General features: G+C 34.7%; 4 protein-coding genes and 1 long non-coding RNA gene across 10 annotated transcripts; 3 read left to right on the forward strand and 2 right to left on the reverse strand.

Annotated features, from left to right (window-relative positions):
- Positions 1-3,018: 3,018 nt before the first annotated feature.
- Positions 3,019-36,834, forward strand: LOC125645962 (uncharacterized). 5 transcript variants are annotated; one of them, XM_056158012.1, is made up of 13 exons: positions 3,253-3,363; positions 4,385-4,424; positions 11,991-12,063; positions 13,689-13,932; positions 14,616-14,732; positions 14,895-15,012; positions 16,385-16,467; positions 16,729-16,776; positions 16,922-16,981; positions 18,162-18,198; positions 22,514-22,542; positions 22,720-22,755; positions 31,235-33,961. In XM_056158012.1, the coding sequence occupies exons 3-13, from the start codon at positions 12,022-12,024 to the stop codon at positions 33,583-33,585; spliced, it is 3,165 nt and encodes a 1,054-aa protein (XP_056013987.1). In that variant the 5' UTR covers positions 3,253-3,363; positions 4,385-4,424; positions 11,991-12,021; the 3' UTR covers positions 33,586-33,961. The 5 variants fall into 5 exon arrangements, with proteins under 5 accessions (XP_056014009.1, XP_056013985.1, XP_056013987.1 ...); XM_056158023.1 differs by lacking the exon at positions 3,253-3,363 and adding an exon at positions 3,380-3,495; XM_056158034.1 differs by lacking the exons at positions 4,385-4,424; positions 31,235-33,961 and adding an exon at positions 36,338-36,834 and having other exon boundaries at positions 3,019-3,363.
- Positions 6,475-8,676, reverse strand: LOC125645976 (uncharacterized). The gene is made up of 3 exons (XR_008801036.1): positions 8,417-8,676; positions 7,087-7,259; positions 6,475-6,981 (listed from the first exon to the last, which is right to left on the reverse strand). It is a non-coding gene; the product is annotated as an uncharacterized LOC125645976 (long non-coding RNA).
- Positions 36,835-51,402: 14,568 nt separating the features above from the next.
- Positions 51,403-119,067, forward strand: LOC125645776 (uncharacterized). Its single transcript, XM_048871598.2, has 9 exons — positions 51,403-51,542; positions 58,900-59,098; positions 59,329-59,433; positions 59,864-59,933; positions 60,083-60,254; positions 90,127-90,174; positions 90,314-90,373; positions 93,126-93,161; positions 116,530-119,067. The coding sequence occupies exons 4-9, from the start codon at positions 59,898-59,900 to the stop codon at positions 118,872-118,874; spliced, it is 2,697 nt and encodes an 898-aa protein (XP_048727555.2). The 5' UTR covers positions 51,403-51,542; positions 58,900-59,098; positions 59,329-59,433; positions 59,864-59,897; the 3' UTR covers positions 118,875-119,067.
- Positions 119,068-129,303: 10,236 nt separating this feature from the next.
- On the reverse strand, positions 129,304-135,171 carry LOC125683896 (uncharacterized). 2 transcript variants are annotated; one of them, XR_008801034.1, is made up of 4 exons: positions 135,074-135,171; positions 134,924-134,988; positions 134,416-134,550; positions 129,304-132,745 (listed from the first exon to the last, which is right to left on the reverse strand). XR_008801034.1 is itself a non-coding variant. In XM_048925429.2 (4 exons), exons 1-4 carry the CDS (start codon positions 135,151-135,153, stop codon positions 130,547-130,549), a joined length of 834 nt encoding a protein of 277 aa, XP_048781386.2. In that variant the 5' UTR covers positions 135,154-135,171; the 3' UTR covers positions 129,304-130,546. The 2 variants fall into 2 exon arrangements, 1 of the variants encoding a protein (XP_048781386.2); XM_048925429.2 differs by having other exon boundaries at positions 129,304-131,100.
- A 5,984-nt stretch (positions 135,172-141,155) lies between these two features.
- On the forward strand, positions 141,156-143,753 carry LOC125683898 (neuropilin and tolloid-like protein 1). Its single transcript, XM_056158261.1, has 4 exons — positions 141,156-142,286; positions 142,429-142,572; positions 142,901-143,127; positions 143,398-143,753. Exons 1-4 carry the CDS (start codon positions 142,031-142,033, stop codon positions 143,497-143,499), a joined length of 729 nt encoding a protein of 242 aa, XP_056014236.1. The 5' UTR covers positions 141,156-142,030; the 3' UTR covers positions 143,500-143,753.
- Positions 143,754-144,179: the final 426 nt, after the last annotated feature.

Consider the following 144,179-nt stretch of genomic DNA (forward strand, 5'->3'; position numbering starts at 1 on the left):
TCTTGCAGCCTTATAAACTTTGAGTGGTTTAAGACCATGAAAACTAAGCACAATTTGTGATCTTTTCAAGCCTAGAATGAATCTGATTTCCGATTATAAATTTTAAACGCTTGTGAGGAAAGGGCATTTAAGATTGAAATTCTCGGCTTGAATTGTCAATCCATCACCATCAATCAACATGCCGCTCAAAAACGGAAAACAGCGGGCTACACGTACTGCAACGAGAAATACTATTTGGTAATATTAGGAATCGAGCACAGATGGTGAGCAGCCAGTCCGTCCACCGCACTCAGCGTGCTTAGACTTGGAAGGAAAGCACAAGACCGGGTATGTCTACGGACGGGATGACCGACGATGCGTGGTCGCCTTCGGTTATGATTCAAGAGTGTCAGTCGTTGATCGAGGTTACACCCCCCCCCCCCCCTTGTAGAAGCGACCAACAACGCACATGGAAACGCCCATATCAAGACTACAACCAGTACATTGACTACAGGTACGAGACTTTGTTAGCAGAAGGGGTTGTACCCCCTCAGTACAATCGGAACCTCTCGCCCTTTACTTCATAAAATGTAAGGAAGTAAAGGGCGAGGTGTTCCGACTGCATTCAGTATTGATACTGGTTTTAATGTCAGAAATCAGCAGGACGTGGGGTTTGTGATAGGTCAATCATTTGTGGGGGTCTCGCTCTAGTAGATTTATGCATTTGTGACACTATAGGCATTCACGTGCCTCAGTCCATTCGCGAGAAAAATTGAACAGGTCGTTATATCGACCTTGCATTGCCGTTAAAATAGGTTCGGGACCTACGTACCGATTCCCGTACCACAAGTAAAATAGTGATAAAAGATGGTCAATTCGTTATATATTGAGAAACATCATCTAAAGCCGTTATACATGTATAACAAACAAGCTTAGACTACAGCATTTATCATTTACATGTCGATATATCTTGAAATATTTCCAGACAAAACCCAAGAGATGCTAAGATGCATATACAACATACGATTAGCTGCCAGCAGATTAGGTCATTTGGGGTGGGCTTAGTTACGACGAACAATACCGCCTCAGGAAAGAGCACCACCCTGCTTCATCCTGGGGATTTATCGATTATAAGTTGTGGGTTATGTAAGTCAACGTAGCAACAAGTCTACCTTATACTTACAAGTATTAACAAAACTGATCAATTAGGCCAGTCCACAACCTTACACTTACCAGAAACGGGGGGGGGGGGGCAGCTTGTCCGGTTATTTCATTGTCCAAATTTCCAGCGGTAAGAAACACAATATTTCAGCGCATTATTAGTCCACTTCGATGGCAATCCCCTATGTTATCAATTTACATATATCTCATTAAAACATTACAATTCTGCAACATGAACAAGGGGCAATTTAGGACACACTTATTTTGAATTGGAGTCGCAACAGAGGCTTCGATGAGGAATATCCCAAATGTAGTGATAAAACAATGAGGCAGATGGAATTCAGGGGCTTACACTTCTTACTTTATACTGTTTTATTATTATGCACTTTGATTTTACATGCATGAATGATATAGTTGTGTCATGTCGTTTATGCACCATACTAACAAATTATACCAGTTTTGCAGGAAAGCCAACAGTAGTCTGGATAATGGGATCCTCCATTGTCCATTGTACTGCCTGAAGCATTAGCAGTCGTCCCGGGGGATGCATGAAAATTGAAGATAACGAACAGTGATCAATCTCATATCTCCCACAAGCAATACAAAATAGATAGTTGGGCAAACACGGACCCCTGGACACACCAGAGGTGGGATCAGGTGCATAGGTGTCATCTGTCGACCGGTCACACACGCCGTGAGCCCTATATCGTGATCAGGTAAGAGGAGTAAGCATCCCCTGTCGACCGGTCATAAGCTCCACGATAACAACATTCTGATGGTTTGTTGTCAGAGACATAAAATGGTAAGAGTTCGACAATTCGTTTTATGTAAATTAGGGGCTAACCCTGCACCTATGTATGTGATTGTACACTTAGGATCCAATAATCTGGGGATTCTAACTAGGTTGGAGTTATTTAATCAATTAAATGTTCTCTCCTGCGTTGCAAAGGACTGGTCCCGGATATGACCATCATTGGGTCAGACATGCTGCCACGTTTTTTATTGGAATAATGCCAAAGTGCCTCTAAATTTGATACTATGCACATACATCGACCGTAAGGTCAACAACTTTCTTGAAATGGAGGACAGGTGGTTCCAGCTATTACATTTGCTGAGAAGACTCTTCAGGTACATGTACGACGGCACCCATTTTAACGACTTGAACAATGCTGTGTATCACAATGACTTCCAAGGGGGTCTTGAAACATTACGGAATGTCGAAGGGATCTGGGTGACTATATTTTCAGACGTGCAGGTATATAAGTCCCATTTGAAGGGGTGGTTTGTATCACTCGTTTTGGGTTTTTTTTTTTGTTTTTTGTTTTTTTTTTTGTTTTTTTTTATACATATTATATGATATATCAAACGTTTGTTTTTTCCTTAAAGTACCGATGGGTGAAATTCGACATGTATCATGCATTTGAACACTGACAACGCTTTGGTGGCGGGTGAACTTGTATTTAGACAAGCCCATTTAGCGGAACTTGGGGATTACCACGATTGAGGATTTCATTTATATCGTTCTGTTCTTTCATTTTATACAGTTTTGAATACCGTCTGCAAATCTGGCTCTAAACTCTGGATATTCCACCCTCAGTACTGGGGGATGTGGGGGTAAAGCTTTGTTTACATTAGGGGCCACCTTGACCCTTGAGGTACCAAGGACAAGTTTTGTGGCTTACCCCTCTGGCTTTACAATATACCCCTGTGTATGTCACCAGGGGAAGCAGGATAGAGTGAGGACCTGAGTCAGTTCAGTACTTGATATTCGCCATACATACATACATACATACACACATACATACATACATACATATATACATATATATATATATATATATATATATATAAGTAAAGCCATGGTAAAGAATGTCAATACGTGTTGTCGTTCTGTTCTAATCAAATGATTAAGATATGATCAAGAAGCAACAAAAACCCATACATGTACAAGTTAAGAAGTACTTAAAGTAGAATCTATTTACGTACATTAATAATGGCCGCTATTTTGGATTGTTAACTATGCTATTGTTTTATCTAGAACAGTTGGTTGGTTGGTTATATGTTGTTTAACGTCCCGCTTCAGAAAATATTACTCATAGAGACGTAAATAAAACAATGCATGTATTTTAAACAAACTTAGATTGTGGCGTTCGCAAACCGATGTTTCGCGACAATAGACTTCAAAGCTATCCATACAGACAAAATATCGTCAATGATGATCAGGTATGTCTTTACTACCATATATACTCGCCTATAAGTCGGATGTTTAGGAGTTAAAAATGTGTCCAAACTCTATATCCAACTTATAGGTGAGTCCTAAGTGGACTAGCATTTTTCTGGACAGGGTAATGTTGAGTATGTTTTAAACAACTTCGTACACCGACGATTATCATGATTAACGTTGACTGGATATATTATATTATTTATGTATTCTAAGAATATATGCATAAAGTACAAGTATTTACATATTTTAATGATTTTATTCATCGTAAGTGTATAGTATTGAAATTAATTGTTTTGGAAAATGATTAAGTATCAGCGCATTTAACAAAATATCACTTGAAACAGGAGTGAAACTGAGGTCAAAATGTTAGAAATTATCAACCGATTCTTGAAAAAAATATACCAACTTATAAGTGGGTCAATGGCAAATCCCTCCAATAATAGCCTACAAAATATACAACCGACTTATAAGCGAGCCGACCTATAGGCGAGTATATACGGTATATATATCATTTAATTGTCAGACATGTGTGTAACTGCAGTTAGTAATATCGCAATGTAAGAGATACACCGGGTAATCTGACCCGCCCACAAAATAGGTATGTGATATACACAACATGAATATGGTAAACACTTAGAGTTTATTAATCCCTAAAATGACTATTCTAACGCATTTATCTTCTCTTTTTCAACATTGCTATTCCTCTGGTTCCATGTCTTGTCAAAAGTTCAAACAAGACTACAATATATTTTATATACATCATTTGAGACATTCCAGGCACTTGTTCTCGTATTGCACTTTAGATCAGGTACATGTGTACACTATAAGTTATTATTTTGATTATTAGGATATTTTAAATTAGAAATATTTTCATCATATATCATTTCAAATTCATTAAATGCACAATTTATCCCAACAACTATATATATCTATACGATAACAAAAAGACAATATTATACATATGATTATCAACTTTATAAAAAAAACAGTTATGAGAATATCCGTGTTTATCTTTTTCAGTTGCGACCATATTGATATTAATCCTTGAAGAATGAAGTCGGTGAGGATATTTATATTCATCAAGATCTTTAAGGAATTATGTAGAACTGAAGTTCTTTTGGGGTCATAGACCATTGTTTAAAAGATTTTGAATATGGATGTAGACATTACAAATGAATTAGAGAATAGAACCCGTGTCGTTCTTGAAAAGATTTTCAAAGCATTTCTTACATGCAAAACTTCGAACCCTTATTGCACCCCGTAATGGCATTGGTGTCATAGTGTTAAATGTATATATTTAAAGTAGTCAACATGATGATGCTTACACATTAGTTTTCAAATATGTATATTGTACGCATGTGGATATTAAGAATTTTTTAAAGACAATTTTACATCATATCACTATGTATTTGCAACCCTATTATGGTCCCTCCCTGATCCGCAGGGTTGTTATTTGTACCAAATTTAATCTACATTATCTAAGGATAATTGCATATTTATGTGACAGCTTCTGTCGTCGGGGTTCTCGAGGGCAATATTATAAAGGATTTCCCCACATATCCTTGATAAAAGAATTAGATAGGTTACACGTAAAATATTTTGGTTCCAGCTGACAAAGCTTGTAAACAACATTGTCTTTGTTGGGAAGGCTCATTATTACAACTGTATTTCAAACGAACTTGGCATAAATTCAACATTTGCTAATCCTACGTATATTCCAATCGTACTTTCAAAACAAGAAATTCTTTAAAACCATGCTTCAGTTTCAGATGCATTTAATATCCTAGTCAATGGGTCTGCTGAACATGATTACTGTACCTATATTGGATTCCTAAACTTCACAAAAATCCTTACAACAATACGTTGTTGGATCCAGTAAATATTCTACTAAACTCATATCTTTACTTTCCTGAAAGTGTTAATAGCTATAAAGGAGACATTTCAAACGTATTATGTCACAACATATACCAGAAGTAGTATATATCAAATTGTGGATTCGAACGCTTCTAAAGAGCTTTTAGCAAATTTCAAATCGCAAAACTTTTCTCAAATCAACACAATCAAAACATGACAATTCAACACTTTACACGATCATTTCTTACCATAAATAAAAGACAAGACTTTTTGACATTACAGACATTTGCTTCCTCAACAAAAAAGGAAAAATGAAATATTCATATCTAGTGATCAGTCATTTACACATTACTTTGTTAAACACCACTCTGATTCCACACACAAGTATCCTGAAGTTAGAATTAAAAGATGTTGGAGTTTCTCAATGACAATATCCATGTCGTCTTTGGTGATCAGGTCTTCCAACAAACTTTTAGAATTCCCATGGGCAGGAAATATGCTCCTTTGTTACCTGGCCTAAAAGCTGCTACATGAGAAGAAAAATAATTCTAGGTGTGGGCTTCAACATTTAGATATATCGACTACGTTTTCCCGTTAGCAATGCTCATTTTTATTCATATATCGATTTGATATATCCCAACAAACTCGAAATAAAAGACACCACAGAATCCTCAACATCTGCTTATTTTTTTCATATTTTATTGAAAATAGATGTTAACTGCAAACGTACGTCTCACCCTTATGACAAATGGGATAATTTCAATTTCTTTAACGTCAAATTCCCATACATATATAGTGATATTCCATTATCACCTTTTTATCTATCTCAACTGAATTGACACAAAAGAGCTTGTTCTGCATATGATCAGTTTTTAAATCGATGCAGGCTACTGACAAACAAGTTGATGTTACCTTGATTTGAACTGTCACATTTCAAGTCAGTTTTCGCAAATTCTCTGGCAGTTACGATGAAGATCATTTTTTCAAAACAACCTCTCATTGGGTCGAATGCAGTTACATGTGTTTCATACCAATTGTTAGACAGTCCATGGTAAACCGATATTTAGATATGGATTAATATGATTAAAGGATCGGGATATAGGGCGTTCGGCGGGTGTGACCGGTCGACAGGGGCACTTGCTTCTCTTAGGCACTTGACCCCACCTTTGGTATATCCGTCTTTGCTCATCTCTCTGTTTCGTATGCCGCGGGTATGTTAAGGATGGAGTCTTGTCAACTTCATGGTAATTAAAAAGTTTTCTTTGAAATGAAAATTGAAATTTAATAGGATGATTTCATTTGGTACATTAATTTGTATCAAAATTCAGAACAATAACACCACCGTGTACATCATTACTGATGCAGTTTGCACATAATGTATAATTTTTGCAGTTACTTTCCAATTCTTGTAACAATCTCTCTCTCTCTCTCTCTCTCTCTCTCTCTCTCTCTCTCTCTCTCATAAACAGATGATGTTAAATTGAGTATAGTATACAATAAACATTCATATTTGTTAACATTCATACATTGGTATTGTAAATGCAGAATTACTTTAGTTTGAAATTTTGAAACAAAATTAAGATGAGCATCCATTTTCCAAGGATTGACTTCTACATTTTCCATTTTTGCTAAACATATTTCCATTAACATTTTCGATTTCTGTTATTTCTGAGTCTTTTGCTGTTATAGGTATTTTTGGAAAGATATAGGTGGAAAACTTTTCTTCACCACACACGGCAGCTGTGTAATATGAGAATCTCTAGCTGGAAAATGAATTAACACCAAAATATAATACATGTATTCATTCACCTCTTTTCTCAACTGAACAATCAATTTGCATATTGGGCAGGTAGTAAAAAGTAACAAACCTAATCCTTTTGATTCCAAGTCAAAGAATACAAGAGGAAAATGTTGCTGGCTGGAGTGCTGTTTGACAGTTGGCTCTGGTGCATGTACCATTGTCATATCAATCTCATCAAATGTAATATCACACTTGAAATTTTCTCCTTCTCTCATCTCCATCAGTAATGTTGATTGCTTCCTAAAAGTTTGATAGTCATCATTATCTAGATTTAATGAAATATTGTGATGAGAAGTCTACATTTTTAATAAAAGAAATGTATCAAGTTTTGTTTTTTATTTGGAAATTAACTCTTCTGCCAGTTCTCCACTGTGAATTTACCCTAGGGTTTTCATATACCTTGTGAAAAAATTAGTTCAATAATTTAAACATACATAAAAAAAATTTCAATGTTTTTTTTTTTTTTTTTTTTGCAATTTCAATGTAATAAAACATTGAATACTTATGAGCATCTAAATGCTTATTGTCCTTTCTACAGTAATTTAGCCCACCCAAAACAGTGGGCATCTAAGTGACATTGGACACATCTGATCAGTTCACCATAGAGATAATTGTTATTTCAATATAAAATGAAAAGCATTCTATCCCATCATTAAAACACTTGATGAATGCATTTTTACATCTCAAAAATATTTATAATAGTTAAAAATAATTGATTCTCAAAACAATCACTTATTTAAAAAAAATAATAATAAAGACTTCTGTAATTTGTTCATGATCAACCCCATTCCATTCAATAAGAGCAATTACGATTGAATATTTTTTTTGAAATCCACATCACACATTATGATATACTAATTTTAGACCTGACTGGGACACTATACTTTTTCTCTTTAATTATAAACACATTTAATATAGTGCTTTTGTTGATAATGATCAACCCTATTACTTTTAATAAGAGCCAATTTTTAAAAATTCCACATCAGATGATTTACTAATTTTAGACCTGACTGGGACACCATACTTTTTCTCTCTAATTAGGCCTATAAACAAGCTTATAAACACATCGGCACTGGAATGGGGTTTTGAGAAATTGTGCATCTTAATGCACGTAATTATCATTGTTTCATTGACGATGTTTAATTTGGTTGATACATAATTACGTCAGTGTACCTGAGTATTAAAAATTCATGTGAATGTGCGTGTACGTACACTGCACTGACTAGTAAAGAGTCATGACGTACAAGCTACGTACATGTAGGTTATACATGTGTACACAAATATTTTGCAGGCCTACGATTTTATAGAATATATACAGGAGTTGTATTGACCTTACGGAAGATAATAATTAAAGATTTACTATTCCCAAAAGAACAGATGGTGTACATTTTACTTACATTTTCTTCGTGCCGCGACAGTATTATTGTCATTTGACATGTCGCGTCGTCTGTCAGTGCCAGGTGTAGAACGATGCTGTTGTTGTCTTTATCGGAGGAAATTGCATAATCATGCTGTAAAATAACAATGCTTTTCTCCCATCCTTTTCACTGGACTTTGGCGACAATGTTTTATCTATTTGCAGTAACAGACTTCACAAACTGCCCTTGCCGCCTTGATTTTTCCATGTTGTTCACGTTCGCAATCTGAGCTAAGATGGTTGTCGTAGGTTTTTTAGTGCGTTTATCGAAGCATTGCAAATTCAACGAATTCTGCTGGTAAATGATACAAAATTGCTATTTCTATTTCAATACAATCATTTATTAATTGTTTATTCTCCAAAAACTAACAACAGAAATTTTACGTCACTCAAACTATGGAGACCCACTTACGTTAAAAAACGCTGACAAGTCTCCATCCTTAATTTCAGCTGTTAATTGTAAAAGTACATTAAACAAAACGTAAGTGTTGTTTTTGGAGTAAGAGACCCTGTACAAAGCAGACCACTTTCCATTGGGATATATATCTGATGTGTAATATCATTTTAATAAGTATGCCACTTCTTTTCAGGTGGTTTTTTTATTGTACGCAAAGTGTGACTTTTTTTATGAAGTGTGCTGTATGTATTTTATCACACACAGTCAGCTTTGATGACAGACAGAAGACAGAGTACTGCTTGTTAATGAAAACTCTATACAAAAATTTATCATTTAAACCATAAAATGTGTTAGCATATTGTCTTCTGATTTTAATATAATAAATGGTGATTCTGCTTGGAAAAGTGAGTCTAATGCAATTTGTCCAAAGCTGGTGATGTGAAGAAGACTATTTGTATAATGAAGTTTACGCCAAAAAAATAAAATATGTTGGTTTCCACTTTCCCAACCGACCCTAAAAATTTCTGCCGACCCTAACATATTTTTTTCATTAACTCTTAAAAACTATTTTGGTTGCTTACATGAGAACATTTTGTATCAAAACAACATGACAAACATGCACTTCTGTATGACGTCATTGCATGACTGTTATAAATACATCACAAATGTACCTTAATAAAAAATAGAATGTAACACACTACCCCAGGATTTAAACACTGGTCTAACGGGCGATAATGACGGTAAAACACCCGTAGTTTATCTAATTTTGTGATAGAATCCTACTATTTTCAGTAAGTTTTGTTAATTAAACATTTAAACACGAAACCATCTTACCATCTTCACATTTTACACTGATGATATGCAGTTTTCTTTTTTTTTTTTTTAATCATAACAGATGATTATATCAGTAATTGCTTTATGAATTAGTTTATGACCTTTCACACGGTGTATAAAAAGTCTCTAAAAGTATGCGGCGTAGTGTGTTACTTTTGCAGTTTCATTTCAGTGTGTGACAGAGGAAAATCGGATCGACATGCTAAAGTAAACGTTTTGTCCGTTAAACAAAATTGTCAATGAATGACGTCAACATACCTTCATAATATCAATAAAATCTCACTGTTTCACATATATATTCCATATCATATATTTCAAATACTCCACATTTTGTCGATATTTACATGGCACACTTGAACAAATTCTTTACATTTGTCAACGTCACTCGATGTATGGTTATGACGTCATCAGTTTACGTTCATGTTGATCACGACAACAGGATAACATTTCTTATTTCTTTGGATTATAGTACCTGCATGATTTACTTTATGCATAAATAAAACGTACATAAAAATAAAATCGGAATTTAATATATACTTGGTGATATACTTATTTCAATTATGACGTCACATTGTTTCGAGGAATTTATCCCAGTAAAGAGTTTCATAACTTGCCTTTACGTACCCATGTCCTTGTATGAGTTATAATGCCAAACTCTTAATTTTGTATTCTTTATAGACATTATGAAATTGGTCATTGTTATTTATCTTCACCTTGTCATCTAATTGTTTCAACAATAATTTATATATCTAACATGAATTTTTGTTCTGTTTGCTGTTCATTAAAACCGAAAGACGGAATGAAACGAAACTAGGTGTTTAATATTCCTTGATTTTATTTAAGAAAACTTGCTACGTGTATATGTAACAAGGTATTAAATAATATAACTTCAGTGTTCCATACTGAAAATACAATTCTAGACAACGTAGAGTGGGTGAAATCTTAACCCGATGCAAATTTTAACTGCAAGTGGGTAAACGACAAGCTCGCCACTAAATCTAGTGCAACTTAGATTTCAATAACCCGTATGCCTCAGCTCTGCTGATAGGGTAGATATGGGATTCCTTTGTGTAGTCATGCATGTATTTAGGATTTACCCAGTGAAGGTATGGAAGTTGTATTACCTGCACAACGTATTTCACGTAAGATCTTATTTTTCTGATATATGCATTATTTTAATCCCTTTATTTTTGTATAATTCGTATATCTTTTGTTTGTGGTTGATTAATATCTAGAAATTGAAGATAAAATAAAACAAAAATAGATCGACTTCTCACATTTCCCAAAATTTTCGTAAGTAACAAATCACTATATTTTAAAACCCAGGTGTATTTAAATGGAGAGGATTCGCGTTTTCCAAATAACATAAACTGTGCAATATTGACCTAATGCACTGTGTTTACATGCATTCCTTTAAATTTCATACGATTCTGAATCACGCGTGCTGATTATAAAATGAATTTCATGTGGTTTAATTCGAACAAATTCGGACACAAAAAATAGTAACAAAAACCATACAAAATCATGTGTTTGAAAAGTAGAATCTATTCACGTACATGAATAATATGACTGCTCTTTTTCATTTCAAATTATGTTATTGTTGTACATACGACTGAAATAAATACAATGCTTCATTGTATTTTAAATAAACTTAAGTTGTGGATTTCGCAAACCAATGTTTCGCGTCAATAGAATTAAAGGCTCGCCATACAGACAACATATCAGGTATAGCATTGCTATTTATAGCATTTACTTGTCAGACATGTTGGAATATCACAATATAAGAGAGACACCAGGTAATATGACGCATCCAAACAAAGAGATGCGTAATATGCATTGAATGGCCTGAATATATTATACTTCCCTAAAATACTCGTGTGATTTAATAGTTCCTAAAATGCCTGAAATTAACTGTGTGGTTCTAACTTTGTTTTCTTTTTCATCATTCATTGTTTGTTAATCCTCTGATTCTGGTTTCAACCACAATTTCTATATACTTTATATATATATATATATATATATATATATATATATATATATATATATATATACATACATATATATATATATATATATATATATATATATATATATATATATATATATGCATATTACTTGAAACAGTCCTTGCACTTGTTTTTTTTCCATTGCACTTTAAATGAGGTATAGATGTATATTGTCAGATTTTATTTTGATTTGTGAGATTTGTTCCATATTCGAAGTATTAACATCATATATCATCGTATACATATCTATTTGTAATGCTGATTTACATATAACTATAAACTTTAAGCTATGAGAATATGTTTGTTTATCTTTTCAGTTGTGAACATATTGATATTACATCTGGAAGAATGAAGTCGGTGGTGATAATCTTTGTCTTGATTGTTAACATGGTACGAACATGGTACAGGGTACTTCATGCTGAAGTATATATCTATATAAAACATTGACAAATCGCATTTACTATTATCAAGATTTATAAAGAATATAATGCTATTCCCTGGGTCATGGGTCATTATTTGAAAGATCCAGAATATATATGTAGATACTGCAAGTTGATTAGACAATTGTACCCTTGTGGTTGTTAAAAGACTTTTCAAACCTTTTCTTCTTTGCAAAACTTTAACCCCCCATTGTACCCTGTAATGGTCCTGGTGTCAAGGTGAGAAATGTGTCTACCTAAACGTAACATAATTATGCTTACATATTAATTATGATACATATATATTGTACGTATGTGCATCTTGAGAACATTGAGATCAATCTCATAACTTCTATAAGCAATACAAAATAGAAAGTTGAGCAAACACGTACCCCTGGATATACTAGGGTTGGGATCAGGTACCTAGGAGGAGTAAGCATCCCTTCTCGACCGGTCACACCCGCCGTGAGCCCTATATCTTGATCAGGCAAACGGAGTCATGCGCAACCAAAACCAGTGTACCAAGAAAGGCCTAACAATCGGTATGAAACACGTCAGACAGCATTTCACCCAATGATAGGTTGTTTTGGCAAACTAGATCGTTATAACGACCATAGAATTTGCGAAATGCTAACTTAAACGAGACTGTTGATACCCCTCAACCATCAAAATGTTTGTCAGTAGCCTGCTTTGATTTAAAAACTGGCCAGATAAGCAGAACAAGTTCTTGCATATCGAATCAGTAGAATATTGCTACATAAATATGGGAAGTTGACGATGGGGAAAGTTAAGTTGTTAGTTTCCTATGTTAAATTCGCAACCATATTATGGTCCCCAAGGTTATAATTTTTACCAAATCTAATCTACATTATCTAAGGCTGATTGCATATTTTATGACATCTCACATCTTCGTTGTTCTCGAAGACAATATTTTAAAGGATGTTCCTACAAATCCAGCTACATTGTCACCTGCATATGGTGTTTATGTTTCTCAACTGATTCGATACACAAGAGCTTGTTCTGCGTATGGTAAGTTTTTAAACCGAGGCAAGCTACTGACAAACAAGTTGATGGTACAGGGGTTTCATCAGTCTCGTTTAAAGCCAGCATTTCGCAAATTCTATGGTCGTTATAACGATCTAGTTTGCCAATACAATTTGTCATTAGGGTATATCTATCTGACGTGATTCATATCAATTACAAGAGCGTTTTCCTCATACTGATTTTGACTACGGATTACTCCATTTATATCATTATATAGATGACTTTGTTGACAGAGGATGTTTACTCCCTCTGGGCACAAGGTCCCACCTCTGGTATGTCCAGGGGTCAGTGTTTTCCCAACTCCTTAGTATTCCTTACATGAGTTATGGGGTTGAACGTAGGAAACTAACGACATAATATGATATTTTATGATTACAAAATGAAATATTAGGTGTGGTTATTAAGACTCTGTGTGGAAAAAATTGATATAATCAGACTACATTAATTGATGACATAGCTTTTAAAAATATATTCATTACATTTAGAAACAAAACCCAGAATAAAGGTATTGTTTTCATTATTGTAATTAATTGAACATTTTTGAAAATGTAGGTGTTGTATGTTCAAGGACGAAGTTGCAACATATCAAAACCAACTATTCGGTACGTAACTTCTTGTCCAAAGGATGAGCTTTCGTGGAAAGAAGCAGCAAAACGAAAGAATTGTAATACTTTAGCGAACGTTGCCGTTAACATGGGATGTGTTAAAAACTCATCAGATTTCGTGTATCACTGTGTCATCAATCACTGGCTGAATGCAACACTGGAAGTTTGTGCAGCAACGCGTTACATTCAAGGTATTTTCAGTTGTAAAATATTACACGTACGAAATGTTGACTTTTACCTTATGTCCCAGTGAATTCGAAATAAAAGACGCCTCAGAGTCTTCCACATCTGCTTCATATTAGGATGTTTACTAAACATATAAGTGTACGGACCATCATCATAATTATCTAAATTTGCACAGAAATTACCCATCGATCCACAGCATATCAATTTGTTTGCAACATTTATTTTTATTTTGCAGTGTACTGCAATAAATATTTTGCTGATTACAGTTTGATGTGTTGATCACGTACAGCTATTGCTTTACCTTCGGAATAGTATGTTTATTACAGCAATCGTTATATTTACATATTGATATTTTGATTACCCCTGATTATATTTACGACTGAATATGTTGATGGAAGCACTGATGGTATTTAAAGCCTATATTCACATTTTAATGTGCTGATTACAGGAATTATGATATTTCAATGTTAATTAATACAATGTTTATATTTTCTTTTTTAAAATGTGTATTATAACGCTTACGTTATGTCCATTTACAGCTTACCATGTTCATTACAGCACTGATTTCAGTTTGCGGTTGATGTGTTGTTCACAGCAATGATTATACACTACGATCAAAACCACAAAACACATCAAGTGATTTATTAAATGATGCTCACAACTTATTATGCTAAGTATATATTTTCAGCTTATTGTGTTGATTATAACACTGTCTCGGAAAGAATTACGGAAAATTACGACGCAAGTTGTGCTTCGTTTACACCACCGTGTCCATCTCGATATATATCAACAGATGCCTACAAATGTAAGTTAATATGCTCCCATGTCATAATAACACTACTGTTCCATCAAGTTTAAAACATGGCAATGACAGTATTGGCACAATAGTGGAGCTCTATCTATTAATTTCGATTTCGGGTGTTTATCTCAATAGATGGTGACTCCAAGAAAATTCTGTTTATTGTAGATCAGGGATGCTATAATATTGCTACACGTACAACTGTTCTGGACACCACAAAGAGTGACATTCCTTTCAGCATTACTCAAATTACACCAACGACGGAGGACGACTCGCTCCCTATACAGTATAATTCTTTATTATGTTCATACGGAATCTGTAAATCACGTTTCTCCCTACTAAGTGTTCTGGTGTTTAGGGATTAAGAGATACGTGTATTAACGGCAAACTAACAACTTTATGACAAATGATTTCAGGTTCCCCATCGTCAACTTCCCACATTTGTGTAGCAATATTCCATTATCACCTGCATATGGTGTTTATATCTTTTCACTGATAAGATACGCAAAAGCTTGTTCTGTGTATGATAAGTTTTTTTAAATTAAAGCAGGCAACTTCCAAAACAAGATGATGTTACAGGGGGTTTAACGATCTAGGGTGTCAATGAAACCTCTTATTGTGTCAAATTCAGTTTGTTGTGTTTCTTACCGATTGTTAGACTCTTCATGACACTCTAATTTTGACTACGGATTACTCTGTTTATCTGATCGGGATTTAGGGCTCACAGCGGATGTAACTGGTCGACAGGGGATGCTTACTCCTCTAAGGCATCTAATACCACCTCTTGGATATCCTGGGGTCCGTTTTACCCAACTCTCTATTTTGCATTATTTATATATGTTATGATATTGACCACTGTTCGTCATCTTCACCTATTCATCAATGAATACGAAACTGATACCACATCACATAATCAAAATTTAATAAAATATCTGTTAGGTTATTTTTCATGTTGCATGTAGTGGCATAGCTAGCATTATTTTATCCGTCTGTCCATCTGACTTTCACTATTGATATACACTTTCGCCAAAATCATAGAAGACATTTTTATACATGCACCATGGTGCGGCACGTTCTGGCCAACAAAGCGGAAGAGTCAAAACATGATGACTAATTATGGAATTCTTACATGGGAAAACTACATAAACCCAATGTTCAATGATAACAATCTTCACATAGCATTGTCAACATACATCTGTCAAATTTTCTCCTGGGGTTGTCGAGTGAAATGAAAGTCTGTAAACCCGCGAACTAAGTTATACGTTCAGCATTTTGCAAATTATGTTGTCCTTATAATGGTATTGATTGCAAACACGGCCTGTCATTGGGTTGAATGTTGTCTGACAGGCTCATATCAATTGTTAGGTCGTTCGAATTGACTACTGGTTTTGCTTACTGTTTACTCCGTTTACCTAATCAAGACAAAGGGCCCACTGTGGATGCAAACGGTCAACAGGGAATGATATTTTCACCTGATCCCACATATTTTGTTTTCAGGGACTACTGTTTACCATAGTGTATACTATATATATAATTTATAAGATTGATCACTGTTCGTTATCTTAATGTTTTCAAAAAAAAAAGTAAGTTGTTTGTGAATCATGAATAAAAACTTCAATGTTCTGAAAACGACAACTTTACCACAATTTATTTTTCAGAAGCGTGATTCCCATTGTGGTTTTGATAATTTTTGCTGTAGTTTTCTGTGCCACAACCCTGCTGCTCGTGCGCTGGATAAAAAGTAAATTTCAAATGATTAATTTCACGTTTTGTCTTTTCAAATTAAGAGCAGCATTTATCAAAATATCATTCAAAGATAAGTGTAGTTAAGGAAGAATGAATTTGAGCTTGCTCATTTTGTATAAAACAAACTGCAGTCGTTTCAGTAAATGCTTCTGAATAAATATCATAATATGAAAGTTATTTATTGCTATTATATAAGTGTGACTTGTGATAACGTGGAACATTCCAAATTATATTAATATGCAATTTTATTTCACAGGATTACACCAACAGAAGGATAGTTCAAAAGAAAGATCACAAACACAAAGTAAAACATAATTTCTTCTCATTGTTTCTTTATTAGGTCCTCTTAACACCTAATATACAAATTCATCATTTAAAAAAAGAAAACACGCTATTACTTACATCGTGATGGTTTCTTTTATTTCCCCTTTTTTCGTTGTATTTTTCAGGTGAGCTGGATATAGAAATGCAAAATTTGATTGGGGATGACGCAGATCCAACTCATTCAGGTACATACTTTAACGTGTTTAGGTCTTCTTGACTGCGGATAACTGGAATTTTGGGGTAAAATGATGTTTTTTTCCCATGAAAATCGCTAAAAACTGGAAATGGAAGAAAAGGTCCATTTTATGTAACATACAGTAAAAATAAGTTTCATGTTTCAACCTTGAAATGTTCGATTAAAACTTTTGACAGCAGAATATATTCTGTCCTTGACTGTAATTTTTGGGTAAAATCTTGCTTTTTTCAATATAATTGTTAAAGATTGAAATTTTAAGAAGAAAACCCACATTTTTTCATACATTTGAGGCTACCAATGAAATATTGAGGTTAAGATTTATTTTAAAAACTGTTCAACAAGTAATTAAGATATATATATTATTGGCAATATATTTGAAAAATACCACTTTAGGTAGGAAAACCTACCGTTTTCTAAAACAAAAATAGTTAAAAACTGGAAATTATAGGAAATGACTGTTTTATAGAAGATATGACATTGATCTTACAAATTTAAGAATAAAACGTCCAAATGCACAACTAAACTTTTCTACACCAAAATTTATTTTCCCTTTCCGAATTTTGGGCTGAAATCTTCATTTTCCAACAAAAATCGTTAAAAACTGGATTTTGGAAGAAAATACATTTTCCTGTCTATTAGGCATATATGAATTACCACATAAAGATTTATACATTAAAATAAACTGTTAACACAAAACAATTGCCCCTTCAAAAATGGTCTGTTAAAGATGACCTACATTTTTGCAGTTACTCCCCTTACATCGGAAGTTGGAGGCGCGCTGACCATTCCGGTCCTATGTTTCACATAAATACATGTAGTATTTTAAAAACAGTGTATAGTAAAGGTTACGCTACCAAATTCTTTATTAAGCTGAATTTTAACAGTTTGCACTATATCTATGACGAAACAAGGTTGAGTTTCTTCGATTTTATAAAGAAATCTTTAATACGTGCACTTCGTCAAATTCTAGATTTTGAGAAAGAGGGGGGTGGGGTGGAGGTTATAGCCGTATTTGACGTTTAATTCTATCCAAATTAGTGTGCAATTAATATTAATAAACATTTAAATTAGTGACGTGAGAAGCATTTATGATATAGGGTATGGTGTTCAAGTATTATCTTAATCATTTACTATACTCTAGAATCATGTTCCCATTTTATCTGAAACAGATTATCCAGACAAAAGCAAAGAGGGCTACAAAGAAAGGTAAATATCATTGAATACATCAAAGAATGAAATTAACCATTCCGAGGATAACTTCCGAAATATTATATAAACAATGATTTATCAACTAAGGTTTGTCATTTTCGGGTGTTTTTTTTTTTAGAACACATCACAACATAATGGAGTTAATGCTTCAATTACGTATGTTGATTGATTGATTGTATCTTGTTTAACGTCTCGCTCGAGAATTTTTCACTCATATGGAGACGTCACCTTGACCGGTGAAGGGCTTCAAATTAGGCCTATGCTCGGCGCTTACGGCCATTGAGCAGTGTGGGTTCTTTAGCGTGCCACACCTACTGTGACATGGGTCATCCGTTTCTAAGGTCATCTCCGAGGACCCGTGACATTCACACCTAATGCCAAGCGTTTGGCGATGGAACTGTCACTACCTGTTTGTTTTTTTTTATCGACTTAGGTATGTCGCGGCCGGGATTCGAACCCCGGCCTACCGCATGCGGGGCGAACGCTCTAACCTCTCGGCCACCGCGGTATGTATTTTCCTGACTGGTTCCTATGTCGCGAAAATACATACTAGATAAAACAATGCATACATGTTGATTATCCTCGCTCTCATTGTAATACCTTCATTATTCGTTCATCTAGTTTCAAGAATTATTAATATTCTAAGTCTAGCCGAAAAGAGCCAGGACAAAGCAATCGCAGATGTCTGTATTTTGCTTCCATAAAATGAAAATTATCGGCTTCCATCACAAGCATCTTTCAACCAAACTTTATATTATAGGAAACAAAGAGCTCAGAATTTAAAAGCGAAAATCAATGGTCTTTCGGATATGACCGTCATTAAAAACAGAGGTCACGTGTTGCGGCAGGCGTTGACACGATAAAGAATCCTCACTGCTATGACCCTGATCGCTAAACATATGTCTAAATATTATAAATTTCTCAATATCAGTGAAAAAGTCTCGATGTGACTTAAAAAAAGATCAATCAATCAAAATTGAACTTGGAAGGTATGGTTAAATTTCAAACATCAACACTGCTGAACTTAAGGATATTATATGAATAAAATATAGATTTTTAACGAACTCAACATACTAGACTTGTAGGAAATGAAAATTGATTGTAACTATACCGCGTTCCTTATTTGTCACCTCAAATGAAAGTCACATAGATATCTAACATGTAGAATATGTTATAATTCCAGATGACGAAGTTTTTTTTCTGTAAGGTTCTTTTTTTCAAGAACTTTTAATTCCATATTTGGTAATCCAACTTATCCCCAAAATTCTTCTAAATCACGTTTCATTTGTAAACAATTCAAAATCCCAGTCAATCGGATGAATGGAGAGGTGGTGTAAATCAACTATGGATTATCGAAATTTCCAAAGAACTTATTGTATATTTAAAATGACAAACGTTTTAGAAAACCAACAGCATCAAATATGAATGATTTCTATGATAAATTAAAGATAAGGCTTTTTGCCACCATAGATAGCTGATTCTTCATTAAACATGAACCTAGGAAATAAATTCTACATCTTGTGATTAGTTCGTTAATCATCATTCGGAATAGATTCACAAGTATTCTGATGGTCATATCAAAAGGGTGCGAACCTGAGATTTGGAGTAATATCAATTTCTTGGGAAGTGTATTTTTTATTTCTACATTCAAAGAGAATCATGAAATTAAAAAGAAAGACTTGGGTTGCAATACTTGTTATTGAGGGACAGTGTTCAAAACAAGACGTTTTTTCACTTAAAAGCGACTCCAGATTTAATTATTTAAACTTGATTTGCCTGTTGGTGTCTACACAACATAAGCACCACAAATTAATCATTATATGAAAGATGAAGATTATGAACAGTGATCAATCTCATAACTCCTATCAGCAATATACAATACAGATTTGGGTAAACACGGACCCCTGGACACCCCTGCCGACCTGTCAAACCCTCAATAAATCCTATATCTTGTTCGGGTAAACGGAGTTATCCGTAGTGAATATCAGTGTGCCAAGAACGACATAACAATCGGTATGAAACACGTCAGACAGCATTTGACGCAATGATAGGTTGTATTGGCAAACTAGATCGTTTTAATGACCATAGAATTTACGAAATATACTCCTATACGTATATATCAGTTTTATGATTTGTGATATTTGAGACTTGCAACTAGTTCAAATATTGTTATTTATTTAATGCGTTGATATATTTTTCCAAACAGAACTCCAATTCTTAAAAAAGAGTTTTAATTAATTTACTCGAAATTGTTTTAACGATTCCATATTTTCGCCAATGATTTGCAAAATTGATCTCTAACTTATTTAAGTCCCATTTTGAATTTTAAGACAAGACTTTGAAAATTATGTGAAATTTTAGAAATTGACATTACTTTTTATATATGTTTTTAAATTCTGAAATTTTATATCATGAATTATTTCGTATATCAAGTGCAAAATGGTCATTATTCCAATAACCTTTATTAAACATTTTTATCTGTATTGTTAGAAGAGATGATTATATATTTATTTTATGTAAGTATTTTTATTGAAAGTAGATATTAAAGGCAAACTAGCAACTCAACTTTATGACAAACGGGGTAGTTTCAGCTTCTCTAGCGACAATTTCCCATATATATGTATCAATATTCCATTATCACCTGCATATGGTGTTTATATCTCTCAACTAATTCGATACGCGAGAGCTTGCAATCTTACATGGACAAAGGGAGATAATTTTCACAACTTCACAATGTTCTAAGCATAGAAATTTCCTACCTTAATTCTTTCATCCATAACATGAAAGGCGAAGATAACGAACAGTGATCAATCTCATAACTCCTATAAGCAATACAAAGTAGATAGTTGGGCGAACACGGACCCCTGGACACACCAGGGGTGGGATCAGGTGTGCCACAGCACGTTTGGTCGCCTTGGCACGTTCGGTCGCCCGGCGACGATACTTGTAGCACGTTTGGTCGCCGACGACCATTCGTGCCGCACGTTTCATCGCCCGGCGACCGAATGTGCCGTGAGGGTGGACACGAATGGTCGGCAATTTTAAGCCATACTCGAGCACGAATGGTCGCCATCCAAGCCTCCATCCCAAATCCCATCTTTGCTTTTATTTTGTAAAAAGGGTGTGTGTTCATGTTTGTGTGTTCGTTCGTGCGTGTCTATGTATTTGAGTGACGGTGTGAGTGCGTGTACGCGTGTATGTGGCCATGTATGACTTCATCAATGAGTAATTGATTTTGATCAGGGGCTATGTTACAAACATACTAAAAAGTAGATTTTGCATGATGCTGATATCATGATATTACTGCGTACCGTAACTCTTATAGAGACTGGCTTGCTTGAGAATGTGGACGTTCCAATTGACCATTTGATAGGATTTGCATGGCATCATTGTACTTCTTTATGGGGGTTTCTAAGTTTTGATCCATTTGAAACTACTGCGGACTGAAAAATCTAAATGCTTTACTGTTTCACATCATGAAAAGAAAACAATGCATATCAATTTCTGAACAAATTTAAAATGTGGACTTAATGAAATGATTATCATTGTAATGGCAAGCATCATAAAAGGCTCCAAAACTGTGGCATTAGTTAAAAGAGACTCAAACTCTGTAACCCATTCATTTGTGTTCATTTTTAAATTTTAAATTCAATAGTTGCAGGGATAGCCAACAAAAACTCTGGTAAACAGTCTGAAAATTGCCGCGTTCAACGTCCATAGCTTTTAGAAATGCACAACCTGTCATTAATTCGAATACTGTCTAACGTTGTTAGGCTATTCTTTACATATTTACTTTGGCTACGGAATACATCATTCATCTGATTAGGACATAGAGCGCATGGCGGATGTGACCGATTAACAGGGTATGTTTACTACATTTGTACATGATGCCACTTCTGGTGTTTCCAGTGGTCTGTGTTTACCCTACTCTGAAGTTTGTATTCTTTATAGAATGTTCCTGAGGGAACCAGGGATAAAATATGTCCTCGGTATCCCTTGCTTGTCGTACAAAACGACTAAAGGGGCGAACCTTCGGATGATACCGCAAAAACTTGGGCCTCGTGTGAGCATATGCCTAAATTTTGCAGCACTATCCCGGCAATGGTGACGTCTCAATATGAGTGAAAATTGTCAAGAGAAATGTTAAACATTGTACGACCAATAACGTTATAGGAATTATGAGATTAATCACTGTTCGTTGTCTTCCTTTTTCATGTACATTTGAAAGGGAGTAGAGCGTCGACGGTGTCGAATTAACACTAAACGAACACTTTATTTTTGCTTTAAAACAATTGTTGTCTCTTTTCGACAGGCCCCAGCATAATGGAATTGAAATATTGGGTAACGTATACTTATTTCTTTCTCATTATAGATTGTAATGTTTTCATTTGACTAAGATAATCTCGTACATTTTGCATGAAAGATGCGTTGTTTTTCATATACTTTTTCGCAAATATATATTTATAAAACACTTCTGGTGTATATTTTCATTATCTAAACATGCTATTATATCTACAGAGTTGAGAGATGATGAAAGACTGAAAGAAATCAAAGGTTAGTGTATCAGAATTATTCCGGAAATCTGACAGGTGATTCAAAGCATAGAGAGTCAGACAGTACAATGTCTAACTATATCGATATAGAAATTAAATTCAAAACAAAGACAGTATGATGTATTTTTCTGGCCTCGCGTGTACTTTTCCAAACAAGGTATAATTATGATTATATTTACAACTATACATTCTCAGTATCTTAATAAGATAACGTACATATACGAAGTTGTGTATTCCAAGAATTTACCTTTTGGGTACTCCCATTTATAAAGTACGATATTATCGATATACCAAATATCCTAGCAGCATGTGACCAACGCGTTAGACCGCACAACCATCTAAGCCAGTCAAAACCTTGCTTTTGATGACGATAGAATTCTCGCCACGCTGTAACACGCTACACGGTCTTCGAAAATGGAAATGGAATACAGTTGAAAGATGTATGATCCGATGTTCATGTATTATTTTTGTACATAACTACTTTAAAGCAGATTAATTAGGTTTTAAAGTTATTAACTTTCCCTTGATTACATGCTTGAAAACATTTGTATATAAAAGAAAACAGTGCAAAGATTATTCAAAAAGTACATAGTAGCGGGAACGCAAAAATTTGCGTCTATAAATACATGTAGCCCCATGCGGGTCAGGGGGTCCCAACATGATGTATAAAAACCAAAAGCAACTGTCCAACTTTTAAGTTGTATGGTCCGAATTACGACATTTTTTCCATCTTGTAAAAACGCTATTAAATCATCGCACGTATGTAGTTATGAGGCTGTTTGACATGTCATACATTATAACCAAAGTTATCTGATTTTAAATCGATGTTTACAAACAACCGGGTCACGCTGCCATTTCAAGTGACATTCACGTGACCAGTTCAATCTTTCAGATCATCGATGGTCTTATCTGTGTAAAGTTGTGTATTTTGTTACAACAGCACCATGTCATAAGTTTAATAAAAATAAAAATATCAAATACCTCTTAGTAATTCGTTGTTCTACGCTATTTAATCTTTAAATTTAGACAGTTGCATCTGAGTTAATACAATTATCATGTTGACATTCCTCTGACGCGCGTGGGGCTATTTATATACGGGGGTATGTTAATGCAGGTCATGCTACGGAAGCATATTAGGGCCGCAGCAGTATCTTGTTTTAGTTTGTTATAACAGATTAATAATTTGTTATAACAGATTATTAATTTGTTATAACAGATTATTAATTTGTTATAACAAATTACTAATCTGTTATAACAAATTATTAATCTGTTATAACAGATTACTAATCTGTTATAACAAATTATTAATCTGTTATAACAAATTACTAATCTGTTATAACAAATTATCAATCTGTTATAACAAATTATCAATTTGTTATTTCAAGTTACTAAATTGCTATTTAAAATCATTAATTTAACAAGAGGCCCACATGCTTTATTGGTAACCTGAGCATTAGTTAAAAGTGTCACTACTGCAAAAGGCTATGGAATCGATACTAATTTTCCTGGTTGCATATCTGAGCTACATATAATGTAAATTCTTTTCATATTATATTTAGCTTTTGCAGATTAGCTCAGACTCAGGCCATCTTTAAGGTCCATGAATCTCTTGTTTTGCTTTATTGCCACTTCAGTTATACTGTGAATAATTGTAACTTAAAAAGCCTTCTAATACATGGTGCTAGATCTTATATTGAGCACATAACTTTCAGTTTGCAGGAAACCCATTTTGAAAATGTATGCCTGTTGGAAAGCGGTAAATGTAGTACGACCGAAAACCGAAAGTCCCGAATAACGATTTTTGCATTATTTCTCTCTTAATAGTTGATAGAATGACATCAAACTTATTGTGATAACTGTTTGACATATTAAACAAGAATCGTAAATCTGTTTCTGGAAATTCTATAAAGAAGATATTGAACCAGAGTTTTCGGATACCAAAAAGCGGTAAATCTAGTACGTTTTATAAATGTCGAAACCTGAACACGGTCGCCGATCTTGTGATCTACCGAAAGTCTGCGTTTTAGCATTATAGACAATATTGAATCAGACTGAGTTCTAGATATCTAAGGTAACTTAAATAAATCGCAATTGCATATGTGGTGCATTTATATGCGCATTTTTATGGAGCGCCAAATTAACATAAACTCAAATAATTGAAGATATCTTTAATTATTTGAAGATATCATCAATTCAATTATTGCTCTCTTTAATTGAATTAATGCGCGCATTAAATCATTTATTGCTCTCATCAAATGAATTAATGCGTGCTTCAATTCAATTATTGCTCTCATCATTTGAATTAATGCACGCATCAATTGAATTAATGAGAGCAAAAATTGATTTAATGCGCGCATTAATTCAATTATTGCTCTCTTCAATTCAATTGATGAGAGCATCAATTCAGTAGAAATTTTGCTCGCAATAATTAATTTAGAGCTCGGTATAAATAATTTGATGATCTCTTTAATTCAATTGAAGATATCTTTAATTATTTACGATGCTTTTGTATAAGGAATTAATGCGCGCATAAATTCTTTTAAAGAGAGCAACAATTCAATTAAAGAGATCATTAATTCAATTGTGGATATGTTGAATTGAAGATATCGTTAATTATATAGTTGCTCTCTCTAAAAGAATTATTGCTCTCTTCAAATGAATTAAAGATATCATTAATTCAATTGAAGAGAGCAATAATTGAATTAATGCGCGCATTAAATCAATTTTTGCTCTCATCAAATGCATGAATGCGCGCATCAATTCAATTATTGCTCTCATCAATTGATTTAATGCGCGCATTATATCAATTTATTGCTCTCTTCAATTGAATTGTAGCGCGCATCAATTCAATTGTTGATATCATTAATTCATTTGAAGAGATCATTAATTCAATTAAAGCGCGCATCAATTCAGCTGAAGAAGTAATGCTATCATCAATTCAATTAATGCGCGCAATAATTCAGAATTGAAGATATCATTAATTATTTGAAGAGATCTTTAATTAAATTGTTGCGCGCATCAAATGAATTGATGCTATCTTCAAATAATTGAAGATATCTTCAATTATTTGAGTTTATGTTAATTTGGCGCTCCATACATTTTATTGTGTCACCCTACATATTTTGTAATTACACATGTGTAGTACACGCAATCTTTTGCCATGCCAAGAAATTCCTAGCAAAATCTCCGGTATAGAAAAACCGTAATAAATTATGCAGTGACCGCAATTAAGAGATAAGCGACGGCTACTATTAATCAGCATGTAATATGGTCCTATTGAAGCCAACGAATTCAGACCGGACGGGATTTCTTGGCATGAATATTTCAATCCATTTTGATATATACACTATAAAAAGTGTGCTTCTTTTTAAACTTCGGTTATTGAAGCATATGTTTTTGAACTATCCTTCTGTTGGTGTAATCCTGTGAAATAAAATTGCATATTAATATAATTTGGAATGTTCCACGTTATCATAAGTCACACTTATATAATAGCAATAGATAACTTTCATATTATGATATTTATTCAGAAGCATTTACTGAAACGACTGCAGTTTGTTTTATACAAAATGAGCAAGCTCAACTTCATTCTTCCTTAACTACACTTATCTTTGAATGATATTTTGATAAATGCTGCTCTTAATTTGAAAAGACAAAACGTGAAATTAATCATTTGAAATTTACTTTTTATCCAGCGCACGAGCAGCAGGGTTGTGGCACAGAAAACTACAGCAAAAATTATCAAAACCACAATGGGAATCACGCTTCTGAAAAATAAATTGTGGTAAAGTTGTCGTTTTCAGAACATTGAAGTTTTTATTCATGATTCACAAACAACTTACATTTTTTTTTTTGAAAACATTAAGATAACGAACAGTGATCAATCTTATAAATTATATATATAGTATACACTATGGTAAACAGTAGTCCCTGAAAACAAAATATGTGGGATCAGGTGAAAATATCATTCCCTGTTGACCGTTTGCATCCACAGTGGGCCCTTTGTCTTGATTAGGTAAACGGAGTAAACAGTAAGCAAAACCAGTAGTCAATTCGAACGACCTAACAATTGATATGAGCCTGTCAGACAACATTCAACCCAATGACAGGCCGTGTTTGCAATCAATACCATTATAAGGACAACATAATTTGCAAAATGCTGAACGTATAACTTAGGTCGCGGGTTTACAGACTTTCATTTCACTTTGTTATAACAGATTAATAATTTGTTATAACAGATTAGTAATCTGTTATAACAGATTAATAATTTGTTATAACAGATTAGTAATTTGTTATAACAAATTATTAATCTGTTATAACAGATTACTAATCTGTTATAACAAATTATTAATCTGTTATAACAAATTATTAATCTGTTATAACAAACTAAAACAAGATACTGCTGCGGCCCTAATATGCTTCCGTACTATAATGATCTCTTGTCGTTGATATTGATGATCTGTTAAATTCGTTATAACAGATTAATAATTTGTTATAACAGATTAGTGATTTGTTATAACAAATTGATAATCTGTTATAACAAATTACAAATTTGTTATAACAAATTATTAATCTGTTATAACAAATTACTAATTTGTTATAACAGATTACTAATTTGTTATAACAGATTATTAATTTGTTAAAACAAATTACTAATTTGTTATAACAGATTATTAATTTGTTATAACAAATTACTAATTTGTTATAACAGATTAATAATTTGTTATAACAGATTATTAATTTGTTATAACAAATTAATAATCTGTTAAAACAAATTATTAATCTGTTATAACAAACTAAAAAAAGATACTGCTGCGGCCCTAATATGCTTCCGTATCATGCTCCATTTATGCACGTAAACTGCATAATCTTTAAAATCTGTCCTACACAGAGAGGGAGAGCTACTAACTTTCTAAAACCTATTTTGGTTGTTTACATGACAACATTTTGTATCATAACAACATGCCATATATGTGCTTCCGTATGACGTCATTGCATGAATGTTATAAATAGATCACATATGTACCTTAATAGAAAATGGAAAAGTAGCACAGGACCCCGGGATTTGAATAATGGTCTAACTGTCAATAATGATGGTAAAACACCCATAGTTTATCAGAATTACTGATAGAATCCTACCACTTTCAGTAACAAATAATTATTAAACAATTAAGCCATTTAGCCCATGCTTTACATTTCGCACTGATGTTATGCAGTTTTCTTTAAAAGTTTTCTTAACAGACGATTATATCAGTAATTGCTGTATACATTAGTTTATGACCTTTCACACGGTGTATAAACGGTCTCTAAAAGTATGCAGTGTAGTGTATTACTTTTGTAGTTTTATTTCAATGTGTGACAGAGGAAAATCGGATCGACATGATAAATGGAATGTTTTCCCCGTTAAACAAAATTGTCCATGAATGAAATCAACATACATGTACCTTCATAATAGCAATAAATTCTCAGTGTTTCACATAAATATCTCATATACCCCATGTCATATATTTCAAATACTCCACATTTTGTCGATATTTACACGCTGTCACACGCTACACGGTTATTGAAAATTTAAATGGGATACAGTTTTTTAACGTACATTTTAGAGGATCATACATGATACATATCGCATTCGAAATATTTTATATCTAGCACGGAAATAGTAATGAACTCTTATATGAACATAACTGCCCTAAGTGAAGAAATATTTAATATAAAGCACAGAAAATTTCACTTTATTTGGATACCCACTTCCGCCCCTGCCTGGGGTTGAACTCACGACCTGCTGAACCAAATCTTCTAGCAGCATGTAACCAGCGCGCTAGATCGCTCGACCATCTAGGCAAGTCTAAAAAAAAAAACTTGCTTTCGATGGCGATGGATTCTTGCCACGCTGTCACACGCTGCACGGTAATTGAGAATGGAAATGGGATACAGTTATTTAACGTACATTTAAGAGGATCATACATGATACACATTGCATTCGAAATATTTTATATAAAGCATATATATATATATATATATATATATATATATATATATATATTATATTATATAAATATTGCATGTATTTGAGGGTAACATTGAAAATTTTCACCCCGAGAAAACCATTGTCAACCGAGGCGTAGCCGAGGTTGACAATGGTTTCTCGAGGGGTGAAAATTTCAATGTTACCCTCAAATACATGCAATATTTGTTTTATTATACTGAATGTTATGTAAACTGGGAAGCAGAAAAACTTACGTCTGTTGACATTTGATCAATCACTGTCGTGCGATATTTCGTATTTCGATGCGGGTACTCGCGTTTATTACAAACGCTCAAACGACGTCGTCTAGCAATCTACGGCGAACCGTACGCGCATAAATTTGACGCATGTGATAATTTTTTATAATATCACCCGTTGTCAAGAACTGTTACCCGTTGCTAGATACTATCACCCTGAGTCGCGTGTTTTCTGTTCTCAGAGGGTAACAATGTTTTTTCAAATGCTTCTCGACCAATCAGGTTCGAGTATTTTACATGAAAGTATAATAAAAGAAGTTATCATATTATATATCATAATACTGAATTCTTTTTAAAAACTATATATATATAGTTTGTAGTATTTGATACAGTAAATACATCCAATCGTAATTTAAGTCAAGAAACACATTAATGCCTCTTCAGACAGTTATAAAATTTTATAATAGAATTTAGATTTCTTACGACACTTACCTGATAAGGTAAACAAGAACGCAATATTAGTAACGTTTGATGTTGTTAATTTATTTATTATATACTTTCAATTTCATCTCTTCTTTTTTCTTTAAAAGTTTGCGGGCATATATCACACGCTATATGCCCGGAAACATTCCGGCCCGCAAACATTACGTCACAATCAAATTTCTACGCCGTTAATTTTCAAAATTTTCGTGTTTTTCATCTTTTACTCAGTTAAACCGATAAAGTTATTGTTAAAAATAAAATTATTGTTAGTTTCTAAATGAAATTGAAAGTATATAATAAAAAGGTTATAGACTTTGTATGGGAAATATGACGACCTCGTTTTTTGTCGCGAACGGACCTCGCAAGCTCGGTCCGTCTACGCGCCAAAAAACTCGGTCGTCATATTTTCCCATACAAGGTCTATAACCTATAAATATTAATATTACTTGGCTCTCAATAGCTTACTGTGAAATATGTTTACTGTTATTATCTATGACGTCATAATATGCTTAACGTCAAAACCTTTTCCCTTCATTCGTTTATGACGTCGTTATGTACGTGAAATGTTAGGACGTCTTTATGACGTCAGACCATTTCAAAACTATTTTAAAATGTAACGCCTGGGGATTATAAAATGAAAGCGCTTGCGTTAAACTTTTAACTTTGTGTACTGTTTATTCTATTGCTTTTAATATATATATATATATATATATATATATATATATATATATATATATATATAAAGTCCCGTGGAAATCTGGGTTAGAATAGGTCCTCAGTACCCCTTGCTTGTCGTAGAGGGCGACTAAATGGGGCGGTCCTTCGGATGAGACCGCAAAAATCGATATCCCATGTCACAGCTGGTGTGGCACGATAAAGATCCCTCCCTGCTCAAACGCTGTAAGCGCCGAGCATAGGTCAAAATTTTGCAGCCTTTCACCGGCAGTGGTGACGTCTCCATATGAGTGAAATATTCTCTAGAGGGACGTTAAACAATATTTAATCGATCAATATATATATGTAAGACTCCAAAGTGCGATGGGACTCCAAAGTGCGATGGTCACGCTAAACCCCGATGGTCTGCGCTAAACCCCGATGGTGTGACACGCCAAAGTGCGATGATCCATACTCATGCGCCAAAGTGCGATGGTCTGACACGCCAAAGTGCGATGGTGTGACACGCCGAAATCCATTGGTTTATAAACGACACAGTGTTTTGGTACATACTGTACCAACCGTGTGTTGTTTCACTAAAATATCAGTGCAAAATCCATGCATAAAAAATAAGAAGTTCAACTTATCTCATTACCATCTAGTTGTCGTGTTATTAAACACAACATTTTCCAACGCTAAATCGAATTGAATGTTTTGCATTATAGCATATCCCCAGGATTTTATTACGTGTACGTCACAAGTAATAAATGATCACGAATCAAAGAATGTTTGGGCGAAATAGATAGTTCGACAACAAATGTACTTTGCCGTTCTCACTATATCCTCAACATTGAATACCTTGCCATTGCTGTCGTCCGTGTTGCATTTCTTCGGTTTCATTTTGAAAGACGTTAAGAATGACGTCACAATTACGTGACGTCACAAACGTTACTGAACTCCGCACCATTGGACTTTGGCGTGGCCATCGCACTTTGGCGTCCGTAACGTTAACAAACCGTTGCACTTTGGCGCAGACCATCGCACTTTGGAGTGACCATCGCACTTTGGAACGACCATCGCACTTTAGAGTCTTACATATATAATTCCTTTTACTTCAGGTCAAGCAGAACGACATATTAAAAGTCATCAAGAATTTGACCACTTTTATTTTGAAACATCAATTTATAAAAAGATACAAAACTGCTTCAGAGATCATGGGGTTGTGATAATAGAAGGACAAACTGGTTGTGGCAAAACAGCGGCGGCCACGCATTTATTATTAAACTGCGATGACTCGAAGGAGACAGTTATTCTTATGGCAACACAATACAGCGATTTATATCAACACAGTGGCGACAATGACTCTCGAGTCATTTATCTGGTAGACGACATGGATATTGACACGTCTGATACACAGAATTGGCTAGCGGCTTTCGAGATGCTACATAAGAAAATCAATGATTCAGAAACAATACATCACTTCAAAAGGAAACATCACAAAATTCGCTTGGTTGTCACAACATTTCATGTTCCATCAAAATTTCTCGGCAATCCCTTATTTTCAGAAGAAGTTGTAATTAATGTTCCGGAATTAAGTAAGAGGGAAAAAATTAAGATTTTACAAAAACAGATGAAATATGCGGAAAAATGTCTGGAGGTCAAATCTGAGGATCTCGATAAAGATTTCCAAGAAGAAATTGATAAAGCAAGAACTTCTATCGGATTCCCACTTGCTGCTCAATTGTACGCAAGAGAAGAAAAATACCGTAAAAGCGGGATAAACTTTTTCAAAAATCCGAAAATACTATTTCAAAAATCATTGAAAGACTTTATTGACAACGATAAAACTAACAACTTACTTGCGGCACTCATTATTGTGTATCTTCGCGAGCTTTATGAAGGAGAAGATATACCAGGTGATATTGCAAGTGCGAAGCTGCGTGAACCAAATACATGTGAAAATGCCATTAATCCACAGGTCGTTAAAACATTAGATTTGAGGTTTAATGATTTGTCTGATTCTGCAAAGAAACTGCAAGGAATTTTCTTCCTGAAGACTGAGGAAGACACCTTTAGGTTTTGTCACAATCTTGTTCGTGATTCTGTAGGTGCATTTCTGTTTGAGAAGTATTTCGAAACTGTTGTTGTGCATTTTCCAGTATCTGCAATTGCATACGAAACACACGAATTTTCAGATTTTAGTGACAAGGAATTCACTTCTATCGCCGCGAGATTTATCCTTGAAATGAAGAAAGAAAATATGGAAGAGTTGTGTAAATGTTCGGTTCTAAAAAACGTCAACTTTCTGAATATCATGGGTTCAAAATTAGAGGAAAACAAAAGTACATTGAAAGAAATATTGAACACGTTTGATAAAAAGTACCATCATTTACCGCTGACGTATTGGTGTGGCCGATTTGGATTGTTGAAATTTTCAGAAATGTTAAAAACGTTCGTAGACGAACTCATCCCGGGTCGGCGATTTATACATCGTTACTTTGTTCTGCTTGGTGAATTTTCCACTACAACACCTAAAGATCTTGACAATAAATTACAGCATATTCAAAATTCGTCAGAAATAAGGAAAGTATTATTTTCGGATCGGCCAAGTTGCATTCATGAAATTATTTCATCCAACATGCAAGATGAGGATGTGAAAGCAATCCTTGAAGATCTTGTAAAAGACGGAAGGTCAGTGGATGTTTATGACAAAAATGAAAAAACTCCTTTGATGATCGCAGTGCTTTGCGATAAAAAGAGAAAATCAACTATAGATTTATTATTGGAACACTCAGATTTAACAAAGGTGGACAAAAATAACTATTCTCTGTTTCATCATTGTGTAGCAGCCGAAAAAGATGACATGAGTTGTTCACAAATTCTTATGAACCTTTTGAAAGCTCTCGGGAAAATGCAAAACGATTCGAAGGAGAAGGATGTCTTGCGTATTAAAAGTTATTCTGGACTGACGGTACTTCACAGAGCTGCAATAGTAACAAAATACAGTAGGATACAATGTATGCAGATCCTGCTTGGTTTTGATGAAGATCTTTGCAAAGAAGAAAGAACTGATGATGAAGCTGGTAAATCACCAATATACAATTTGATGAAATACTTGAGAGGAAATGACGTTTTGGTAGAACTTGAACGTTTATTACGAGTTTGCATGTTACAACTGTATGGCTGTTCACCATATCATAAGAAGAAAGATGACAAAAGTGCTTGGGAAAAAATGACAGAGGACAAATCCAGTAGTCATAAAAAATTAATCCAGATAGTAAGAGCAAATCCGGATCAAGAAGAAATGATTGAAATCATTGAATCTGTGTTGGACGATGTACCAGAGAATGTTGAAAGATGCGATATCAAATTTTATTCATTGCTGGAACCACCAGAAAAAATGTCTTCAAGTTTGTCGATGCTTTACAAAAAAGCAACCCAGTGTTTAGGAAATAAAAAAATTAGTTAAAATTGAAGCACTTTGAAATGGGAGGTTATGAATACATGCACATACATGTGTATAATTTTGCAGTGAGAAAATTAACTGGTTTCCGTCTTCAGCTAGAACAAAAAATTTCAACAATTTCCAATTTTTACATATGACTGATATTTTCACAAAGATTGAAATTCCGAGGAATTTTTATGCGGTGTTGAAATGCTTTGTTAGAGCTTGAGACATTAAAAGTATTATGTTCTTTAGCATTCATTACGTCTTTGCATGTATATAATTAATGTTTTAATTGTGTTTAGATAAATTAGTTACATGTATCATAACAAATGTTTAATATTATCCAAGGAGCAAAATAAACCTTTTCATGTTATTCATCGTTAATAAAACATTTGTTTCGGAATATACTTTCTTATTCGTTTTGATGAGTGGAATTGTAATTATTGGTTATCATTTTGATCGATAGAATTTTCCAATTATCATACTAGTGAGCGATAATCCCCATTGCTTCTTGTTTTGGTGGATATTCTAACTTACTATTCTTCCAGTGTAAACTAAAACTCTTGAATCTATATTGTACAAACCTAAATGGCAGAGTGAAGTGAATTTAAGGTCGTTCAGAATATAGGCGTTAGGTCGATGAGGAACAAATATCCCATGATAAAGTTCGTTTTCAATTCGTGGTCTTGACTTGGCCGCGCCAAACATTAGAAGTAAGAGTCGCAGGTCTTTCAAATGAGTCATAAAAACCGACATTTCGTGTCACAGCAGGCGTGAGCAAAAAGCCTCACTGCTACAACTCTAAGCAACCCTGTGGATAGGTGTTACACCCCAAACCGTCCCCATCCCAAAGCGTCGCCGGCGACGATTTGGGAAGACATTTCACTCCAAATCGTCGCCTGGCATCCCAAATCGTCGCTCCGGCAACGAATTGGGACAATATTACACTATCATTAGGGGCGACGATTTGGGATGTACTATTGTACACCCCAAATCGTCGCCCGTCCTAAATCGTCGCCCTGTAATATTTTATTGACGATTTAAGGGTAACACAGAGGTTATTTTATTGTACCCCCTGTAGTGCCTTGGCTCTGTCTATCTTTCTTGTACATGTTGGAATATTAATAATTGCCAATTCGTTTCCATCTCTGTAATTCTTTATTTGGAGTAGGAAAAGATTGACTACAATACAGAAAATAACAAAACTTACTATGTTGTACAATATGTAAATATTGTACTTTCAGATATGATAAACAATTATTACTTACTGAAATATTGAGCTTAACTGATGCAAGGTGAAGATAACGAACAGTGTTCAATCTCATAACTCCTACAAGCAATACAAAATAGATAGTTGGGCAAACACGGACCCCTGGACACACCAGAGGTGGGATCAGGTGCCTAGGAGGAGTAAGCATCCCCTGTTGACCGGTCACACCCGCCGTGAGCCCTATATCCTGATCAGGTAAACGGAGTTATCCGCTGTCAAAATCAGTGTGCCAAGAACGGCTTAACAATCGGTATGAAACACGTCAGACAGCATTTGACCCAATGCGAGGTTGTATTGACGAACTAAATCGTTATAACGACTATAGAATTTGCGAAATGCTGACTTCAATCGAGACTGTTGAAATCCCTGTACCATCAACATAATACTTCATAAATTGACAACCAATGCATGACTTATAGAAAGGTAAGCAAAATGAAATGTGACATCTACATTCTGACATGTGTTATAGTTTTGTTTACATACTTGAATTGACAATTTACCTTTTATAAATAAATGTAAATACACTATAAAGAAAACATCAAGTTTACACATTAAAACAACACTATCAAATTGATAATTACCGTGATTATTTTCTGATACATCATTGAATATAAGAAAACAGCTCAAGCACACCACAGTGAGTACAGCAAATATGGCGCGTTTTCAAATCAGGTCAACATAAAAAATTACTTCCTGACAAAATTGGAAAACCTATTTACATACTATCAGATTAATTTGGAAACTTGAAATCAAATACTTTACACCCCCTCTTATATGGAGGTACATAGGTTTCACCTGGTCTGTTTGTCTGTCTATCTGTATCCATATCTCTAGTGTTTGTCGACCTATTGGACTGCAGTTTTGTTTGTAGATTACAAGTGACCCTCTAACATACCTCCCCAAAAATGAGAATTCTTGAGTGAGAGCTTAAAGCACCACGAGCTGCGCACATTTTCAGCAACTCTGCAATATATCTGGTGTTTGTGAACTGATATGTGGGTTACATGTGTTCCTGACATGTGCTTCTCGTCAAATAAAATATCTTGATCGCGAGCTCAAAAACACTGCGAGTTGCAATCATAGCGAACTATTTTCGACTGTCACTCTGGTGTTTGTAAACCGATTTAGCTAAAATTTTGTATGTAGGTTATATGGGACTAAGCACATAGGTTTAATTTATTTGTTTGTTTGCTTGTTTGTTCATTTACTTATTCAGAGATAATGACCCTACAAATACAGGCAAAACACGATTTATTTTCGGACACATCTCTCTTTTCTCTCTCTCTCTTTCTCTCTGGAGGACTGGACGAAAAAAATTCATATATAATATAGACAACAATGACACCACCACCAACAACAAATACAATTCTTACAATAGTAACAAAACCACTACCAATCAAAACAACAATAACAAATACTGTGATCATAATAAATGTTTTAAAAAATATATGCAACAGAACAAGTAGAAAACGAAGTAAAAGATTAAAATGTCATGCTTCAAAGGTCCAGATAACCTTTTGTGGCCATAGCTGGACCACAGAAGAAGAAAGAAGAAGACAGAGGAGAGAAGAGGGACTTAATAAACACAGCCAGTTTCTATATAAATGATGTTTCCAAATAGTTGCAGCAAAGGGAAGACAATTTGAGGTGTGAGGTTATGCCCAAATCGTCGCCGGCGATTTGGAACGGGTGACGATTTGGGGTGTAAAAGATCGGTCTGAATATATCGTTGGAACTTCACCTACAACTTCTGACGTCGCAATATAATTGGAAAAAGTCTCGAAGGGACGTCAAACAAACATTTTTTTCTATATTTGACCCCATGAATCAACTGGCTTTCCCTTACATCTCACAAATAGAAAATAATATGCACAGTTTTAAAAGTTGTTAACTTTGAAGGCATACACTATTTTTGAAGAATGTATTGATGCAGTTTTATTTCATTTAGATATGAATGAATTTTAACTATATTTTTAAAAAAAATAAACAAATTTCAACTATTTCAACAATGATATGCATTTGTATTTTCCACACAAGACATCATAATAAAGAGGGTGTTGCACAAAGCTTTGTGCCTGGTATTTAAACACTAGCAACGTAGAACTTACCTTCATCCCTATTTAAACTCTTTATACGTATTTGCCATTTAAATACCTTTAGGATTCCCCTGTATTAAAGCTGACATGAATTAATAAATATGGTATAATTCTATATGTCCGCCATATTTCTCTGCTAATCCCCCATATTAGTTGGATATTCTATTGTTATATGTATCAGGGTTCGCATGGTATATAAGGGGACGAGCTTTGCTACGCTTCACTTCACATCAGTGTCTTCGATTTACCTGTGCGGGTAGCTCCGACAGGTAACACGTACATCTATCAGTTTCAGTTTATCAATTTACTTTATTCACTCACACCATATTATGGTACATGAGGTACACTATATTCAATATTTACTAATAGAATATATTAAATGCAAGGTACACGTGAAAAAAGCAGGGAGTTGTTTTATATACATAAAATGAGTTAAGGAGGACAGAATTGGTCATATATTTTAGATATAAAACTACACAATTTGATAAGTACATTAGAGTCTGAAGTTGACATTAACTCTGAAAATTTGAAAAAGTTAGGTTTGTGACAATATTTTTTACAGAAATACTTTCTTCTATAACATTAAAAAAAAAACTTACATTCAAGGATAAAATGATATTCGTCAGCTATCTGACCCATATTACAGATATGGCAAGTTCTTTCGTCTATAGGAGTGCCACACCATCTTCCAGTCTCTACTGGGAGTTGGTGATTTGAAGTTCTAAATCTAATAAATATTGTTCGAAGTTTTTTAGGTAAAGTATTTAAGTATTTTTCAAACCCAAATACTAATTTATAGGACATCAAGAAGAAATGAAATCACGTTTTGGAACACCACGTAGTGCTCAAAATTACAAAAAACATATCGCACAGTAGTAAATCATTCTAAATATATATGTCTGGATAAATATATATAGAATGCCTTTTCTTTACGTGAATGTGCGTACATTTGCAGTAAATATGTCAAAACTATACAAAAATGCGGAGAAATATTTCATCTATTATCTATTGATAAAATGGAATAAGCAAAGGGTATACAATCTATACCATTCACAATTACTTCAAGTAAAAGGCAAATACACATGTACATAAATACTACTGTACTTATAAACATGACATGTATGATCGCCATGAATACGCATCGAATTCGAACGACTATTTACCTTGGTCTACTCCTAATATCTATAAAGGACCGCAGATGTACGTGTACACTTGTCGAAAATACTCTAAGTAGTAGTAAAACTCCCTTTATTTGCATAATCCATGAAACAAAACGATAAACTCCATTTGCATTCCAACAGTAAACAATATTGTCCATTGTACAAACTGCGACACACTTAGCCCGTACCGATCAGCTAGCTATCTTCAATCAGGGGAAGTATCAGAGTATAATATTTACCCTGTATTGTGCATGAATTCTTATACCATATGATTTACTGGTCAGAGTATTGCAGATTTATCAGGAAATCATTTAGGTACATAAATTGTTTATGCATATATACGGTAATTTGCATATGCAACTATGGGATGAGAGAGATAACGAAGAGAGAGAGAGAGAGAGAGAGAGAGAGAGAGAGAGAGAGAGAGAGAACCGATGATCTTGCAATAATCGCGCTCTTATTAAGACAAATGATATCGTTAATTCAATAAAAGAGAACAGTACTAGTAAATCAATATTGCTCTCATTAATTGATAATACAGATTTATTTGATTGCCCTGATATTTAAAGCACGCAGTAATTAGAAATTAAACATATCTTTAAATAATGTTATTTTCAATTACTTCATTTTATGCTAATTTGGCGCTCAATAAATCTTATATATCTATGCCATTTTGCATTATTACATTCTGCGTTGAACTCAACGCAAATTGTACTAATGCAAAATGTAATAATCGAGTTTATCATATCATGCGTCGTTATCAAGCACATAGAATCAAGGGGAGGGGACAAGAGTGTCTGTCCCCCACCTTTAATAACAATATCCATTTTTGGTGGTTATTTTGTAATGCAAATAAAAGATATATTGAGTGACAACCCCTCTCCCACTTGACCCCAGCTTGAAAGTTCTGATATAATAGTAGAAGACACACACCACCACCAATTAAGAAAATGAAGATATTATGAGGTACTCATAGTAGAGGACTCTAACCACCCCACCCCACCCCAACGATTGAAAAAAATGAACTGTAGGGGGAAATTATTGAGGCAGTCAAAGTAAAAGACTCTTTAACCCTTCACCCCACATTAGGACTTTGAACATCAGACAAAAGGTCTAGCTTTGTTTGGGTGTTTTGTTTTATTTCATTGCTTTTTTCGTTCATCCTTTTTAATTATTATTTTGAATGGCAAGAAATTTTGAAGAATACAATTTTACATTTTTCCCCCCTGTTGTACCCCTGAAAAATGACGATACATGTCTGGTTATAATATTTTTACATGTACATTATTTTGCTTTGCAACACATGCATGTATACTAATTGTATGGTGTAGAATTGTACCCTTTACCAAGTTTTCCTTCATTTATACAGTGTAAGGAATGGTAAACCAAAATCACAAAACAAAATGCATAAAGACCAAGATATTTTCAAGCGTATGAACTTCATTCACGAATACATAAATACATGTATTCAGAAAAATCGTATGCATGCATTTTAGGACTATAGCATTTGTGTGTTTTAACATTTCTGTAACATGCCATAATGATTACTTTCAGGGTTGAGTGTAATTTATTCATAAATATTTTCATTTCGTAGATCTGGCGCAATGGCCATACCGCTGTACGTCGAAATTTCAAATTCAAATGTATTCGATAAGATGTTAGTATTCATAAATCAGTACAATTCGTGTTCAGGTTTTATTTGATACGATACAATGTCAATATCTATATGATTACGAAAAAACATTATATAATTTATATCCGAATTCATTTATCAATAAAAACAAAGCTGCATAGTTTGGATGAGGGGGTTCTAATGAGTCTGATGAAATTAAAAGAAGAAACCCAACATTTGCATTCAAACTAGATGTACTTCAAAATGAATTCATTTCTGCTCTGACTGAAAGTATGATTCTAAATTCGGGAACGAATCTTGCATACAAAATAATTAATAGGGGAAAACATAAATTCGAGCTCCTTTGGAATTTAATGAAGTGCAGATATGCACCTTTCTTTCAACACGAATTGATATGTTGTTTCAGGCACGTATACAGGGGGTTGGGGTCGGCAGGAAGGCTGGTCTGCTTTCCCCACTTTTTTGACAATTTACTTTTTTCCCGTTATTCGAACATACAAAGTCAGTATTTTCTACCTGAACAGTTCAAACTAATTATATATTTTAGATTTGTAATGAATTCAATTATAAGCATCAACTCCTGTAAGTTTCCAATATATTGTCAATCACAAATTTTTAAATAGCTGGAAAATTTTAATGCTTGTAAGCTTATTTATATCAGTGATCAGTTTTCTTTCCTTCTGTAAAATGATATATTGTAAATCGAAGGAGGACGGTCGCTCTCTCTCTCTCTCTCTTTATCTCTCTCTCTCTCTCTCTCTCTCTCTCTCTCTCTCTCTCTCTCTCTCTCTCTCTCTCTCTCTCCTGTTCAATCAATGAATATGGACATACAGAGATCGTAAATAATTATGTGGTTCCAAAAGAGACAACAAAACTATATTTTCGTTTATACATTTCCTTTTATATGTGTCTTTGTGTAATCAACTGTTTATTATGGACTGCAAATGTAATACACGTATTTTTACACAGATATTTTCGATCATTATTCCCTTATTTGTATATCCAAGTTTGTATAATTTTGAATTGTGCACGCAATATATCCAACCAGATATCATATTCCCGATTTCTATAAACTGGAAAACGTCGACCAGACAAGCATTCAATATGGGAAATTTTTTCGACTCTGACATCTCCCCTGATTGAAGACACCATGTTTGGCACAGGTGAAGTGTGTTGCAGTCTGTATAATGGAATGACAACGTGTTGTAAAGTTCTAACGAGATACAAATGGAATTTATCATTGTTTCGTGGATTTATCAGAATAAAGAGAATCTAATATTTTCGGTAAGTGCACATCTCCGATACCTGTTGAATAGACGCCCGTTTTTGATACGGTTTTTTTTGGGGGGGGGGGGGGTATGTCATGTGCATTACATATGCATATGGCATGCACCTTTATTGTGCAAGAATTTATATAAATAATATATTTTATGCTCTTTGCTTATTCCATTCTATCAGTATGTAATTGGCAACAGATTTCTCCGCATTTATTTTATAAGAAAATGCAAATACTTGCACGCACTTGCAAGTATGCAAGAAAAGCTTCTTTTTTTTTTTCCTTTTTTTTTTTTGCATATTTGTCTAACTTATCTAAACTTTCCAGAATGTTGCATTAGTATACAATAAATATTTAGTAATTTTGAGCAAAGCATAATGTTTTAAAATGTTATTCTATTTGTTTCTCATGCCCTATATATTACTATCGGAGATGTGCACTGGTCGAGTCCACCTAGAAAAATCGCTCAGGTGTGACAATCACATTTGGGGTATATACGGGTAGAGTAAATTAGGCTACCTGAGAGAAATATGGCGGATAAGATGAGAAAGGTGTACGTATTTATTAATTTATGTCAGCTTTAAGGACAAGTCTATCTTCGCTAGCTAAGGGTTTACGATCCGCTCCGCTTCTCTACAAACCCTTGGCAGATTTAGTTCGATTTTCGTAGCTTTGAGTGGCGCCCTCTAGCGGATGGAGAAAACAACCCTGTTTGGATTACATCATGCTTATCCAATTAAAATGTGTGTTTCAGCTACTGTCTAAAAGTTGTTTAGAAATGGCTGCGCTCGTTGTTTAGAATTGGCTGCGGTCAGAGAGTTACGCAATGTGGTATGCAAATCATTCAAAATATCAATGATAAATTTAACTATCTCTTAATTGCATACTTCATAAAGAAATCAGTGAGAATATTATTTAGAAAGTAAACATGTGTGAACCCATGACATACATGTATATGTAGTCGTTGAGTCGGCGTCTAAAAATAACCCCACGTGTGTAAGTTAAAGGACACAACGCATGTTTCTAAACTTTTTCATTTTTTCAGCAAAATTAACTCTTTTTATGCCTAAAACTATTTTAAATGTGTTTTAAATGAAATATTTTACGTAGTTTTCGAGTTTGAAAGCGATGAAATTCAAATCTTGCGATATGCATATTTTCTTTCGCTAGTTTACGCGCCATTTTGTGTGACGTCATATGCGCCCTCGGGTTTGAAAACATCTATTAGCCATTTCATAAACAGATTAGATTTAATCGACAAAAAACCAATTGTCACGTTAACGGCTTGTAAATAATAATTCATTAAGATGTTTTGTGCCGTGCTCGGGTGTACTAGTTGTTGGTAGAAAGGATTTAGACTGAGTATTTTTCAATTTTTCGAAGGAAGGTACGAGAAAAAAGACGTGGATAATTTTTTTGTTGGAGCAAGAACTTTACCTTAAAAAACACACCCAGTCACCTTTTCAAACATCGCTTGGACAGAGACCCTGATAAACTGCGAGAAAATGGATATATCGAAGCTATAAGCACTGGTAGGCCTATAGCATACATTCTGTTTTGCTCTTCAAATTCAATACACACTCGGATCAACTGACCTTCACCTTGTAACAACATATATCGACGATACAATGTAACTTCTACAAACTGGTAGATTTACAACAATAAAAAATAAAGATACAAAATAATTGAACTTTTAATTATACAAATAATAGAATATTGTATTTCCTAACTTTAAATTGAATTATAAAATTATTTCTTTATTGAACTCGTAGCATATTGAGTACGTCAGTAGGCTATAATGCCGTGCTCCCACTTCGTACTTCCTAAAGACGTGCAGATCACAATTCAAAAATAGTAATAAGATTGCTTTATCAAAATAAAATAATGTGATTACCACTTTAAATTTGAATATTTTTATTGATTTGTGTGTGTGTTGTCTTTTTCTTTCTTTCCGAAATGCACGCATGACAATAGCTTGGCATAGGACCTAGTTGTCAACAATTTAACGTATCATAATTTGTCTAATCCAAAAATAAATAATGATTGCACTGTTTATTTTAGAAAAACAGCGCCAATTACAGATGTATAAAGGAATAACATCCCCAAACAGTTTGTAGACAGCGACCCATATAAACATTATTTACTCACAATTTTGCCGATTTCATACACGCTTTACTCGCTATATTTGTATATTTACATCGTTATATGTGTGCACTGGTGGCGAACACATATAAAACTCGGACAATTTATCAACATCGATTTAAATGTTGCCCATGGTAAATTAATTAGGGCCCTAAAAGTTGAGTTTTTAATAATATCTCGCAGTACTTTCACAATCCGAAGGGCGCATGTGACGTCATTGTACCACGTGACTACCTACCTAATTAACTAGACTTTTTGAAATCGGGGCTTAGATTTAAGTCTGTATTGTGGTTAATTATCGCAAAATTTCGGCGAACGAACTATTAGAATTAATTACTATAAGCATAAAGAAGACAAAATGCATGTAATATTGTATACTTTGAAAACATGAGATATGTCCTTTAAGGAAAAATAGCTGACGCAACTGTCTAAATCTGAGATAGACAGACCACAAAACAACGAATTACAAGAGATGTTTGATATTAAACTTATGGTACGGTACTGTAGTAAATAAAATGTACTTCTTTACGTAGATACGAGTCTGAACTGCGCACGTGGCATCATTGGTTTGGATATGTACTTGATACACGGAAGAGTGACAGTTGTAGGTATTTAAATTCCTTTGTTTTGCACGTGATCTAACGTAACACGTTCTCGGATTGAGCAGTGGACTTTCCCTGCGTCCAAGCATATGCTAAAAGTTGAGGCTACGAAAATCTCACTAAATCTGCCACGGGTTTGTAGAGAAGCGGAGTGGATCGTAAACCCTTGGCTAGCGAAGATGGGGCAAGCCTAAAACAGTTTATGTGTCAATACATTATAGTCTAAGCATAATTTTTGAAATCGTGAAAATTAAATTGTTTTATTTTTTTTCTAAGTATTGGACACAATGTATAGAGTTACGAGTGTATCAAGTATATATGATATTCTATTCTTCTACGTTTTAGAAGCTCTTATATACTCGTATATATTAATTAAAGAATCCATCTTGCTAGAAAATCCAAAAGGCCACATTAAATTGCATACTGGCTGTAATGGAAATGACCATGACCCATTGCAGTGCATAAAGACACAAGCATGTAGACATTTACAATTTATTAATAAATACAGAAATATATTGTGCATTCGGGATATACAGAAATGGACAATGCTCGGTCACATGTGAAAGTTCGTGGGATAACTGGGGAGTTGTCCAGTGTGCCAGTTTAATTTATTTTGTAAGGGTACACTGGGAGGCCGAATAAAACATTCAGTGTCCAAACCTGAACTGACGCCAGCGTTCTAAAGAGGTAAGGGAGACCTGCCCTCCTCATCATGTCTCGTGCAATAATACCTGGTTTGTAGATAATCATGTTGGACATAAGCCCCTAACATTCACCAGCCTGTAGCATCCCCTCACTGAAGTGAGGTGGATGTGGCCCCAACCGTTCCCGGTGGTTGCCCCACTATTTGTTTACTTGCACTCAGGTTTTAGAGCAGAGGCAGTTATCACCTACCACCACCGACTTCCTAGTTCGGCATTAAGGATGTAAGTGAGACCCGTCCTTTTGACCTGTCTCCTGCAGTGCTACCTGGTTTGTAGATATCGTGTTGTACCATAGCATGTACCAGCTTGTAGCATCCCCTCATTGAAATGAGGTGGATGTGGCCTAACAACCCCTAGTGGTGGCCCCACTGTAACAGATTAATTTGTTGACTTCTTTTAACTGCTAAAACGTTTAGTCTTGTAAATTGTCCCCTGCTTTAGAAGCAGGTAGGGGGGGGGGGGCACCCAGGTTTTTGATTGATTGATTGTTTGCTGTTTTCCGCCACACTCAACAATTTTCAGTTATCTGGTGGCGCCCAGTTTTTTTATTGGTGGAAGGAGAACTCATATACAATGTACTGGGAAAATGTTTCATTTCTAACCCACGCCGATCAGAGGTGAGAGGCGGTGTGATTTGGAGCGTGATGCTCTAACCACTCGGCCACGGAGGCCTCCCAGGTTTTGGAGCATAAACAGTCTTCGCATACCATTACCGACTTCCCAGGCCCCAGCCCCCTTAAACATGCGACAGTCTAATTAATTAGACTCAACATGCATACGAGTTGACGTAAGAAGAAATTTTTTCCTTTAAACTTAAAGTTAGTAGTATTGAGACACTCAATCCCGAATGGTAATTCAGCAACAGTTCGTGTGGTCCAGGCTTCACCATACTGCATCAAAGAAAACTGTATCGAGCCTTCATCTGTTGCAACCTATGTAAGAAATGGAAACTGCAGAATAGAGAAAATACATGTAAAAAGGGGGTCGGGTGGGTGGGTGCTTCGGTTGAAAATTGTCTAATGAATGGGTTCTATCTCAGGGAGTACCAGGTGGGATGTAGAGCATACAGAGTAACTCGTAACGCTGTAGCAGATACGTCACGTAGACGCAACATACAGTTATCTAGATTGATACGGACTATTTGATATAAAATCAGGTAATATCGATTAATCAAAGAATACATCTTGATAGAAAATCCAAAAGGCCACATTAAATTGCATACTGGCTGTAATGGAAATGGTCATGACTCGTTGCAGTGCATAAAGACACAAAACATGTAGACATTTACAATTTATTAATATTTACAGAAATTGTACATTCGGGATCTACAAAAATGGACAAGGCTCGGCCGCATGTGAAATTTTGTGGGGGTAACTGGGGAGTCGTCCAGTGTGCCAATTCAATTTAATTTGTAAGGGGTACACTGGAGGCCCCGAGTAAAACATTCAGTAACCAGACCCGAACGGACGCCAGCGTTCTATGGAGGTAAGCGAGACCCGCCCTTCTCACCCTGTCTTGGACAGTGCTACCTGGTTTGTAGATAATCATGTTGGACATAAGCCCCTAACATTCACCAGCCTGTAGCATCCCCTCACTGAAGTGAGGTGGATTTGGTCCCAACCGTCCCCGGTGGTTGCCCCACTATTTGTTTATTTGTTTTAACTTCTAAGACTTTTAGACTTTACTCTGTGAATTCCCCCTGATTTAAAAGCAGGTGGGGGAAGACACCCAGGTTTAAGAGCAGAAACAGTAATCACCTACCAACTCCCCAGTTCGGCATAAGGAGCTAAGTATGACCCGCTCTTTGGACCCGTCTCCTGCAGTGCTACTTGGTTTGTAGATATCATGTTGTACCATAACATGTATCAGCCTGTAGCATCCCCTCATTGGAATGAGGTGGATGTGGCCCCAACCACCAGTAGTGGTGGCCCCACTGTAGCAGATTAATTTGCTGACTTTTTTTTAACTGCTAAGACATTTAGTCCTGTAAATTGCCCCCTGATTTAGAAGCAGGTGGAGGGAGAGACACCCAGGCTTTGGAGCCTAAACAGTCATCGCATACCATTACCGAGTGACTCCCCAGTTCGGCCACAGACATTGGGACAAACAATGTTCCCCACAAAAGCTGAACAATCAAAATACTGAGTGAAACTCAACAAAACACGACTGGCCTAAATGAGTTACCTGACTCAGTAACTGATCAAACCACATTACTTGAAGCTAGAGTTGCACAGGAGTTACAGTGAGCACACTAAAGTGACAAACAGCTGCTACATTGCACGAAAATGTAATAATCGTGATGCTGATAAGATCAAAAGCCACTTGAATATGTTGAAAAATAAGTATTTCGCAAGTCTGACAGGTGAGTGTCATCTGTTCGGAACAATACAATCCAGTTGCTGCGTGAGAAGGTAGCCATGGCCTTTTCAGGAAACAACTCATCGAAAACTGAAATTTTATAGCGTGTTGTGATTTTTTGGGGGAAAAATTATTACACATTTTCACAAATGAAGTAGCTATTGTCGTTATATAATTCAATTCACATGTGAAAGTTTGGAAAAGGTTCCGGTTTCCACACTAAAATAAAATGAATGTACTTTCGAATGCACGAACAAAGTTCTTGATTTTCTAAGCGGACAATGAATGTGATGATTCACCTACTTTCACTTCAATTACTACATGACTTGTTGCTAGCACAAAGCAAATGTCGCCGTTAGTAATGTTGATCAATATCCACTCAACATACATATATATATTATTACTACAGTAACTTGATCCGAAGAGTCGGATCACGTCGAGTTGACAGACGTGGATCATCAGATCACACGAGACGCGAAGCGTCGAGTTTGATCTGATGATCCGCGCCTGTCAACGAGACGTGATCCAACTCTTCGGATCAAGTTACTGTAGTAATGATAAATTTATTATTTACCCCCTTCTGCATTTTAAATCCATATTTCTAAGATAATGAATGTAATCCAAACTATCAAAAACACAGACATACCATGAAATTATGTTTTGTGTACGCAGTTTCGTTTGTGACGCGGTCAATATTTTCCACAAATAACGTTGCGTTGATGCATTGTGACGGCATCAGTTTCAGAGGATACTGATACGGAATCAGAAAATCAGTGTGGTGATCCGGAAAACCGGATCACACGCTGTGAAATCCACAGTATCAACAAACGATACATCGATGGGTATATGATAAAAGCTAACATCACTTAAGAATTCTTTAAAAAGTATATATGTACCATAAAAGTTTTGTTTAAGAAGCAGACAATTTAAAAGTGAAAAAGAAATGTCAGGTCGTGAGGAAATGCTCATAATGCAGGATTTTGCACCATTTACTGCAGACCTTCCGGGGGAGTAACCATCAAATCAGATTTTTTTTATCCTTATCTAAAATCAAATCAGTATATAGCGATAATAATGACTAGAACTTGGCAAACAAGTAGTACTGTGGAATCGTTTTAACGTAGTTCCACCCTCCTGTGACGTCATAAGATTTCGCAAAGTCAATGATTTAATAAGATTTATGCATGTCAGGAACATAAATTTTGTTGGAATCTTTTTCAATAGTTATTGTTAAAAATGTTGTTGACCATAAAATATTTCAAAAGTCTAAGTTTCATATGAAAAACCAATTATATGTTTCAAAATATTGAATCCAAGGGCAATAACTCTGTTTCCATTAAGTTATTCATCAAGTCCATTATGCAATATATTTCCTTTATTTTTATAAATATTTTGTATATTTTTTAAAGAAACAGTTTCATGAAATTGTTATGAATACTGTTATATTGTTATAACCAGTTTTTGTGAAATTTTGATAATGCTGTTAAAGGAAAATTGCAATTTTCTGACGTTGAAAACAGGTATATTGTGCTAATTGATAAACATTTTATTAATACCACAACATACTTATTTTATCATTTTTATTTGTTACTTAGATATATTATTTGAAGAATCAACAATCAAATCTAAGATTGAATCTATAATTCTAAAAGTGTGGAATTACTTTAATTCATGGACTAATGTTCGTGGGTAAGCAAAGTTTTTGTAATTCGTGGGGACACAATTTCATCGGTAAGCGATACGATGTTACTAAAAGAGATAACTCTAGTTGATTTAAAAATAATATTGAATGACACGTAAATTCGTGGGTAAGAGTGACCCACGAAATCCACCAACAATAATGATTCCACAATAAATTAGTACAACATTTTCATGTATAAACTGTCTCAAAATCTCCCTAAGATGTTATGTACACAGCAAAAGGTGTAAATGAGTGGGGTGGAGATTGTGACAAGTAGCTAAACGATCAAGTGCTAGACCCCCCCCCCTTCACAAATTCCTGGATCCGCCTATGGATGGAGCATTTGTTCAAACATCGTTCGTGATACTCTCAATTGAAAAAACCAAACAAATCATAACTATCGTACAAAGACCAACGGCAATCAATATAGATATGAATGACTCCACAAATTACTGTGGAATTATTAGAATTCGTGTTGGCTCAATTTTCGTGGAATTCTTGGGTACCCCTCACCCACGAATTTACATCTTCAACGAATAAAGACAACTAGTACATGTATACAAGAATCTTACAAATGCAAGGTGAAGATAACGAACAGTGATCAATCTCATAACTCCTACAAGCAATACAAAATAGATAGTTGGGCAAACACGGACCCCTGGACACACCAGAGGTGAGACCAGGTGCCCAGGAGGAGCAAGCAGACCCCGTTGACCGGTCACACCCGCTGCGAGCCCCACATCCCGACCAGGCAAACGGAGCCATCCGCAGTCAAATCAGTGTGCCAAGAACGGCCCAACAATCGGTATGAAACACGCCAGACAGCACCTGACTCAACGCGAGGCTGTACTGACGAACCAGACCGCCACAACGACCATAGAATTTGCGAAATGCTGACTTCAATCGAGACTGTTGAAATCCCTGTACCATCAACTTGTTTGTCAGTAGCTTACCTCGATTTAAAAACTGACTATACCCAGAACAAGCTCTTGCATATCGAATCAGTTGAGATATATAAACACCATATGCAGGTGATAATGGAATATTGCTACATAAATGTGAGAAGTTGACGATGGAGAAGCTGAAATCTTCCCGTTTGTCATACAATTGAGTTGTCAGTTTGCCGTTAATGTCTACTTTCAATAAAATATCTAAGTATGAAGCAGAAGTGGACGACTCTGTGGTGTCCTTCATTTCGAGCTCACAGGGATATATCAAACCGACACACGAACGAAAGCCATCACCGTCAACAGACAAAACGTCATCGATATATCCAAAAGCCGAACCGAAGGCCACAGCGAGAGACCCTCTCCTCTCACGCAGAAGTTTTTGAACAAATTCTGCTTCATATGAATATAAAAACAGGTCAGCTAAACGAGCCAAAGGAGCACAATTCGTGCCCATGGGAATTCCAACAGACTGTTGGAAGACCTGATCACCAAAGACCAAGAAGATATTGTCAATGAGGAACTCTAGCATATCTCCCACCCCAACCCCAGAGCACCACGAAATTACGTCCCAACGAACCCGTAAACATTCAGCAAATCCATGGAAATTGGCCCCCACGAATTTAAACGATTCTACAGTTCTAATGATTTGAAAATTATATATAAAAAATTAAATAAAATTGAAACAAGAAATTGCCCCATTCAAACAATTCACAATTGCTCATGGAAAATAGATCTTTATACTTTGAATAGTCAACATCTTAATAGTATTTTGCAAGAAAAAATGTTCTGTGCATTATATCCATTAAATAGAATTTCATACTCTCTGTGATGCCGTGAAAACTGTTAACACACCAGGACATTCAGTGGACATGTTGTTTTACACGAAGGGCATTCAGATTCAAGGCTGACAGAGAAACCGCAACTTCAAAGGCACTGACTAATGATTACAACGCCGTTATCTTATGCACATTTATGAATCGAGTAATATTACATACCAGTATTTAGGGTCCCCGTGTATATACAGGTACGCCTACTGTTACCCCAGCATAAGACAGTGGCTATCAATAGCCACCGTCTAAAAAGGTCGGAAACCAGCCTATGTATAGATCGAACGTTAAAAATGGCCAACTTTGCCTGTAATGATAGCGGAAAAAGAGCGATGTCGAAAAAATCATAAAGCTAGTACCCACCTCCACCCCTAATGTAGCTACGTAACTGCAATGCAGGCATGACGATGCAATGCAGGTCGAGCTGTGTAATGTATTATAGATGATAAGCATAAAACTTTATTTCCAACTTATTGGTTCAAGTTTCCCTTCTGGAAATTTTATAGACCCGTGTGAATAAGTTGTTGATATCATGGTATGTATTTTGTACTTTTTATCGTCTACATGGGATTTTATAGGTTAGCTACAAAATAAAAACATTCTTTAAAAAAAATAAGTTTATAATTACATTTTATTTGCATTGCTATATCTATTTCACTGTTCCTTATTTGTGAGGCACTGAAATGTAATGGGTTAACATGGATACCGTACGCTGTGTGGAAGGGTACATTGTAATTTTGATTACTAACAGAAAAAGGTAAGCTAATGATTATTTTCTTGAATGTTGTATTATATGTGAAAACTGGTAATACAAACTAAACTTTAGGTTTGAAAGCTTACCAGCCTCTTCCAATTTCGTTTGTATGTCGCATGTTGTCATATTTCAAACTTGTTTGATGGCCACCAGACAAATATTTTTACATAAGAATAGGACACAGTGTTAAATATCTTTGAATGTTGAACGTCATAAAATCTATTTAAATAGACAACTCATTGTAGTTGAAACCACAGGCAATTGCATCGCTTGGGGTCGAATTTACTATAGATCTTTATATAGTAAATTCGACCCCCAAGCGATGCAATTGCCTGTGGTTGAAACACGACTCTGGCAACGCAGGGGTAAATTTACATTGGTTGAGGTAGGAATTTATTTGTGGACCTGTCAGTATTACTGTAAGAATGTATTGTCCGCGGCTAAGACAGAGACCACATAATGCAGCCATTCTGTAGTGTATTTATCCTTCAAGTAGTTTTCTTATGGATTTTTCCTTGTCACTGGGTAAGTTGTATTTTATTTTTTCTTCTTTGAATGGAAAAGTGATAATGCGATGTTTCATATGACAGTATGCTATCTAAACCAGAAACTACGCGATGAGTGCTCAAATATTCGTTTTGGTAGTTGAACTATGTTCAATCCAATTTGGTTATCACACAAATACTGTGCAGTAATTTTGTATGAATTGTAAGGGTTCTGTGTGGGCTAGTTTACTTCTGTGATAACATTAATCATCTTCCATGTAATTATCCGTATTAATTCCATTTTGCTGATTTACATGTAGATCAAATCATTTTTTTTATATGGAAACTGTTTAACATTGTTAGCAGATTTGACAGGCATTTTAAAGTATGTCAGCAGTGTGCGAGGGATGTTCGATATGTAATGTGTATTGTACCACAGCGAGATAACGCTTTGCACAATTTCGCGGATAGTGATACTACTGAATAGCTCTATGCAATACCTTTCCAACAGTATAGACACGAGCCTTCATCTCTACATAGTTTTAAACTTATAGTCATTTCAATAGAGCCAGTCGTTGACTACTGTTGTAAAAATGGTTGGGAAACGGGTTGAAAATATTGAAGAAATTAGAGCTTACACAAAAGTTCGCACAAAACTCGGTCATTCGGTAATGCAGATTTTTACTGAATTGGGGGGGGGGGGTTATGGGTTTGATAAGGTATCTTATGAGACAGTTCGTAGGTACAGAAAGACATTTCTGACTGGCACAGAGTCCGTCAAAGATGCAGCAAAATCTGGCCGACCTGTGACTGTAACAGGCAAGGCAAATGTCTCAAAAGTCAGGGAAATAATTGAAAGTGATATCAGATACACGATTCGTGATATTGCCAAAGCTGTTGGCATATCGCTATCGCAGGTGCATTTCATTTTAAAGCGTATTTTGAAAGTACAAAAGATGTCTGCCGGATGGATACCGCATGTATTGACAGATGACAAAAAAAGGGACACGAGTACAAACCGCTAAGCAATTGCTCAAAATGTTTCCCAAATTCAATCAAACACAATTTGCAAACATTGTTACTGGTGACGAAACAAGGGTTAACCATTTTGAGCCAGTAAGAAAAATTGGAAAACAAAATATGACGAACTAAACACGTTAGAAGGCCTGTAGTTGCCAAAAAGAACCATAAGCACAAAGAAGGTTCTTTATTGTATATTCTTCTCATGTGATAGTATAGCCCTACACATGCCGGTGCCGAAGTGCAAATTAAAGTGTTACATGTCAATATTACGGATATCTTGTACTTGAAAAGCTCAAGAAATATTATCATAAACGACGCCCTGTGTCAGGATTTAGGCATGTTCGTTTACTTCATGATAATGCTCCATCACATACATCTGAACTTGTGAAGCAATTTTGAAGTATGAACTTCTTGACACACCTACAATACTCTCCAGATCTAGCCCTATGCGACTTTGTGCTTTTTCTAAAACTTAAAAAGTTCTTATCTGGTCGTCGTTACAAGTCCCGACAAGCCCTTGGTTCAACCATCAGTCAGTGCCCCAGAGGTCTACCTAAATCAGCATACCGTGACACCTTTCACAATTAAATTAAGGGATTGAAATTATGTATTTAAAACCGCTGACAATACTTTGAATGGATGTAATGTTCATTTCACTATTTGAGTCGAATGCTTTTGAGATATCGTACAATACACATTACATATCGAACAGCCCTCGTATGTTTCATTTTAGAGATACGTAGGAAAAGTGTAATAATTTCAGAAGGTATTGTAACGTTTTCTAAAACATTTGCCATAAGATTTTAGCAGACAATGGGTCATATATTACAATAAACTTGAAAATGTAGAACACCCTTTTCAGGCATTATTTTTTTTAATAAAAGTTTGCTTTGTAGTAGAACAGTAAGTAATACATGATCAATTTTGCCAAATAATCTTAACAACGATATGAATTAAGATATTCAAAACTGCATTATGTTGAATATACAATATTGTTGCATGGCGTATAAACAAAGTCGAAAAGATATTTCAAGTAACCTTTTTAAAGTGTATTTGAAAAACCAGTCCTTGGTATTTAAAAAAAAGTGCGCATCAATGCTGATCTTTGTATGAGCTTACAGAGGAGTTTATCATATAATATAAAATTTGATATACCAAGAGCTATGACATGTGTCCGCCAATTGAACGATTTTTCTTATGTTGTTTGTCATAGAGTTGATTTCTGCTGCAGCTCGTTAATTCTTGTTTAGAAACAAGGTCTACGGAAATATGTCCTTTTTCTTCCAATCTTTAAAAACTGTTTGTATACTGACAGTAACTGAATCCAGCGTGAACATTTCTTAGAGTAACCTTTTAGGCATAAAAGGCTATCTTTATAAATTGAATATATCTTCGACTTTACCTAACATTGTGTTGCACTTGTACAGAATATTTACCCATGAAACTGTTAACAAGAGGCAACATCCTCATCTAATGCACAATTACATGTATGCTATCCATATAGATATGTGTACACTCTCGGAATCCAATGAAAGGGACAAAATCTAAATTATTGCACTATATTGAGTTGCTATATCTAACCAAAATATGTCCACCTATTAGAATTTGATTGGTATAAAACGTCGGTGTAAAAGACATGATATTTCGAGTCTTATCAGTATAAAAGATTTACATGTAATTCGAAATTTTTATAGTAACACGTATCTATATGAATCACATTTAATTGTTTAGCGTATATTGACGCAGTAGTGATTGTGCATTTTCTTATATCGAAAAATCCTAACTAAACTGCCCAAGACGAATAAATTAGGAAAATGTCGACCGACGACATGTTGTGTGTATGAAGTAGCGTCAACTTTGATGCGTTTGGTTATAACTTGTGTTCCCTAACGTAAATAATGAGAAATCTGAAGTATGAGGCGTTGTTATGACGTTACGATGTTATGTTTTCTGACGTAAATACATGTAATTAGACAATTGACGAATGAGGCGTTGCTATGTCGTATAATAACGATATGTTGGTTTGAATTGTGAAAATGTAGGGCGCAACAATGTTGTGTTCTCACACGTGAGTACATTTAATGAGATACTTGAAGAATGAGGTGTTGTTACATTGTAAAATAACACTATGCTTACTCGACCGAGTGTGTGATATTTTTTTCCGCAAGAGTGTATGAGCTAGCGATAAAACCATGGGTATTGCCTAACGTAATTAATCTTGAAGAGTGAGGCGTTGTTAGGTCGCAAAATAACACTAAGTTATCTTAATTTCCACTGGTGTATGAGCTAGTGACGCAACCATGTTGTGTTTCCTGATGTAGATATTGATTGATTGATTGAATATTGTTTAACGTTCCTCTCGAGAACCTTTCACTCACGTGGAGACATCAACATTGTCGATGAAGGACTGCAACATTTAGGCCTATGGTCGGCGCTTATGGTCATTGAGCAGGGGGGGTCTATATCGTGCCACATCTGCTGTGACACGGGACCTCGGTTTTTGCTGTCTCATTCGAAGGACCGCCCCATTTAATCGCCTCTTACGACAAGCAAGGGGTACTGAGGACTTATTGTAGTAGTTTTATTCAGGCAGAACAATCATTTTTGTATAAAACATCATCAAAATATAAATATATAAATACACATGCCAATTGTATAAAACTTAGCATACCAGATGTTATCACAGTCATTTTATCACAGTATTGTCATCACATACAAGATATTATCACCGCTGCATTATGTACTTATATCACAGTCTACCTAGGATAACCCATTAATGCAAAAATATTACTGCTTATTTCCAATGGGGTCCTTAAGACTTCAAAAGTATATCTATGTCAATAAATAAATAAATTACAATTGGATGGCATGGACAGCAATGTGCAAATATTTTGGTAAATGAATGATGTAGTGTGGCCAGAATAGAGTAACATCAATGTACAATTAAAAACTTAAAATGAATAATAACGTGAATAAGGTTCTATTTCTATATACAAACTTCATATTCTCCCTCTAGCAGGCTTCTTGTGCAAGATGCGTTTTAACTAATGATTTGAAATTTACCTTATTATTAACGGACTTAACTTCAAATGGTAAAGAATTCCAGTCTATCATAGCATGATAGTAAAAATTGGAACTATCGTAAGCCCTCACCCTTGGAACCATGAAATTAAAATTGGAACCCGCTTTAGATAGTAACATTGTTGTTTCTGAAATAATGCTCGTGCAAGTATCTTGGTGCAAGGTCATGAAAAATATTAAAAACATGATTTAGACGCAGTTTTTTAACTCTATCATCTACACAGAGTGTGTTAACTGAATCAAAGATTTCGCAATTTATAGTGGTTCTAGGCCCTATATTTTGGATGAACCTGGTTGTTTTGTTTTGAAGAATCTGTAATTTCTTTTGCAAGGAATTAGATCAACCTGCATACCACGCAGACGAGTAGTAATCAAAGTATCATTGAATAAGTGCAGATGCTAACGTTGACCTTGACTTTCTGTTTAGCAAAGCTCCATTTCTGTACAGGAATGTTAACCCTGAGTTGACCTTGGTTGTAATCTCATTCACAATGACATTGCATTTCAAAAACTTATCAATAGTTACCCCTAAATATTTGACCTAATTACTTGTTTTGATGACATGATTATGACACTTGACTTCAAACTGACCTTCGGTAGAAAGCTTGCGACTAGGGCCGAACAGGATACATAAATTTTTCCCGAGATGAAGTGACAACTTGTTGTTTACTAGCCAATCAGAACAATTTTCTTGGACTTTGCCAAGTTTCATTAAAATGACATTTGAATCTCTGTGTGAATACAGGATTGCACTGTCGTCTATATATACGATCAACTTACAGTCTTCATCAACGCTAGTTGACATGTCATTGACACAACATAAAAGTAATAATGGGCCTAAAATACTCCGTTGGGTGCCACAATGTAATTTCCCTATGGTCAGAAAGCTTGCCCCCACACCCTACCACTTGAGATCTGCCTGTTAAGTATGATTGAAACCAATTACTTTCAATTCCCATAATGTCTAAATTATTACGTAAAATTTCATGATCAACAGTATCGAACGCATTTTGTAAATCTAACATTATCATACCTGTAAAAAGTCCTTTGGATGTGTTCTCCCTAATACGATCTAATAAGTGAATAAGTCAAGTATCAGTTGAAACTTTACTTCTGAAGAAAGATTGGAACTCATACATGTTGTTTCGTTGTAAAAAAAATCTTTCAATTGAACATAAACACTTTTTTCTTTGACACAACACTTAAAATACTTACTGTTCTATAATTACATACTTGCAGTGCTTGCCCTTCTTAAACAGATGTTTTACTTTTGCTTGTTTCATACTGTTTGGAACAATTCCAGAAACAATAGATTGCTTGATGATTTGATGTCAATGGCATTATGATAACACTTGCCCGTAGTTTCAAATATTTAACAGAAATATCATTCAGACCAATGCTTTTTGTGACATTAAGATTGCAAAGTTCTTCATACACAAACGTTTCGGATACTACATTTAAAACAAGACGGTTGTTATACAAATTTCTTTCTGCATAAAAACTTCTAAAATATTCTGACAGTATATTGTATGTACCTTTAGCAATGGGCAAGGCATGTACAATCTTTGAAGCAATAGTTGTGAAAAAAGTGTTAAAATTATTAGCTTTTTAAAATTCATTATGGCAGATGTTATCATCAATATTTAGAACAATATTTTTGTCCTCCTTATTTTGACTTCTATATCCAAGATTATTCAATTGTTGCTAAAGCCTTTTCGGATCATCTTTGTTTTCTTCAATTTTCAATATGTGTTCTGACTTTGCTTTCAATATTTTACGTTGTAATAAATTTCTTGCTCTAGAAAATTTGTTGTGATCTTGTTTTCTACTTTTTCTAAAAATGTGTAAAAGTCTATCCCTTTCTGTGATTCGTTCTAATATTTCATGATTCATCTATGGTTCAGTTCTTTGCTTTAACCTCACGTCTTTGATGTGAGCAAAATTACATTTAGAAAATATCTTTGAAAGTAATCCAATCATTTTCTACATACACGATGTATTCAGACATTGTACAACGTGACAAGTCAACGTTTTCCAATTCCTCAATAAATAATTCAGAAAGCAATGTTGTTATGTCATAAGATAACGCAGTACTTTACTGACTGAGTGTGTAGTACCTTTCTGAACAAGTGCGTGAGCTTGAAGCGTTGGTCGTCACTATGTCATAGAAGTATCTTTGATTTAAGAATGTATTATATGCAAATTGCTTGCGCTGCTTTAGTATACACTTTCTGTAGAGATGGCCCGGTGAAGCAAATTTATACACTTCATTTACTAATTGGATACTATGTTTCTTTAGAAAGATAAATCTCTTTAATCTCTAAAACGTGTACACCTTCGTTCCAATCTTGCATGAGTTGTGTTTAACAATGCATATTTCATAGTGCTTACACGAAGATTCTGTTAAGTTTTGCAATTAATCTGGGATTTTCCATTATAATTGTTCTTTCTATGTTATAGGTCGATATATCTATGCGATCTGCTTTTACAACCAAGTGAGCTTGGTGTTGTTTTATGTAACTGCAAAGTTCTCCACTCTCAGGGATTTTCCTCTTCATGCTGCTTTACATTGATATGTCCTGATGTACTTTTTTCTGTAGATCATGCTTTGTGTTATACACATCATCGGGTTACTTTGATGTGATAAGTTTCTTTCCTTAATTTTGTTTACAAAACGGCTTTTGTTTCACAGGCATTTTGAAGATTTGAAACGATGTTTGAATATCAATAGGAATGGTATAAATGAAAATATCTGGACACACGTTATCCACCACCTACATTCATAGTTGTTACGTCCTGACTGAATTCATTTATATTACGTTTTACCGTCTTCTAAAATTCAAGACACATTGACAGTCAGATTCCAAATACATGGCAGCTGGACTTTGCTGATGTTGAACTAAGAACGAAAAAATAAAGTGGAATCGATACGTTTGCAAGCACTGTTTAGCTTTCCCAATTATTCTCAGACACCTCATAAATTATGTGTTCTCTTATTAACCCAATATAAGTGATATTACAGGAGTTGCACCACACTTTCTTCCTAAAATGATTAAGAAGGGTTATTGTCATTGCTTTTTTCATATGATTATTGATTTGTAAAGACAAAATAATATAGGCCAAATAAACTTAATAAAAAGTCAGGATACTGACTAAACTTGAAAGTTGAAATCTGAATCCAAATCAAACTGAAAACCTAATGATACATCACCCATTTGTTTTCATTGCCTTTCAAAGTGGCAAAAATAGATAGATGTTCATATGAAATGGACTTTTCTCATTTTTTTTTCCAGACTTCAACTTCCACATTATCGGTGTTTCCGGTAGACATTTGCCCTAAAAATGAAACTGAAGTGGAAGAAGCCTCGGGAAAACTTAATTGTTCTATTGGTTACGACGAAACTAAGAATGAGTATCATTGTGTACCCATGTCAAACTTTACACAACTTGTCAAGTTTTGTTATCCGAAAACAAGTGGATTGATAGGAAAAGGTATTTGAGATATAAAACATGTAGTTTAAGTCCTCACTGTAGTATATATCATCTGTACCTTAGTGCATTGAAATATCACTTTATTACTTTCATGAAGGTTTGTTTAAATCATTGTTAGTTATATTCGTTAATAGACAACAACCATGACAATATCTTTGTAATGGCAACATATATTTGAATGTTCGTTTTATTTCTACTATTTTATTTCAATCAGTCTGCTTATGTTTAAGGTCTTTGCATGTTTCTTTCGGGAAACACTTTGGATGCTCGAGAGTGCCACCAATTTAAAGATGGATGTCCTGATATCCTTTACACTTCCGAGACGATGTACCAATGTGAGTATGAAATGATTATAACATGATAAAGTGAAGACAACGAATAGTGATCAATGTCATGATTTCTAAAAAAACCAATTGAAATACAAAAATAATACTAGGACACACAAGGACCCCAGGATACACGGTCGAAATGACATTTTTACTCCTCCTAATCACGTAATCCCACCTCTGGAATATTTATGGATCCGTGTTTGTCCTGCTCTGAATTTTGTAATATTTATAGGAGTTATGAGGTTGATCGTTATCTTCACCTTGTCATCAAAGTTCATGGATAAGTAAAGAAATACGGTTTCCTTGAAATTTGATTTTCTTTCAGTTAAAACAAAGCTTGCATGTTTCGATTCCGTAGTCTGATACCGCAATGAAACAACAAAAATCAAATCATCGAAAAATAGTGAAACCACAATATATGATTGTATTTTGATAGTTCTTGTCTGTTCGCTGATCAATAAAGAATCCAAATGCTATTTGGCAGATCCTGCATGCCCTTTTCTCTGGTATATTTTCAATAAATACACAATATTTAATGCGTTTTAGATTATCATTCGACAAAAATAAATGAAATATATCAGTAGCGTTCACCATGATAATAAAGTTCCTAACATTTTAATGATTTTTCTCGATACCTTGATTACATCTTTTACAGGCAGCCTTCATCTACCCCCGTCACAAAACCACAACTAATAGAAATACCCCGATGGATACAGGTACATCAACAATGATTATAGTGATTGGGATATTTACTCCTTTGAGTCTTCTGGTTCTATCAGCTTTTGCCTACTTCATGTTCAGAAGAAGACGAATGAGAAATGAGAATGGTAATGTAAAACGTTAACTTGTCTAAATTACATTTAGAACATATGGAAATCGTAAATGAGCAAATGTAATACTACCTTTGACGCTTCCATGCTCGATAAAAGGATGAATCAACACTCACTGTAATTTATATTGAAAAAAAGTAGAATAAGGAACAAAATATTTGCTTTTTATTCCTTTTCTTTTGCTGACATCTCATTATCCCATGGGCTTGTCTTTAACATCACGTTATGACATAAAAATCCACTTTCTGGTTCGTTGACAACAGACTTAGTACCTTTGATTAGGGTAGCCAATAAACTATAGAAAAGTTAACTAAAGGATATAAATTACAGAATCCAGTGAATGTTTTATCAAGCTTCATTTTTACACCTCACGAAAAATATTATTGTGAAGGAACAACTCTAGACATATTGTGCCACAAAATATGTGAAAAGTAGACCTAGCGTAAATCAAATATGGATTCTCAAAAAGTTTGAAAGACCTTTAGAAAATTTGAAATCACAAAACTTTTCTCAAATCAACATTATATATAAACCTACGACTTTTAAACAATTTACACCACCATCCCTCACAAAAAAGTCCATTTTGGCACCAAAGACGTATGCTTAATCAGTAACAATGGAACACGGAAAGAAAGTATTCATATCTTGTGATCGGTCGTCCAAAATACTTTCTTAAGCACCACTCTAATTTTACGTAAAAAGGTACTCTAATTCTGCGCGCAACTACTCAGAAAGCGATATCAAAAGATGTTGGTGTTCTTTATTGACAAAATCTACGTATTCCATGGGTGCGATTTGTGCACCTTAATTAGCTTCCCTGTTTTGTTTTGTTTTGCAGTCTTTTGAGGCATGATTTATTAAAAAGCTTTTAATTTAGAAAGACACCGTTAACCTGTCGTTAGCTCAAATACTGTCTGACGTGTTTCATACCAATTGCCAGGCCGTTCTTTACATAATAATCTTGATAAGGATTACTCCACTTACTTGATCAAGAGATAGGGCTCACGGTCGACAAGGGATGTTTCATCTCCCTACTTACCTGGACCCCGTTTTACAAAAGGTCTTATGACTAAGACTAAGAATGTTCCATAGTTCTAAAATCTAGTCAACTTAATAAATTTTGTGAAATCAGACTTCCATAAAAATCACTGTTTAATTATCGTAAAGAATAAAAAAAATTACAAAAGAAGGTCTTGGTCTTAGTCGTAAGCTTTTTTGTAAAACGTAATTCTGATTGCACATCTGCTGTGTATAAGAGTCCAGTACTCTTAATTTTGTATTTTTATACGATTATAAGGATCACTCTTCGTCATCGTTACCTTTTTATAATCAGTAAGAAATTCTAACTTTGGCCTTCAACTCGAAATACATTGTCGACGTTTACTTCCATTCTATGTCGTAATATTAGATTTGTTCCTGCTTATGGTGTTATGTCTTTCAACTGATTATGCCAGAGTCTGGTCTTTATACATATATAATCAAATCTAAACCGACGAATATGTTGATACTGCAGGAGTTAACGCCCTACTTTCTGTGGTTTGACTAGTGGCAGGTGCAATATTGCCTAACAGTTCTTGTGCAATACTAAGATTTGGGGACTTATTTGCTCCTTCATTGGCACCATTTCCATCACCCACATTCTGCGCGGCAGCCTCGTCAGTGGTACTTCCAGTGGCAGTACTGCTCTCCGATAGGTTAGGCTGGGTACTTGAGTTGTTCTGTTGTAGTATTCCACCAGGCAACATACCGCTGTTCTGTAGGACTGAAAAACAGTTTGTGTAATAACCGGGATGGCTGCTGTTAACATCTGTGTCATCGACTCAGTAGTCAGGTTCTGGTTACCCACATAAATTAAAACAGGTGTGTCTCCATGTTCATTGGCCACTTGTGTAGCTGTGTTTATCTGTTCAGGTCCTGTACCTTGCCCTACGTCAAGAGTCGGTCTACTGTGAGTATCCGACTTCTTGCTTTGCCACGTGGGGTTCTTCCTACAGACGTTGATTGTGTTGTAGTCCTCCTAGGTGTTGCGCTTCTCCCACGAGACTCCCCACCTTCCTCCACTTTGGACGTGAAGTGGCCTGTTCCATAACCTGTGTTTAACTGAAAAATTCAATTCATTATTCCTTTGCCTCAGAGAGTTTACAGTTGTTTACATAACAAACATTTGTTGTCAGACTCCCATACATAGTTATACTGATTTAATCAGATACATACAATGTGAAATATCAGCTTATATCTGGTAATTATATTTCACTCTGACTTAATATATACCATGAGAAACAGATACACAAAGTGTTCCTTATAAACACATCAATTCCATTTGAACTGATTATCAGTTACCCTATTCCAGTTCCATATGAACTGAAAAATGTTGGATGCCCAGTTCCATATATAAAAAAAAATTATACGGTTCCACTTTTGATGCACCAGATGCACATTTCGACAACTAATGTCTCTTCAGTGATGCTCAACCGAAATGTTTGAAATCCGAAATAACAATAAAGTTGTAGAGCTATTATAGGGAAAAACAGTATGCCAAAAAGTGGAGTCCAATTCGTCTAAGGATAAAAGCTATGCGTGAGGGAGATAATCCTTAATTTTGAATAAATTTTTAAATTTCATAACAGCAATTAAATATACATCCGTATTTTCAAGCTAGTAACAAAATACAGTAAAACTCGAATATAGCGAACACGGATATAGCGAAATTACGGCTAAAGCGAAGTAAAATCGATTTCCCCGGCAAATTCTTTATATATTCTATATAAAAATCTGCGTTTATAACGAACATGGATATAGCGAATTTACGGATAAAACGAAGTAAATTCATATTCCCCTTGAATTAAAAATGAACGTAAAAATCACCTTTTATAATGTTTTTTTTTTTTCATTTTAAACTCGTGAATTTTAACAATCGCTTATTACAAAATTTCTTTTAGTATTTTTTCAAAAGAGATTGTTAACGCAAAACAATACTTACACATACATTTAGCAAATATATTGTCGGTATTGTTAACTATTCTCGTTAATTAAATTTGAAGTTTGATTGCATTTATTATATCGTACACTCATTTATTTGTGTAAAGCAACAAGTAAATGACAACTGCAAGAGACTGTTTGTATGCATTGCACATAATTTTGTTGATATTTTTCTTTCGACATGTTCTTGCGTAACCTAACAATCCCTAAAGATAAATTATCATATATAAATCAGTGTGTATATATTTTGTACAAAAATATTTCTTCTCGAAAATACATAGGCTTAATTTCTTTTAGAGACAATACAAACTCAAGTATATCGATTACTGCTTTCTTATGCAACTGATATACATGTAGAACAAATCAGTTTTATAACGAATTCGTTATATTTTAATTATGAATTCGCTATAAACATATAGTGAATTACGCTTAGAGCGAATTTTTAGAGTGTCCGCAGAAATTCGCTATATCAGAGTTTTACTGAGCTACTGGGTTGTAGAGACCCTCGGGGACTAACAGTCCACCAGCAGAGGCCTCAACCCAGGGGTCATACTATAAAAATCTTATACGGTACCAATTTTGATGCACCAGATGCGCATTTCGACAAATAGTGTCTCTTGAACTGTTTCATTTGAACATATACTTATCAAATTCAGGGTTCCATGGAACCACAAGTTCCATATGAACATCTTTCTAATATATGCATCAAACCAAATTCCATTTGAACTGGCAGACCGATTCCATATGTGAATTGGCTAAATTGTCATACGCTCTATAAGTAAACTCCATACAGCATTATTAGACCAATTCCATATGAACTGCTTATTACAAAAATTACTGATTTAATGTAGCATTATCCATCCAGTAATGAGCCATTTGTGAAGTATAACATCGTGTTATCTATTATATAATTTTCCTTTTTTTAAAGCCCATCATTCTCTAAAACACATCATGTCATACTTAACTTAACTGTGTCGTATAGCTGTCAGGATGGCCCCTGTAATGTTCCGAAAATATTTTGGCATGCCAAACTGGCAATTGAAGTGTACCCCGTCTACATAATTACTATCCATAGATGTCTTCACCCCTTTGATTTTCCAGTATGTTATAGCACTGTTTGGTGCGCGAGACAATTCTGCTTTTAATAACTTGTTTCCCTTTTTTGTAGCAGAAATCTTAGCGATTAGAATAAAAAACAATAACAGCATTAACGGTGTTGTGATAAATAATTCTGAAATAAAGAGTATACAGCACGCAGACGATTTAACAGTTGCGGTAAATAATGAAATTTCTATGAAAAATGCCCTAGATGAAATAAATAAATTCTGTGAAAGTGCTGGCTTTAAAATTAATATCAACAAAACTGAATGTATTTTGCTTGGAAGATTGAAAAATCAGTTTGAAGAACTTTCTGGTATTAGAGTTACAAGTAAAGCGGTCAAGTGTCTAGGCATTTTTTTAGGTCACGATAAAGAAGAATGTTACAATAAAAATTGGATGAGAATATATAATGAAATGGAAAAATTGTTTGAATCCTGGAAAAGAAGAAAATTAACACTTTTTGGCAAAACATGCATCATAAATACACTTGCCATTTCAAAATTAACATATGTATCGTCAATTCTATGTCTTCCTGATAAAGATTTTATGAAAAAAGTACGATTAATCTTTAATTTCATTTGATAAAAAAGAAAGAATCAAAAGAAACACTTTGGTTGGAGATGTAACAAGAGGTGGTCTTTCAATAGTAGATGTAGAATGCAAATTAAAAGCAGCATGGATACCGAGATTATTAAATTCAAAGGGAGTCTTACTTGAAATTTTAAATAATTATTGTAGAAAACTTAACTTTGATATATACTGTATGTTAAAATGTTCAACTACTGATGTGGGGAATTTAAACAAAACTAAATTACCACTATTTTATAAAGAAATGCTGTGTTGCTTTAATGAATGTAAAAGAGAACTTAACTTTGATAAAAGATTACCTGATGATATTTTACAACAACCATTATGGAATAACACAAATCTGAAATATAAAGGAAAACCCATTTTCTTCGATAATTGGGTGAGATCTGGAATTTTTAAACCGCTAGAACATTATTCATACATTAATGACAAATCTAACTGCTATGTGAATACAAAATTATTATGACAATCACGAGAAAAATTCGAGGACTAAACGATTTTTCAAATTCAAGCTGTGTAAATAAACAAAATGTCACTAATTTTAACTTCCTTCTTGAATTTACCAATATACTTAAAACATCAAGTAATCTTTTTTATAAAAATTTAGTTGAAAAAAAGTTTTGCAAACCCAATGTTCAGGCATTACTAGCTGAAGAATTCAAAATATTCGGTGATTCTAATTGGATAAACATTTATAAATGTAAAATTAAAGATTTGAAAGACAAACAGATAGCGGAATTCAGTTATAAGTTATTGAATAACATATTATGTAATAATGCATATATTAGCAAATGGAAAAAAGATGTAAAGAATGAATGTACACATTGTAAGCAAGTTGAGACTACAAATCATCTGATTTACGAGTGTGATAATGTTTTAAATATATGGAACACTGTTGGCAGTTATCTATCCTTCAAAGTTCAATGGAAACACATTGTTGTTGGGTTTTTTCTAGAACAAAATGATAAAACCAAATCCTTAAATTTACTTATTACTTATATAGCCTACAGAATATACAAACATAAAATGTTATGTAGATTAGATTCTTTAAGTGAAACGACTTTTAATATGTATAATCATGTTAAAAAATCATTATGTTTCTATACATCAGTATTGAAGTATATAAATGCAAAAGAGCATAAATTTTTTGAACATCTTTGTAAATTAATGTAACTTGACTGCTGTGAAGAGACCAGTATAAACTATCCTTAAATATTTATCATTATAACTATACGGTCAACTTAGGACTACATTGTTCATATATTATTCCTTAAGTAATTTCTATGTTATTCTACTGTTGATATATCTATATCAACGTTGTATATGATATTTTTATGATTTCGAAAAATATTTGATATTATGTATTTTCATATAAATTATATATATGCCTTATATAAAATAATATTATAATAAAATACATTCAATCCAATGGGCCCCTGGCACCATTGGTGAGAATTAAGAGGGAGTATCCGAGGATATTTTATCCCAAATAGTATGTATACTTTTTAATAAATGATGAAAATTCAACAAAAAAAAAACAAAAAAAAACTTGTTTGCCTCTCTCACGTTCTCATTGTATTGCGAAGGTTGTACGACACGAGTTACTTCCCTTGGCAACAGTTGTATCTCACTTTCCACACCTGTGCCATCGCAATGAGTTTAAAAATCACTTCCTGGGGCGTAATATCCAGCGAGTCCATATCATTCCCCCCAATCTGAATTATCAGACATTTGGGCGATGCTCCCACAGTGTTTATGAATGAGGTCAATTTCTTCACATCCCTTGAATTTGTAAAGTGTCCCCCACTTATCCCATACAAGTGTGTTTTAACATTTACATTATTCAAGTTAAAGTTTTTGAGCTCAGGTTTGCTCTGCATATAGGATCGTAAACGTTTCACATGGGAACTTCCAATGACTACACCATCCATGCCGATTTCCTCGGCAATATCCAATTAATGTTTACCTATATCAGGCCCAGGTTAACACTGGTTAGCATCCGATGACACTCAATCAGGTGTACTCAAATATATACAACACAAATTGACTTACATGTGCTTTGGCTATAAGCCCAAATAATCTTCAGAAATTCTGTTTACTCTGGACTTGTCCAGCCATTAATTTTAAAAATTTCTAGAATGCGCCAATATGCGCCCTCTATATGCAAAGTTGCGTAACTCAACAATCAAAATTACCTCCCCTTGCGCTAAACATGAACAGTACAAGAGAGATAACTCTAATAAGATATACAAACCTACAGTTTGCCAAAAAATAGTTTATTTCATAAACTATTTTAGTTGAGGGTAACATTGATTTTTTTTTTTATTATAAGCAACAAAGCAGAAACACTTACGTCAGTTGACATTTGATCAACCACGGTCATGCGATATTTCATATATCTATGCGGGTATTCGTGTTTATTACAAACGCTCAAATGACGTCGTCTAAGAATCTACGGCGAACTGTACGCACATAAATTTGACGCATGCGATATTTTTTATAATATCACCCGTTGTCAAGTACTGTTACCCGTTGCTAGATACTATCACCCTGGAGCGCGTGCTTTCTGTTGACAGAGGGCAACACTATGTTTTTTCAAATGCTTCCCGACCAATCAGATTCGAGTATTTTACATGAGTATAACATAATTTGTCTAGTCCTAAAATACATAATTGCACTGTTTATTTTACAAAACAGGGCCAATTACAGATGTATAAAAGAATAGCATTACCAAATAGTGTGTAGAAAGTGAACCATACAAACATTATTTACTCACAATTTTGCAGACTTCGCTCGCTATTTTCGATACGTTTGGGTATTTACATCGCTATTTGTATGCACTAGTGGCGAAAACATAAAACCCAAGAAATTTGTCAAAATCGATTTAAATGTTGTCCATGGTGAATAAATTAGTTTTTAATAATATCTTGCACTACTTTCACAATCAGTTGATCGAAGAAGGGCGCATGTGATGTCACTGTACCACGTGGCTACCTAACTAATTAATAACTAGATTTTTTTAAACCGGGGCTTAAATTGAAGTATGTTAGTGGTTAATTATCGCAATATTTCGGCGTACACACTATTAGAATTGATTACTATAAGTATAAGGAAGACAAAATGCATGTAATTTTGGTATACTTTGAAAAGATGAGATGCGTCCTTTAAGAGATTGTTTTCCGCTATGATTCCCATCGATTATTCACGACCAAGGTATCTGTTTCTTCTTGAACTGAAATGGTAATCTGGCTAAAGACATGGAATCTTCGGTTTAAAAAACAATCAAGGACATAAACCACACAGTAACAGTTTAGCAAAACTTTCAAATCCTTAAATTTTGCTATTTTCAAAGTCCATAGCTCTTTCAAAAATAGGTCAAGAAAGCTCAAACTCAAACTTGATCTGTAGCCATTCAAAACAGCCCGGAAAAATGTCAATATACAGACAGATAGATAGACAGATGTACACACAAGTTGATCACTACAGGAATTCTGCTTCTACAAGCAGAATCCTAATTCATTTCATTTTTTAAAATTAAAACAGAACCAATATTGATTGATTGATTAACGTCCCTCTCGAGAATTTTTTTACTCATAAGGAGACGTCACCATTGCCGGTGAAGGGCTGCAAAATGTAAACCTATGCTCGGCACTTACGGCTTTTGAGTAGGGATGGATCTTTTTCGTGCCACAACTGCTGTGACACGGGACCTCGGTGTTTGCGGTCTCATCCGAAAGACCGCCCCATTTAATCGCCTCTTACGACAAGCAAGGGGTACTGGGGACCTAATCTAACGCGGATTTTCACGGACAGGGCCTCGACATTTATAATGATATTGATTAGAAAATTGCCCAAAGCATGTCTAAGAGTAGTAAAAAATACTAACAATTCCTCTGAAACTTTGTTCTAGACCTGTAATGTGCTCTCATGTTAGGGTTAGGGTTATTGCTGATTGCTTTTACGAAACATGGCAGTGCCTTTTGTTTGAGAAGACTAACAACGTCTTCTCTGTTTCTGATATCCTCCAAGCAGTCAACAACTCTATTAGGTGTTAGTCTCCATGCTTTCAAATTCATTAAGCAACTACATAAAAACAATGGGGTATATGTTAGTACATGTAATTATGTTCCCCAAACAAAGTTTGGGAACATATTGTTTTTACTCTGTTTCTTATTATGTTCCCCAAACAAAGTTTGGGAACATATTGTTTTTACTCTGTTTCTTATTATTATTATTATGTTCCCCAAACAAAGTTTGGGAACATATTGTTTTTACTCTGTTTCTTATTATTATGTTCCCCAAACAAAGTTTGGGAACATATTGTTTTTACTCTGTTTCTTATTATTATTATTATTAAGGTCTTCCGTTTCCAACGGAAGACCTTCTAGTGATTCTACTGTTTATTATTATGTTCCCCAAACAAAGTTTGGGAACATATTGTTTTTACTCTGTTTCTTATTATTATTATTATTATTATTATTATTATTATTCTTTTTCTCCGGTACTTTTTTGTCCGGTAGTGTTCTCAGAAACTACAAAAGGGATCGATATGAAACTTTCCAGGATGATAGTATAGCGTTTGTAGATGTGCATAGTGATAGTTATTTTGTTTGCACGTGCATACACGCGCGCGCACGTGCATTGCAATTTTGGTACAAAAAATGGAAAATCAGAATATTGAAGGGATCGATATAAAACCTAAATAGGATGATAGTATATCATTTGTACATATGAAAAATAATAGTTATTTTGCCAGCACGCATGCGCGTGCACGCGCATTACAAAATTTGTACGCTAACTTTGGAATCAGTCTAACTTTTTTGTTGTTCATTGAAATGGCTTGAAATTCATATCATAGGTAGTTGTTGAGACCCTTAACTGATTTACATGGTCAAAATTACCAATTTGCACGCGCATGCACGTGCGCTTCATTTTGATTGGATAATGCTAAAACGTTTGTAACTATCTTATTTATGAAGCGAATGAGATGATATTCACAGCATATGTAGACAATATGTGTATCTATATGTTGGTGTAACAAAAAATGCCAACGCACACGCGCATGCGCGTGCAACGTTTTTTAAATCTTCAATTTTTAAAGGACGATAACGTTTTTGTTTTTCATCAAATTCTATTGATATTAGGGGTTTAGATGTATCTTGGTACTCCTTACAAATTGCTGTGGTTAGAATTACTGCTCAGCACGTGCATGCACGTGTGCTGATTTCTGATTGGACGATTTTAAAATCGCTATAACTTCCTTATATTTGGTGGAAACGTTATGAAATTCATACTGTGGGTATATGATACAAATGCCTGTTGAACGACATCAACAAAAATTCGGAATCATACACGCGTGCGCGTGTATGCACGTGCAACGCTTTCTTTCATTTCTTGGTACTGAAATGACCATATTGAACGTACTACATGTAATTAAAGGCTAAAATAAAATGATTTTTTCCTATAGATTCACAAGGACATCACTTTTTAATTGGGGGAGGTTTGGGGAACATCTGTAACGGTCCCCGTTACAATTACAACTAGTTATTATTATTATTATTTATTTATTTTTCCCTTTCGTCTCCTAAACCGTTGGATGGATTTTCCTGAAACTTTCACAGGTTATAGACAACGATGGTACCTCGAGGCATTTTTTTCATTTTTTCAAAATTCACTTCCGTTCGTCAGATACGTCCGATTTTCCGGTTTTTGAAAGAAACTTTGTCCGGGGGTAAACTTGAAAACCACAAAAGATAATCGAATGAAAATTTCAGGGATGACAGATCTATCTTCTCTATGGTGCATGCACGTAATATTTTTTGTCGCCGTCACTTCCGGTCGTCACCGGAAGTGATTAAATAAATCATCAATTTCAAACTTTTTTCTTTCAAATTGAAACCTATATCGTTTTACTAGGTCTAGTTCTAATTCTCAAAAAATGTTGATCCCACCGGAAGTTGAATCTCCAACTTCCGGTTATATCAAAGAAAGACTATTCATTCTCTCATTTTTCAGTGCCATAAATCTTGGTCATGAAACTAGTTAATGAGTTGAGTTTTACATATATTATAGACACTATAAATGTCTAGAGTAACTTTAAATATTTTTGTAAAATTCACTTCCGGTCGGCAAATACGGCTTATTAGCTGTTTTCGTTGTACAGCGTTTTTCTCAGAAACGGTTAAAGATACAGTCATCAAATTTCCAGAGTTAATAGATCTCACTTTGTAGGCGTGCAGTAGGGGGTTAAGAATGTCGGCCGTCACTTCCGGTCGTCACCGGAAGTGATTAAATGAATAATAAATTTCAAACTTTTTTCTTTCAAATTGAAACCTATATCGGTTTACTAGGTCTCGTTCTAATTATCAAAAAATGTTGACCCCACCGGAAGTTGAATCTCCAACTTCCGGTTATATCAAAGAAAGACTATTCATTCTCTCATTTTTCAGTGCCATAAATCTCGGTCATAAAACAAGTTAATGATTTGAATTTTACATATGTTATAGACACTATACATGTCTAGAGTACACTTAAATATTTTTGTAAGATTCACTTCCGGTCGTGAGATATGGGGTGGATATATTGAAGCCTTGTTTTTTCAGTTTCTCAATAATGAATATAGATAGACGCTTGAAACTTGTCGAGTTGATTAACTAACATTAGTCCATTGTACACATACATTCAATTTTTTCGTCCGTCACTTCCGGTCTATACCGGAAGTGTTTTAAAAAATGTCGATTTTCCGATTTCTTCGAGTGATTTCTCAGAGATGGCTGGATATATTTTCTTGAAATTTTCAGGAATAATGTCTTATGAAATGACCTTGTTATAATTATTTTTGTTTTTACAAAATTCACTTCCGGTCGAAAAATATGGCCGATATTCTGTCTCTCAAAAGGAATTTTGTCCAGCATTTTTCTTGGAAAAGGTAAAATATAGGTTCATCAAATATTCAGGGATAATCAATCTCCGTTTATAAGCGTGCAGTAGGGGGTTGAACCGTCACTTCCTGTCGTCACCGGAAGTGATTGAAGGAATCGCAAATTTCAAACTTTTTCTTTCAAATTGAAACCTATACTACTTTATTAACTCTCTTTCAAAGTGTCAAAAGAATATTGAGTCTGTAGGTAGTCAAAACAACTACTTCCGGTTTCTTCATAAAATACCATTTTTCTTTTTGTCTCTTTCTCCCCATAAATCTCGCTTATATTTGAAGTCTTTCATATGATTTTCACATGTCTTAATAAAAAGTATCAACTTCTAGAGTTTTGATGATTTTGTTTTTCAAAATTGACTTCCGGTCGGTAGTAACCTACTACTTTCTCTTTCTTTAGTCTACTTCTTTTTGTTGAGAACTCTTTCAGATAGAGACGTGAAATTTTCAGGGAATATAGACAGTAAAGAGTGGCTGTCATTTATAGGAAAACACATCTGAATAGTACTTCCGGTCGTCACCGGAAGTTACAAGAAATGAGTAAAAAATTCGATAATACACTTCTCATTTATTGTTAAAGTACATTCTCTGATATATTTGAATGGTTTTTGTAGGATCAGAAAACTCTTTACCGGTAGTGAACAAACGGAAGACCTACTCATCACTAGTAATGAGTTTCTAGTTATTATTATTCTTTTTCTCCGGTACTTTTTTGTCCGGTAGTGTTCTCAGAAACTACAAAAGGGATCGATATGAAACTTTCCAGGATGATAGTATAGCGTTTGTAGATGTGCATAGTGATAGTCATTTTGTTTGCACGTGCATACACGCGCGCGCACGTGCATTGCAAGTTTGGTACAAAAAATGGAAAATCAGAATATTGAAGGAAGCGATATAAAACCTAAATAGGATGATAGTATATCATTTGTACATATGAAAAATAATAGTTATTTTGCCAGCACGCATGCGCGTGCACGCGCATTACAAAATTTGTACGCTAACTTTGGAATCAGTCTAACTTTTTTGTTGTTCATTGAAATGGCTTGAAATTCATATCATAGGTAGATATTGAGACCCTTAACTGATTTACATGGTCAAAACTACCAATTTGCACGCACATGCACGTGCGCTTCATTTTGATTGGATAATGCTAAAACGTTTGTAACTATCTTATTTATGAAGCGAATGAGATGATATTCACAGCATACGTAGACAATATGTGTATCTATATGTTGGTGTTACAAAAAATGCCAACGCACACGCGCATGCGCGTGCAACGTTTTTTAAATGTTCAATTTTTAAAGGACGATAACGTTTTTGTTTTTCATCAAATTCTATTCATATTAGGGGTTTAGATGTATCTCGGTACTCCTTACAAATTGCTGTGGTTAGAATTACTGCTCAGCACGTGCATGCACGTGTGCTGATTTCTGATTGGACGATTTTAAAATCGCTATAACTTCCTTATATTTGGTGGAAACGTTATGAAATTCATACTGTGGGTATATGATACAAATGCCTGTTGAACGACATCAACAAAAATTCGGAATCATACACGCGTGCGCGTGTATGCACGTGCAACGCTTTCTTTCATTTCTTGGTACTGAAATGACCATATTGAACGTACTACATGTAATTAAAGGCTAAAATAAAATGATTTTTTCCTATAGATTCACAAGGACATCACTTTTTAATTGGGGGAGGTTTGGGGAACATCTGTAACGGTCCCCGTTACAATTAGAACTAGTTATTATGTTCCCCAAACAAAGTTTGGGAACATATTGTTTTTACTGTTTCTTATTATTATTATTAGGGTCTTCCGTCTTCAGCGGAAGACCCTTCTATTATTCTATTGTTGATTTTTCACTTTTCTTATTATTAAGGTCTTCCGTCTCCTGCGGAAGACCTTACTATTATTGTTCGCGTTCTTCTTCATTATTATTATTATTATTATTATTTTCCTTGGTAGTACACGCGTTTTTCTCAGCCATTTCTCGATCGATTTTCACGAAATTTTCAGGAAAGATGTCTTTTGGTGACGAGACTTTGCTTGCAAAATTTCGTGCTTGACGTCACTTCCGGTCAGGAGTTATCTCTCTTTTAGTGACTTTTTGAAGGGCCTTGTTGTCCACACATCTCCTCCGTTAGTTTTGAAGCTAGAGTCTTGAAAGGACTAAAGCCAGAAATCATGAAAAATGGCCCTGTTTCCAAAATTTAAAATCTTTTGGGGGTCAAAAGGCTACAAAATTTGCTTTCTAAATCAATTAATTTTATCCGATTTCCTCTACGCATTTTCTTTCTACGGGCTTCTAAATATAGCAATGAAATGAATGCATTTACATTGTAACGTCATTTTGACGTCGTTATATTGCTAAGGTAGTTAATTAACGAAGTCAATATTTACTCGAATGGCGTAAAGGAGAAAAAACTGTATCATTTAATATTATTAAGTTCTTCATTAAATTTCCTCGTGGATTTTCAGATACAATGAGTATTCATTTTGATAATAAATATGACATTGTATGGAAAAAGCATTGTGTTTTGCATGTAAGCTTGTGAAATGCAATGAGGATGCCAGTGTTGTATCGTTCATATTCAGTTGATATGTTGACATTCTCACAAAGATTCCACAAGGGTGTTGTAATCATTAGCGGATTTACGGGGGAGGGGGCAATGCTTTCCTAAGAAAAAAAAAATTAATGCAATTCAAGAACAAAAATATGAGTAACATAAAATTAGATAACTAATGAATATCATGTTTAAAAAAAATATTATCACAAACCTGTTATTTTATCGAATCACACTGTTTATATACATGCCAGTTTAAGTTTCAATTGGACAAGTATAGTTACATGTAAACATTCATCAGAACATAAAACTTAGGGATGTCAATTTTACTCGGACGCTTTAGTCGAGCGATAGTCAATCACACAGTCAAAAAACGGACTGATATGGTACAAGTGTACCTAATTCATGCATGAGTCATACCTCGGTGCACCTTGATAGCCAAGTACACGGCAGGGGACGAAAGGCTGTCGATAACCGTAATTAATCCACCACGATAATTTTTATTTGATACGGAAATGCTGTACAAGCAACAATTAAAATGTACGTGTACTCAGGCATAAAAAGAATCATGTAAACATATGTATAAGGGTTTTTTTCCAATGCATGTACAATATATTCTTGTTCAAAACCAAAAATAATTTGGTCGACAAATATTGGACGAGAGCCTATTTCTAAGTTTTGTCTCCCAATTGTCCAGTCGATGAAAAAAATTCTCTCTGAAGGCACGAACAAAAACTCACCAGCTAGGAATGCCATCAAATAATTGGATTAATGCCATCAGGGTACGAGTTTTCGGAGAGGTAAAGTTTTAATTCACAGTCGCGAACATTCTCCCCCTTTTCGGGAGATATAGCTGTAAGGATTTATGAACATTATTTAAAAAAGCTATTCTAACAAGTACTCGACTGTGAAAAATAGTCCATGATCGGTATGACCGAGTGATTGTCGAATACTCGATGAAATCTCTAATAAAAATATTTGAAAAGTATCAAGTGAGCTTCAAAAGATGATAAACTCACAAGTGCTAGAATATGTATATCGGTCAATTAAGAGAAAACATCAATACTGACGAAAGGTGTGCATAATGAATTAATAAAAGAAGAATGTAGCCGTGTTCATTAAAACTCTAGCCCAACTCGCTGAAACTCCTGAATTGTAGAAAATTTTTAGGCACTTTCTTGGTAAATAAATTGCTTAGGTTTTTAAAATCTATGATGTGAGTTTTTCTGCATTTGAGTCCGATTTGTGTTTGTCATTCAATCGTTACAATATCTCTCTGTTTGAAATTCACCCTGGTGATTATGCCTTCAATTACTGGCTAGAACAAAATTCATGATGACATTAGGCTACATTGATACAGTATAGATAGTGTCTCGGAAAAGTTTTTGTGAACTTCAAGACTGATGTTGATATCAATTTATTTTTCATGAAGAGATTGAATCTCGGTACATAACGATTCTGCTAAAAACATTAACATATGCATGAAAGGCGAATATAACGAACAGTGATCAATCTCATAACTCCTATAAGCAATACTAAATAGAGTTGTGCAAACACGAACCCTGAATATACCAGAGGTGGGATCAGGTGCCCAGGAGGAGTAAGCATCCCCTGTCGACCGGTCACAACCGCCGTGAGCCCCATATCTTGATCGAGCAAATGCATATATCCCCGATTAACACTTTATCTGATGTCAAATTGAGAATGATATAAACCAATTATTTTTCCTATATACTTCTACCTTTCGGTATATAAATACAGATGTCACCCATCTGTCATTGAAAAAAGATGCTAGACACAAAGAGCCAGTAGCATTATGAAACAGGGTTGGATGAAGTTTACAAAATATGTTGTGTATTATAAAATTAGATTAGTACCAACAATACTATCAATAACTTTTACGCCCGATGTCATTTATATGAAAATACAATAAAAATGATAATCGTAATAATAATGATAATAAAAGAAATTATCGGCTTTCATTACTGTACTCATTTTAAAGTTCATATCCCCATGCCTTTGAATTATTTCTGTTGTTTATTTTCCATTTAAATATGCTACTAACGTATCTTTATTATTTATCGGGGATGCATTTATGTATTCATGTTTAATATACTTTATAATATATTCATGTTTATTAACCATTCGCTCATTCATCTATTTACTCCTGTTTTTTTCTTCTTCTTCTATTATTATCCGTATGCTTTTATTTAGTCAAATTATTTATCTTCTTGTGTGTTTATATTTATTTGATATGTCAGGGACAGATCCAGGATTTTTTTTTAAAAGGAGGGGGGGTGGGTCTACCATTAGTTTTGATTTTCAAGGGTGGGGTCACCTTCAAAATGTGTTATTCGTACTTTTTAAAGCACAATTTTCTGACGAAAGCAAGAGGTCCAACAGGGCCCCGAGACCCCCCCCCCTTTTGTATTTATTTTATCTACAGTATTTATACTATTCATTTGTCTACTGTGTGTTTATTTCTTTTTATCTACTAGATAGCTATTGTTCTTGTGTATGTACTTATACCCTTGTATTTTTAATTATCCACATTTATGATTTATCTATATGTTTATTCAGTTTAAATTAATTTATTCATTTTTACCGCATATCATTTTAGTTTTGAAATATGTATTTGTAATTCAATGATTTAATTGCTTTTCATTTCTAATAACACCATTCCCTACTAGGAATTTATCCTTGAAAAACTAGTTGTGATGGTATTAGCCTATAGATTTGCTTAAAAATTCCCCATAGGGCACCCCATTAAGAAGCTTGAAAGAGTTGTCTCCCGTCAGATTTTCCCATGGTTACAGTAAACTACAGGGTTTAAATTCCTACCATTTAAAACAATATTTTAATCAAATAATTATATTTTAGCTAAAATAAAGCATTGTTTACAATACATGTATTGTTTTAATGAGAGCAAGCCCCAATCGTAACAACTCGGCCATTCCGTAACCGACAGGCCGAGCGTGTTCCGATTGGAGCAAACCCCCGTGAGCCTAAACTCCATTGTTATGAAGAGCTGACTAATTTCGTCAGCTTGACAGGCGACGTCATTCCTTATGCAGGAACTGAGGAACAAAGATTTTGGAAAGTGTTCACTAGGCCTAGTGCGTATGTTTACTTAGGAAACCTTAAGTGAAGTACATGAAATTGCTTAATCCATCTAATATTAGAAAAAATACCATAGCAAAGTCTCATAATTTCACAGCTTTGAAACCAGTATATTTATATGGATCTATTTTTATCGCATTGGAAATTCCCTATCTTCGATCACCGTAACCCGAGTGAGATTCGATAAATAATGTGATAATCAACATTAACATTGAATTCATTACTGTTTGATTCGAAACATGACAAAACACATTTAAACTATCAAATTTCTTGCCCAATTTAACCACTTAAAACGGTAATCCGGAAAATTCTAGGCAAGTTTCAAGAATTCAAAATCATCAAATAAAATATGGCGCCGCACGTAAACCAACACGAAACTAATACACAATATTTCTCAGATAACGATATAACCGTATATAAAATATCATCGTGGTTCAAGAGTGGCGCCCATAAAAATTTATCAAATAAAGTTTAGAATTTCTATAAAAAATAGGTATTTTTGACATACCGCATCCGGTTTCAATGCATATAATTACGCTCGTGCTGTTTCCTGCACAAAACTCGATATGGAAATTAATAGTATAATTTCTAATTAAAGTCTGGCCTAAGATTTCTTCTATAAATATAAAGTTTTATTTTCAAAGATTGACAGGGCCAAATCATGCAATTTTGGCTTTAGTCCTTTCTACACAAGATAGAGTAAACATTTTAGAAGATTTGTGGGGGATTCGATTTTACCGGAGGCGATTTGCCTAAACACTCGCCTGGACCTGAAAAAATGGATGCCAAAATTTTTCGCCGATTTCGGCGATTTTTGACCTTTGATCTCCAATATCTTTTTTCTTGCAAATATTTTGTTAAGACATGTAGAACAAAAGTTGTGCACATTTACGAGATCTTTTCGAAAATATCAAGATTTAGGGGCTAGCCCCTTCAATTAGGGATCTAGAAGGGCTCAAAGTCTACATCAAATATCTCAAAAATCGTTAATATTTTGGTATAAGTCAAAGAACAAAAAATGTTCATCTCAACAATCCAAATCTATTCATATAAAAATTTAGGTCATATGTTACGTAATAAGGGATTTTAAGAGCCAAAACCATAAAATTTTTACCCCTTGTATCTCGAACACGACAAATATTTTGAAAAGCAATAAAGAACAAAAGTTGTTCAGAATGATGATCTGAACAATATGCATATTTCGTTTTTACCCTATGTGGCCCCGTTAGGGAGCTACAGTTTGGCCCCTAAAAATTACTTCTAGAAATAACTCGAGAACGGTAAAGAATTTCTAAATACTTGTTGAACAAAAAATGTTTGAAATGTCATGACCTTTCTTACGATATCAAGCAAAAGGGGCTGACTCTTTAGATTAGGGGCCCAGAAGGGTCCAAAGGTTTATGAGAATATCTCAGAAACTATTAATATTTTGTAATAAGTCATTGAAGCGGAAATGTTCATCTAAACGAGCTTGTTCTTATCAAATCAAAAAGTAGGTCATATGTTACGTAATAAGGGATTTTAAGGGCCAAAATCATAAATAATTGATGCCTCATATCTTGAAAACGACAAATATTTTGAAAAGCATTATTGAACAAAAGTTGTTCAGAATGATAATCTAAACAATATGTACATTAGGGAGCTACAGTTTGGCCCCTAAATATTTCTTGTAGAGATAACTCGAGAACGGTAAAGAATTTCTAAATACTTGTTGAGCAAAAAATGTTTAAAATGACAAGGCCTTTCTTACGATATCAAGCAAAACGGGCTGGCCCTTTAAATTAGGGGTTCAGAAGGGTCCAAAGGTTTTTGAGAATATCTCAGAAACTATTAATATTTTATAATAAGTTGTAGAAGCGGAAATGTTCATCTCAACGAGCTTGATCTTATCAAATCAAAAAGTAGGTCATATGTTACGTAATTAGAGATTTTAAGGGCCAAAATCGTAAATATTTGACGCCTCATATCTTTAAAACGACATATTTTTTGAAAAGCATTATTGAACAAAAGTTGTTCAATGTGTCATAACCTATCGATCAATATCAAAAAATGGGTCTGTGGGCCTCATGGCTCGCCTGTAGAGTCGATTTCAAAAACTGTAACTGGTAAATATTTTGTAAGGACATATTGAACAAAAGTTGTTCAGTTTATCGAGATCTATCGATTGATATCAAGAAATAGGCCTATGGTCCTAATGGCTCGCCTGTAGAGTCGATTTTTTGTCAGCATCGGTCGATCTCAATAACTTTTTACAGGTAAATATTTTGTAAAGACATATAGAACTAAAGTTGTTGAGTCTATAGAGGGCTAACAAATGACATCAAGAAATAGGCCCGCGGGCCTTATGGCTCGCCTGGAGAGTCGAATTTCAAACGAATTTCACCGCAACTTTGCTTCAGAAGCTTATGATATGAAAAATTGATTATATCTAAAGTGTCTTAAAGTCGGAAACTAAATTGAGACTCATTTGTCTTTTCTTTTTTCTTAACTCCGAGTGCATCAACAAATCGGACGGAAGACCTACTCGTTGCTCGCAACGAGATCGTGTCTAGTTATTATTATTATTATTCTTTTTTTTTCTCCTTACCGATTTTTGTGCAGAAGATTTCTCGGAGATGGCTGGATCGATTTGCTTGAAATTTTCAGGATTGATGCGTTGCCATTTGAAGTTTGTACCGCCATTTCAATTTTTGAAAAACCACTTCCGGTTGGAAGTTATCCCCCTTTTATCGATTTTCAGATGACCATTTTGTCCAGACAAAAACTCAAAAACGATAAAAGTTAGAATGCTGAAATTTTCAGTGATGTTAGACGACATGTTGTAGTTGTGCACCTGGGTTTTAAAAATTTCCGGAAGTGCCTAGTATGGAAGCTCGGTAGGGGTCGAAAATGGAGTTTTAAAAAGTGTCCAATTTTTTTCCACGTTTTGAATCATAACTTTTTACTCGTAAATATTTTGTTTAGACATATATAACAAAACTTGTACAGTTTATTGAGATCTTTCGTGCCATATCAAGAAATGAGCCCATGGGCCTCATGGCTCGCCTGAACCATTGAATTTCTGTTACAATGATTAACTTTTTTCTGACGAAACTTTTGATAAAACATGTAGAATAAAAGTTGTTCAGTTTGGCAAGTTCTATCTAATGATATCTAAAAATAGTCCTCCGGGCGTCATGGCTCGCCTGAACAGTCGAATTTGTATCGCAATTAATAACATTAATAACTTTTTCCTCGAGAAACTTTTGACAAGACATGTAGAACAAAAGTTGTTCAGTTTCGCAAACGTTAACTAACGATGTTAATAAATAGGGCTGCGGGTCTCATGGCTCACCTGAACAGTTGGGTTATTGTTGCAATCTATCACATTTTTGTCAAGAAAGTTTTAATAAGACATCTATAACAAAAGTTGTTCAGATTTGCAAGATCTTTCCAACAACATTATGAAAAAGGCCAACGGGCCTCATAGCTCGCCTGAAGAGTTTGATTAGTGTCACAATCAATAACTTTTTTCTAGAGAAACTTTTGATAAGACATGTAGAACAAAAGTTGTTCAGTTTCGCAAGCGCTAACTAACGATGTTAAGAAATAGGCCTTCGGGTCTCATGGCTCACCTGAACAGTTGGGTTATTGTTGCAATCTATCACATTTTTGTCAAGAAACTTTTAATAAGACATCTATAACAAAAGTTGTTCAGATTTGCAAGATCTTTCCAACAACATTATGAAAAAGGCCAACGGGCCTCATAGCTCGCCTGAAGAGTTTGATTAATGTCACAATCAATAACTTTTTTCTAGAGAAACTTTTGATAAGACATGTAGAACAAAAGTTGTTCAGTTTCGCAAACGTTAACTAACGATGTTAAGAAATAGGCCTTCGGGTCTCATGGCTCACCTGAACATTTAGGTTATTGTTGCAATCTATAACATTTTTGTCAAAAAACTTTTAATAAGACATCTAGAACAAAAGTTGTTCAGTTCTGCAAGATCTTTCCAACAACATCATGAAAAAGGCCAACGGACCTCATGGCTCGCCTGAACAGTTTGTTAGTGTCACAATTACTAACTTTTTTCTCGAGAATCTTTTGATAAGACATGTGGAACAAAAGTTGTTCAGTTTTGCAAGATCTTTCAAACGATATCAAGAAAAAGGCCCACGGGCCTTATGACTCGCCTTCACAGTCTGATAAATGTCGCATAACTTTATACTGGTAAATATTTTGTTTAGACATATATAACAAAAGTTGTACAGTTTATTGAGGTCTTTCGTGTCGTATCCAGAAATGGGCCAATGGGCCTCATGGCTCGCCTGAACCATTGAATTTCTATTACAATGATTAACTTTTTCCTCACGAAACTTTGATAAAACATGTAGAATAAAAGTTGTTCAGTTTTACAAGTTCTATCTAATGATATAAAAATAGTCCTCCGGGCGTCATGGCTCGCCTGAACAGTGGAATTTGTATCACAATTAATAACATTAATAACTTTTTTCTCGACAAACTTTTGACAAGACATGTAGAACAAAAGTTGTTCAGTTTCGCAAGCGTTAACTAACGATGTTAAAAAATAGGCCTGCGGATCTCATGGCTCACCTGAACATTTGAGTTATTGTTGCAATCTATATCATTTTAGTCAAGACTCTTTTAATGAGACATCAAGAAAAAGGCCCACGGGCCTTATGACTCGCCTTAAAAATCAGATAAATGTCGCAATCAATAACTTTTTTCTCAAGAAAATTTTGATAGGAGATGTAGAGCAAAATTTGTTCAGTTTTGCGAGATATATCTAGAATGATATATATATTAAAAAAAGAAAAAATAGGCCTCCGGCCGACATGACTCGCCTGATCAGTCGAATTTGTATCGCAGTAAATAACATTATTAACTTTTTTCTCGAAAAAAGGCTGATCTCTTTAATTAGTGGCCGAGAGGGACAGAGAGTCTTTAATTTATAACACTTAGATGATTAATATTTGTAAAACATTACTGAAGCTAAATTGTACGTTTAGACAATATATTTGTATCATTATTTATGAACGAAAATCTCAGTCAAATTCTTATCTCATCACATCTAAAATTGGACGGAAGACCCACTCGTTGCTCGCAACGAGATCGCATCTAGTTATTATTATTATTCTTCTACGGTACTTTCCGGTAGTGTTCTCAGAAACTACAGAAGGGATCGATATGAAACTTTCCAGGATGATAGTATAGCGTTTGTAGATGTGCATAGTGATAGTCATTTTGTCTGCACGTGCATGCACGCGCGCGCACGTGCATTGCACGTGCATTGCAATTTTGGTACAAAAAATGGAAAATCAGAATATTAAAGGAAGCGATATAAAACCTAAATAGGATGATAGTATATCATTTGTACATATGAAAAATAATAGTTATTTTGTCAGCACGCGCACGCATGCGCGTGCACGCGCATTACAAAATTTGTACACTTACTTTGGAATCAGTCTAACTTTTTTGTTGTTCGTTGAAATGGCTTGAAATTCATATCATAGGTAGATATTGAGACCCTTAACTGATTTGCATGGTCAAAATTACCAATTTGCACGCGCATTCACGTGCACTTCATTTTGATTGGATAATACTAAAACGTTTGTAACTATCTTATTTACGAAGCGAATGAGATGATATTCACAGCATATGTAGACAATATGTGTATCTATTTATTGGTGTAAGAAAAAAATGCCAACGCACATGCGCATGCGCGTGCAATGTTTTTAAATTTTCAATTTTTAAAGGACGATAACGTTTTTGTTTTTCATCAAATTCTATTCATATTAATGGTTTAGATGTGTCTTGTTACTCCTTACAAATTGTTGTGGTTAGAATTACTGCTCAGCACGTGCATGCACGTGTGCTGAATTCTGATTGGACGATTTTAAGATCGCATCTAGTTATTATTATTATTCTTCTCCGGTACTTTTTTGTCCGGTAGTGTTCTCAGAAACTACAGAAGGGATCGATATGAAACTTTCCAGGATGATAGTATAGCGTTTGTAGATGTGCATAGTGATAGTCATTTTGTCTGCACGTGCATGCACGCGCGCGCACGTGCATTGCAATTTTGGTACAAAAAATGGAAAATCAGAATATTAAAGGAAGCGATATAAAACCTAAATAGGATGATAGTATATCATTTGTACATATGAAAAATAATAGTTATTTTGTCAGCACGCGCACGCATGCGCGTGCACGCGCATTACAAAATTTGTACACTTACTTTGGAATCAGTCTAACTTTTTTGTTGTTCGTTGAAATGGCTTGAAATTCATATCATAGGTAGATATTGAGACCCTTAACTGATTTGCATGGTCAAAATTACCAATTTGCACGCGCATTCACGTGCACTTCATTTTGATTGGATAATACTAAAACGTTTGTAACTATCTTATTTACGAAGCGAATGAGGTGATATTCACAGCATATGTAGACAATATGAGTATCTATATATTGGTGTAACAAAAAAATGCCAACGCACACGCGCATGCGCGTGCAACGTTTTTTAAATCTTCAATTTTTAAAGGACGATAACGTTTTTGTTTTTCATCAAATTCTATTGATATTAATGGTTTAGATGTGTCTTGGTACTCCTTACAAATTGCTGTGGTTAGAATTACTGCTCAGCACGTGCATGCACGTGTGCTGAATTCTGATTGGACGATTTTAAAATCGCTATAACTTCCTTAGATTTGATGGAAATGTTATGAAATTCACACTGTCGGTATATGATACACATGCCTGTTGAACGACATCAACAAAAATTCGGAATCATACACGCGTGCGCGTGTATGCGCGTGCAACGCTTTCTTTCATTTTTGGGTACTGAAATGACCATATTGAACGTACTACATGTAATTAAAGGCTAAAATAAAAATGATTTTTTGCTATAGATTCACAAAAACATAATTTTTTAATTGGGGGAGGTTTGGGGAACATATGTAACGGTCCCCGTTACAATTAGAACTAGTTATTATTATTATTATTATTATTATTCTTTTTCTCCGGTACTTTTTTGTCCGGTAGTGTTCTCAGAAACTACAAAAGGGATCGATATGAAACTTTCCAGGATGATAGTATAGCGTTTGTAGATGTGCATGGTGATAGTCATTTTGTCTGCACATGCATGCACGCGCGCGCACGTGCACTGCAATTTTGGTACAAAAATTGGAAAATCAGAATATTAAAGGGATCGATATGAAACCTAAATAGGATGGTAGTATATCATTTGTAGATATGAAAAATGATAAAAATTTTGTCTGCACGCGCACGCATGCGCGTGCACATGCATTATAAAATTTGTACACTAACTTTGGAATCAGTCTAACTTTTTTGTTGTTCATTGAAATGGCTTGATATTCATATCATAGGTAAATATTGAGACCCTTAACTGATTTGCATGGTCAAAATTACAAATTTGCACGCGCATGCACGTGTGCTTCATTTTGATTGGATAGTACTAAAACGTTTGTAACTATCTTATTTATGAAGCGAATGAGATGATATTTACAGCATACGTAGACAATATGTGTATCTATATATTGGTGTAGCAAAAAATGCCAACGCACACGCACATGCGCGTGCGACGTTTTTCAAATGTTCGATTTTTAAAGGACGATAACGTTTTTGTTTTTCATCAAATTCTATTGATATTAATGGTTTAGATGTGTCTTGTTACTCCTTACAAATTGTTGTGGTTAGAATTACTGCTCAGCACGTGCATGCACGTGTGCTGAATTCTGATTGGACGATTTTAAAATCGCTATAACTTCCTTGTATTTGGTGGAAACGTTATGAAATTCACACTGTGGGTATATGATACACATGCCTGTTGAACGACATCAACAAAAATTCGGAATCATACACGCGTGCACGTGTATGCGCGTGCAACGCTTTCTTTCATTTTTTTTGGTACTGAAATGACCATATTGAACGTACTACATGTAATTAAAGGCTAAAATAAAATGATTTTTTGCTATAGATTCACAAGGACATCACTTTTTAATTGGGGGAGGTTTGGGGAACATCTGTAACGGTCCCCGTTACAATTAGAACTAGTTATTAGGGTCTTCCGTCTTCAGCGGAAGACCCTTCTATTATTCTATTGTTGATTTTTCACTTTTCTTATTATTTATTATTATTATTCTTTTTTTTTCTCCTTACCGATTTTTGTGCAGAAGATTTCTCGGCGATGGATGGATCAATTTGCTTCAAATTTTCAGGATTGATGCGTTGCCATTTGAAGTTTATACCGCCGTTTCAATTTTTGAAAAATCACTTCCGGTTGGAAGTTATCCCCCTTTTATCGATTTTCAGATGACCATTTTGTCCAGACAAAAACTCAAAAACGATAAAAGCTAGAGTGCTGAAATTTTCAGTGATGTTAGACGACATGTTGTAGTTGTGCACCTGGGTTTTAAAAATTTCCGGAAGCGCCTAGTATGGAAGCTCGGTAGGGGTCGAAAATGGAGTTTTAAAAAGTGTCTCATTTTTCTCCACGTTTTAAATCATAACTTTTTACTCGTAAATATTTTGCTTAGACATATATAACAAAAGTTGTACAGTTTATTAAGATCTTTCGTGTCATATCAAGAAATGGGCCCATAGGCCTCATGGCTCGCCTGAACCATTGAGTTTCTGTTACAATGATTAACTTTTTTCTCACGAAACTTTTGATAAGACATGTAGAATAAAAGTTGTTCAGGTTTGCAAGATCTATCTAATGATATCAAAAAATAGGCCTCAGGGCGTCATGGCTCGCCTGAACAGTCGAATTTGTATCACAATTAATAACATTAATAACTTTTTTCTCGAGAAACTTTTGACAAGACATGTTGAACAAAAGTTGTTCAGTTTCGCAAGGGTTAACTAACGATGTTAATAAATAGGGCTGCGGGTCTCATGGCTCACCTGAACAGTTGGGTTATTGTTGCAATCTATAACATTTTTGTCAAGAAACTTTTAATAAGACATCTTGAACAAAAGTTGTTCAGTTTTGCAAGATCTTTCGAACAACATCATGAAAAAGGCCAACGGGCCTCATGGCTCGCCTGAACAGTTTCATCAGTGTCACAATTACTAACTTTTTTCTCGAGAATCTTTTGATAAGACATGTAGAACAAAAGTTGTTCAGTTTTGCAAGATCTTTCAAACGATATCAAGAAAAAGGCCCACGGGCCTTATGACTCGCCTTAACAGTGATAAATGTCGCATAACGTTATACTCGTAAATATTTTGTTTAGACATATATAACAAAAGTTGTACAGTTTATTGAGATCTTTCGTGCCGTATCAAGAAATGGGCCCATGGGCCTCATGGCTTGCCTGAACCATTGAGTTTCTGTTACAATGATTAACTTTTTTCTCACGAAACTTTTGATAAGACATGTAGAATAAAAGTTGTTCAGGTTTGCAAGATCTATCTAATGATATCAAAAAATAGGCCTGCGGGCGTCATGGCTCGCCTGAACAGTCGAATTTGTATCACAATTAATAACATTAATAACTTTTTTCTCGAGAAACTTTTGATAAGACATGTAGAACAAAAGTTGTTCAGATTCGCAAGCGTTACTAACGATGTTAAGAATAAGGCCTGCGGGTCTCATGGCTCACCTGAACAGTTGGGTTATTGTTGTAATCTATAACATTTTAGTCAAGAAACTTTTAATGAGACATCTAGAGCAAAAGTTGTTCAGTTTTGCAAGATGTTTCAAACAACATCATGAAAAAGGCGAACAGGCCTCATGGCTCGCCTGAAGAGTTTGATTAGTGTCACAATCAATAGCTTTTTTCTGGAGAAACTTTTGATAAAAAATGTAGACCAAAAGTTGTTCAGGTTTGCAAGATCTTTCAAACGATATCAAGAAAAAGGCCCACGGGCCTTATGACTCGCCTTAACAGTCTGATAAATGTCGCAATCAATAACATTTTTCTTAAGAAAATTTCCATAGGACATGTAGAAAAAAATTTGTTCAGTTTTGCGAGATATATCTAGAATGATATATAAAAAAAAAATAGGCCTCCGGGCGGCATGACTCGCTTGATCAGTCGAATCTGTATCGCAGTAAATAAGATTATTAACTTTTTTCTCGAAAAAAAGCTGACCCCTTTAATTAGTTGCCGAGAGGTAGAGAGAGTCTTTAATTTATAACATTTAAATGATCAATATTTGTAAAACATTACCAAAGCTAAATTGTACGTCTAGACAATATATTTGTATCATTATTTATGAACGAAAATGTCAGTCAAATTCTTATCTAATCACATCTAAATTTGGACGGAAGACCCACTCGTTGCTCGCAACGAGATCGAATCTAGTTATTATTATTATTATTATTCTTTTTCTCCGGTACTTTTTTGTCCGGTAGTGTTCTCAGAAACTACAAAAGGGATCGATATGAAACTTTCCAGGATGATAGTATAGCGTTTGTAGATGTGCATAGTGATAGTCATTTTGTTTGCACGTGCATGCACGCGCGCACACGTGCATTGCAATTTTGGTACAAAAAATGGAAAATCAGAATATTGAAGGAAGCGATATAAAACCTAAATAGGATGATAGTATATCATTTGAACATATGAAAAATAATAGTTATTTTGCCAGCACGCGCACGCATGCACGTGCACGCGCATTACAAAATTTGTACGCTAACTTTGGAATCAGTCTAACTTTTTTGTTGTTCATTGAAATGGCTTGAAATTCATATCATAGGTAGATATTGAGACCCTTAACTGATTTACATGGTCAAAATTACCAATTTGCACGCGCATGCACGTGTGCTTCATTTTGATTGGATAATGCTAAAACGTTTGTAACTATCTTATTTATGAAGCGAATGAGATGATATTCACAGCATATGTAGACAATATGTGTATCTATATGTTGGTGTTACAAAAAATGCCAACGCACACGCGCATGCGCGTGCAACGTTTTTTAAATGTTCAATTTTTAAAGGACGATAACGTTTTTGTTTTTCATCAAATTCTATTCATATTAGGGGTTTAGATGTGTCTTGGTACTCCTTACAAATTGCTGTGGTTAGAATTACTGCTCAGCACGTGCATGCACGTGTGCTGATTTCTGATTGGACGATTTTAAAATCGCTATAACTTCCTTATATTTGGTGGAAACGTTATGAAATTCATACTGTGGGTATATGATACAAATGCCTGTTGAACGACATCAACAAAAATTCGGAATCATACACGCGTGCGCGTGTATGCACGTGCAACGCTTTCTTTCATTTCTTGGTACTGAAATGACCATATTGAACGTACTACATGTAATTAAAGGCTAAAATAAAATGATTTTTTCCTATAGATTCACAAGGACATCACTTTTTAATTGGGGGAGGTTTGGGGAACATCTGTAACGGTCCCCGTTACAATTAGAACTAGTTTCAATATGACATTATACAGTTATGACACTTTAAGAAACAGACTTGATGATGGTAAGAGTAGTATATTACAAAGGTAGTGAACTAAAACTTATCCTGAGAATTTTCAAAATGATCAAAGGAACAAAATGTCTGCATGCTTCCTTCAACGATAATGCATATTTGGGGACTTCTGGAGAGTGTAACCCGAAACCCCACACTCGGTAGAATTGCGACTCTAATTAGTAATCACTTAATCTACGAAGCACAGCTAGCCAACTACTAGTCAGACTAGTAACAATTACTTGGTATTTGTTCAGTACAGGATCATACCAATTGTTATCTCGTTCGTTTTATACTTATTTTGACTACTGGCTACACCGTTTACCTAATCAAGACAAAGGTCTCACTGTCGGTGCAACAGGGAATGCTAACTACACCTGATCTCACATATTGTGTTTTCAGTGATCGGTGTTTGCCATCTTCTCGTATGTGTAAACCGTATAAGTGAGATTTTTAGCGAGATACAAATTTATTGATTGTCCCATAAAATGGGATATATATTTAGCGATATATAATCTTAGCGACTTTATAATTCCAGGAAAGATAAGTATTACCTCTGATATGGAATAAATTCTTAGCGATATTTAATTATAATGATTTCATAACTCTCAATGATAATCCCCGCTAAAATTATGCTTACACGGTGTAATTTATAGAATTTATAAGATTGATCACTGTTCGTTACCTTCTTTCTTTTAAACTTTAGTGTGAGTTCTTTGGGAAACACCAACAAACGCTTGAAAATATACTGAAGATGACAATTTTTACCATAATTATTTTTTCAGAAGTGTAATTACCATTGTCGTTTCAATACGTTTTGCTGTAGTTTTATGTCACACAACATTGCTGCTTGTGCATTGTATAAAAAGTAAATTTCAAACTGATTAACTTCGCATTTTGTCTTCTCAAATCAACAGCAGTGTATTATATCTTAAAAATGATAGGTGTAGTTACGGAAGTATAAAGTTCAACTTGCTCAATTTGCATAAAACAAACTGCAGTCGTTTCAGTAAATGCTTCTGAATAAATATCATAATATGAAAGTTATCTATTGCTATTATATAAGTGTGACTTGTGATAACGTGGAACATTCCAAATTATATTAATATGCAATTTTATTTCACAGGATTACACCAACAGAAGGATGCGTTAAATGAAGGATCACAAACACAACGTAAAATATAATTTATTTTCACTATTTCTTTATAAATTCCTGTTAACACCTTATATACTAATCCAACTTTTAAAAAGACGCCATTACTTACATCGTGATGGTTTCTTTTATTTCCCCTTTTTTCCGTTGTATATTTCAGGTGAGTTGGATATGGAAATGCTAACTTTGATCGGGGATGACTTAGATCCAAATCATTCAGGTACATTCTACCTCAACAACTTTAAGTCTTCGTGTATATAGTTTCCCATCTTTCAATAATATAATTAGTTAGGACATCATTCAAAAGTTTCTAAATGAGAAAAAAATCTCTAACTGTAGCCTTCAACACCACATTTAGATATATCATCGACGTTTCATCAATGAACAATAATCATTTTCATTCATATGTCGATTCGATATATCCCAATAAACTCGAAAGAATATACATCACAGAGTCTTTCACATCTGCTTCGTATTTAGATATCTTAGTGAACGGCAAACTAATAACTCAATTGTATGAGAAACAGGATGATTTCAGCTCATTCATCGCCAACTTTCCATAATTATATAGCAAAATTACATGATCACCTATATATGGCGATTATGTCTCTCAACTGATATGATACCCAGAGCTTGTTCTGCGTATGATCAGTTTATAAATCAGATCGCATGTTTCTAAAACTTTTTAAATTTTTTATCAAAATTAATTCATTTCATGTCTAAAACTACTTTGCATGTGTTTTAAATGAAACAGTTTGCGTAGTTTTCGAGTTTGAAAGCGATGAAATTCAAATCTTGCGATATGCATATTTTCTTCGATATTTTACGCGCCATTATTTGTGACGTCATATGCGACCTCGAGCGAGAAGATTTGAAAACAGATGTTGCCCATTTCATAAACAGATTAGATTTAATTGACAAAAAAACAATTATCACATTAACGGCTTGTAAATAACACTGCATTATGGTGTTTTGTGCCGTTTAAGGGTGTACTTGCTGTCCAGTTCTTTTTCAAAAAAGCACTTGGACAAAGACGTAGATAAACTGTGAGAAAATGGTTTTATCGAAACTAAGTACTGTTCTACGGCATATGCACTTCGAATTCAATACACACTCGCACCAACTGACCTTCACCTTGTAACAACATATAGGCAGAACTTGTGCTCGCAGTTTCTACGAACTGGTAGTTTAAAAAAAAGTTAAAGATAAAAAATAATTTCAATTATAGATAATGAAATATTATATTTCCTAACTTTCAATTGAATTATAATGTTTTAATTCATTTTTTAAGGAACGCGTGTACGTAACAACAGCAGTGCGCCGCGCCCCCACTTCCTAATAACATATAGATTAAAAAATAATGATAAATAAAATTATTTTGCTTGAATAAAATAATTTTAAAGTATTGTGATTTTCACAATATTTATCATTTATATTTAATTTCTTTTTTCTTTTTTCGAAATGCACCCGGGACAGTAGGTCTAGACCTAGTTGTCAAAGATACATCGTATCATAATTTAGGCCTATCTAACATATCTAAAAATAAATTTAATGATAATTGCACTGTTTATTTTAGAAGAAGAAAAAACCAACGCTAATTACAGCTGTTTAAAGGAATAGCATTACCAAATAGTGTGTAGACAGTGATCCCATGTAAACATTATTTACTCGCAAATGCAGATTTCATACTCGCTTTCCTCGCTACATTTAAGTCGTTATTTGTATGCATTGGTGGCTAAAAGATATAAGACTTGGGAAGTTTGTCAACATCGAAATAAATTTTATCCATGGTAAATAAATTAGGCCCCTGAAACCCCAATCTAATTAAAATTAGAGGTTAGATCCGCTCACATACTCGCTAAATTAAAATTAGAGGTTAGATCCGCTCACATACTCGCTACACCTAACAACATCCCGTAGAGGGTCACGTCAGAGGTCAAATTTGTATGAAAAATTAACCAATCGCTACAAAGGTGGAATGTCATCGGCATCCAATGAAAATCCTCATTATATACTGTATTTGGTTACTTATCAAAGATGGCGACCGATGAAGAAATGGAAGCGATTAAAACCGCTTTGAATATATTTGATCTCGAGGCTTTGAAAATGAACAAGAACAGTTACTTAAATGTCATCTTTGCTGAAGTATACATGAAAAGATCCCCCGATGTCGCCATAGTTTAAAATTTAAACAAACCACGCGACAAATAAGTCACGATCGTGGGTGCCGCCATTTTTTCTCTTCCTTGCGTAAACAATACATGGAATTGTGGGATAATACCCTATCGATATGAAGGGGAAATTTGATTGGCTGTTGCAAATTTGACCTCTGACGTGACCCTCTATGGGATGTTGTTAGATGTTTGTGTAGCGAATATATGAGCGGATCTAACATTTAATTTTAATTAGATTGCTAAAACCCGAATTTTTTAAAATATCTAACACTACTTTTACAATAAGTTGATCGACGAAAGTCGCATATGACGTCACCGTACCACGTGACTACCTAACTAACTAACTAGGCTTTTTTTAAAATCGGGGCTTGGATGTAAGTCCGTATTGTGGCTAATTATCGCAATGCTTCGGCGAACGAACTATTACAATTAATTTCTATAAGCATAAGGAAGACAAAATGCATATAATTTTGTATACTTTGAAAACACGAGATGTGTCCTTTAAGTCAGCATTTCGTAAATTATATGGTCAGTATAACGATTTAGATGTCAATACAACCTGCCATCGGGTCAAGTGCTGTCTGACGTGTATTATACTTAGTCTAATTGTTGGACCGTTCTTTTTACACTGATTCTGAATACTGGTTACTACGTTTACCTGATTAAGATGCAGGGCTCATAGCGGGTGTAACCGGTCGACAAAGGATATTTTTCATATACCTTTTCGCAAATATATATTTATAAACTACTACTTCTGGTGTATATTTCCATTATCTAAATATGCTATTATATCTACAGAGTTGAGGGATGATCAAAGACTGGACGAAATCAAAGGTTAGTGTATCAGAATTATTCCGGAAATATGACAGACTATTCAAAGCATAGAGAGTTAGACAGTACAATGTCTAACTATATCGACATAGAATCACGTGGGGATCCGGGTTAGAATAGGTCCTCAGCACCCCCTTGCTTGTCGTAAGAGGCGACTAAATGGGGGCGGTCCTTCGGATGAGACCGCAAAAAACGAGGTACCGTGTCGCAGCAGGTGTGGCACGATAAAGATTCCTCCCTGCTCAATGGCCATAAGTGCCGAGCATAGGCCTAAATTTTGCAGCCCTTCACCGGCAGTGGTGACGTCTCCATATGAGTGAAATATTCTCGAGAGGGACGTAAAACAATATTCAATCAATCAATATCGACATAGAAATTAAATTTCAAAAATGACAGAATGATTACAAAAGAATTTTCCTGGTCTACCGTTTACTTTTCCAAACAATGTGCAATAGAGGTAGAACGTTCGCCCCGCATGCGGAAGGTCGGGGTTCGAATCCAGGCCGCGACAGACCTGAGTCGTTAAAAATGGGTACTGACATGCAGTTCCATCGCCAAGCGCTCGGCGTCAGGTGTGGATGACACGGATTCTCGGAGATGACTTTAAAAACGGATGTCCCGTGTCACAGTAGGTGTGGCACACTAAAGAGCCTTTACTGCCCAATGACTGTAAGCGTCGAGCTTAGGCCTAACTTTATAGCCCTTCGCCGGTACTGGTGACGTCTCAATCAAGCATTCTGAATAATTTAATAAGATAACATACATACACAAAGTTGTGTATTTCAAGAATTTACGTTTTGGGTACTCTCATTTATAAAGTACAATATATCGATATACCAAATTTCCTAGCAGCATGTGACCAACGCGTTAGACCGCTCAACAATTTAGGCATGTCAAAAACCTTGCTTTCGATAACGATGTAATTCTTTCCACCCAGTCACACGCTACACAGTCATAGAGAATGGAACTGAGATACTGTATACAGGGAAATACTCGCCCCCGTTTTTTTTAATTTTTTTTTATTTTCGTCCCTTTCGCCCTCATTGCCACAAGGCGAACAAGTTTCCTCGCATACCAGTATCTCTTTTAACACAACTATGTCTGGGGGGAATTTAAAATGGGACAAAACTGTCTGCATGTGTAGAAAGGCAAAAATAACAAAATAACACGTGGCAAGAATAACCCTATATACACTATAAACAGTGAGACATTTAACTCTGGATACGACAAATGTCCGGAGTTTCGCCAACTCTTTTATTAAGGATACACATAAACCCTTTACAAAAAAAGATGTGATTTTATATTCACAAGACATGCACCAACATTTACACTTGTAACTATTGTAGTGGTTTTCTCTCTCTCTCTCTCTCTCTCTCTCTCTCTCTCTCTCTCTCTCTCTCGCTCTCTCTCTCTCTCTTGCCCATGAATGCTTTAACCACCGAGCTACGATTTCAGACAAATAAATCGATCGATATTCATGAAACTTTTAAATCGCCATCTTGTGACGTAGTGTCATAAAGAATATAAGCTTTACTGTAGTGAGCTACCTTAATTAACAAACCAGTGAAATGTTAATTTGGTAATTGAATTTTAGAATCTTTACTTTTGCACATGCAATTTTACAAAGATTATTCAGAAAAAGGTGACTAAAATATTCCAAATTAATTGCGGCTGGGTTAAAGGGAAAGGCAACCCAAAAAACATTTACATGATAAATAATAGGATTAATTAGATGATAAAGATTTGTCATACTATTCTTTTGATATACGGCCTAGATAAGCTTCAGTACTAATTTTAAAACGTTAAAAATTGAAATTCCCGCCATCTATTGAGGCTGTCATGATACGGAACTCTTTTGTATTCAAGACCACAAACATCAATAATTTTGACGTCGCCGTCTATTCCGGTTTTGATGAGATCAAAGATGTGCATGTGGTAGATTTTACGAATACATTGTAAATAGGTGGATGCCTTCCTGTCAAGCAGTTCATTACACTAATGCAAAGGGGAGATGTGAAAAAAGTTTTTTCCCCGAAATTCCTGACGCAACAAAAAGTTATTTGAAAAGAAATACTGTGTAAACTGTGGATCCATCATTTGCGTAATGACAAGTTAAGGTTCGAGACATTTACATGTATGAAGAAACGAGTACCATCTGCCTAGTCTGCGACTCGACTGAACGTCTTCCTTTCTTAATTTGTTCTTGCGAAAGAACGGGCTCAAATCAATACGGCTCCAAACTTAACTGTTCGTGACTTGTCATGTTTACAGTGCTGCTGATGAAATAAACCGGAACCGGCTTCAATTGCCGCTCTCTTAGCGGCGGGTAATTTGAAATACAAGATAGATTAATATTGATTTAATTTTTAAGCAAGGCTTGTTTTTGTTAAAGACTGTCATTTACGATATCAGTAAGTAATACTTTATTCATAAAAGCAGCAATGTGGTTAGGGTTGCCTTTCCCTTTAAGGCTTTCCCCATAAATACCAGTGCTGTACATAAATGTACTTTACCGCACTGGCACATTACATGACGTCACAATGAAAAATATTTTTTCGTTATTTACTACCGCTGTCAAACGATAAACCGCAAACGTGTAAAAGTTTCTGTCAAATGGGTTATATTAATTCTCTTTGATATTGAAATAGTTTCAATTTCTTCTTTATATAACATACATGTACATGCTAAACCATATTATAGTGATCCTGATATCGCCCCTAATCTTCACGTATAGTGACTTTCACAATGGACTCATTTGCATAAACAATGTTTCCGTACATTAAAAAATCATCATCGGCACGACACCCCGAGGTTTTTGAGTAAAAGATGTTTGATTTATGTGACATGTGAACTTCAGTGCAGAAGGAAAGTTAGGGGAGCAAGTTGTGGCTTCAACAGAAAACTTGTTTTTCAGGCTAGATTCAACTTCGTATATGCAAAAATCGCTGCATCTTCAATGCAAAAATTAGACATGTTACAAATGTATAAGTCACGATAAACTTGCTCCCAACACTTTTCAAATTCAGAAATTAATATGCTTTGAAGTTATATTAACTTCAACTTGCATTGGTAAATGGATACCGTGCCAATTGAACGATTTATGAGTCATTATCAAAAACCGCAGAGATACAATCTAAGGAAAATAACAATTTTCTTGTGTTGAAAATTGTTTTTTTTAAATTGTAACCATGAACACATATCTGAAGAACATAAAAATACTAGACTCCCACCTAGAAATTTTTTGATTTCAGAATAAGAAAATATCAAAGAACTGGTTCTCCTAAAATTTTGTCCTTCCTGTTACGTAAACAAAAAATACAAGTTTCACTATTAAGAGATACAAAAATAATTACAAAATTTGTTCAAACTAGATTGTGAAAGCATGATAAATAAAGAACCAGTATTATTTTTTTCAATGAAACAGAAGCAACATAATTTTTACAATGATTATAGAGACAATTTTCAAAACTGAACAACATTTTGTTCAATATTTACACCATTTTACAGTCATAAAAATTAGTATGAAAAACAGCATGCGCACATTTGATTAGAAAAGGCATTTTGAATTCACATGTAGATCCAATCTTTAAACAATCATATATAAACAACATACTTTTATAATTATAGTACATGTAACAGGAAAGACAGGCCCGTAACAGGAAAGACAGTATTTTGCAACAGACATGTCTCTCCTGTTACAAAATCCTAATTCTGGTTTAGAGATGATTGGAAAGTAAATATTGCACCAATTTCACAGTTTAAAATCTGTTAATATACTGCCAAAATATAGATGAATCTAAAACAAGTCCATAAAAATATGACAGTGAAAGTATTTTTGATCTTTTAGCAAAAAAGTATAACAGGATGTAACAGAACATGCTACAGGAGAGAATTGTTTGTGTATCCAAATCAAATTCTTCATTTTGTTAAACGCTGAATTGAGAAAATCTTGAAAATTAACACTGGTGTCCGCAATTAATTATAATACTGTACATTAAGTGCAAGTTTAAGATATGGACAAACAGAGAACAAAAATAATAAGTATGTACGACTGTAACAGGAGATACTTGTCCTAATTACACAATCTTCTAAATAGTTAAGAAATGTTACATGTAAATTAGATGTAACTAGAACTATTACTGAATTACATGTATAATACAAAACAAAATAGGATTTACATTTAGAAAAGTGCTTGCCTATGCAAATATTAGCTTTTACAATGAAAAATGAAGTAACAGGAAGGACAATTTGTAGAGTTTAAAAAAAGATTAAACTTCCATTCGAAAGAAAAATATTGAATACAACATTAGAATGTTCACACACTTTGACAACTGGATTCATTTCTACTTTATATCTTTCACTTATCAAACAATATGTATCTTTGGTGTCTTCTTCTAAAGAAGCGATGCCACGACCACATGTCACTTTTTATTTTTTTCTGAGTGTGAATTTCTTCCTCCTAACTTCTCCGGCTCTGGAATGATGGTCAATGCCTTGTCCCGAGCATACCAACATTCATCAATGTTTTTCTTTTCTCCCAATGCGGTGCATGCATGAGACATAAATATCATCATATCCAATGTCTTTGACAAAACCTGGATATGGACTTCCATCATATGAGACAACAACGTACTTCCCCAAATATGACTCCAAATTATATATGTCATCATCATTATCTTGTTTCACACTATGTTCTGTACATGGTGATAACTTGTCTTGTTTTTGTCTGTCAATATGTTTTCGTCTTCTGTCAATTTGTTGAATTCTTCATTTTGGTTCTCATTTTCTTCATGTATCTTTCCCTCTTTTATTTTTGTTTTTCTGATCATCTGCATTTTGGCTATCTTCATTTTGCTCCTCCACTTCTTGATCTTCTATCACAAACTCGTTTTGGCCTTTCATATTACGATTTTGGTTAACATGGTGTACTTCTGTCTTTTGTTGTTCTAGCATTGGCTCTTCAGCCATACTGACATCGCTGTTTGTCTCAACTTTTTTCCCCATTTTTAATGGTGTCCTTAACATGGTCTGTATTTACTTCCTGTTGAGATTCTGCCTGTTCCTTAACAGCGTTTTCCAAATCACCAATAGGCACCACTGCAACGAAGTGGTTTGTTATCCAATTGTGGGAGTTCATATCGGATCATGTTGAGGTCCAAAAATGTACACGGAGTTGATTTCACTGCTTGGGTAATTTCTTGGCAAGACAACTTTGTTCAAATTTCCAAGTTTTGGGTAAATAGAGAATACTGGCGTGTTCAAAACCGAAGAGAGAGCATGAATCTGCCAGATTCCCATGTACGACTTATCAAGACGGATCTTCAGTGTCTCCATTTTGAAAACAAATTCAATTGTTCTTTCATCAAGAGGCATTCCCGGCACATACATGTCTGAATATTGTGCATATAGTTTTGGAAAATGCTTTTGAGTATCTTGCACACAGCCCCTTGAGAGAAAGTCGTTGTCTAGATATATATCTTTATGCAAAACAAGCTCAAGAAGAATTCTAACTCTTACCTCACTGATGTGTTTTGGTTCCCCGAAAGTAAATATGCTGCCAGTGGAAGGCAATCAATTTCTATCTCCTATTGTTTTGCAAGGATATAGAGTATGTGTATCTGGTACATCATCAAGGTAAAGATCCACTGCATTTTCATCCACCTCTAGATTATTCTTCATGATTTTTATACGCCCGTCTTAAGACGGGACGTATTATGGTATGGCGTTCATGTCTGTCCGTCCGTCTGTTAGCTTTTTCGTGTCCGACCCTTAACTTAAATACTACAAGGCCTAGAATCCTCAAACTTTGTCTGTAGATACATTTTGGGTAGAAGGTGTGTCGCACATTAAAACCAGGTCACTGTGACTTTTCATTAAGAAGATATGGTCATATATGGCAAAAACTTGTCCGGCTCATAACTTGAAAACTATTAGACCTAGAATCACCAAAATTGGTCAACTAATGCATCTTAGGTAGAAGGTGTGTCGCATCCTACTTTAAGGTCACTGTGACATTTAATTAAGGTGATATAAAAAAATTGTTTTAATGGGTACAATCTATACTGTTAACAATATGTGACGGGCGTATCATGTGCCGTGGCGGTGCACTTTATTACAGAAATGGGATCTATTGGCAATGCATGTAAGCCATCTGTGATTTTGTTGAACAGATTTTGAAGCTGTCTGAATGTTTTACATCCCCTCAATTCCTTTAAATAATTATCAAATATGTTTTCTTCCTGTTCAGATTTCTCTTCTGTTGGTCATTTCTCTTCTTTAGAATTCTTTTTCTTTTGTACTTCAAGGTCAACTTGTCTGTCCTCTTCTATCATTCTGCTAGTATTTGAAGCTGTTTTCCTACTCTTTTGTTTCTTTGAATATAATTGTCTCTTTTGTTCACACTTGATTTCTGCTGACTTAGATTTAGATTATATGCTGAACATTTTATTCTGTAGCTGATGATCTGAACATTCTTCTCCTTTTTGATATACACAGCTTAAATCTCTGTAGAAGATGACTCCTTCCATGGGGGAAACTAGTTGATGAATTTTCATAGTTGCAGTAATCGGTTTGAGATCAGGTTTATCCAGTATTTCCTGAAATTCTGCTATTTCTGATTCTTCTATAATTCTTATTTCAGTTTCCCCACCAGCAACTGAATCAACAAAAGTCTTTGCAGTGGTAATGTCACACCCAAACTTTACTTTGGAGTCTGCCTTTCGTTTTAGACTTCCTCCAACTGCATCCGGTATGCCTTTTCCGTGGCCACTCTCAAAGAAGTTCCATTCAGCATAATAAAAAACAAGTTTGTGAAGTTCTGTTGAAAAAAGATGAAATTGCATTTTTGCCTATATTGGGTGGTTGGGCCATCACTGAAAATATAGATCTTCTGTACTTCTGGGGACTGTTCTTTAATTTTCTGTAGAATGGGTCTCAGCCCTTATTGCACCTGGACCATGTGCAAGACTTTCTGAAACAGTGGCAAATGTTTGCTTTTCTTTTATGCCTGTACAATAAATTCCTGTGTGTAGTGAGAACTGCTTTTTGGATGCTCCAAAGTGCATACTTTGTATGTCATTACTCATTTTACATACATAATTCTCGGAAAAGTCAATATGAAGCAAACAACTGTCCTCCTCTAGGTTTCCTTTCTGTACTGGTTTCTTATGCTAAAGCTATGTCTCCTGTACCTTTGAATCTGATTATCAAACTTGTCTACTAGGTTGGAAACTTGATCAGTAAATTTTTCTTTTACTGTGAATGTAACAGTTTTTCCATCCAATTTATTTCCACGTTTAATCTCTTTTTTTCAGATTTAGTTGTCCATTCTTCCTAACTTATTTCATCATTTCTTTTTTGTTTGTCAAAATTCCATTCTCTTTCTTCCAAAAACTAATCTAAGCTCTCTGTTACCAATGCATTTTTAGTTTTTAACGCTCTAAACATGAAATTGGTAATTTCACATAGTTTACACTGACACGTGTTCCTGTCCCAGTCTGTTTGGAATAGAACCCAAAATGGCCTAAGCCTACAAAATGTTGTATAGCTCATTGGGAGATTTTCTGATAAATACTTTTGAAAAATGTTTTGTAATGAGTCACATAGTATTCTGCGCTGTTTTTGGCTTTTTGTTTGTCACAGTATTTTTCATCCCAGTTGTGAATCTTGAAACTTCATCTCTCTCATAAAATTCTTGAACAATTTTGTACATGCGTCTGGAGAGTGAAGATCTTAACTTGTTTCGAGTATGTATGCCACAACTTCTCATTGCTACTGATTTCAGTTTGTACTTCCTTTGGATAGAGCCACTAAGTATGCCTGGGATAGGAGATAATGTTGGTCTTGACTTATGCGCAAATTTTAGCTGATCAATGAGAACATTGTGAAATATTAATGTTCTTTTCACTTCTTTCTTGGAGAAGTTTCTCAATAATTTTCTGGTCTTCGAGCGTGGAGTCAATGCTTTTTCCTTCAAGGCGTCATTCGGTGATTTGTGTTTTGCTCTTTGCAGTCGTTTTCTGTAAAGTGCTTGTTTCTTTTACGTTTTATCTTTTCTCTTAATAATTTGTTTTCTCGATAGCATTTTGCTTCTTCTCGTTTTTAGCTCACCTGAACCGAAGGTTCAAATGAGCTTTTCTGATCGCTTTTTGTCCGTCGTCTGTCTGTCTGTCCGTCTGTCTGTCTGTTAAACTTTTCACATTTTCGACTTCTTCTCCAGAACCACTGGGCCAATTTCAACCAAACATGGCCAAAAGCATCCTTGGGGGAAGGGCTTTCAAGTTTGTTCAAATGAAGGGCCATGTCCCTTTCAAAGGGGAGATAATCACAAAAATGCAGAAATAGGGTGGGGTCATTTAAAAATCCTCTTCTCAAGAACCACTGGGCCAGAAGAACTGAAATTTACCTGAAAGCTTCCTGACATATTGCAGATTCAAGTTTGTTCAAATCATGGGCCCCGGTGGTAGGATGGGGCCACAAGGGGGGGGGGATCAAAGTTTTACATACAAATATATAGGAAAAATCTTTAAAAATCTTCTTCTCAAGAACCACTGAGTCAGAAAAGCTGATTTTTACATGAAAACTTTCTGACATAGTGCAGATTCAAGTTTGTTCAAATCATGGCCCCCGGGGATAGGATGGGGCCCCAAGGGGGGGATCAAAGTTTTACACACAAATATATAGGGGAAAACTTTAAAAATCTTCTCAAGAACCACTAAGCCAGAAAAGCTGAGATTTACATGAAAGCTTTCTGACATAATGCAGATTCAAGTTTGTTCAAATCATGGGCTCCTGGGGTTGGATGGGGCCACAATAGGGGATCAAAGTTTTACATACAAATATGTAGGAAAAATCTTCTTCTCAAGAACTACTGAGCCAGAAAAACTGATTTTTACATGAAAACTTTCTGACATAGTGCAGATTCAAGTTTGTTCAAATCATGGCCCCCGGGGGTAGGATGGGGCCACAAGGGGGGATCAAAGTTTTACATACAAATATATAGTTAAAATCTTTTTCTCAATAACCACTGAGTCAGAAAAGCTGATATTTACAAGAAAACTTTCTGACATAGTGCAGATTCAAGTTTGTTCAAATCATGGCCCCCGGGGGGTAGGCTGGGGCCACAAGTGGGGGGGGGGTCAAAGTTTTACATACAAATATAGGAAAAAGCTTTAAAAATCTTCTCAAGAACCATTGGGCCAAAGAAGTTGACATTTACATGAAAGCTTTCTGACATAGTGTAGATTCAAGTTTGCAAAGGGTAGTTTGGGCCATAATAGGGACTAAGGTTTTACATGCAAATATATATGGAAAGTCTTCAGATATGGGCCAAGGTGACTCAGGTGAGCGATGTGGCTCATGGGCCTCTTGTTTCTTTTTTTGTGCTTGATAGCTTTTAGTGTGAAGAACATGTACTTGAGTATTTAGACGATGGACTATTACTTTGAGAAATATTCTTCTGCTTCGCCCGGACTTGCTGTTTGTATCTCTTTCGTGCACTTCTCTTCTCTCTCTCTCTCTCTCTCTCTCTCTCTCTCTCTCTCTCTCTCTCTGTCATATCTTTCACACATTTTTTCACTTTTCTCTCAACATCTTTTCTATACTTTTCTTTCTCTTTTAGCAGATATTCTTGTCTTCTGTTTGGAGAGGCATATTTCTTTTGTCTGTATTTTCTTTGTCTTTTAGCATTAGACATCCCCATTCTTACCTATCTCAGAAGAAAACTTCCATTTTTCAACTGTTTTTACTAAATAATGTACCTAAAATATTAGTTGTTAAATAGTGTATGGATTTTTCTAACAAAGTTAAATCTTTTTGTTTGATAAAACTGAGTAATACTGTTTTGTTTAAGGATGGAAAAATATACTACCTAAGAAACATAATTTATAATGTCCTTCCTGTTACATCGAATTAAATATGCATCAATATATGTTTTTAATCATCATATATTAGATTGATATTAAAAAGGCTGAAAAATGATTTATATAAAGAAACTTTTTTTTTCTTCATAGATTATTTATAAATGATATAGGCACTTAAAAGAAAAAATTCTTATAAATTGTCCATTCTGTAACAATCCCTGTCTTTCCTGTTACAAACTTATGTTTGGAAATAATAGAATGAAAATTACAGAATATTGATATGAAAATAATTTCAAATCTGACAAATCAATGAACGTCCACATTTTAACTGTTTTTAAGAAAATTTGTCCGTACTGTTACAATGTCATGTACTTTCCTGTTACAATATTGCTTTTTAGCTCTTCTGAGCCGAAGGCTCAAAGAGCTAATGCTATGACCATTTGTGCGGTGTGCGTAAACTTTTTAGAAAAAGGGCTATAACTCAAGAACCCCTTGGCCAATTTTTTTTCAAATTTGTTACAGGGTATCATTGGCCCAAGGGCTTTCATACATACTAAATAGAGGGATGTGACCCTTTAACAAGGAGAGATAATCAGGAAAATACAAACAAAAGTAGTGGTTGCTAAAAAATCTTCTTCTCAAGAACCACTGGGCAGATTATCACCAAACTTACACATAAGGATGAGGATATGTTGTAGATTAAAAATTGTTCAAGGCATTACCCTGGGGCAAAGGGCGTGGTCTCAAGGTTACTTCAAAATTGACCTAAATTTATATTTCCTTAAATCTTTGATATTTTAGTCATTATAAGGACTAGGATCATCAAATTTTGACAGTTGATGCATCTTAGGACCTTGTGTCAAATTGTCTCAAAAGTAGGTCACGGTGACCTACTTTTTGAATTTTGCAGGTATTTATTTTAAAATTAATTTTGATGCATATCTTGGACACTTTGAAGACTATGATCATCAAAACTTTGTCAGTTGGTGGATCATGGGACCTTCAAATGCGTCAACTGAAAAATAGGTCACCGTGACCTACTTTCTGAATTTTATGGCTTATCATTTATAGATATATTTTAAGTTGTTATTTCAAATACCGAGAGGTTTAGAATCATCAAATATTGTAAGTTGATGCATCTTGAGGCCTTGAAACATATTTATAAAAAAAAGTAGGTCACAGTGACCTACTTTTTGAATTTTGCAGATATTCAAATTTCACATTTTCAATTTTAGATGCATATTTTGGGCACTGTAAAACCTAGGATCATCAAAGTTTGTCAGTTAATGCGTCTTCAGTCTTCGGTTTGTGTCGACCAAAAAGTAGGTCACCGTGACCTACTTTTGGTATTTGACAGCTAAATTACTATATTTCAGACACTATTTGACCTACAATCATCAAACTTTGTCAGTTGATGCATCTTGAGTCTTCGGAGTGTATCGACCAAAAAGTAGGTCACTGTGACCTACATTTGGCATTTGACAGTTATATTTATATATTTCAGTCACTAATTGACCTACAATCATCAAACTTTGACAGTTGATGCATCTTGAGTCTACGGAGTGTGTCGACCAAAAAGTAGGTCACCTTGACCTACTTTTGGAATTGGATGGCTATATTTATATATTTCAGATACTATTTGACCTACAGTCATCAAACTTTGTCAGTTGATGGGTCTTGCATGTTCAGAGTTCGCTGACCAAAAAGTAGGTCACCATGACCTACGATTGGAATTTGACAGCTATATTTCAATATTCAGATACTAATTGGCTTAAAATCATCAAACTTTGTCAGTTGATATTTCTTGGGTTCTCAAAATGTGTAAACCAAAAAGTAGGTCACATTGACCTACTTTTTTTGAATTCTTAGGATTTAACTAAAGATTTAGAATACTAAGAGGCTAAGAATAGAAATGGTGGGGTTGTACAATTTATCAGAAGAGCGATTCTAGGCCCTTGGGCCTCTTGTTATGTTTTAACATACATATTTGAAACAACAAATCCTCACTCAGGGTGTATTCATTTTACATGATACTTTTTAAAATATTGTATGAAAATTAATGTCTAGATTAATGATAAAATAAGTCTCAAAACCTCATTTTATTGTAATGTTAGTCTTTCTTGTTAAAAAAATGTCTTTACTGTTACAAATTTAAGCGTAACAGGATGGACAATAACAGGATAGACAATTACTCTATATATGTGGTTATTTATTTCCCTTATTGCTTACCATACAGTGCTGATGATGCAGTAGTTTTGAAATAAAAGTTATTTTGTTAGAAAAGTTACAATTTTGTAATTCCAATGTTTAAGTTTATTTTCAATGTAACAGTAAGGACCTAATTTTTTTCTACTGAGTAAATCATACTATCAAATTGGACATTTTCTTCAAACCCATTAAATTTGGATAAATGGCGTCTAGAACTTGACTTCATGTAAATGAAACCGAGGCTGATAATAAGTATGGAACCCAGAAAGGTTCATTCTAAATATTTCTATTTTCTGGGGTTTTTTTTCATTAGCGTAACAGGAGAGACAAAAATTCGTGGGACACACATTTTACTCTTGATATATCTAAAGCAAACATATTTACAAACTTTTTAGTGCTTGTATGGCATATGTTAAAAATAGTTTAAGGCATACAAGGAAAATAATGAGAACAAAATGAACTGGATATGGTTCTCAACATAGATCCGAGATAAATACACATCCATGGTTCGAGTTTACTCCATTTTCTATGTATAGATACCTGAAAAAAATTGTTGGAGGAGTATCATCGACTTCATATACCATTTCACTTTAAGGTAAATTATGAGATGTATTCGTTATTATTTAACCTGGTTATCACATACATTGCAGAATTGATATGTGGGAGCTGGAACAAGTTTTCTGTCCCCTTCCTTTCCCGCTTACCACAGGCACTTGACGTTTTAAATATCTATCATAAAAAATTGTCTTCCTGTAAACATAATATTCATTTTGAATATTTTGTTTATAGGAAGGTAATTTTTAATGTAGATATTTAAAACGTCGAGTGCCTGTGCAGAATACTAATCTATCCACGTTTTCAAATTATCTTATCCACGGATTCATATTATATCAGCCTACGTACCACAGGAACCGGTAATTTTGTCTGTAATACAATAATAGTAGGGGTCTATACTATATCACCTCCTAATATTTATTAGGGGTGATATAATATAGAACCCTACTATTACTATTACGGACAAAATTACCGGTTCCTGAGATTAGATGTGCATGAACATAGAACATACATGTACATTATGAATCAATGGGATAAGCTTAATAAAAAAAAAACGTAGATAAATTAGTGTTTTGTGGTAATGACTAATGGCGCACGTAGTTAAGCTTCCTGAAATATAAAACAAAAATATAAAAAGATACAGCATAGATGAGAGAGAAACAAGATGTACTGTGAGCAATGCTTACTAAGAATACCCCCCGCTTACCCCAATCTCCCAAAGGGTGTTGTTAATAGGTATAAATTACCTCTTTCCTGAGTGTAAAAATATGGTATGCATTTGTAGAAGAAAATGGAAGATATAGTCCGAACATAAATCCATGGCATAAGCCTATAATTTTGACCTTGAGATCAAAGGTCAAGGTCATAAAGAGGTCATGAATGTACATGACACATAGTCTCATGGTGATACACCCATGTCTTATGGTATGACTATGTCAAAACCCTATAATCAATTTTGACCTTGAGGTCAAAGTTCAAGGTCATATACAGGTCATGAAGGTACTCGACACATCGTCTCATGGTGATACACTCATGTGTCAAATATGATATGCCTATGTCAAAGAACAAAGAAGTCATGGCCCGGACATGAATCCATTGTAGAAACCTTTAATTTTGACCTTGAGTTCAAGGTCATATGGAGGTCATGAAGGTACATGACACATCGTCTCCCGGTGATACACTCATGTGTCAAATATGGTATGCCTATGTCAAAGAACAAAGAAGTTATGACCCGGACACGAATCCATTGTAAAAAAAAAAACCTTTAATTTTGACCTTGAGGTCAAGGGTCAAGGTCATATGGAGGTCATGAAGGTACATGACACATCGTCTCATGGTGATACACTCATGTGTCAAATATGGTATGCCTATGTCAAAGAACAAAGAAGTTATGGCCCGGACACGAATCCATTGTAAAAAACCTTTAATTTTGACCTTGAGGTCAAGGGTCAAGGTCATATAGAGGTCATGAAGGTACTTGACACATCGTCTCATGGTGATCTACCTGTGTGCCAAATATGGTATGCCTAAGTCAAAGAACAAAGAAGTTATGGCCCGGACACGAATCTGCACAGACAGACAGACGGACAGACAGACAGAGTGATTCCTATATACCCCCAGAACTTCGTTCGCGAGTATAATAATTATTCATGGTTCGAATTTCCTCCATAGTTTACACCCAGGCGCATATAAAAAATGAACGGGTGAGGAAGATATTTGTACAGGCATCTGAAGTATGGACACTACTACCAACACCCCCTTCCCCTTCTGATTTTTTTCTTCGTCGATAAATTCTCCGAAATGTGTGGATTCCTTGACGCTTTTTGTAAGCTTTAGAGATTGGCCTTCTACCGGTATAATAGATACACCAGTAGAAGGCCAGTCTCTAAAGCTTACAAAAAGCGTGAAACGATTATATAAATCGAAATTGGGATGGGATAGACAAGGAATCCACATATTTCAGAGAAATTACCGCCGCAAAAAAAAAAAATCAGAAAAAAGGGGGTGGGTGTTGGTTGTAGTGTCGATACTTCAGGTGCCTGTGGATATTTGGTCAAACACTATTAAAATGGGTGGTTTGTTCCCAGTTAGTTTTCCCATCCCCTCCCCCTAATTGAAATTCCCGGCCGGCTACGGGTCTGGTTAAACACTCGATAATCAATACCGGTAATTACATTATAATTTTTCCTTTATACATGTAGTTCGCAGGTGCTTGGGTCCACCACCCCCCTTCTCTCTCTCTCTCTCTCTCTCTCTCTCTCTCTCTCTCTCTCTCTCTCTCTCTCGAATAAGCTACATGAGTTGAGTTATAAGTATGTTTGTTGAACATCTCTTTAATGCATATAAACAATGTCTTTCATACCCAAAATAATTCAAAATAAGCCCTTTTTTCTAAATACCCTCACTGGGTATTGAATAACTATCAAGTCTGAATATATATATATATATATATATATATATATATATATATATATATATCACTAAAATGACCAACGATATGAACAACCGCAAGATCGCGACTACTTTTTCCTTCTTGGTTTTAAATTTTACTTTCCCCTTACAAAGTCTCGCGAGACCCAAAGTATGCGAGAATTTGGGCATGTTCGTAAATACCAGTTCTGAAACTTTTGTCGTGATCGATTTACCTGATTTTATCAATGGTGCACTATCATTGCATTGCATTAGATTGTAATAATGATTCAAGAAAGAAACATAATACGCAGAAATATCCACAAATGATGGATTTTAATGGAAATGTGGTGGAATTTTCCCCCACTGCTGTCAGCCAGGAAATTCCCAAAGCTGAGAAGAGCTTGCGTCAAAATATATAGCTTCGCGAGCTAAATTCAGAAGTTCATTTTCCCTGTATCCAGACGTTTTTACACACCTTTCATTTAAAAATGCTTTTAATTGCGGAAAGCACATGGATGTTAAATCGTCTTCCGATCCCATGTTTTGAATAAACAAAAAATGCCCAAGATCGACACGCTTTTCCGGACTTCTTTACAAGAGAGTTCCACTAACTCGGTATTTACGATCTTGCGTATTAACAACTGGTATAACATGTCCTTTATTAAGGGAAAACAAAAAGGTTTATATAATATGGCTTATAGTAAAAGAGGATATTAACAAAAGAAGATCAAAGAATATACATAACGCAAAAAGTACACTACATCTACAAATATATTTAAACCACAGGCTACATATTTTTGGTTTTAGGTTTGCCAATTAATGTTAGGTATGGAGCGAATACGCAATTTCCGAGTTGCCCAATAGTTTTTTCCCTTTGTGGAACTCTTACGCACAATGAGACGCAAAACAAACTATCGTCCACACGCGGTGGGTACAAATGCTTTTCGCTGCCTTCATATATTGTGTTAAGTTAAGGCCGATTATCAGACATAATGCAACCACCCAAACTGCAGGACACACAATATTAGTAAGTTTATTAGTATTTGATAATAAATTAGCTCAAACAAAAATTGATAATCACCATTTTTCTTTGATTAAAATATCAATCGTGCAGACGAAGAAATAAAAATAATTTCCTATTTAATTTAATGGCCTAATTCAAACAAATATTATTCTTGATATGGTCAGTTTAATGTAGCCTATACCAACGGTTGATATAAACAAAATTTACGCTTTCATTACTTTTATCTGTATTTACATATCTAGTCTATAGTATATGTATACGTTTTGTACCCACCCAAGCATTCAACAGAACACTGAACGTACCTCCATCACAGAAGAGCTGATACCTCGGAAGTTGCGTATTAGGACATGTTCTATTCGTCCGAAGAGCTGATCAACAATGTACAAACTGGTGATAATATGCTTGATACAAATGTTTATTAATTTTTTTTTGTATTTGACCTTGTTCCACATCGTGAATTCGACACTTTGTGGATGAAGTCCGTAAGTTATAATAGAATCTTACTTGATTCGTATATATCCTAAAATTAATTAAAACCTACTTATGTTTTCGATTAACTACCCTGAAATAGCAAAAATGGGAGTAAAGTGGTGGATCTAAGCCAGTTTTCTTTCTCTCTTTTTTAATAACAACTTAAGATAATACGATGGTAATCCGTTGTTTATCGATGCTTTATTTTGATCTTACAGAAGAAATAAGTTTTGATAATTGTTGAATAAATAAAATATACCTGTTCGTTTTTTAGTCTTGAATCAACCTTATGGAAAATTCCATAACGAAGTGAGGCAACATCATACAACCAATTGCACATTCTCGGGCCTTTCCGGCAAGGCGAGAAGTTGCAATTGGTTTACAACATGATCAGCATACAGTTGTGAAGGTGTTCAGTATTAGTTGTACTTATAACAGATTTGAATAGTCCCATATTTATCATTTTATGACGATTCATAATTATTTTACTTATATACATCTCATTCAACAAAGGACACCCCCTCCCTCCCGACACCGATGATCTGACGCATTGATAAATTTTTAAATCCAATATTCATCTGATATTTTCGATGTTCTTATTTTTTTCCATCTTCACAAGTCAAGGGTTATTGATTCGTTACCTCGCACTAACCCTTGACATCAGTCGCTATTTAAAAGTTGGGCTCGAGAAAAAGGATGACGCAATACGCTAAAATTAATCAGCCAATGGGATTTCTTGTTTCAGATGAAAGTTTGGTAAGGGAATAAACAGAAAGGAAAAAATGGCGTCCGTTGACGAAAAGATATGTGAAAAACATCAAATCGATCATTTGACTGAAAACCAAAAGCTTTCAATATCATGTATCAGAGAAGGAAAAGATGTTTTTATTGGGACTAAAACCGGCAGTGGTAAATCGCTATCTTACGAAGTTGTTCCCATTATTTTGGACAATTTGTTTAATTTGTTAAAACATAGTCGACAAACGTACTTCGACAATCCATCATTTTCATTCGGCTCATACCCCAAACCCTCGTCTAATTGTTTCTTCAAGCAAAACGAACTCCCGAAAATCAATCGACGGCATCGGTCTTGTACTAATTGGCCACAAATTCTACACCATAATGCCGTCGCCATGCGTATTTACTGTTTAGTTTAGTTTTCGACCGATTATAAAGGCCGTTGTCTGATTGGTTTGCAGCTTCAGGTTGCAAACCAATCATATTGCTTCTTCTCGAGCCCAACTTTTAAATAGCGACTGATGTCAAGGGTTAGTGTGAGGTAACGAACCAATAACCCTTGACTTGTGAAGATGATTTTTTTCGTGATTATAGAAGTCACTGTTACGACTAACTTTTTATTTGGTTGTCGTCCGTCGTCGTGCGACGTGTGTCGTGCGTTAACAATTGAACATTTTTAACTTCTTCTTGATAATTACCTGTCCAATTCTTTTCATATTTGGCATGAAGCATCTTTGGGGCAAGGGGAACATAGATTGTAAATTTCAGGACTGCAGCACCCCTGAGACCCTAGGGGCGGGGCAAAAACTGCCCAAAATTAACCAATTTTCAAAAACCTTCTTCTCTACAACCACACATGTGCATGAAAAACTAAATACAAAGTGATGTAGAGCAGGAAGGCCTTTACCAAAATTGTAACTTTCATGATCCCCGGGGTAGGGGTCTGACCCCAGGGCGGGGTCAAATTTACTATATAGTGTTGATGTGTAAAACACTTAAATAACATCTTTAGTGCTATTGATACTAAATTGAAACTAAATTGTAAATTTGATGATTCCCAGGGTAGGGATTCTGACCCCAGGGTGGGGCCAAACTTACTCTATAGTGTTTATGTATATAACACTTAAATAACATCTTCTTTTATAGTGTTATTGATACTAAATTGAAACTAAATGGATATTTAGAAAGAGCAGGTAGTCCTTTACCAAAATTGTAAATTGTAAATTTGATGATCCCCGGAGTAGGGGTTCTGACCCAAGGGTGGGGCCAAACTTGGTATACAGTATTTATCAGTAAGTTTACTGATACTGTATAAAATATAAATGCATACTTAGGAATAGCAGAAAAGGATGTACAAAAAATGGTAATTTTACACATCTTGTTTTATACTGTTGCTGAACATTACAATTTAGCTTAGATATTCAGAACAGGAAGTGTTTTTCTAGATTTCATAGCCCATGGGAGTATAGTGATACTTTTTCATTAGTACTCAGGTGACCGATAAGGGTGTGGGCCTCTTGTTGTAATATTTTATTAACAGTTAATAATATGTACAAACGCATGGATAAACATAACAAATTTTGTGATGACAGATTTTGAAAGTAAATAATGGGTCGAAAACTGTCCGATGGCGATATGTCAGATATCGAATGGTCCGGGAATGCCCTGCGGAGTTTGCGCCTTATAACTTCAAACATATTACCGCAATTAGGTTGCGCACTACCTGACAATGTCCAAGAAATCAGGCCACTATTTACAATATAGCAGTTTTTCCGTTTCTCATTCCAGTGGCGGATCCCCTTTTCGTAAGAAAATTGTGTTACAAAAAGGGTAAAAATCACGCATGGGGGACTTTAAAAAAAGTTGATAGTCGAATCTTCCCCTTCAAAAATTCCTGGATCCGCCCCTGCATTCACATTGGGCATTATGTTTTCAATTATTGCGTTTGACGAGAAGAAACAACGTGCATTCATAATGTTGCCCTTAAATTGTCGCACTGGACAAAAACTATCATTATAAACACCTTCACAATACCGAGTTTTAAATTTTGAAACAATGAACGGCCGTTCATTTTGTCTTTGGTCAACAATCGGCATGAAGGATTACAATTGCATTCGTAAAATCATTAATTTTCATTACGGAGAAAGACTACTTATGTTATCTAAGGAACATTTAATTTGTAGCCCCAGATGACTTCCTAATAATCAAGTTTTATTTACTATATATGATATCAATAAATATAGCATAACTAATGCACACAATTATTCAATTGTTCTTAAATTCATTTGAATTGACAAGCTTAAAAACCAAAAACATGTAGTCTGCGGTATAAATACGTTTGTAGATTAGTGTAGTTGTAGTGTTAGGTGTATTTATATGTAGTTTTTGTTGTTGTTTTTATTATTAATATTATCTGTTAATATTGGCCACTTTACATGTAGGTAATTCTTTTTGTTTGTCCTGAAGACGGGACAGATCGTCCCGACAATTTGACAATGTGGTTGTTCGTGTTGTTTGTCATTTTAGTGTTTAATATATATATATATATATATATATATATATATATATATATATATATAAGCACTATGTTCCAACAACGCCCGATATCTAAAAGTGTCGGATCCACAACATGGATACAAGGTCAAATACAAAAAATTATACAAAGCACTAAAATGACCAACGACACGAACAACCAGATTGTCAAAGAACCTGATTCATAAACCCCAAAATATGGCCCTTAAAATATATAAAAATGAAAGTAAATGTTGAATAGGAGTATTGGTGTTATAAATATGTATCAGAATCCGGGGTTTAAAAAAACATGTTACATTTTAAAAATAGGAGCACAACTAAAGCTGTATACATACTAGAACCGGATACGGTACCGTACTTTTGTCATTTTTCACCAAAAACTGGTTATTTTGTAAAGGTTTTGCCATACGGGTTTCATATCGCCCAAAATATTTAAAGTAATTTTATAATATACACCTTTTCAATTGACCATCAATGCAAAAATATTTTAGGGCGAGCAAGGAGCACTATTTTTATTTTTCAAAAAACGATATTCCGGATTGCTGAAAAATATTACGGTTATAATGCGCTGGTGGTGGTAAACTTGAATTTTACAGATAATATGGCTGATTTAAGTATCTTATGGAGAAAGAAACTACGTTTTTTATTTCGTGTCATGTATAGGTCATTTTAGTTCGGTGTTTATTTTTAAAGCAAGGGAAATTCCCTCACCTAATAATAGTTTTCGGTTGCAGCTTGTTTTGCCCTTTTACTAGGCTATAGATGTTCATTTTCAATACCTAGTTGTTTTCATCTTTTAAAGTCGTTCACAAAGCATCTTCATTGCATCGTTGCTTAAAAACTGTGTACAATTTTGGTAGTTTTACATTATAATCATAAACATTATCATTGAACCACAGGGGCTAAGCCCGTTTTGGGCCCGAACCCTGTGATACCATAAATATAGAAAGGGGTCTAACTCTGACACAGATAAAAAACTAATCACTCGCTTCAAATGCCTAAAAAATCTTAAACTAGGTAAGCTATGCGTGGTTTGTCGCTTTCCTTGCATAGATTAATGTTTTAACTACTTGCATGCCAAATTTCAAGTCACTGGTTCTTAAAATAACAAAGATATACGTCATCGTTCTCTCGATTTCACTTGTTTATTTTTACTAGGACATTTACCGGTCCAGGTCACGGAGTCGTTTCTCGCCTATGACAGCAGCAAAATTCAGACTAGTATGGAAGATTTCGGACCTGCCAATTAAAATGTCACATCAATTATACGCTACTTACTTCCTCATATTTTAGAAATGTTCTTCGTGTAGACGTTACACGACTTATTTTTCCTCAGCAGCATCAACTGTTGACAAGAGCTGCCGTTTTAACGAACGCACTAAATACCCGATAGACTTAAAATCTCAAATACCTTAAAACTGATCAAAACATTATTCTTGTGATATTGCACTTAGAGAAGGAAATTGAACATTATTTCTTGGCTTTTATAATTGTTTGTTTTTGTTTATTCTATTACATTTAGATTATTATTACCCATTTTCCCCTTCTTTAAAGTTTTAGACAATTCGGGTATTTAGTGTATTCATTAAAATGGCAGATCTTGTCAACAGTACAATACAGTAAAATTACAATAAAAATTATACATTAAAAGACATGTGGTGCACTAATATAAATGTAAAGATTTTAAAATAATCGCACAAATAAACCAATGCCTTTACTCGTCATTTCATGGTCCACATTTCTTTGAGCTGCTATAATTCATGCTATTTATCAAATTGAAATCAATGCCAATTTATACCATGTGATATTCGTTTGTTCATTTTCAAAGTAAAATGATCCTTCTTTTATTTGGTGAACTCGTGTTGCTCGTGCTGTGAAACAATGTGCCGACTAACACGTACAGGTGTTTGTGTACGGGATGTCGAGAATTTGGGTGTTTCATAAAGGTGTGAACGTCTGCGGGGAAGTCTGCATACGGATATATATCAATATCTTGATATATCTATATACAAGAAATAATCCCGATTTACAAACATGTTGAGGTTTCTACTTACAGATAACTAAAATCCATTTAGCGACACTGTCCACTCTATTTCTGGGCTTTTTTAAAAACAATTTATCTGCTTCAAACATATACAATAATATATATCATTAAATGATATGAATATATACAAGTCGCCGTTTTATACGTTTTAATTTTCACCCACTAATATTTCGCTTAGTATTTTTTTTATCACACGAAGGTGCACAGTGGCACAAAGGAGGCACAGATGTCAGATCTCTGTGGACTTAAAGGTCTACCTCGCTCAGAAAATTAAGACTTCAGAGGTGCCGACAATTTTAAAGGTCCACCATGTTTTATTTTTAAAAAATTAGTTTTAAAAATCCATTTTTGTAATTAATTACTATAATTACTCAAGTTTAACCAAAATTATACAGTTGTCTCTCTTTTTTATCCTCAATTATATCAATTTTAATGGAAGTTGATACAAATAGATATATGCAACTTGAAAATATAAACTCATCTTTGAGATAGACGGTAAAACAATACTATTTGCTGTGGTCCTTTCACTGCAAGGAATTTTAATTTTTGATCACGATTTTTCAATTATGTCCAATACAGCAGGGAAAAAATTGTAGTGTTATGTAGTGGGAGGGGGGGGGGGATATATCACAACTTTAAACATCGTGATAGAAAATATACAAGTTTCTAGTATTTTAACAGTTGTGATTTACAACCAGAAAAAGCCCCAAAAATATATAATAACCTATGCGTCCATTTTTTTGTGTATTACACTGTGATTCTCATAACGTCAACATCATGACGTTATATAGTTTTTCTGTTGAAAAACAACACAAAGTTTGAACGACTGTAAAACGAAAACTAGAAAAGATATAGTTATAAAATAAAGTGTTCTATAACCTATAAATCCTAGAGCATCAACTGTGAAAGTCTCATTTATTTTGACGAAAGGGCCAATTTTAGTACTTTGTGGCTCTGGTTCTTTTCGGGACGACCCATCCCTTCCTCAGGACAAACGAAAAGAATTACATAATGTGGCCAAAATCAACAGAGAATAATAACAAAACTTACATATAAATACATTTAGCACTACAACTACACTAATCTACAAACGTATTTACAACGCAGACTACATGTTTTTTTGGTTTTTAGGCTTGCCAGATATGTTAAAAGCGGAGCGAATTAGGACATGTCTTATTCGTCCAAAGAGCTGATCCAAAATGTACCACATTATGTAATTCTTTTCGTTTGTCCTGAGGAAATTTGACAATCTTGTTGTTCGTGTCGTTGGGCATTTTAGTGCTTTGTATATATATATATTTCTCAATTAAGTTTAAAACTGTGGGGACAATTTATGTAGAGTTATATAGGGAGGGATACATGTAATATAGTTCAATTTTTGAACATCATAGAAAATTTACAGGTCCCTTATTTTTGTAAAGAATTTACTACAACCAATGTATATACATGTATCCTACATGTATATATATATATATATATATATATATATATATATATATATATATATATAACTCAATTTCATTTCAGATCAAGCAGCACGACATATTGACAGTCATCGAGATTTTGACGCCTTTTATTATGAAACATCTATTTATAAAAAGGTTCAAAACTCCTTCAGGGATCGTGGGGTCGTGATTATAGAAGGTCCGACTGGTTGTGGCAAAACAGCGGCCGCCACACATTTATTATCAAACTTTGATGACTTGAAGGAGACATATATACTTATGGCAACACAATACAGCGATTTATATCAACACAGTGGCGACAATGACTCTCAAGTCATTTATCTGGTAGACGACATGGACATTGACAAGTCTGATACGCATAATTGGCTAGCGGCTTTCGAGATGTTACATAACAAAATGAATGATTCACAAACAACACATCACAGCAAAAGAAAACATCTCAAAATTCGCTTAGTAGTTACAACATTTCATGTTCCATCAAAATTTCACAGCAATCCCTTATTTTCAGAAGAGGCTGTGATACATGTGCCGGAACTAAGTAAGAGAGAAAAAATTAAAATCTTACAACAACAAATGAAATACGCTGAAAAATACCTGACGATCAAATCTGAAGATCTCGATAAAGATTTCCAAGAACGCATTGATAAACCAAGAACTTCTATAGGATTTCCTCTTGCTGCCCAATTGTACGCAAGAGAAGAAAAATACCGTAAACAAGGCGTTGAGTTTTTCGAAAATCCGAAGATACTTTTTCAAAAATCATTAAAAGAGTTTATTGATAGCGATGAAACTAAAAGCTTACTTACGGCACTCATTATTGTATATCTTCGCGAGATACTTGAAGGAGAAGAAGATGTACCAGATGGTATTGCAAGCGCGAAACTGCTTGAACCAAATACATGTGAAAATGCCATAAATCGACACGTCGTTAAAACATTAAATTTGAGATTTGATAAATTGTCTAATTGTGCAAAAAAGATGCAGGGGATTTTCTTTCTGAAAAGTGAAGAAGACGCCTATAAGTTTTGTCACAATCTTGTTCGTGATTCTGTAGGTGCATTTCTGTTTAAGGAGTGTTTTAAACCTGTTGTTGCGCATTTTCCAGTATCTGCAATTGCATACGAAACAAACGAATTTTCTGATTTCAGCGACGAGGAATTTACTTTTATCGCCGAGAGATTTATCGTTGAAATGAAGGAGGGAAACATGGAAGAGTTGTGTAAATGTACGGTTCTGAAAAATGCGAAATTTCTGAACATCATGGATGCAAAATTAAAGGAAGAGAAAAGTACATTGGAAGAAATATTGAACGCGTTTGATAAAAAACATCAGCATTTACCGCTGACGTTTTGGTGTGGCCGATTCGGGTTGTTGAAATTTTCTGAAATGTTAAAAACGTTTGTAGACGACCTCATTCCAGGTCGGCGATTGATAAATCGTTACTTTATTCTGCTTGGTGAGTTTGCCACTACAAGACCTAGAGATATTAACAATAAACTACAGGATATTCAACATTCGTCAGAAATAAGGAAAATATTATTCGCCGATCGGCCAAGTTGCATTCATGAAATTATTTTATCCAACAGGCAAGATAAAGATGTGAAAGCAATCCTTGAAGACCTTATAGAAGACGGAACGCCATTGGATGTTTATGACAAAAACCAAAAAACTCCTTTGATGATGGCTGTGCTTTGTGATAAAAGGAGAAAATCAACCATAAATTTACTTTTGAAACATTCAGATTTAACAAAAGTAGATGGAAGGAAGTATTCTGTGTTCCACCATTGTGTTGCAACCGACAAAGATGACCTGAGTTGTTCAAAAATTCTTTTGGAACTTCTCAGAGCTTGCAAGCAAAAGGATTGTAAAGATGTCTTGCAGAGTACAAGTGGTTCTGGGCTCACGGTGCTTCACAGAGCTGCCATAGTAACAAAATACAGTAGGATACAATGTATGCAGATCCTGCTTGGTTTTGATGAAGGTCTTTGCAGAGAAGAAATAGCTTATGATGAAACTGATCAATCCCCAATATACAATTTGATGAAATACTTGAGAGGAAATGACGTTTTGGTAGAACTTGAACGTCTATCACGAGTTTGCATGCTGCTATTGTATGGCTGTTCACCATATCATAAGAAAGGAGGGGACAAAAGTGCTTGGGAAAAAATGACAGGTGATAAATCCGGTATTCATAAAAAATTAATTCAGGTAGTAAGAGCAAATCCCGATCAAAAAGAAATGATTGAAATCATTGACTCTGTGTTGGACGATGTACCAGAGAATGTTGAAAGATGCGATATCGACTTTGATTCATTAATACTGGAGCCACCAAAAGAAATTTCCCCAAGTTTGTCAATGCTTTTCAGAAAGGCAACTCAGTGTTTAGGCAATAAAAGATTCAGTTAAATCCTAAAGAGGAAAGATATACATGTGTATATAATCTTACAGTGAGAAAATTAGCATTGGTTTCAGTCTTCAGACATCCCAGCTAGGACAGTTCCCACTTTTTGTACATTTGACTGATATTTTTATAAAGATTATAATTCCTCGGAATGCTTTCATATTATTCATCTATAATAAAATAATATTTTTTGAAAAATGATTTCTTATATGGTTTTGGTGGATGGACATTTGGTAATTGGTGATCATTTTGATCGATAGAATATCCCTCCTTATTATTTTGGTGGATGGAATTTTCCCCCTTTATTTATTATTTTGATGGGTGAAATTTTTCCCGTTATATTTTGGTGGGTGGAATTTTCCCAGTTATTTATTATTTGGTGATGGATTTTCCCCTGTTTAATATTTGGTGGATAGTATAAATTCTGTTCCAGTGTAAAATAAAACCAAACCTTTTTTTGATAAACCCGCTGCTAAATAACACATTGAAGTGAATTTAAGATGGTTTAAGATATAGGCGTTGACTCGATAAAGACTAAAGGCCCCGTGGTTAGAACGGTCGTTTCGTGATCGGGAGGCCTTGTTTTCAATTCCTGCTCGTGCCTTGGCTGCTACAAACCTAGGAATCAGAAAAGTCGCGGGTCCTTCAAATGAAACTTAAAAATCGAAATTTCGTGTTACAGCGAATTAACATTATCAAAAACTCCCTCACTGCTACGACCCATATATGGAGCTTCACATAAAGCTTGTGACGTCTCGATATAATTTCAAATAATTCTTGTAGGGACATCAAACAAACAAAAATGAATATCCTATATTTGACACTATAATTCATCCGGCTAGGGAGGGGTTTTGATGACTTGCATAAAATTGAAAAGCGAAAGTTTAATTTCTTTTGAAAAGGTCTTTACTCAAACGACCAAATTGAGTACATGACAATAAACTATAAATCGCCAGGATCTGATGGTTTTTCTGCTGAATTTTTTAAAGTCTTCTGGAAATATATTGGTGTGTATGTTGTTAGATCCATTAACTATGGTTACAAAAATAATATTCTATCTATCACACAAAGACATGGTGTAATTATATTGTTACCAAAAGGTGACAAGCCTAAGCAGTATCTAAAAAACTGGCGACCTATAACTTTATTGAACACAGTATACAAAATTGCCTCTGGTTCTATTGCAGCTAGATTTAAAAAAACATTTAGACAAGATAATTGACCCAGATCAAACAGGGTTCATATCCAACAGAAATATTGGAGAAAACACAAGGTTAATATATGATATTATGCACTATACTGAAGAGGATGATATCCCAGGCCTTTTGCTACTTATTGACTTTGAGAAAGCCTTTGATACTTTATCGTGGAATTTCATAGAAAGGACTTTGGATTTCTTCAATTTTGGTCCTTCTATTAGAAAATGGGTTAGCCTTTTTTATACAAATATAACGTCTATAGTTAACCAAGGCGGCAATCTGTCTGAAGTGTTTGATATTCAGAGAGGGTGCCGACAAGGAGACCCTTTATCACCTTATATATTTCTAATATGTGCAGAAATTCTAGCAATACAAATAAGAAAAAGTAAAAATATTAAAGGCATAATTATTGGAAATATTGAAGAAGAAAAAATTCTCAACTGGCTGACGACACTTCAATTATTCTCGATGGCAGTGAACAGAGTCTGTTGGAAACTCTAAGGACATTACAAAGATTTTCGGAAATGTCTGGCTTATGTATCAACTATTCTAAAACTCACACCGTACGGATTGGCTCAAAAAAATACAGTAATGACGTTTTATTACCCAACAGTAATCTCAAATGGGGAACTACTAAATTCACCCTGTTAGGAATTATTTTTTATGTTGAATTGCACAAAATGCCTAGGCTAAATTATGATCCAAAATTAGTGAAAATCAAATCCATTCTAAATCAATGGGGGAAAAGACATTTACCCCCCATTGGCAAGATTACAGTCATTAAAACATTAGTTATACCCCTATTGAATCATATTTTTATGTCTATCCCCAACCCATCTGTGTTTTATTGTAAAGAATTAGAAAAAAATGTTCTTTTCATTTGTATGGAATAGTTCAACTCGTAGAGTAAAAAAAGATGTCCTTGTTAAGAAATATGAAGATGGGGGTCTAAAGATGATTAATCTAAAATCTTTCATAGCATCAATGAAATTATTCTGGATACGACAACTTATTTCAACAAACAGGGGAATAAATGACTTAATACCTGGTTTTGAACTAACTAGGTTCATTTCTTGTGGGATTGAATATGTCAAATTACTCTTGAAATCCTTGAAAAACAACTTTTGGATAGATGTATTCAAATCCTGGATTGAACTACAAAATGCTTGAACAGAATCAAATACTACTGCAGATACACCTCTATTTTATAATCATATGATTCATATTGGTGGGAAAATTTTTTTTAATAAACAACTCTTTGACAGTAACATTAGACACATAAATGATATTATTGAAGAAGATGGTAATTTTTTTAGGTATGAAACTTTTTGTGATACTTATCCGAATGTGAAAATCAATTTTTTAGAATATGAAAGCATCATTCATGCAATAAAGACATGGATTAAAAAGTCTTCCAAAAATATAAGTTTTAAAAAGTTGGCAAATCCATTCATTATGTCAAACATATACAATGTACTGAAATGTAGAAAGTCCAAATGCTTTTATGAACTTCTCAACAAAAACTCCTCTGTGACAACAGGCAAAACAAAATGGAGTGAACTCTTAGAAATAGATGATACTGAGTGGAAAATAATCCACAAAATACCTTTCATAATAACAAAAAATAGTAAACTTCAATGGTTCCAATATAGAATACTTAATAAAATTTCAGCAACAAACTCTTTTTTATTTAAAATAAAAAAAAGTGAACTCAAAAATGTGTACCTTTTGTCACAATGAGGAGGAAACAATAGAACATATAATATGGGAATGTAATTGTTTCAATCATTTCTATCTGATTTTGAAGTTTACTTAGAACAGAAAACAAATTGTCAACTAGTCTTTACAATAAAGTCTTTTATAGTAGGTATCCTTGAGAAAAACAAGGGTATACAAAATATTCTCATCCTTTGGTTAAAGTATTATATTTATACAGCAAGGTGTACAGAGAAAAATATGAGTGTGCGCTCTGCAATATCATTTGTAAAGTTATTCTATGAAACACAAAAATTCATTTCTTATAAAAATGGTGATACTGAAAATTTTGATGCCCTTTGGAACAGATGGAACCACATATTTTCATAGCTCTCCTTCCTTCTTTCTCTCTCTCTCTCTCTAAAAGAAATAAACACTTCTGTAATTCTATATTACATATATATAATATGAAGATACATCATGAATTATGTACAGAATGTTGAAAAATAATAATAAAAATAAATAAATAAATAAACTATAGGGGAGCTTCTTCGTAACTGTAAAACACATAAACCTTTGGTCTACTTCAAGGTCTGGGAGATACGTTACAAATTATGCGATCTTTAAAAACCGTGTCCACTAAAGAGCATTTTCATATGAAATTCATGGTCCCTGGGTTCCGGTGCTGAAATTGGTTTTCATATTTGATATACATGTAGAGATATAATGAAGAGGTTTTATAAAAATAATCTTTACTCCAGCTGCACAACTTGAAGAAAAAATATATACGCATGGTTATGAAAACTAAAAAGCTCTTTAAAATTTACTTTTTAAAAAAAAAAAAAGACTTTTTAAAAAAAAATGACCATGAATCAGGAATCAGGCTTGAAAGTGGGACTAAAATTGGTGTAAGTGAAAATCCATTTTAAATCTATGGCCAATATCATTTTCATTCCTTCTGTGTATTGTAAAGATATATTGCATACATATTTATAAAAGCATACAGCTATCACCAAAAAGATGAAACTCCCTACCATTACAACACGAGCTCAAAATTGATATATTGTGAAAATCAATTTCATCTTTAAAAATCGATTACCTGTTATTGTGTGTTTTGTTATTGAAAGCATGTAGCTGTTTGCCAAAATTGTAACCTTTCCTACCACTGGCCCAGGATGCAGACCTTAGGGCGAGACCCAAATGAATATGCCGTGAAAATGTCTGTATGTATTGTAATCTTACAAGTTCATTGGCGAGGCTGTTTACTAATAAAATTTATATATCAAATCTAAATGGGATAAATGCTAAATCCATCTGATGTTGTAGCATGTATATAACCTGTCTGAGAAAAGTGTGACAATTTCGATCGAAAACAATTTAATTCATGCAGTCTATCCACATGGTAAATTTTGCATTTGTAATAAAATGTTCAGAAAGTTTTATTCTGTACATTCTCCAGCATTTTTATGTAACAGGCCAAATAAAAACTGCGACTTTACGACAGGTTAAAATGTAGGCATATATTATGCAAACAAGTGTGTATTTCATTTCAAATAAAACTCAATAATAATTGACGGAATATATATGATATATCTCCGTGTTTAAAAGCATCGTTTTGTATAGTCAAATACTCGTACATGTATATATATAGTATTACATAATGACGTGTATAGTCAAATACTCGTACATGTATATATATAGTATTACATAATGACGTGTATAGTCAAATACTCGTACATATATATATAGTATTACATAATGACGTGTATAGTCAAATACTCGTACATGTATCTATATATAGTATTACATAATGACGTGTATAGTCAAATACTCGTACATGTATCTATATATAGTATTACATAATGACGTGTATAGTCAAATACTCGTACATGTATCTATATATAGTATTACATAATGACGTGTATAGTCAAATACTCGTACATATATATATATATAGTATTACATAATGACGTGTATAGTCAAATACTCGTACATGTATCTATATATAGTATTACATAATGACGTGTATAGTCAAATACTCGTACATATATATATATATATAGTATTACATAATGACGTGTATAGTCAAATACTCGTACATATATATATATATATATATATATATATATATATATATATATATACATATATATATATATAGTATTACATAATGACGTGATTTGACTTGTGGATGTTATTACAAAAATTTCCAAGAAATCTACTTTTTCAACAACAACAAAAATAATCTTCGGTATTAAAGTTTTCTACATTTATGTAAATAACAATACATGTACAGGGCGTATCTGGGAATTGCGGTTCGGGGAGTGCAACTTTATGAGGCAGGGGGTCTGGGGCCGCCTTGAGGTCACAGTGGGTCCAACGCGAATTCCTGCTGTAGACCCATGGGGCGAAGGCCCCGAAAGTGTTTTACTGATTTTATAGGGCTTGAAATATGTCTCATATGTAGTCATTTTTAGTGTAATAAACAATTGACAATGATATATATATATATATACATACATACATACATACATACATACACACACACACACATATATATATATATATATATATATATATATATATATTTCGATATAACATTAGTAGAATTTCTAAATAGTTCTCGCTGTAAGATTTGGCATTTATATATGTAAACAAGAAGAATGAATTTTGAACAATTTGCTGTTGCAGAACAAATAAAACAATTTAATTAGTAAGGTTTTCATCATGTTTTTGTTGTTGTTTTTTTTTTGTTTTTTATGGAGACACACAGCAAACAAATCCATATCATTAAGTGAAAATCTAATTTAGTTTAACCTCAACAAGATTATTGGTGTATGTTTCCTGTTATCATTGATATACATGTATTTTTATTGCAATATTCCTAGCATATGTGCGTGCAACATTAAGGAAATTGAATAATTAAAAACCACAGTGAGTGAAATGTTACTTTTATATACACTCATTACAGTACAACGCGGTGATAGCGAATCTCCAGGACCAGTGGAAAACAGTTCGTTATAATCAAACTTCGTAATATCCATGAAAATTTTCGTATTTTCCTTCCGAAGGGAAATAAACGTCCCTTCGTGATTAGCGTGAATTTTTTTATATAGACATGTTTACACGAAGGGGCCGAGGTCCATTGCTTTTAAGGAATGGAGTGATACGAGTACATTGACCCACTTAAAATCCACCTTTGCTGGATTAATAAAAACTAAACTTTGGGCATTTTAATCATGTCTTACGTTTTTCATTCTTTTGTTGCATGCATTTATATCTACTTGTATAAAGGTTGACCTACTGTCCGAACACTCCATTCATGAAAAATAATGGAGTGTTCGAACAAAAGAATGACGTCATAGGTGGATTTTAAAATGATGGAATGGATCGACATACTTAGTAATGACAGAGTGGTTGTACTACAATGCACTTTGTACATGCGCTAGTTTACCAGTGAATACATATATTTGATTAAGTTTCTCTATGAAAAGGTGAAGATAACGAACAGTGATCAACCTCAAACTCCTTAAAGAAACATAAAATAGAGAGTTGGGCAAACATGGACCCATGCATACACCAGAAGTGGAATCAGGTACCTAGGAGGAGTAAGCACCCCTGTCGACCTGTCACACACAAGAAATACGGTGTTTGGTAACAAAAACAATACAAAGGCATGCATACAGAAGTCAAACATAAAAGTTTTATCACTAGAGGAAAAACTTACCACTATCGATATTGCATTTAAAGAAACAATAGAAATGGCAAATTACTTAATAGCGAATTTTCATTGTACATGTAATTTATATACACGTGCTGTCGATTATTCTAAGCGCAGAACGTACCCAAAGCGTCTTCTAACTTTCTTTTATGCGAATGATTTCAGGCTCAGCGCAAAGCAATGCTTTAGTTTTCCTTATGAATTATGAATTAAATTTAATAAATCTCTCTAAAGCGCAGGCATCTCTTGATAAGCTTATAATGTAAAGTTAACAATGTTTTTTGATTGCTTTCTAATAAGGCAATGTTGACATACATGTATGATCGAATCATTCGAAATTGTCCATTAAGTCAAGAATATAAGCCAAACACTGTCCATTCTGTGAGATATAGAACTGATCGAGGCCCGTGGGGCCAATAATAAACCAATAAGATAGAGGAAGTTATGAAGCCAAATTTTGATCTGAAAAGCATTGTGTTTTCGAATATTTGGATGAGGAAATAATTAACACCTGCCAAAAGAACCCAATACGCCCATCTCGTGAAATGAAATGAAATTATTCATGACAGGGAAAATAATACTTCATAATCGAGATTATTTGAGTTTATATCAAATAGTCCGTATTAATTTTGATACACCCTGTACGTCGGGTCTACGTGACTTTAGTGGCTCTTGGTACAAGTTAATTTGTATGCACTACGTCACACTCGGTACTCCCTGTGATCGGACCCATCATTACATTTTTTCCAACCGAAGCAGCATCAACGTGGTTCTTATCTTGAGGCGGAAACGAAGCACGTGGCTGAATTTTTTCTCCCCCTTTAGGTTTCATCTTGACATTTTTCCTGTATTCGGAATGCCACCACGAAAACGAGCGGCGACCCAGAGATCCCCGGCCAGGGGGATCGGGAAAAAACGTAACCGCCGGACACCAGTTCAACTCCGGGAACGAAGCCCACCTCGCACCGCCACATCTTGGACGGATCGACAAGCCCCGGCAGAGGGGCAGTCACAGCTCCCTGAGGAGGCCCCTCAATTTCCAATGGATAGTACACCGGATAACCCGGGTGAGTCTTGCAATTTTTTGTTGGGCCAAGCGGCCTATTTACCCTTACCTTGTCAAATCACATCTACATGTGATGATATCGGTAGTCATGTCCCGCTTAAATTCAAGCAAAAAATATGGGAGGGGGGTTTTATTGATCTGTCTGTCCTACTCAAATCGGCTACGGAATTGGAGCAGTTTGAGTCCCATGGGGATTTACAACTTGTCAATGGCAAGCTATGCGTAGTCAAGCGCCAACTAAACTGGGGGCAATTAGGACAACCTCAACAATTTATTACTGGAGCACAATCATAAACCCCCTGAATTTTTACTCATTCACTTAGGATCCAATGATTTAACCACTGAGCATGCCACATCAAAAACTTTTAAAGAAGATGCACAATGTACCTTGTTACGATTCAATGCGCTCTGGCCAAATACAACCCTTATCTGGTCAGCTATCCTACCTCGAAGATATTGGCATTTTGCCGCACTTGATGCTGGTCCCAAAATTAACAAAAAAAGGATAAGAATTAATAGCTGCATGAAAAAATTCATGGCTAACCAGGTAAGAGGTCTGTACATTGGACACGACCATGTCATCAAGGCTACTGAGATTGAGTTGTTCCGAACAGATGGCACTCACCTGTCGGATTTGGGAAATCAATTATTTCTCAACAATATTCAAGCGGCCTTGGAATATTTTTTCAAACGTCAAGGCGTTTCTTACCCCCCACACAAGTGATTTAACATTTCATGCTTGGTGCTGTTATCATGTGTGCATTCTGTAATTTACGAAACTCTAGGTTCAAGTACTGTGGTTTGGTCATGACTTATTCTTATCCATGTAATTCTTATTGTATGTTTCACTCAGTTTTTGGTTCATGCTACTTGTTTTTGTGGGGGACATTGTTCCAATGTCTGTGGCCGAACTGGGGAGTCGGTAATGGTATGTGATGACGGTTTCAGCTCCAAAACCTGGTTGTTTCCCCCACCTGCTTCTAAAGCAGGGGGCAATTTACAGTACTATAAGTTGTAAAAGTTCAAACAAGTCAATGAATAGTGGGGCCACCACCGGGGACGGTTGGGGCCACATCCACCTCACTTCAGTGAGGGGATGCTACAGTCTGATGCATGTTAAGGGCTTATGTCCAACATGATAATGTACATACCAGGTAGCACTGCAGGAGACAGGGTGAGAAGGGCGGGTCTCGCTTACCTCCTTAGAACGCTGGCGTCCGTTCAGGTCTGGGCACTGAATGTTTTACTCGGGCCCCCCAGTGTACCCCTTACAAGTTAAGTTAAACTGGCTCACTGGGCGACTCCCCAGTTACCCCACAAAATGTTTTCACATGCGGCCGGTATTGTCCATTTTTAGTATATCCCGAATGTACCATTGCTGTTATATCAATAAATTGTAAAACGTTGCTTGTGTCTTTCATTCACTGCAATGAGTCTGATACTGTTATTACTGCCAGTTTGTTTTTTTGTTGGAGTTTATCCATTAGGTGGATTCTTTAATTAATTAGGATATGTTAATAAAGAAAACATAAAAAAAAGTGTTGGGAAGAAGTTTCGGAAGGTGCCTCTTGATCCAGCGAAATTCAAATACAGCATGGGAATATGTCTTTCAAATTTAAGTTTTGATGCGATACAATAATGGCTAATGGAATTTTTAAAAATGTGAATCTTAAAGTTGGAGCAGAGAATTCTACTAAGGGAAAATATCGTTTTAAGTGTTTCAGTGATTTTTCCGACATCTGCGTTGATTCTTACTTGTAGGGAATTTAAAATTAAATTTGTATCTCTTTGACAAATGTTTTGTCTTTCTCTTATTTTCAGCCTACCTGTAGACATCTAATAAGTCATTGGGTTTACCTGGCACTGTCCAATAAGTTGACAATTACTGTCCATTATTTTTAAGAACGGATAGTATCTGTCCTTTCTTAAATATAATGGACAGCAATTGTCAACTTATTGGACACTCACATGTAACATTTTGCACATCTTCACATTAATAACAAAAAATGTTTCATATTAAAAAAATACTATATATTTTGACCTCTATCAGCTTTCTGATTTTGCCAATGCAATCATCAAAGCGCAAAACTTAAATCAGCCATTCTAGAGAGTCAGTAAAACTAATATGAAATACTTATTCAATGATCACTTAAAGTAAACAACGTAGAACGATTAGAATGTCACGAAATAAAAGAATGACAGGATAGCAAAAACCTGTACACATATTTCTACAACCCATAAAAACAGCCAATAATATACTTAAATCAAACGGTCCCTACCTCGTGTGATGGGATTAGGGTAAAGGTTTCAGTTGAATTCCATATTTGTTGGCACAATATTTATAGGTACCGACATACTAGAGGTGTTCTATAACATCGGGGGTTAAGGTGATCACTCGTAATGTCAAAGAACTATTTAACATCAAAGGGTTTACCTTTAATTTTGTTACGGTATACTGGGAAATATTAGGACCAGTTTTACTTTCACCCTTTAATTTCGCCCTCGTTGCCAGCAAACCATTTTCAGACCGGACGAAACCATTATATCTCATTTAACCTAACTATGTCCGGACGAAATTAACGGGACGAGAGAGTTTGCAAGTGCAGAACGACGAAAATAACTCGCGGCTAAAATATCCCTGTGTACAGAATATGTAAACTATAGATAGACTTTTACACTTTCTTCAACAAAGAAAAAATATTTCTGATGAAGTATGAAACGTGTACCATTGGAAAGAACATCCATGATTTTTAAAGACACTCAATTTTATTATCATTAATAATGATTATTAGGTAGTATAAAACACACAAGAACAGTTGGAAAAACCCCATGATGCGAAGGTTACTTTTTCTTTTTTAACAGTGCAATAGAGTTGTATTATAATCCTGTACATATCAATTTCATTTTGGGTTTGTACTGAGCTACATTCTTTCTTTTTTTTATTGCAGTGCTCGTGATGACCTTTGTTTTACATTACGTATACGGATCTGGTTTTAATGAGTAATATCATACGAAACAATTAGAACTAAATAACAAGGCTACCGTCACATTGAACATTATACCATTAGTCTACAACCTATTCTTTACAGTATATATATGTACAAGATCTAGTTCACTATTAGTAAATAGATCAAGAACGATAGAGGAAAAAGATCTATTGACTATTTTAGAATTTTGTGCTAAAACAAACGTGATCGTAATTAATCTATTTAAATTAATCTATTTTGAGATATTGGTTTCCTGTTACAATTAACGGATATCAGTTAATCAGCATATGTAATATTCTATTTTCCCTAACTATAATAGTGAGGATGAGATTCATTACGTGTATATATAAATCATTTATATAGAGAATTTGCATGATAATCAAACTTTGAATGTTTTTTAATTTGGTTTTTATTTTTGCAGAAATGTGACATCTAGATACTTGTTGATTCATGAAACATTGCAATTTAAAACTTAGGATCCTCTTCAAATTGTATGTTTGGTTTCAAAACATCATATACACGTACATGTATATACACTTGTAACTCAACAATGAATTTAAAACTCTAACACAGCTCCATGTAAATGTACGTCAACAAAACGAAATGTCTTTGAAACTGTAAGTTTGTGGCACGCTTCAGCTGTAATACATCTTTTAAAGTATGTTTTGACACAAATGTAGTGGAGAAATATGACAGGGATATTAAAATTTTGAGTTGAGGATGCAGGAATTTCCCAATTGTGCGCAGAAACAAATGCGCTATACAATGAAGGTTTTTTTTTATCGGGTAGATTTGTGGTGTATCCTTATTTTGTTACGGTTTTTAGCATAATTTATCGTAGTATAACAAATGAATAAATATAATCTATTCAACATACAGCGTAAAGATATCATAAAGCATTTCGATATAAATTGTTATGTAAATGTTGTGTAATATAAAGCCATGCATTGTATGCGCACTCTTCAAAGTCATCATTCATGTTTTAAGATGTAATGTATCTGTCATGCGTTTAGCCTTCAATGACTGTTAGGTAGGTGTTATTACTCGTAACTATTTCTGTTGTCGCATTTCCATTTTGCATATGTTTTGACGATGATTGTGTAGGCATCACATAACCGTCTCCATCGGAACGAAAAGAAGCATTGCTCGATTCATGGCGGTTTACTTGGGTGATTTGTGTCGTGTCCTGGGTCGACTGGAGATAAACAGATCCTCCTCTACACATACCCTGTTCTGCTTCCACTAAATCCAGTGGAGTCAAGTTAATGCTCTGTAAAGATTCATAGGACTCTGAATCGATGTGTTCTCTAATCGAACTGCGTTTCCTTTGTGCTTTTAGCTTCTGATTCTCGTGGTCGTTGGTTTTAATTTGTCTTGCTACATAGATTGAAAAGACACAAATGAAAATCACTATTATTCCCAACACTCCGATTAAAATTGTTTGAAACGTCGACAAACGTGAACCCTCTTCCACTCGGGTTGCCGGCGATGTTTTTAACGCAATAGGAGTAGACAGTGCTGGTTGAGTATGTACAAAGACAGTCGATTGTGATTCATACTTCTCTGAAAGAAAGATCATACTACATAAGTACCAATCACACTATAGTCTCACGTAAAAAGCAACAACATTGGAATCAATATCGTATCAGTGGTTACAGCGTTCACTTCCTGACCGGACGGTCGTGTGTTCAATCTCCGTTCATACCATGCCTGTGTTAAATACATGTAGTAATTATCCCACTGCGTATACGTATGTTCTGTAGAGCAGTAGAATCAGGCGCTGGCACGTGAAAGAACCCTCACTGCTACGGCCCTGAGCGCCAAACACAGATCTAAATGTGTGGTATTTCACTTACAGATGGTTATACAGTACGGCTCAATGTGAGTGAAAACGTCTTGAAGGAACGTAATACTAACCAAATAACCTGTTCCATCGTCAACTTCCCATATTTATGTAAGCAATGTTCTATTATTCCCTGCATATGAATTTTATATATTTCAACTGATTCAATAAACAAGAGCTTGTTCTGCGTATGATCAGTTCTTAAACAGAGTCAGGCTACTGAAAAACAAGGTGATGTTACAGGGATTTCAACAGTCTCGTATAAAGTCAACATTTCGCAAATTGGGTGGACATCATAATAATCTAATTTGGCAATACAACCTATCATTGGGTCATATGTTGTCTGACTTTCTTGGGACACTGTTCACCTGATCAAGATATATGGCTCACGGCGGTTGTGACCGGTCGACAGGGGATGCTTACTCCTCCAAGCATCTGACCCCACCTCTGGTATATCAAGGGGTTTCCTAAATTTCTATTTTGTATTCTTTGTAGGATTTATAAGATTGATCACTGTTCGTTATCTTCACCTTTCATAAGCGAATCAATATCTCTTTACCTAGCTAAAGGGAAAACGGTCCAGATCATCCTCTGTCAAGTTCATACGCGACGTTTCTCAATAATATATAATTTTTCGTGTCATTTCATCAACCTTATCTTATGTCTACAAACAAACGTTGGGTGCATTACCAGGTGTATTTTAGAGTTAACATATTCTGAAAGAACATGGTTGTAGCAAGTCAAAATGTGGAATAAACTATTCTGTATTACAGATGTGTTGTATATATGGACATTACAACGTACATGAGAAAATCTTTTGATCAATCGGATTAAAATATTTTGTTTGATATATCTCTTTTCTAATCAGGATATTTCTTAAAGATTTCAGCCCTGGGTTTAAGATTGATTGATTGAATATTGTTTAACGTCCCTCTCGAGAATATTCCGCTCATATGGAGACGTCACCACTGCCGGTGAAGGGTTGCAAAATTTAGGCCTATGCTCGACGCTTATGGCCATTGAGCAAGGAGGGATCTTTATCATGCCACACCTGCTGTGACACGGGACCTCGGTTTTAGCGGTCTCATTATTTAGTTGCCTCTTACGACAACCAAGGGGGTACTGAGGACATATTGTAACCTGGATCCCCACGGGATGGTTTAAAATATATTAACAAATGACTGTTTTTAATTTTTCTAAATATCTGTACATGTATTCTCGTCTTTGCTTGTAAGACTCATTATAACAACTGATATACATATAAATGCACTTGGTTTTAGTTCCACATCTGGTAATTCTACTTCCTCAAGTTCCTTTTCAAAAGATGAAGTTCTTCAAAATCAGTTTTAGACACATTCAATATACCTGTAAATGGGACGAATAAGCATGAGTTACTGAACCTTTGCTTGATTCCAAAACTTCACAAAACCCTTACAAGCATAGACACATTGCTGGATCCAGTAAATATTCTACCAAGCCCCCATATTTGCTCCTCATGAAATTATTAATTGATGTGAAGGAGAAACCTCAAATACATTGTGCCACTGCGAGATGTGGTAATAAATCAAATGTGGATTGTAAAACGTTCCAAAGAACTTTAGGAAATTTGAAATCACCAACTTACCCAAAGTGAATAACATCAAAACATGATTTTCAACACTTTCCACAGCCACCCCTCATGCTATATCAAACACTAGCCTTTTTGAGATCATAGATAGCTACTTCTTCAATGACAATGGGTCATTTTGTGGTCAGTCATCGGAAAATATTACTTTGTTAAACACCACTCTGGTTCTATGAAGTTGATACTGAAAGATGACGGAGTTCCTCATTGACAACATCTATGTAGTCAGAGGTGACCAGATCTTCCATCAATGTGTTAGAATTTCCATGGTCACGAACTGTGCTCCTTTATTAGCCGACCATTTTGATACTCTTATGAGGCAAATTTTATTCAAAGTTTCTACGTGAGAAGTTACATTGTCTTGCTGTAGGCATCAACTCAATATCTAGATATATCGATGACGTTTTATCTACTAACAACATTCTTTTTCGTTCATATGTCGATTCGATATATCCAAGTGAACTTGAAATAAAAAACACCATTGAGTCTTCCACATCTACTTGATACTTGGATAATTTATTCAACATAGATGTTAAGGCCAACTGATAGCTCAACTTTATGGCAAATTGAATGACTTCAGCTTCCCCATTGTCAGCTTCTCATATTCATTCAACAGTATTATATTATCACCTACATGTGGTGTTTATGTCTCTCAGCTGATTCGATGCACAAGAGCATGTTCTGTGTATGATCAGATTTTAGATTGAGGCAGTCTACTGACAAACGAGTTGATATTACAGGGGTTTCAATAGTCTCGTTTAAAGTAAGCATTTCACAAATTCTATGATTGTTATATCGATCTAATCTACAAATACAACTTGGGTCAAATTCTGCCTGACATGTGCATACCAATTGTTAGGCCTTTCTTTATACGCTGATTTTGACTGCGGATTACTCCGTTTACCTGATCAAGAAATAGGGTTCATGGTTGGTGTCACCGGTCAACCTAGGATGCTTTCTCCACTTAGACACCCGATCCCACCTCTGGTATATCCAGGGGTTCGTGTTTATTTTGTATTTATAAGAATGACGAAATTTATCATTAATAGTTATCTTCACTTTTTCATTCATAAAATCAGAAGGTACTGTATATCTGAGTCCTCTGGGCATGTTTTATTTATATTTATATCACGCGTCGAATCATGGAAGAACTAAGACTCAAAATATCTTATTTCCAAACAAAACATGTAAGTAGTTTGATGTCTTACTTTTTATCACAATGTTAATTCAAAGGGTTCGTTAAAGCATCTCAAACAGAGTATAAAATTGTCATCGAAAGACTAAAACAAGCTAGTATTTCATTTGAATTTCTTCGAGTTGTTTTCCCCCTGAAGAACATAGACATGTAGAAGTCAAGGAAAGAAATGTTACAAGATCATTGCCTTTTCCACATATCAGCACGTGTTCTTACCTTGCGGAGGACTACACCCAGTAAATGGGTTACACAACTCCAAGTCACAATCACAGCGATGTTGACACTCCACGCCATAATTAGGATAAAAGCATATCAACGTACAGTCTTTTCCGAAGTAACCAATTCTACATTCTGTTGTATATCATGAGTATATATTAGTGTTCATTTTCTATGTACATACGCAACGTGCAACTTGCGATATTGAAATAGCAATGGCGGATCCATGATTTTATGAAAGGAGCAGGCAAAACAGCTTTGAAATATGTAGGCGAGTTAAAATGGAAATTTAATGGAATTTGAAATTACATGTATTATACCCGTTACTAGGGGTCGGGGGGGGGGGGTGAAATCCCCGGCAGCTAAAGTATTTCGTGAGATTTGATTCTAAAAGACGAAAGAAAGCTCAGATGAAGGGGGCGGGGATCCTCCCTTAAATCCGCCTATGAATGATCTATATGTTCTATCATTATATTTTGTAAAATAGCAAAAATATTTTGATATTTACCTTTGCAGCGTCCACTTCGTTCATCCCAATAGTGACCAAAGCAGCACTCATTTCCTTTTACCTTACTAACGATACAGCTTTATTTTTATATAATTATTAAATTTCATAGCGCAATTATTTATCAAACATTATTTCATCTATATTACTTACGTGGGACAAACGCCAAAAGCATACCGGCTGAACTGAAAAATACAAAAAAGTAGAACCGCTGTCTCACACAAAGAACCCATTGTTTTATGAAATTAGTTTGACAATTAGTGCAATTATAATTCACTTAACACTTCCGTGATATTTATGGTCGGTAAATTCCTGAGAAGGGGGAAGAATTAAATATAATCAATTAAACCGATTTGATGCGATAAACATGTATAAATAAAAATAAATAAATATCAATAATGCAATGCAAATAATTATGTAATTCTGTCATTAATAGCAATAAAACATATTTTTCAATAATGCGTTGAAAATGGAATTAGCTTCAAAAGCTTATACTCCGGTGGATATAGGTAGATTGTAGACAGACAGACAGATTTAAAATCCACAGATCACTCTCTTATCTATTAATTAAAGGGCTAGAAATATTTGTCCGGACCACATAATTAGAAGCTTACACTTGGAATGATGTCTATGATCGGACTATTTGCATTTACACTGAACCAAGGTTATCTAACCATGATCGAATTCACGAGTACTTGAAATTAATTAACTTCGTAATGGTCCTTCATCTGAAGTAGAAGCGTTTCGCCAAGGTCGGGGTACAAGAAACATTTGTACGAGAATTAATTATTCAATGAACAGGGGTGGTCAGACAGTGCATTAAAATATGAATTCATAATGGATAAAGATAAGAAGTTCATATTGGCACAAAGATTGTTCATCACCAGGCTATGTGTTCGGTGTTATTCAATATATCGTATACATGTATCAAGGGTGCTCTCTCTCTCTCTCTCTCTCTCTCTCTCTCTCTCTCTCTAACAGTATGGGATATACAATTTTATTCCTTCCCGTTATGAGTCTGTCTCAGTTGGTAAATGTCTCAAACAAAGCAGTTTGTGGTGTTCGATAAATTCTGTAAAAATTATGTATTGCATATCACTTTAATATTAACATATTTAGAATGAAAGCTGCTTATTACCGGCAAAACGTACAGAATCTAAAAGTTTTCTAAAACAACGATTTCGTATGCGAAGGTTGTCCACAATTTCGTTAAACTATTATATTTTCTTCCTTGTCCATTTGTTGAATGGTGACTAAAATTCAGGAGAAAAACAATATTTAGTACTAAAGTGTTTGGCGTGGTACATGTAGGTGACAGCGCGAACTGCGAAGTCAAATTTTTCCAGTCTCTATTTCATTATAGATCCTTCAATCCAAACGTATTATGTAATAAAATCCTTGACTTTTGTTTCACATCCCATGATAGTTCAGGTGTACGCAGTTACATATGCGTGATTACATGGAACATAAAGTGAATTTCATATTCCAATAATTCAATGGAAAGAATCTTTATAAAATGGATACTTTATCTCGTGACAAATATGAGAATAGTTTTTAAAGATTTCATTCTAGTTATGATATTAATAATGATTATACTCTTTCTCGTTTTTAAAGCTTGATAAATATACTATAGTTACATTTGAAACAGAATGCATGTGGAATACAGATTCACTATACAAACTCATTTTGTAGTTATCAATTCGAATGGCAGTACATACATCATTTTAATTTTCGTGGAGTTGATGTAATTTATCCTTAAATAAAACGCACCATTACAGTGACACTTTATTGCAATTCACAATTTGAAACTGCGAAGCAATGCTCTCCAAAAAATAAAAAAGATTTCTTTGATACTCTGATTTTATTTCAACAACTGTAAACTGTAAAGGAAAACATAACAAAAATGATAACCAATTTATAAACAAAATAGATATAAATAAATAGTTTAGAATTATTGCATAGTGTGTAAACACCACACTGATTGTCTATCGTGTGTAGTAACTCGTCTGTTTTTCAGAGACAGTCACTGACAGACTACGGTTGTTTGTCAGTTGTTCGTGTGTTTCATAGAAAGTATTTGGTTTCCTGCCAGTCCTAAAGAAGATCTCAAACTCCACCCAGATACTGTCTGCTGTTCAATTTTGGAATGGTTCACGTGAAACAGAAAAGTCTCTTGACCTACAATGTCAATCTCATTTGGTCGATGTAGAAAGCTTGAATATTCCATTCCTCTCGGTAGAACGATGGCCATTTTGTATTCTTAATTTGAGTTACCTGTAGTCCACAGATATCTTAGCACAGTGTTCCAAGAACTGTCGCATACAATAGCGATTTCCGGCAATTTTCCCCCAGGAATAAATATATATACAATGTCTGTATGAATTAGAGAAGACTGTCAAATTTTTTTTTCTCAGGATGGTTTGCAGTAACAGAACACACTATCTTGGATTATTATTCCTTCTTAATGCAGTTTTGCTTACCTTGCTCATGAACTTTCACCATATAATGAAACATCTCGCACATGCTACATATTTATACACAAATACACGTAACCTGCGTTGGTGCTCCCCTATGAAGGTTAGTAAACTTATGAATGAATCAAACAACACACGAACAATGGAGGCACCTTACTACATCTGATAAAAATGAAGGAGACATTGTTTTGGTTATGATAAAATACAAGCCCCGGCAAGACCACACATAGAGTACAGATTGTCGTCTGAGAGTCACCATGAGGGCAGTCTGACGCTGGTGTAACACTATCCACCTGTTTAAAGGTGAACGGCACCTTTCGTATTCTTTTAAGTTCCTCGTGTTTTGTTTTTTTCGTAATGTAATATCACCCCCGCCGAAGGACAGTGGGAGGGAAACGTCTGGTGCAAGTCTCTCTCTCTCTCTCTCTCTCTCTCTCTCTCTCTCTCTCTCTCCTAAGGAGAGGATAGAAGGGTAGAACTACATTATTAAATTAGGTATCGTATGTAACATTCCTGTCATTCTCATATTCTATTACATGTAGATTCAAACAAAATAGGAAGTTTTACATGTTGATATATATTGAGGTTAGTTTTTAATATAAGCTTTCTTTCTTAAAATGTTAATTCATATATCATCATAATTTACGTTATTATCATTCAGATACGCATCCAATTAGTATGACAGTATATATATTTTGGCTAGCTAATTAATGATAAGGTACACGAGTATTGAAATTTTCAAATTCTCAACAATTATCTCTAAATTTCCACAGGTTTCTACTAAAAATTCTTATTCGTATAATTTCATATTATCAACAGAGGATTCAAGGTTATTTACTAGATGACAGGGGGTAAAGGGACTGCGCACTGCGATATTGAGAGTTGGAAATTTAATCAAAACTGTCTTTCACAATTTAAAGTTGGCGTTTAAATTAGCTGTCATTTTGTCACCAAAAATTGAATTCAATGAAATTTGCTTTATATTATATATTTCAGAAATAACACCAGTATTTTAATTATCTTAATTATTTCAAACACTTTCTTGACTTCAAAGTAGATACATGATAATGATTGTGTAATTTTGGTGATTAAATAATTATTGTCTTGCAAACTAAAATCGGTTATATAAAATAGTTTTATTAGGTTTATCTTGTTTTCGAACAAAATAAATGTTTTTATCAGTCATTAATATAATTATATATATTCCAATGTCATTGAAAGATTTGGAGAAAAAATGGCCACCATCACTTTCACAGCTAATGCCCTTCTAAGTGCAAAGATTTGTTGATTTCACCACTAAGGCTTTACTGAGACAGTGACCTCATCACTGAACATCTCATCTGATCACTTGACCTTTCTTCATACACAAGATACGCAGTCTGCAATGCAGAGAAAAGACACAACTTTGCCACGCCCCCTAACCCATACATGCCATTACACACACACACACACACACACACACACAACCGGGAGGATTTTCAGAAAATCGAACGTTCACGAATGATGAAATACAAATGTATAGTGCGAATGTAAATTGTAAAATCACTCGACAGAACAAACAGGGTATCAACGTATTCGTATAACAAAATTTAATCTGTTTTGATAATCATGTACATTTGATACATTTCTTCTACATTGAAGTAGTTTCATTTGACATAGATGGGCCAGTAATAGAAAAGGTTGAAACTCATATGCATTTAGGATTAAATTTCCAACAGGATCGTAATTGGAGAACACACATACTAAATATTCATGCGAAAGCATGCAGTAGATTGAATATATTAAGAATGTTGAAACATACACTTAAAAGGGATTCATTGATAAAAATTTACTTTGCTTTTGTACGACCTGTACTCGAATATTCGGATATTGTTTGGGATCAGAAAGAGATGCCAAATTACTGGAAGATGTTCAAATTGCAGCTGCAAGAATAATAAGTGGTTTAAGAATAAATTCATCAAGATCAATACTGTATGATGAACTTGGGTGGGATTCTCTAGCAACTAGAAGAAAAATACACAATCTTTTATTATTTTATGAAATAGTTTATGGATTACATGTAACATCCCAATATTTACAAGACTTACTGCAACCATGTTTCCCACCTCATAATTCTTACCCCCTAAGAAATCAGTTTAATTTTCCATTGGCTAAATCTGCCTCATATGTGAATAGTTTTATTCCTTCAACTATAAAACTAATGAATGACTTATCTCTTGAAATTAGAAGTCTTCCAACAGTAACAGCATTTAAGACAACATTTAAAAAACGTTATTGCCGAAAACCTAGGACATATCATAATTAAGGGACTCGAAAAGCAAATATACTTCACTGTCAACTGCTAAATAATGCTAGCAATTTACATGTTGATCTATTTAATCATTTTCTGAGGGAAAATCAAATATGTGATCTATGTGGAAATATTTCTGAAACTGTATTTCACTTCTACATGAATTGTACAAAACACAATTTACAAAGACGGAAACTAATTCAAAGTTTTAGTCATTTGCAATTGCCATTACAGTTATCCATTGAACTTATTTTGAATGGAGATAACAATCTTACATTCAATCAAAATATTGCAATATTTGAAATTGTGCATGAATTTATTCTGTCTACAAAGAGATTTGTGAAACCAATTTCATTTTATTGTCATAGAACTCATATCTAATTTTCTTTCTTTTCATGTTTCCATTTTGTTTTTCCTATTTTGTATCTAATTTAGGGGGTGTTAAGTTCCCCATCTTTGGTGGGCCATATAATTGTGGATATTAAATGTATGTTGATTGTGATGTTTCATCATGTATATCTTGTTTAGTATTGGTTGTATTTACCATTGCATATTATCTGTCATTTACATTAATAAATGACATTTTTCACATCAAGATTTTGTCATTCAGACCCACCAAACTAGCACACACTGTGTTGACAAAAAAAAAACTATTTATTGATTCCATACAATGATAGAATTGATTACAAGCTGCCATGCCATAAATTACCTATGTTATTGCAATGTTCAAATCAGTATATCCCTTCTGTAATACTGTATTTATATATTCTAATGTTTGTATGACCTTGTACCTTCTACGGAGAGGACTTATATAGGCAGTGCCTGCTGTCTAATCCTATTGTGAATTTTCATAATAAAATACTGTTTAAATTCAAATCACATTAAAGTAGTAGTTTATTCAAGCAGAGCTAAGGAAAACCAAATGATAAATATCTCCAGAAGTTTCTATACGTAAAAAGAATTGAACAGTTTTAAAATGAATTTCTCCCCATTTCAAGCATAATTCAAATTGTGAAACAAAACATTTCATCCATATATTTTTTTCTTATCGTATTCTCTTGTATGTATCATACATTGTATAATTATGGATGATAATTACCTCAAGCTTTCTATCTTACGATAGCCTCTAATCACTGTGTCCCAATTGTTAAATTGGGTAGGTGGAACTGCATATACAGAAGAGATACAATAGTTTCTGTAAATGCAACCAAACTGGCATCTTTGATAGCCAAGGGTTTTCAGTTCACCCGCTCCCCACAAACGTTTGTGGGGAGCGGGCTGGATCGAAAACTCTTGATGCCAAAATGGGGATCAATATCATTATATATCCTTAAATGAAATTGGCTAGGAAATATTGATACTGTTTAAGCTTTATGATGCTTTTATATTCTATAATTTAATGTCATCTGCTAGTATTCTGATTTTTAGGAAACGAGAGAGAGAGAGAGAGAGAGAGAGAGAGAGAGAGAGAGATTAAACAAGCAAAGTTGTACAACTCGAGTCCATTAGAAATAATAACTATTTTTGCGCAATTGGAACTTGTAAAAAGTTGTACTATCATTTGCCTCCAGGGCAAACGTTACTCAAACATTACAAAAACTTCGCTTAATAGTATTTTCCTTAGGGTGTCATTGACACAATTTTGCGTAATCGTACATAGGACTGAAATTTTGATATAGTTGCTCATCATGATCATCGTGTTAAAAGTGTCTGACGAATAACATGTAACAATTTAAAATGATTACAAATATGTAGTACCTCTCATCTTTAGGATTCCATTCACATACTGATTGATACAAAAATGAATAAGGCATTAGTGTAGCTCCCTGCATTACGCATCTATCAATTCTAAATTGGTTAGTCATATAATGATTATATATAAGAACACATGTAAACATCCTCAGTAAAATTTCGACATCTGAAGGTATAAGATACAAAACAAACTTTCAAGCTTTCAGATCAGTTTCGATGGAATAGACTAATATTGCAATTCGTTTGACTGTACTGCATTTAAAGATATTTTTTAAAATTTTGAAAGATAGTGCTCTGAACAGTATGGATGCTGTGTCCAATAAAGTGTTGTGTTTTGTGAAAGCTTTAGTAGTGCTATGTTTAATCAGCTTTACATCCACAAACGCTATTCCAGAATGTAAGTATCATGATTGTTAGTATTTAAGCTTGGGAAAACTAAGTAATACTTTAAATTTATTGTAAAATTTCAAACACCTGTAAAATTGTCACGGTGTGCATATAGGAGAAATTTTCAGTAACGTTTTTATAAATAAGATGTTTTAAGCTGTAAACTTCGAATATATTTTTCACCTGTGCTTCACTGATTTAGATTACATGGAAGAAAGATGCAATGTGAACAATATTGTAAATCTGGCCACTGAATCTCACGAGTCGGTCCGGCTTCGTCTGACTAGAAATCCGGCTTACACTAGGAACATCAACTGTATCATGATTGTCCAGCCTCCGCCGGGCAAAAAACTGATTGTCCGGTTCAACGAAATCGACATCCAGCAGTTACAAAGTGGACAGTGTGTAGATGCACTGATCGCCATAGACGGCCAAGATCAAGTGTCGGCTAGACTTCTTCAAGGTAATTGCTTTTAGTCGCTTTATATTGATTAAAGAAAAACCCTTTATCATTTGTATATCACTGTAGTCCAGCATTCGCAATGATAAAATACACGTAACGCTCTGAAGAGAATTATGGGTTTTCCCTATGTATATACATGTAGGTACACCTCAACAAATCTGCGGCCAGTCCAGACCTGCCCAGGCCTTTGTGACACAACAGGGACCCCTCCTCCTCAGATTTACCAGTGGACAAACCAATGTAGCAAGGAGGGGCTTCGATCTCCTCATAACTGCGTATAAAGATGGTAAGAAATATTAACATATTTTCAAATCGAGGGGTGGGGACAGAAGTGACGCTGAAATACAAACACGCGTGCTCAAACACATCGTACATGTACCTGTTTAGCTTTGTTACATGCAAGCCAAATACTTAGGTGACGGAGAAAGGAAAAACTTTATATTCGATATAAATGCCATTTATATTTTTCAATATCAATATCGTGTATTGTTTTAATTTCCTATCATACTACACATACACAAAAATATTAAACTTATTTTCTTTAAAAACAAAACAAATAAAAAAATCAATAAAAAGTATATCATTGTATTCTAAAATATTTCCGTTTAATCTAGGTCCCTGTGCATCCAATGAATATACTTGCCACAATCAACGATGTATCAATGAGAACCTACGCTGTTCAGGACTGGACCATTGTGGTGACGGCACGAAGCCCTGTCCGCTGACCGCCGAGGCTATAGCAGGAATCGCCGTGGGCGGAGCCCTTCTTCTGATCATTATCATTGCCCTTATTGTTTTCTGCGTGTGTAGACACAAAAGGAAGACGAATTTTAGCGAGAAGGTTGTTGCTCGTTATTAGAATATGAATTTGTAACGAGTATAATGGCTACCTCAGATTTCATATTAGTTTTGTTTTAAACCTGTCTCCGATGCCGTTGCAAGATCTCGCTTACAGAAATGTAAATGTCTTGAAATAAAAACCTCGTGATTTGATTTCATGGTTTCATGTATGGCTTGATATTGTTTATAAGTTTATAAATAACTTACTATTCATGTGACGGGTTGATGAAGTTTCCTCTGGAATAATACACATATATTCCATTGCATTTAGGCGCATGCTCACGACAACCGACGGAATGGCTACGAACCAACAGTTGTGCACGGGGAATCAATCAAAATTAACGGAAATGGTGTCAGGGGCGTGGTCTATTAATCAACCAATAACTCTAGCAGTGAAGACAGTGACTTCAGATTTATCTTATTTGTTTTGTACTGTGATATACTGACAATTTTTAACATGTTTTTTTTTTTTTATATTGAACATGGACTGATTTTCAAAATGTGTTTAGTCTCCCATTCGTTGTCTCTGTTTATTTGTCAATGTGATTTATTATGACCCAAATGAAAACTGGAATATGTTTTTGTACTTTCTTAAATTGTATCTGCAATAAATTTTAAAACTCCACATCAACACGTTATGTTATGTTATGTTGAGGATTGTAACCGTGGTATAAACTGTACATTTAAATCTATCAGCTGACTGATGTTGGGTATGTTATTTATTGACACCACACCGTTCACTCTTGATAGAAATCATAACATGCGACACATGTAGTTCAATAAAGCGCCGTGACTCGGTCACATTGTGTACCGGTGTTACCACCCCAAGGTATGTTAATTAGGTCATTGAAAATATTTCCAATAGCGTATTGGTGTCTCAGATGAACAATATATATACTTAAAGGGATGTCACTATCCCCACCAATGGCATGTAACAGATCTTCTGAAATCTTTTCCGTTGGTAAATTCATCATTGGATTTCAATGAAAGGGGGGGGGGGGGGGGGGCTTGAATCTAAACTTCATTTACATGTAACGTAGTCACATTTCCGTT

Source organism: Ostrea edulis, chromosome 1 (genome assembly GCF_947568905.1).
Source record: "Ostrea edulis chromosome 1, xbOstEdul1.1, whole genome shotgun sequence".
NCBI classification, from domain to species: Eukaryota; Metazoa; Mollusca; class Bivalvia; order Ostreida; family Ostreidae; genus Ostrea; species Ostrea edulis.

Coding starts and splice junctions, on each gene's coding strand:
- LOC125645962 (XM_056158010.1), top strand. Junction 13,933..14,615: donor AGCAACGCGTTACATTCAAG/GTATTTTCAGTT, acceptor ATATATTTTCAG/CTTATTGTGTTGATTATAAC. Junction 16,468..16,728: donor GCTCGTGCGCTGGATAAAAA/GTAAATTTCAAA, acceptor TTTATTTCACAG/GATTACACCAACAGAAGGAT.
- LOC125645776 (XM_048871598.2), top strand. CDS start 59,898: ATGCTATTTGGCAGATCCTGCATGCCCTTTTCTCTG. Junction 90,175..90,313: donor TGAAGGATCACAAACACAAC/GTAAAATATAAT, acceptor TGTATATTTCAG/GTGAGTTGGATATGGAAATG. Junction 93,162..116,529: donor AAGACTGGACGAAATCAAAG/GTTAGTGTATCA, acceptor ATTTCATTTCAG/ATCAAGCAGCACGACATATT.
- LOC125683896 (XM_048925429.2), bottom strand. CDS start 135,153: ATGGGTTCTTTGTGTGAGACAGCGGTTCTACTTTTTTGTATTTTTCAG. Junction 134,989..135,073: donor GCTTTTGGCGTTTGTCCCAC/GTAAGTAATATA, acceptor CTGTATCGTTAG/TAAGGTAAAAGGAAATGAGT. Junction 134,551..134,923: donor ACGAAGTGGACGCTGCAAAG/GTAAATATCAAA, acceptor GATATACAACAG/AATGTAGAATTGGTTACTTC.
- LOC125683898 (XM_056158261.1), top strand. CDS start 142,031: ATGGAAGAAAGATGCAATGTGAACAATATTGTAAATCTGGCCACTGAA. Junction 142,287..142,428: donor GTCGGCTAGACTTCTTCAAG/GTAATTGCTTTT, acceptor ATATACATGTAG/GTACACCTCAACAAATCTGC. Junction 143,128..143,397: donor AGACGAATTTTAGCGAGAAG/GTTGTTGCTCGT, acceptor CATTGCATTTAG/GCGCATGCTCACGACAACCG.